Below are 144,179 nucleotides of genomic sequence, written 5' to 3'. Positions count from 1 at the left end.
TTATTCCTCTGGAAGGCTTCGTAAAGAGGCATTTTCTTTTTGTAATGCACTTGTTAGAATAATGTTTTTGGATTATGGTAAAGTGTTGGGTGATGGTTTTGGTGTTTGTTCCAGAATTTTTGCCAGCAGTTTAGATAGCCATATATTAGGAGACTAAATGCAACGTGGAATGGCTCTGCAGGAGAAGTCTATGTATGGTATGAGCTGTGTGAGTTTGAATAACCTTAAGCCAGTGGTTCTGCTTAGGTATCCTGGGGAGCCATGCAGGGGCAAACGCAGGATTTTCAGAAGGGGGTTTCCAGAGGGGCGGAGCAAAGCACTGAGACGGACACTGAGGTGACCCAGTATATGCTGGGTCAGTTAAAGTATTATAGATAGACCAAATGTATATTAATAATAATAATTATATATATATATATATATATATACACACACATATACAGGGGCGCCAACAGCAGTGTAGGCCCCTACCGATCCTCCAGCGGTGGGGTGGGGGAAGCTTTGATGTCCCATGGGTGGTAGAGGGTATATCAACCACTCAGCATGTAGGGCCTGGAACAGTAATTTCCACTAATTACCCTTTTACTGCACAGATGGGGTGGGAGAAGGGGGCATTGGGCTGAATGAGGGGGCCCTGATACATAACTTCCAGGGTGGTAGAGGATGTTTAATACGCAGAGGAGGGGTGTATAGTGGATTGGGCTTATTATTCATAATTTTCTGGTGGGAGGACAGCTTGCTTGACTGCAGATATCTCCAGTTCCCGGAAATAGATTTCTTAGATTTGAATGGAATTAAAAACTAGAGAATCCCACCTACCAAATGGTACTGGGACTAGGGGATCAGAGTTTAGGAGGCAGAGAAATCTGCCAACGAGTATATAAAACTACATACCAGGTGTGTGGAGCTGGAGCAGTAACCAGCTGCTGGAAGGCTGATATCTGTGGTTCTGGGAACAGTAGAGACAAACTACTGGAGTCCATGAAAGGGGGAGAGTCCCAGCTTTTGGAATATACCCTCAGAAAAACTCTGTCAGACAGAACCTGAAATATCTGACTGGGAAGGGAAATTAACAGGCTTGGATGGGGACCACTGCTTTGAAGTCAGATATCTCCGGTTCCCAAGGGCCGATTTTTTAAATTCTTGTACCTATGGAAAGAGGGGACCCTCAGCTTTGTTGAGAGCCCTTAGACTCCTGGAGGGGTTTCTGGGTACTCTGAAACCCCCCCCTGCGTGCGCCACTGCCTTGGGCTGGTGGTCCAGAACAAATAGGAATTACCTATAGATGGTCAAAATAATAGGGAAAACCAGTGCAAGTGGCTGCCAGTCAAACAAATCCTATCACTTTAAATGTAAACATTATCTAAACACAATCAACTTAACCTTTTGCGTTGCTGTGAGCAATCCTCAAACTATCAGCTATAAATGCCAGCGCCGCTCACAGCGACTGTTCTCTTAGTATAAATATGAATAGAGCCAGGTCAATTCATTGAAGTTTAGTTAAATATTGCACCCCAAAACAAAGTTGCTGTGAGCGGCGCTGGGATTTCTAGCGGATAGTTTGAGGATCTCTCACAGCAACGTTGGTGATCAAAGGGTTGTTAAATGGTGCTGTGAAAAATTCTGAAACTAGGGTGCCGTGATTCCAAAATGTGTAGGAGCCACTGCCTTAAGCACTCACTACTGCATGCTGGGTAGTGGTAAGCGGTGTCAGGCAGCTAGTACTATCCAGGCGGGATACAGTCACTAGGCGACCACTGCCTTAAGCACTAACTACTGCATGCTGGGTAGTGGTAAGCGGTGTCAGGCAGCTAGTACTATCCAGGCGGGATACAGTCACTAGGCGACCACTGCCTTCAGCACTCACTACTGCACTGTGTACGCTGGGTAGTGGGAAGCGGTGTCAGGCAGCTAGTACTATCCAGGCGGGATACAGTCACTAGGCGACCACTGCCTTCAGCACTCACTACTGCACTGTGTACGCTGGGTAGTGGGAAGCGGTGTCAGGCAGCTAGTACTATCCAGGCGGGATACAGTCACTAGGCGACCACTGCCTTCAGCACTCACTACTGCACTGTGTACGCTGGGTAGTGGGAAGCGGTGTCAGGCAGCTAGTACTATCCAGGCGGGATACAGTCACTAGGCGACCACTGCCTTAAGCACTAACTACTGCATGCTGGGTAGTGGTAAGCGGTGTCAGGCAGCTAGTACTATCCAGGCGGGATACAGTCACTAGGCGATCACTGCCTTCAGCACTCACTACTGCACTGTGTACGCTGGGTAGTGGGAAGCGGTGTCAGGCAGCTAGTACTATCCAGGCGGGATACAGTCACTAGGCGACCACTGCCTTCAGCACTCACTACTGCACTGTGTACGCGGGGTAGTGGGAAGCGGTGTCAGGCAGCTAGTACTATCCAGGCGGGATACAGTCACTAGGCGACCACTGCCTTCAGCACTCACTACTGCACTGTGTACGCTGGGTAGTGGGAAGCGGTGTCAGGCAGCTAGTACTATCCAGGCGGGATACAGTCACTAGGCGACCACTGACTTCAGCACTCACTACTGCACTGTGTACGCGGGGTAGTGGGAAGCGGTGTCAGGCAGCTAGTACTATCCAGGCGGGATGCAGTCACTAGGCGACCACTGCCTTCAGCACTCACTACTGCACTGTGTACGCTGGGTAGTGGGAAGCGGTGTCAGGCAGCTAGTACTATCCAGGCGGGATGCAGTCACTAGGCGACCACTGCCTTCAGCACTCACTACTGCACTGTGTACGCGGGGTAGTGGGAAGCGGTGTCAGGCAGCTAGTACTATCCAGGCGGGATACAGTCACTAGGCGACCACTGCCTTCAGCACTCACTACTGCACTGTGTACGCGGGGTAGTGGGAAGCGGTGTCAGGCAGCTAGTACTATCCAGGCGGGATACAGTCACTAGGCGACCACTGCCTTCAGCACTCACTACTGCACTGTGTACGCGGGGTAGTGGGAAGCGGTGTCAGGCAGCTAGTACTATCCAGGCGGGATGCAGTCACTAGGCGACCACTGCCTTCAGCACTCACTACTGCACTGTGTACGCTGGGTAGTGGGAAGCGGTGTCAGGCAGCTAGTACTATCCAGGCGGGATACAGTCACTAGGCGACCACTGCCTTCAGCACTCACTACTGCACTGTGTACGCGGGGTAGTGGGAAGCGGTGTCAGGCAGCTAGTACTATCCAGGCGGGATACAGTCACTAGGCGACCACTGCCTTCAGCACTCACTACTGCACTGTGTACGCTGGGTAGTGGGAAGCGGTGTCAGGCAGCTAGTACTATCCAGGCGGGATACAGTCACTAGGCGACCACTGCCTTCAGCACTCACTACTGCACTGTGTACGCGGGGTAGTGGGAAGCGGTGTCAGGCAGCTAGTACTATCCAGGCGGGATACAGTCACTAGGCGACCACTGCCTTCAGCACTCACTACTGCACTGTGTACGCGGGGTAGTGGGAAGCGGTGTCAGGCAGCTAGTACTATCCAGGCGGGATACAGTCACTAGGCGACCACTGCCTTCAGCACTCACTACTGCACTGTGTACGCGGGGTAGTGGTAAGCGGTGTCAGGCAGCTAGTACTATCCAGGCGGGATACAGTCACTAGGCGACCACTGCCTTCAGCACTCACTACTGCACTGTGTACGCGGGGTAGTGGGAAGCGGTGTCAGGCAGCTAGTACTATCCAGGCGGGATACAGTCACTAGGCGACCACTGCCTTCAGCACTCACTACTGCACTGTGTACGCGGGGTAGTGGGAAGCGGTGTCAGGCAGCTAGTACTATCCAGGCGGGATACAGTCACTAGGCGACCACTGCCTTAAGCACTCACTACTGCACTGTGTACGCTGGGTAGTGGGAAGCGGTGTCAGGCAGCTAGTACTATCCAGGCGGGATACAGTCACTAGGCGACCACTGCCTTCAGCACTCACTACTGCACTGTGTACGCTGGGTAGTGGGAAGCGGTGTCAGGCAGCTAGTACTATCCAGGCGGGATACAGTCACTAGGCGACCACTGCCTTCAGCACTCACTACTGCACTGTGTACGCTGGGTAGTGGGAAGCGGTGTCAGGCAGCTAGTACTATCCAGGCGGGATACAGTCACTAGGCGACCACTGCCTTCAGCACTCACTACTGCACTGTGTACGCGGGGTAGTGGGAAGCGGTGTCAGGCAGCTAGTACTATCCAGGCGGGATACAGTCACTAGGCGACCACTGCCTTCAGCACTCACTACTGCACTGTGTACGCGGGGTAGTGGGAAGCGGTGTCAGGCAGCTAGTACTATCCAGGCGGGATACAGTCACTAGGCGACCACTGCCTTCAGCACTCACTACTGCACTGTGTACGCTGGGTAGTGGGAAGCGGTGTCAGGCAGCTAGTACTATCCAGGCGGGATACAGTCACTAGGCGACCAGTCACTGAAGGTCAACACATAATAAAGGTCAACAGGTTGACATTGGCTTTTTTATTGAAGCGACGTGCCAACAGGCGGTATTGCATGTTCTACCATCCATTAGGATGTGGCGGTAGAATAGTTTGCCAATGGTAGTGAGGCACAGAGCCTGCGTAAACAGTGAGGGGATGCGGCGCACTTTTTGGTATCCATGTCGACTGACATTCTGAACACATAAAAACATGAAAAATCCATGTCGTCCTTTCCACCTTCCCAATTTCACCCTATTGCTTGTCAACCCAAGCCACGTCGGCCTAATGATCCACACCCACTCAGGCTGGTCTAGAATTGTGGCTGTATGATCAGCAGCGTTACCATGGTATATAGAGACCAATCTATTTGCTTTGTATATATATATATATATATATATATATATATATATATATATATATATATGTTAGCCCCAGGCCTGTCTGAACTTGTCCATGTGACCTGAACTTGTGTGTAAAGTACCCAGGAACCGGTGGAGGCTCTGTGTACGCGCCACGTTCCTCGGCCCATTAGGATGTGTTATCGACTAATTTTGACAGAAGTTTACAAAGTCTTAATAAAATCCCTGTTTAAGGACTCCCGCAATTAATTACACAACATTTCCTCTGTTATACAGCCCCGGGCTCTCTGAGCTGCAGTAAAGGAGAAAATAAAATCTGTCCATAAATGAATATCTCTGGTAAAGAGCTGTGTGTGGTTGCTATAGAAACCGTCATTTCCTCAAGGTTAATCAGACCTTTCAGTGTGAATGTGTTCACTGGTTAATATTTAACTCCATTTGGCAGATCTGCATGATTTACTGTACATTGTGATTAATGTGGTACGCTGGGTGGGTACTTCCTCTGATGGGAGTAACCGCTGCTGTGCTGGTAACACAGACATTGACGGTGCTAGATCATGTCTGAGTCCTCATACGTTTTCCATCATGACGTGCTCTACCTGTACTGTGACACAGTATGCTGCCTATAGGCCAGGGATGGGGAACCTTCGGCCCTCCAGCTGTTGTTGAACTGCATATCCCAGCATGCCCTGCAACAGTTTTAGCATGGCCAAATAGCAAAACTGTAGCAGGGCATCCTGGGATGTGTAGTTCAACAACAGCTGGAGGGCTGAAGGTTCCCAATCCCTGCTATAGACTGTGGTTTAAAGGCAGCAACCTTGTTTTTTACTAGGGATGTGCACCGGCCACTTTTCGGGTTTTGGGTTCTGATTACCTTGAGGTTTTGGGTTCTAATGGGTTTTGGCAAAACACCTCCTAAGTGTTTTGTGTTTGGATTTTTTGGGTTTTGGGTTCTGATTTTTTTGTTAAAAAAGCATAAAAACTGCTAAAATCGCAGAATTTTGTTTTTTATTTTTGCTCCAACGCTATATTAACCTCAATAACATTAATTTCCACTCATTTCCAGTCTATTCTGAACAGCTCACACCTTACAATATTGTTTTTAGGGCAAAAGGTTGCACCGAGGTAGCTGGATAACTATGATAAGCCACACAAGTGTGCGGCACAAACACTAGACTGATATGGCACACTTAGCATCCCCTCTAGGCTGATACTGCACACCTAGAATTACCCCTGGACTGATATGGCACAGGTAGCATCACCCCTGGACTGATACGGCACATTTAGCATCACCCCTGGACTGATATGGCACACTTAGCATACCCTCTAGGCTGATACTGCACACCTAGCATCACCCCTGGACTGATATGGCACAGGTAGCATCACCCCTGGACTGATACGGCACATTTAGCATTACCCCTGGACTGATATGGCACACTTAGCATCCCCCCCTAGTCTGATACGGCACACCTAGCATCACCCCTGGACTGATATGGCACAGGTAGCATCACCCCTGGACTGATACGGCACATTTAGCATCACCCCTGGACTGATATGGCACACTTAGCTACCCCCCCTAGTCTGATACGGCACACCTAGCATCACCCCTGGACTGATATGGCACGCTTAGCATCACCCCTGGACTAATTAATACAGCACACTTGGCAGCACCCCATGAATTATACAGCAGACTTGGCTCACCCCAGGAATTATTTGGCAGACTTGGCTCACCCTTGGACTGATATGGCACACTTAGCATCACCCCTGGACTGATATGGCACACTTAGCATCCCCCCTAGTCTGATACGGCACACCTAGCATCACCCCTGGACTGATACGGCACACCTAGCATCACCCCTGGACTGATATGGCACACTTAGCATCCCCCCCTAGTCTGATACGGCACACCTAGCATCACCCCTGGACTGATATGGCACAGGTAGCATCACCCCTGGACTGATACGGCACATTTAGCATCACCCCTGGACTAATACAGCACACTTGGCAGCACCCCATGAATTATACAGCAGACTTGGCTCACCCCAGGAATTATTTGGCAGACTTGGCTCACCCTTGGACTGATATGGCACACTTAGCATCCCCCTAGTCTGATACGGCACACCTAGCATCACCCCTGGACTGATATGGCACGCTTAGCATCACCCCTGGACTAATACAGCACACTTGACAGCACCCCATGAATTGGCAGACTTGGCTTACCCCAGGAATTATACGGCACAGATGGTGGCACCCCTGACCTGATACAGCACACATGGAATTATACGGCACAGATGGCGGCACCCCTGGACTGATACGGCACACATGGCGGCAGGCATGGAATTATACGGCAGACAAATTCCTGCAGTAAAAATAAAAATGTGTATTCTTTTAATTATAAAAAAGAGCAGCACACCTTACTTAGCAACGGGATGCAGTTAATTTGCCGGCGGTCGGGATCCTGGCGGTCGGAATCCCGACACTGGAATCCCGACCGCCGAAATCCCGAAACTTTCTCCCTCTGTGGGTGTCCACGACACCCATAGAGGGAGAATAAAATAGCGTGCCGAGCGTAGCGAGGCACCGGGCCCGCTGCGTGGCGAGCGCAGCGAGCCCGCAAGGGGGGGCGATCCATGTCCCCCCCTTGTCGGGATTTCGGTGGTCGGGATTCCAGTGTCGGGATTCCGACCGCCGGGATCCCGACCGCCGGCAAATCGTATCGGATCCCTTAGCAACACCCCATGAATTATACAGCACTCTTGGCTCACCCCTGGACTACAGCGCATTTAACAGCCTTTGCAGTAAAAAAAAAAAAAAAAAACACCTCATTTTTATTTTCATTAAAAAAAAAGGGCAGCTCTCCTGGTCTGATATGGGACACATGGGGCACCCCTGGAATTAAACGGCACACATGCGGGTACCCCAGGACTGATACAGGACACATGGGGGCACCCATGGAATTATATGGCACACATGTGGGCACCCCTGGACAAATACAGCACACATGTGGGCACCCCTGGATGGATACAGTACACATGCGGGCACCCCTGGACTGATACAGCACAAATGTGGGCACCCCTGGACAAATACAGCACACATGTGGGCACCCCTGGATGGATACAGTACAAATGTGGGCACCCTGGACTGATGCAGCACACATGCGGGCACCCTGGACTGATGCAGCACACATGCGGGCACCCTGGACTTATACTGTGCGCTGGCAGCAGTCATTTAAAAAAAAAAAAATTTTTTTGCTGAATTTAAATAATGTAGCCCCCTCTGTAGAACTAGCAGCAGCCCCCTATGCATAAATCATCCCCCCCACTCCGCTCAGCAGACAGCACGGACACATCCGTGCTGTCTGAAATCACCAGTCTGTTTGAAAATGGCGCCGACCGCCGGGAACTATATATCCCCAGGTCTCGCGAGAATCCGACAGCGGGAAGATGACGTCCAGCCTCGATTTGAACTCAGAAAAATGGCGGCAACCATCAAACTCCCTGGATCCGGCCTCGGATCAGGTAAGTTTGTGGGGGTTCGGATCTCTAGGATCCGAACCCGCTCATCTCTTTTTTGTACTGCACATTGTATAAGGCAAACGTATTTCCTCTTATGAGTATGGAGAACCATCAATGATGGCCTATAAATTGCATATTCAGCTCTGCATAAAATGAAGGCGATAAGGTTCCCCCACTCAGTACAATTTGGTCATGCAATTTGATTTTACTTGAAATGATCAGAAGTCTGAACCCCCCCCCCCTACTGCATACAGCAGGCTTTGACAGGATAGACACTGTAGTCCTTTTGTGTGTGTGTGTGTGTCTCGGGGGGGGGGGGGGGGGGGGGGGGGGTGTTTCCATTCCCACCATGTGTTATATGTTATATATACAGGGCAGTACAGATGGTGTAATGGTTACATTACTGCCTCACAGTGCTGATGTCATGGGTTCTATTCCCACCATGTGTTATATATACGGGGCAGTACGGACGGTGTAATGGTTACATTACTGCCTCACAGCGCTGAGGTTATGGGTTCTATCCCCACCATGTGTTATATATACGGGGCAGTACGGATGGTGTAATGGTTATATTACTGCCTCACAGCGCTGAGGTCATGGGTTCTATTCCCACCATGTGTTATATATACGGGGCAGTACGGACGGTGTAATGGTTACATTACTGCCTCACAGCGCTGAGGTTATGGGTTCTATCCCCACCATGTGTTATATATACGGGGCAGTATGGACGGTGTAATGGTTACATTACTGCCTCACAGTGCTGATGTCATGGGTTCTATCTCCACCATGTGTTATATATACGGGGCAGTACGGACGGTGTAATGGTTACATTACTGCCTCACAGTGCTGATGTCATGGGTTCTATCTCCACCATGTGTTATATATACGGGGCAATAAGGATGGTGTAATGGTTACATTACTGCCTCACAGCGCTGAGGTCATGGGTTCTATCCCCACCATGTGTTATATATATGGGGCAGTACGGACGGTGTAATGGTTAGCATTACTGCCTCACAGCACTGAGGTCATGGGTTTTATCCCCACCATGTGTTATATATACGGGGCAGTACGGACGGTGTAATGGTTACATTACTGCCTCACAGCACTGAGGTCATGGGTTCTATTCCCACCATGTGTTATATATACGGGCAGAGCCAGATTAAGGTCTAAATGGGCCTGGAGCTGAAAATGATCAAGGGCCTATTATGCGCAATGATAGGGGTTGCGGCCAGCACCTAATAATGTGGGTGGCGTGACCAGTGTTCTGTTTGGGTGGTCTGCTCATGGGTGTGTCTGTATTTGTGTAAATACTTTCAACTGATTATATATGCCTGGAAAAGGCAGGGGGCTGGCATAAGAAAAATGCAGGGAGATATATTGGCGGGTGCACTCTAAAGGTGCACCCGCAGGACGCCAATGTCCTAAGATACTTGCGGGGTGAGGCGGCACTCCAGTCATAAAAAAATACTGAAAACCGAAACTTGGTAGACAATATGTCAGCACCTTTTATGTGGTAACCTAAGTTTACCACACCATATACTCCTTCTACAAATCATGTATCACAAATCAACACAATAGTAACCCCTTATACTGTACTTGCTTCTTACACATTATGCCATATGTAATGAGACAAAATTCACACCGATTGAGCAAAAATTCACGTTATGCCACACAGATTAAGGCTAAATTCACATTTTGCCACATGGATTGAGCCAAAATACACACTATACCAGGCATGTCCAAACAGTGGCCCTCCAGCTGTTGTGAGACTACACGTCCCAGCATGCCTTGACATAGTTTTAGCATTCCCTAATTGCAAAACTGTGACAATGCATGATGGGACTTGTAGTTTCACAGCTGGAGGGCCATAGTTTGGACATACCTGCACTATACCAAACAGATTGAGCAATAATGCACAATATGCTTAATAAATAGGGGCATTGCGCGCCAAAGGCAAATTAAAAATTTACACCATAATGCCCATTACATGTTAAGCCTCACACCATAATCTCCATTACCTATTATGCCAAACACCATAATGCCTATTAAAAATTATGCTACATAAGTGTTGCTTACCTACATGTTCATTGCCAGGGGTTCCATGTTCATTGCCAGAGGTTCCATGCTCATTGCCAGGGGTCCCATGCTCGTTGCCATGTGGGAATTACATGCTCATTGCCAAGGGGGAATACATGCTCGCGGTAACTGGGGGACAGTCGCCACCGGGCAGAAATGACAGCCATTAACAGCCGGGCAGAGAGCAGGGGGCTGCCCGGGTGTATTCAGAGCACTGCATGTCCCGGCTATTTGAAATAATACCCCTTTCATACCAGAAAATGCAGGGAATATGGTCCCAGGATCATGCAGGGACATTCTTGGACTGGCCCCTTTTACACCAGCCTAGTCCCTGCATTTTCTGGTGTGAGGGGGAGAGAAAACCACCCCCGCCCACCTTTAAACAACCAGCTATATCTTCGGAACCAACTGACCCATTTACATGTAGCCTTCGAATGATTTTGGTCCTGTGAAACTAAGCCATTTGGTTTCAAAGAAATCTGTCCTCAAACAACATGAACAGCCATGAAATTACATTTCAGAAATGAAAAAAAAAAATACCTGCAATATCTCTAGAACCAATGAAACCATATGGACCAGCCTGGTATCAGATTGAGATCAACCTCGAGTTTCTGTGATGCTGCAGGGGGAACTGGCAGCCATTGGAACCGGGTGGAGGTCGGAATTAGCGGGTCCCATGTTATCCTATGGGGAAAACGTTCCAGGTTTGCCTGGCGGTATCTCTGGTTCCCGGGGGGCTAGCGATGCAGGGCTGGTCTCGTTGGAAAGGCCTGACCCTCAGCTTCAAAATGGGTCTATTATGAGAGTGGGCCTGGAGCTATAGCTCCATCAGGTCCATTGTTAATCCGGCTCTGTATACGGGGCAGTAGGGATGGTGTAATGGTTATAGCATTACTGCCTCACATCGCTGAGGTCATGGGTTCTATTCCCACCATGTGTTATATATACAGGGCAGTACGGACGGTGTAATGGTTACATTACTGCCTCACAGCACTGAGGTCATGGGTTCTATTCCCACCATGTGTTATATATACGGGGCAGTACGGATGGTGTAATGGTTAGCATTACTGCCTCACAGCACTGAGGTCATGGGTTCTATTCCCACCATGTGTTATATATACGGGGCAGTACGAATGGTGTAATGGTTACATTACTGCCTCACAGCGCTGAGGTCATGGGTTCTATTCCCACCATGTGTTATATATACAGGGCAGTACGGACGGTGTAATGGTTACATTACTGCCTCACAGTGCTGAGGTCATGGGTTCTATTCCCACCATGTGTTATATATACGGGGCAGTACGGATGGTGTAATGGTTATATTACTGCCTGACAGCGTTGAGGTCATGGGTTCGATTTCCACCATGGCCCTAACTGTGTGGAGTTTGTATATTCTCCCCGTACTTGCGTGGGTTTCCTCCGGGTACTCCGGTTTTCTCCCACAATCCAAAAATATACTGGTAGGCTAATTGGCTTCCAAAAAATTAGCCCTAGAATGTCTGTGTGCGCGTGTACATGTGGTAGGGAATATAGATTGTAAGCTCCACTGGGGCAGGGACTGATGTAAATGGTCCAATATTCTCTGTAAAGCGCCGCGGAATATGTGTGCGCTATATAAGAAACTGTTATTAAATATTGTTGACATTGTCAGTGTCAACAATAATAATATAGCCAACCAATTTCATGTGTCAGCAATCACACTACATCTAGTGCAGTCCGGGTCATACTACCGCTCACCTGCTGTTGTGAAAGTACTCATCCCCGTTTGCAATACTAATGCAGGGCATGCTGGAACCTGTAGTTCTACAACAGCTAGAGAGCAACAGGTTGGTCAGGCCTATTGTTTTGCTTAGAGTTTTTAGTTTCGAAGCTTGCATCCCCTTGACATCGTGTCCTGGACCAATAGAGCAAGACATTTCATTACAGCAGTTTATCAGGCGGTGAATGTTTGCCAAACCGCTGACTCCTAATCACTCCAGGTCTCCTAGCAGCATATCTAGGGAATGTTCTGCACCATTAGGAAGAAGTGTACAGCGGTCAGGAGTAACTGATTACTTGTATGTGGGAAGACTGGTGTAAGGCTGGACGGAGGTTGGGCTACATTCAGTTGGGGAGATGGAACTTTTCCTTGCCTTGTATTCCTCTCCCTTTATAGATCATGTTCCAAGATCTCGCTCATTCCAATAGAATTTCCAGCTACACGGTTATCACCGTTTCTGTTTGGACATGCAATGAAGGCCAAAAGCTGCTCTCACACGTGTTAAGACATTATAGTCCCAGTTGTGCAGAAATAATATCAGACTTATAGCACTTAAACCAAATGAGTATCAGAATCAGCTTTATTGGCCAGGTATACTTGCGTATACTAGGAATTAGTCCTGGATTGCTGTGCAACAGCCAGGTAGGTTACAGGTAAACAGTGACAGATATATAACACACCTACAGATATACACTAGATGTATCCTGGAGAGGGTGATGGACAAGGACAGGAGAGATGTCGGGAACATATTTTTGGCCGAGCAGCTCAGCACCCAGGCAGCCATCAGCGGCGCCACTTAGTCATTGCAACAGGCCAGTAGGTAACAGTAAACACAGACAGTACAGATATATAGCACATTTGGCTGAGCTGCACAGCTCTTAGGCAGCCATCAGTGGCGCCATCTTGGTTGTTGCTACTTCCAGGGCTGCAGCAGAGCCTAACAGGCCATTTTCCCCATCAGTTTGCCACAGTGACTGAGGGCCTTATTCTGCTCGATATGGTGGGACCGTAAACGGGCGGATCTGGTTTTCTTTTTAACTGCGCATGCGTAGCTTTCGCAATGCGCAGGTGCGGCGACCTCACACCGCTCACGGTCGGGTCTATCAGAATAATGAGGGAAACGGGGCGTAAACATGGGCGTACACTAGGGTGTGCACAAAAAAATGTACGGTGCTTCCACCGCTCGATCGGCGAACGCACCATGCATTTTGGCCCAAAAACAGGCCAAAGGACGCCAAAGATAGCTCCAGACCACCCCTAGAGATACTGTATGACAGCGGATGCCTGGGTCTGCTAATTAACGCTGATTACTAGTCACACACATACACCTGAATGTAATAAGCAATGCTGAAGCCTATTAAGTGAAAACTATTATTTCACTACCTGCAAGCCACACACAGCCCTCAAACACATTGGAAGCTTATCTTTCTACACTTCTCAACATGTAAAGGTTGGTTTCATTTTAGGTAAGATTCATTCTAAGACCTGCTTATATATTGCAAGGTAGTTAGTTTATAACCATCTACACCCATTCAGTAAGTGTTTTTATATACTTTAAAAAGCAGGACACTCAATTTACAAAAGTCGACATGTGTCAACTTTTTCAGTGTAACACAACATACCTGTTTTTTTTTGTGTGGAAAAATACACATAAACCACATCTAAGAGCAACAAGGATGTTTGAGCAATGTCCTAAGGCCATGGCCACTATTTTGCACACAATCTTTTTATTTAAGCACGACATACATTAAGCACTTTCATATCTGCTATGAATTGTATGTAGCACACTCTGTATGTAAGATGCCACCAAGCACATTATTGCAATCACATCTCTCTAACAAAGGATCCCAACATCTGCCTATCACACTGTAAACTCATATTTCAATCTATATTTTAACATGTTTGCACACAAACCATTTTGTCATGCTTGGTCGACTCACACATCTTTAACACGGATTCAGTATTGAATCCCGGCGGTCGGGATCCCGGCGTTCAGAATCCCGACGCCGGAATCCCGACAGCCGAAATGCCGACAAGGGGGGGACGTGGATCGCCCCCCCTTGCGGGCTCGCTGCGCTCGCCACGCAGCGGGCCCAGTGCCTCGCTACGCTCGGCACGCTATTTTATTCTCCCTCCAGGGGTGTCGTGGACACCCCAGGAGGGAGAAAGTGTCGGCATTTCGGCGGTCGGGATTCTGGCGTCGGGATTCTGAACGCCGGGATCTTAACTGCATCCCCTTTAATACACCTGTACCAACACCTATGGGGAGTCCACACTGTTTTTTTTTGGGAGGACACATATGCATTCCTACACAAATGTCACTTTGGCCCCTTGTTTGGCTACCTCACCCACTCCATGAGGAAATCATTGTTCTGGCCCTGGTTTTAACTATTAATGTAGGAGTTACCTCCAGGGCCAGTGCAAGGCACCGGAGTGCCCCAGGCGAGTCGGGGTGGGGGCGCCCCGGTGCCGGGGGAGGGGGGGGGGTACCTGTCCTGCGGCGCTGTCCGGTGCCGGAGGGTACCTGTCCTGCGGCGCTGTCCGGTGCCGGGGGAGGGGGGTACCTGTCCTGCGGAGCTGTGTATTTAAAGCTGGCGGCGGAGGCAGCGGGGGTCCCTGCAGTCCATTAGAAATAACGAGCGCTATCCGCCGGGCTATGCGGAAGCACTTCTGTTGTGAAAACACTGGCAGCACGCTGATTAGCTGAGATCAGCGTGCGCCGTGCTGCCAGTGTTTTCACAACAGAAGCGCTTCCGCATAGCCCGGCGGATAGCGCTCGTTATTTCTAATGGACTGCAGGGACCCCCGCTGCCAGCTTTAAATACACAGCGCCGCAGGACAGGTACCCCCGCGGCACAGGGGGAGGGCAAAATGCCGCCCTCCAGTGGCCGGCGCCCTAGGCAAATGCCTAGATTTGCCTAGTGGTGGTGCCGGCCCTGGTTACCTCACCTGCACAGAAACTGTTTTCTCACCTATTAAGTTGCTCTGCACATGTGCTGCCACAAACAAATTAGCAGAAAAATGGTGGATATGAACATGTGCATGGCCATGGAGAGGGTTATACATGCCAAACTTGAACAACACTTCACTACATTCACCAAAAGACCAAGTTGAGTAAGTAAACATAAATGTATTATTTGATTTACACAATAAATTACACATACAACACGTGTTTTATATTTTGTAAAATAATTTTATTTGCTGTTAAGCATCACAGCTTTTTTTATTTTTATTGCATAAATATGAACAAAAAAAACAATCAGCCAGAACAAGAAGTTGCATATCTACAAACATATGTTACCCAGCAATTGCAATGGTGAAATGAAAGGGGACACCAGCATACAACCTGCAGCACCCAGGGAGAATACTAAGCACGATACACAGCAGCAAAAAGAAACCCTGCATTTCAAAAGTTCAAATTAAACAGATTAGTACCCTTTGCACGAGAATGAATAGATTTAGCACTCAGGAAGTGGAACGCCAGTGCAAATACAAACATTTGGGGTCCAAACACAGAGGAAGTTAATCAGGTGACATGCCCTTTTTTACCCTTTTTGGATGGGGCCTTGGGGACAGCGGCTTTGCGGCCTCTTCGGCCAGTGGACACAGGAGGGTCGGCAGAGGTGGAAGGTTGTGGAGCAGCTTGGGGTGGGGCAGCAGATGGGGTGTCCGCCCTTTGCGACCTGGTGGTGGTGAGCAGCTCCGCCAGAATGTCATTCTGGTGGCTGAGTTGTTGTGCAATGCTTTGCATGCCAGCCGCCAGAATGTCATTCTGGCGGGTGAACGCCTCAAGCTGCTGCCTGTTGGAAGCCTTCCAATTTGCAAAAAAATCCCCAAACTGCTGCTGACAGGCCGCAGCCTCCACCTCTTGCTGCGCGATCGTCTCCAGCAGCTCTGTCCACCTGCCATCCCCTGCCAGCTGTGGCTGGGGGCATTCTGTTGGCGGAGGCTGGTCCACTTGTGGGCCTGAAGGGGAAGATGCTGCCGGTTCCTCTGGAGTTGCTGGATCTTCTAGGGAAAAAATTAAAAACAATGTCACCATCACATACACAAACAATGTCTCTTACCACAATCAATGCATTACTGTAATTTACCTGGAAACTCAGCAGCAAACACCTCCACCGGGAGCTCGCTATCCATATTGGATATCCCCCTGACCTCGGCCACATCCAATACCAACAGCTCCAGGGGGTATATTCCAAAGTGGATGGCATAGGCCCCCTCCCGGTGGACATGCTGTGAGCATACCGCTCAGTCATCTTCCTCTTCAGCCCACTTTTGAAGTCTGTCCACCTACAAATCAAAAAAGCAAAGTATAATCAGGAGATACGTGCACCACTCTGCTACTGAACACCATTACTATGTTACATTTACTAGTGTGGCTGATATGTTCTTTTTCTGCATACGTTTGCCACACACACATTTATGTCACCATATGAGGCATTACAGTGTCTCCTATATCACGCATCAGGCCGCTAAATGCACATACATATCTCACTATTCTGAAATTACAGCAGCCATGGCCAAAGTATGCTCCAGCTGTTGTGAAACTACACATCCCAGCATAGCTTGCCATTGTTGCTATTAGGGAGTAATGTAACTATGGGAAGGCATGCTGGGATGTGTAGTTTCTCAACAGCTACATGTGCACAGTTTGGACATCCTTATTTCATTTGCATCATATGGAACATGTTTCTGCAAGTCTTTTACAACAACACACTTTCTGTTGTCCCATCACATACTTCACATGAGCAGAACTGTGGCCATAACCTCACATCACACCAATGGTGCATGTTTCATATATAAATGTGGGTTATTAGACATGGTTGTGTTCACATGTGTCATTGAAGTGTAACACTATCTACAAACACACCTTTCTATTATCCTCAAAACATACATGTAACATATGTACACACATATTTGATTATCAGGGGGAGAAACACACTTGCCTTTTCTTAACTGCCACCAAATCCCTTTCCACTCTTAACACCTTGTTCACTTCCTCTGTGATCTTCTCCCAAATGTTCTTCTTTGCACTGGAAGATAGCTTCCTGGGAACTAATTCTATCCATTCTCATGCTAGGGGTACTAAAACTTTCAATTCTGCCTCTTGAAATGCAGGATTTTTCTTTTTGCTGGTGGTATTCTGCCCAGTACTCTGCCTAGATGTTGCAGGTCGTTTTCTGGTGGCCCCAGTCACCTCACCATGCAGCTGCTGGGTCACACATGTTGGCAGAGATGCAACCTCTTGTTCTGGCTGGTTGCTGTGCCCTTGTTGAGCCGGTGGAGTTGGAACAGGGCCTGTTTGTGAGGGGCCCCCTTGCTCTTCCGGCCTACTCCTCTCTTGGGCCCTCCTTCTCGGCTCCTGTTCCCTCTTGCTCAACGCTTCTAGCATGGATTCCGCTCTTGCCCTCTCTAGGGCGTCCTCAGCTGCGGAATTATCAGAGCCTGACATGTTTGCAGCAAAAGTGGTCTGCATCTGCCTGCATATTTATATGCTAACCTCCCGCCTTGCACAAGGGGCGTATTTCCCCCCGCAATGTAGTAGCTAATTACCGCCGATAAATCCCGCTTAAATTACGCGGGAACAACGCACCTGAGCATTCACCTGTACATGAACATACACAGGTTGTTGACCATTCTGTGCTACATGGGTAAATGTGTGCACATGTGAGTCCACTGATGAGTGTGTTTTCAGGTGGTCTCTGTTGGAGTACATGTATGCTTTCTTATCCAAATTGAAAAACATACCAACGTTACAATGCTATCCTTACATTTCTTATGTGTATTAATTATTCACAGAGCAACATGTTGTATGTACGTTGTTATCAGCGTATGTATTGGTACACACAGTGGCGTAAGTTCATATCAGGTGCCCGGAGGCGACATCGATGGTAGTGCCCCCAACCACACATACGCATCGTGACCCCCAGATAACACAGATCGGGAGTAAATGCAGGATTTTAATGAGGGGGTTTCCAGATATACTGTGTGTGTGTCAACATTTTGGTGAGGGCATCGGGTGTAGCCAAGATTTAAGGATTGGCGTGCTGAAATATATATATATATATATATATATATATATATATATATATATATATAGTGTGTGTGTCTCTATCCACTTTACAAAGGTAAAGTGGATAGGGACACACACACACACACACACACACACTATATATATATATATATATATATATTCCAGCACTCCAATCATTAAATCTTTGCTACACCCGATGCCCTCAGAAGAAAGAGGGGAGAGAGAGAAGTATTAAGAGGAGAGACATGGAGTGGAAGTGCCAGGGAGAGCAGTTACCTGGAGGGGGTCCGCATTATCTCTCCAGCCAGGCAACGCAACGGCTCTGCTGGAACACTGGCGTCTGGCGGGATCCTATGGTCGGCTGTGTCACCCACATCCTATAGAATGCGGCGTCGGCAGGTGCGGGAGGTAGGGGGTGCGGCGGCCGCAGGACTGCGGTAGGGTTCAGCTTGAAGGGAGGAGGGGAAGTGTCGGAGCCTGGTGGCCAATCAGTGCAGGGCTTTTGTGCGGGAGCGAATCAATACTTCAGAGGAGCTGCGCTGCGCTTCCTCTGGCTCAGCAAGCCCAAGCTGCTGGAGGCTGATGCAGCGGCAGCCACTTTAAACAAAGCCTGCTGTGCGCCTGAGCTCCTTCATCTCCCCAGCTGGGCTGATAGATTGACACGCAGGGGGGTTTCAACGTACTTGGAAATCTCCCTGCGTGCGCGCATTGATGTTTTTGCTGAGGACTTCAGAGGGTCGTTGCCGGCTCCTCTGTGCCCCCCCCTGTGGCTAACGCCCGGCGGCAAAAGACTCCATTGCCTCCGGGAGTTACGCCACTGGGTACACAGGTTGCGTGTATAATTTTTCGCACACTGTATATACAGTACGTGTCTCCCTACATTGAATGCATACTGTATGTTCTTGTGTGCATATCGGAACAGTCAGCGAATCTTTTCATTCGCATACATATTGTTAACGTAAGCTGGATTAATAAAGTTAACAATAAAAAAACTTAGTTTCCCACCAATCAGCAACCAACAAAAGTTATATATGTACTTGCAATTAATAACTGTGCCATTGCCAATATGTCAACAGCAAGGGCTGCGCCTTTGAGCCATGAGGAGCTGCTGGCGTTGGTCCAGGTGATGGACCATCGCCTGGGGCCCAGGGGCCCATATGTGAGCAATGAGGAGAAGCGCGGGGCGTATAACGCTGCCTGGCGCTTAATCTACGCCCGGACCCGTGTCCGCAGGAGCCTGGGGCAGGTGGAACGGCGCTGGTCGGACCAATTCAGCGGCATATTAGCCGATGTAAGTATATATTTATTCACAAATATGTCTGCGTTTGTTATCAATGGTTTAAGGAATGATTTCAAATATGTGCCTGAGTATGTGGGGGTATATGGGTGTATGTGGGTGTATATGGGGGTATATGGATACGGTCTGATTTTGTGTGTAACATATCTTTTCATTAGCTTAAGAAATTAATTAAATATATGATACATTTTCATTTGTAATGTTATGAGCATGACTAATGTGAGTTTTTCTTTACCATCTTTTCATGATACGCAACCTTCAAATTCTATACCATCACCATGAACATTTCAGCACGCACCAGGGCACGCATGACAGCCAGGGAGGAGGCCGTGAGGTAGGAGGCCCAACTCCAGCAGGAAGAAGAGGAGGAGTCCACCTTGGGGCCCGCTGTTTCCCACCCCATATCTACCTCACCTTCCACCAGCCTCTCCCCTACCCCCACCCATTCCCCTACCCCCACCCACTCCCCACCCCAACCCCCCTACAACTCCCCACCACCCACCCCCAACCCTTACCAATCCCCACTCCAACCCACCACCTTTACCCCAACACCCATCCCATCCCCCTTGCTCCTGTCCCCCCCATCCAGAAGCACAGGAGCCCCATCTAGCGGTGACCAGGATGAGACTGATAGCCGTAAGTAAACAATGTGCCTAATGTTTACATACACATTTCAACACATAAACAATCACAACACCCACATATGTGTAGCCAACATCATCATAAGTTGCAACATATCACTGCAGTGTGACCCAGAGCAGTGGCCTGTCCTCCTCCAGGAACATGGGTCCCCTTGGTGTATTTTTGGAGTGTGGCCATGCCTCACCCGTTGAGTAATTTACATAACAGTACATACAATGACATATCCTACAGTAGTGGTGTTGAAGTTATGTGGGCCCAGCTGTTGTGTTACTACACTTCCCAGCATGATGTGCAACATTCATTTATAGATTGGTTTGTTAATAGTGTGTGAGGCCATGCGGATGCATGCTTTTCAAACATAGCTGTAGGCCTATAATTTGTACAGCAATGTCCTACATTTAAAAAAGTAATGAGTGGTTAAGCCTCAACAATGTCATTACCCTTAAATAGCACGGGTTAATTGTGAGGTTTGAGGTGATTCCCCCAGCACAAACCTCCCAATTGTGGTGCAGCATACATTCATTCAAGAAGGAGGAATTTATTTCATGTTATGTAATATGTATAGTATGTGGGCAGGATGTATTAATATACATCGCCGCCCGTCCGCCGCGATGCTGCCGCATATGTACTAAAATATGCGGCTGGCATCGCGATGCGGTGACGGAGGCCCCCCCCGCGATACCTGGAATGTGGTGTGCGGGGGGTCTCAGTCACCTCCCTGCCCCCTCCTGCATCCCTCACGCCGGGGACAGCTAAGCAGGCTGTCCCCGGTACCTCCTTCTCCCCCCTGCAGCCGGAAGGACGTCGGCTGTGTCACTAGGGGGAGGGATGTGTTACCTTCCGGGTCCAGGAGGACCTGGAACAGGTAATTCAGAGGGAGGGGGATCGGCGGGTTTTTCGGTGGAGGCGACGAAAAGAAGCCCATAGGCTTCTATAGGGTATCGCCACCCAAAGGTGGCGATACCCTACAATGCGGTGACGTAGCGGCCGGGTAATAGTACATCGGAAAATGCGGTAAAACGGGGGTTTTACCGCATTTTCCCATTAGTACATCCCGCCCCCTGTGTGTAAACATAATAGTATTTAGTACCATGTTTACCTGCTGTAAACATGGTATTAAATACTATTATCTCATACATCTTCAATGTAGTTGAAAAATGTATGTGGCCTTCACACTTAACTCACAACTTATTATATATATATATATATATATATATATATATATATATATATATATATATGTATATGTATATGTATATGATATATTAATTATAATGTTTTTTTTCCCTTCACTACAGACACTGAACAGCACCAGGATGAGGTGGCCCATATACTCCATGAAATGTTCCTGACCATCCTCTACCTAAATATTCTTTTTGCCCAACTGCAGGCCCTTGTTTAATTTTTTTTTTATATTAAAATTTTACATTATTAATAAAAAAAGTTTATGTACAGTTAGAAGTTGGCTGTGTTTTTAATCATAAATATGTTATAGGGTTTGTAAGGGCAGCTACATACAGATGGGTAATGTCAGTTATATTGGTAATTTGAGGGGAGGGGTAACGATTGATGTGTGAATTTGTGTGTTTTTGGGTTACATAACACATAGTGAAAATGCATGAATGTTTAATGTTGTTAGATTAAAACATCACACATAACATCAGGGCAGGTATACATGGTAAAAATTCTGATCAAACTAATTATGGACATAATTGACCAGGCAGCAACCCAGTAATAACCCAGATTATTAGTGCAATGTGAAAGGGATAGTACTGTATTATGATAACTCCTCCACAGTCCAATATACAGTATGGTGCAATCCTCCAAAACAAAATTTTAGTGGATCAGTATTACACACCAGAGAGTGTATAACACTTGTAGAGGGGATGGCGGCGTTCACAATACCGAGACCGCCACTGGAATCCAGACATCAATAAGGAGTGGCGGCGGGGCCATGTTCTGATGTCATATTTCTCCACCCCCTTTCAAGTCACACAACATGTCACTCAAGTTTACAAAGTGGTTATAACTACGCTGTTTGTGGCATTTTAGTCCCACCCCCTCCCCGAAGTGCAGCGATTGGGGTTATTCGTATTGTACTTGCCCACCTTTCCTGGGGGGTGTTGGGGGGGGGGACGGGACACAACACTTCTGCTTTCATGGGCATACGGTCGTTTGGTCGACACATATAAGTTCGACATGTATTGGGTGGACCACTGAAGGTCTACATGACTTCGGTCGACATGGTTGGAAGGTCGGCAATGGCTAGATCAACAGGCAAAAGGTCACCATGGGTTTCTCACTTTTTTTTTTGAGCCGACATGTACCGACAGGAGGTATTTCATGCCCTAACTTCCACTAGGTTGTGCATGTCAACCTTCCAACCATGTCAGCATAAGCCACATTGACCCAATGACCCCTTTCAGGTGCCCAGGTTGTTAGTAACTGTATTTTGATGGACTTTGGATGTGCCTGTAGCCAGTGCGATGGACGTAGCAAGCTCCTATGGACGCTGCCTGAACAGTGATAAGGGAGCAATCACAGGCAAAGCGTCTCCCATGATCATAATACCTTCAGTAACTAGACACAGCTGTGCCGAGCCCTGGTTATAGTGATAGTAATCTATATATTACTATGTCTATAGCAGGCTCTGAGCTTATGAGCCATTACGCAGCAGAACTGCATGCACATTGGCGCCTCCTTGTGGCAGATTCTGTCTATCATTATCTATTGCATCCTAGAAAATGATACAATCTGAAGGGGATCAATTCAACATCACTAACCTAAAAGTACTCAGGGAGGACAAAATGGGTGTGGTACAGGAATCCCGACAATCAGTAGCAGGACGTTGGGATCCTGACTGGCTGGACCCAGACAGCATGGTGAGCGCAACTAAGCCCCTTTCGGGCTCGCTACATGAGCCACCTATTCTATTCTCCCTCTATGGGGGTCGTGGATCCCCACGAGGGAAAATAGCTGACGGCCGTCGGGAACCCGGTTGTCTGTGTTTTGACAGTCGGGATCCCGACGTCTGGTAAATGCCTGTCGGGACCCCATCCGGCACCTAGACAAAACAAGCAGCTGGTTAGGCAGACTTAACACTAAGTAGATAAGGAAGAGAGATAACTTATCGCTTTCAAATGGAAAAATATCACTAGCAGATAATAAAAAGAGAGAGAGAGAGACACAGGAGAACTTACTGTAAACGTCATTTTAATCTGTCCGATGCATCGCAAGCAAACTGCATCCCGCCCCACTGCATCCCGCCCCACTGCATACATACCAGCCTGTAACCTTTTGCGTGCCAACATCTCTGTGAGAGGTTCAAAATATCCGGTACAAATGCCAGCGTCGCTCACATTTGTTATATAAATTCAAATCTCTATTTTATTTTATTTTTTTATACAACACTTTTCATTTCCTATGTAAGGTAACATTACAGGTCATTACGATGAATAAAATGTTTGCGTGCCAATTTTTACACCTATTTTGACAAATTTGCTTGGCACTCAGAGTTAAACGTCATTTTTGGGTGACTTTGAGCTGAATACAGCTAAAAACAACATGGTTGAGTGGCTTTCAGCTCAACGCCGCCCAGTGTGTATGGCCCAGCGGTGAGTGCTGCTGCACACTGCCGCATCATCTCCGGGAACGCCGTTCACCTGCTGGTACTACCTGCAGATGAATGGCTTTGCACTACGCCGACCAGGGGGAAAGCCGGTCAGTGTGTATTCGATGATAGTTATCATCGGTGTCCATACACGCTGGGCATAGTCGCCCAATGTGTATGGACCTTAACACCGTATGCATGAATATTGTAGCAAAGGACAGCTCTTGTGGTGAAAGCTGCCCTGTGTGATTTATATTACCCAGAGCAATCCATCAGCTTTTACTTTTTGTAGTTCTACACCCCTCACTCTTCTACCACCAGGACAATTACATCTAGGCAGCATTTAGCTTCATCAGAGATTCTCAAAGTCGGTCCTCAGGACCCCACAAAGTGCAGGTTTTGCAGGTCTCCACACAGAATCACCGGTGAAACAATTAGTTTCACCTGTGGATCTTTTAAAACGTGTCAGTCAGTAATGAGTGCACCTGGAAAGCATGAACTGTGTGGGGTCCTGAGGACCGAGTTTGAGAACCACTGGGCTACATAATTCAGAATGGTCTTCCCTGTAGTTGGAATATTGCTAATTCTAAACCTGCAGGGTATTTGTTTGTTGCAGTGAAATTCAGAGAGGAACAGGCAGTAGCCTTTCACCAAGACAGACCCAGCTTTACAATTTAAAGACACTGCTTTTGACTGTCAACCTACCCACTGTTGACCAAAAGCTTGTGTCGTCTTATTTCACATACCCTTTAATACATCACTACAAACTAGTTTCAGTGCAGTATATAAAACTAACACTAGAGGTCGCTCAAACTACTGCATAAGCATACACTTGAATGAGGAAAAGAAAAAAAACCTTCAAACCGCAATGCTTCAACCACTGCCTGCATGAAACATGTTGTTGAAATGTCTCATTATACATTTGTGAATGGAGTTCAAAGCTAAGTTTCAAATAATTAAATGAGGGGTAGATTTATCATTCCTTTTTTTTCGTTTCTTATTAGCCCCGTTCCGCTTCACCATTTTATCATGGTGAAGTGGGCGCGCATGTATTATCTTTAACCCCTTGAGTGGTAGGTTTTGCTGGGGCAGGACAAACCTACCAGGGCAGCAAAACCAACCACAGTGGGAAGTGGAAAGCCCCTCTCCCTCACCTTGCTCTGGCGTTAGTACACCGGAGCTTCCCTGCCACCGCTAGTGTCCCCGCTGCCTATCACATTGAGCAGTGACGTCAGCGGCAGGCTGGTGGATATTCGCGGTGGCTCAGGAGGACTCAGGTGCCTGAGCGCTCCCAAGTCCCCTCGAGCTGGGGGGGGGGGGGGGGGGAATCAGGGGAAGCGCTATCCCCTGTGTGAAAGTCTAGGTACACACACGCCATTTTGTGATAGTATGGCCGCCATTTTGGTTCGCAGAGTTGCGCAAATAAAGTTTCCATACCCGAGTATGTGTGACAAAGTGGACCAGAAGAGTAGACATACTATCACACATAAATTCATAATAACACACTTACACGAAATGAAATATAGTTAAAGGTTTAGAACGCCACACATAGCTTAGTTAGCCCTGCACACACACATCTGTCTGTATTGTGTTTAGTACCGTTCCGTTCAGTTCATTATGCGAAGTATTCCGGTCATTGCGAATATTTTGCAATATACACTGCCCGATAGTTATGGACATAATCCATATTTCAGAGACAGTTTCTGTTGAAAGTAGGTAACAAAGGAAACCAGTTCTTATCCCTGCTGACGCCGAAACCACCAAACAAAGGACCCTTAAAGTTCACTCCCCTGCACCTAGTCAGACCAGGTGCAGCGTCTAACCCCCAATCACAGTGGACCGGACATATGATCCCTGACCAATGAGAATGGCCTTTGACCTCCCCTTTCTGACCCTATAAGATAGGCGACCCGGAGCAGGCTCGGTCTCTTCGGCACATCTACTTTCCCTTGACCTTCCTACCGGACTATAGTTCATTCCTGAACGATAGTGAGCTCTGACCGGACTGCGCTTCGCATACTTGATGAGACGGGTAAACGGTTGCATTCACGGTATTTATTCTTATTGTATTGTTGGCTGGTTGTGTCTTGTATCTGTATTCTTTCCCCTTAGCAGAGCCTGTATAGTATTCATTGTTAGTATATTGTATTACTTGTTATACCTGTTTATTCTTATTTCTGTAACCCCCTTTTGTCCATTAGGGACTTAAATACAAACCTTTTACGGAGCTCTTATCTCCTTATTTCTATACAGTGGTCGTGTCTGTTTATTCGCATAATAGCGATAAGGTACATTACGGACACTGTCCTTTAAGGTATATTCGCAGATTAGAGACAAAGTACTGCGAAAGGATCTCTTATTAAGGTATTGGTTCTTGGTGTTTAATATACAATAAACGGTACGCTACGCTGCGCTACGTTTTGTTCGTACGTAGTTAGGTATAAAGGGTAAGCAGGTTGCGGACACATTACGTAACCTGCGCTTTTCACTTATTGTATCTCTGGTCATATTTAATCACCATTAACAATTGGGGTGCTCGCCCGGCCGTTTCACATTCCAGAACTCAGTACCAGGCGTGGGACCCGACCTATACCAGCAAAAGGGTGGAAGTATTATCCATTGCTGGATAGGCCAGGTCCGCGGCGGTGCGGGGTTTGGGAAGTGCTAGCGTTGAACCCGGGGCACAATAAGTGAAAGCCACGTGTTTAAAAGTATATATTAAGTGTTAAGTAAACTGTACTTCTGCCTGCCACAAGTAGTTTAACGGGGTATAGTGTCTTGAGTTGCTTGTTCATTACAGTATATGTACCACGTGCGATAAGGTTCGCACACGTGGAATCTGTGTTTATTATAGTACATAGAGGATCCCCTCTGTGCAAAACTATAATTGTTTATTGTTAGTTACCGCAAAAACAGGGACTCCGCCACGTGGCGACAAGTCCTGGGCCTTTTGCAGTAACGTAAAGCGTCTATTGTGCATTACGCAAGGTGCGCGCGCACGTGCCCACATCGGGAAAGTTTCGCATCTTTGTACGTGGTTTACGGATTAAGTGCGGGATTTATTTCGCATCTCGATACGTAACTCTCGGACAGAGTTAAGGGATTTATTCCACATTTAGGCGCAATTACTGCGTATAGCGAAACCCGAGCGCAACCTTGCAAATACACTATAGAACACGTGGGTGGCCGATTTCATCGGCGGCCTGTGAACAACGCACGTACACACGTGGCTGTTCATTGGTACTGCACACGCAGCACACATAGGAACTAAAAGGTGAACAGTATTAAACCACTAGCTTTATTTAAACAGTATAGTAATATACTGCGAATGAGGCGGTGATTAATAAAAGAAAATAAGTTTTTTTTTCTTTTTGTTCATTTTCTCATAAGCAAGCAACTCAAGCATTATTTTAATAGATTCCTATAGTTTATTATAAGGGATTTATACCTGCATAAGTATCTAGTGACAAGCTACCAGCCTGGGAAGATTTTCTGTACAGAAATATTTCAAAAATAAGCATAAGACCAAGGTGTAACTAGCGCCCAGTGTGAAAAATAACTGAGGCGAACGGGTGTGTGACGGCACGACTCAGCGCAGTGTAGTCCAGTGTAGGACAGTCCAGTTAGGACCGGGTTCACGTGACGACGTGCCCATAGGAACTGCCCCTTCAGTGGAATTGATTCCGCTAGGAGGGTACAAGAAGATACATCGGAACGCACTTGTTTCCGATTAGCTACTTTAGAAATCCAATTTTTGGGGGTATAGGAAAACAAGTTTGTTATACCCTGGAAAAATTGTGCCGCACCAAGCAAGTTGGCTAGAAGTTCGCTGCTAGTTGAAAGACTTGGTGATTGAGTACATTACCTCGCATTGTGGGCTTCACGCTTAATTGCGGAATAGTGTCGCTGTGTGGAGAAGTGAGTGGTTGGGGAGCTCTCAACTTAAATAACCCACCGATATCTATAAAGCTGTGAACGTTTATTCCTGTAAATATGGGTAATAACGGGTCACGCTGTGATAACGTGCAAGATAGGGAGGAAGCAAGCCGGCCAAAAGGATCGGCTGCTTTTATTATGTGCAGGAAGCACGGTGAACTCGCAGTTGTTTATCAAAGTAAATGGAGAAAAATGACACAAGGCAGCAAGTTAGAATTTCCCAGTGTTGGTAGCTTCGATCCAGAAATCTTATCGGCAGTAAAAGATGAAATATGCCTACTCTCCAGTCGTAAGGAGAGAGTGAAGCATATAAATATTCTTAAATTGTGGCAGAAGGAAGGACAGGAACAATGGGGAACCAGAGATCTGACAATGCAGGACATAATTAGCCACAATAAAAATGCAACCGTTACAACCGCTGCCACAATAGAATCAGCTCCCCCACCCCCATATGTGCCGAAGGGGTTAATGACTTATAAGAAAGACATAAGTAATAATGTATCCATTGCTAACTTGTACCCTGTTTTTACCCCCTATAAGCAAGATACAGATCCACAAGGGAGATTCCTGACATCAGCCATCCCTTGCGAAGCTAGCGGAAAGGAGAGAGAGGCTGAGACAGCCCAAGCTGCTGCTGCCGTTCTGGTCGAGGAGATGGCTGATGCCAGGAACACGATTGGAGACACAGGTAAGTACACACAACACAGCACAGACACGGACGACTCCCAAGCAGGTCCCAGTAATGCGGATGTGGTACAAACATACCCTGTTCGCACACTGGAGGTTCCCTATGGTAAGGCAGACAGAGATGGTGTGATACCTACCAGAAAGATGACCATGCTAAACCCATGGACACGGCTAGAGCTGCGGTCCATCATTTCAGATTTCCCTGATCCTAGGAAAGATCTGGCTCTGTGCCGGAAATTTGTAAGGGATCTGGGAAACTCTGATGAGCCCACCAACAAGGATTGGAGAATCATGTTGAGGGCCTGTCTCCCCACTCACATAGACATCCCGAAATTCATTCAGGATAGTGGATTGAAAGTGGACAGGGATATAAATGATGAGATCAACCAGGAAAATATACGCCTAATCAACTTACAGTTGGGAGTGTATTTTCCTGCAGCAGTGGAATATAGCAAGATATTCACTATCAAACAAAAAGATGGTGAAGTAGCTAGCGAATATTTCAACCGGGGTTTGATGGCGGTATCAAAATACACTGGTGTCTCTAAACCTAAGGACGACCCCCACTTGAGGGAGCTGATTGTGTCTGTGCTGGTGGAAGGGCTTAACGAAAACCTGAGAGCCAGAGTCCAAACTTCCTTTCCAAATTGGCGTGGAATGACAGTGGATGCCCTACGGGAATCTGCTGTGGACCACGACCGCAACATTAAGAAACGCAGAGAACTGCAAACTGACAAACTGATGATGGTTAGCATCCAGGCCCTTTCTAATGCCCCAAACAAAGCTGCATACCAACAACGAAACACCAGGGACACAGGTAGAAAACCAATTATCTGTTACAACTGCAATAGGGAAGGTCATTACTCAGCTCATTGTAGGTCAGGAAACCCCAGGAGTTATCAAGACACATAAGCGAGAATGGGAATCTCACAAAGATGAGACACGGAGATACCCAGCCCCTAGACAATGGGAGGAGACAGACAGGTCACGCAACATGCCTCCTCCCCATCTGATGGCTGACACTGTGCTAAGGGCAACCCAGGTCAGACAATAGGAAATAGGTCATACCTGTATCCTACAGCCAATTAGACTAACTCAACACCTTAGAGAGGAACCTCAGGTGAAGGTTGATATAGCTGGAGTAAGGCAAACCTTTTTGGTTGATACAGGGGCGGCCAGATCTGTTCTCAACACTCCTCTTCACTTGGGTTTCACTAACCAATCAGTAGCAGCAATTGGGGTAACAGGAAAAATACAACATTACCCACTGACGAAACCAGCGGAAGTTACAATCGGGCCTCTGCATACCAAACACTCTTTCCTGTTGGCTGCAGCGGCCCCGACTAACCTCCTGGGTAGAGATTTACTATGTAAAATGGGATGTGTCATCTATTGCACTCCCGATGGGGTATTTCTGGACACTCCTAGAAATCTTACACAAGAAGTGCAAGATATGCTGGACAGTCCTCAGAGGCTAATGTTGTATTCCACTGTTATAGAGTCAAATCCATCTAAGGTAGCTAAAAACTACAGCACAAATACCGAGTTCCCTTTGAACTAAAGATGGGAAGGACACAGGATCAATGGCAACCATAGCTTCAATAGAAACCCTGTTAAAAACAGAAAGTATAGCGCCCCAAAGTACAGCTTCACCATTCGAAACCTGAGGTTGAGCTGGAAAAATACCCAGTGAAATAACAAGGTTCCCAAAAGAGAACTTTTAGCTAAATACCCCTAGACACAGCCCATAGTCACAACCACACTGGGAAACAGAAAGAAAGGGAAGGCTTACGAATCAGAACAGGAGTTGAAAAGGGTAAGAACCAAATAGTTGAGAGCCAATTCCCCCATAGTGCTAAATCCTGGCGTCATCAAAATAAAAGAAAAATGTTTCTGTTGAAAATAAATGTACACATTACTGTCATTAATATTTTCTACCCTTTTTGAGTTTTTCTCTCTCTCTTTTTCCAATTTTTTTCTCTTTCCCCTACTCTTCTGTTCCAGAAACCCACAAATCATAGAAAAATAGTTCGAAGAATCTGTCGCACTCCCAGCAGAGAAATACCATTGTGAATATGCGGTACCCTGTAAAGCGAGTAGTCACAATATAGATATTTTTCAGTAAATCTTGAACAAAGTCCCAATAACTTTAAGCATTACTCCTAATGTTACCCAGGGCAACCACAGCCACCATCTTGTGAAAAGCAGTCCAAGAAATGCACAAAGCATTCCCCTTCTACAAAGAATGAAAAGGGTTGTAAAACGCATTTACATATAAATAGGTGCAATCACAATACCCATGTCTTCACAGACAGATGTGGATAATAAAGAAGGAGAAACAGGCCTGATTACAGCCTTTTGCCATGGGTAAAACTGACACAAGAGACCATGTGATTTAGAATATTAGACCTGCTGAGGGGGCGACAGATATAGTGATGTAAGAAACCTGGTGATGCCAGCCTGACCAATGTCGTACTGCAGTGTGCAATTAAACCCTATTATTTGAGCACTTCCTACTTGTCTACACAGTGTAGTTGCCATAGCACTACTGGTAAACAAAACTGAGAATGTGGTGTTGGGGTGTGTTTTAACTGTTTATGCTCCTCATATAGTCTGGACACTCCTAAAATTCTGCCTAAACATGTGAAAAATATTCATCAGCCAAGTTCACTAAATGGGAACTTGCATTGATGTTACCAGGAAAATGGGTGATATTGTAAACCCAGCAACACTCTTACCAGGTGTGCCCGCCAAAGGCACAAAGGGTGGATTGGTGCTGAGGTTGCTGGAATGGTGGAATTTAGTGGGAGCCGAGACGAATATGATTGCATGACATGTTTGAGTCAGACCTTTTGCAGCATGCCCCCAAAGGGTGGTAACAACCCATTGGAAGAGGTAATTCATTTTTTTTCTCTCCCTCGTTCTTTCCACAACACCGAGAGGGAAAATTGTACACTGGCTATACCGTAATAGATGGAAAAGGCATAGTAGAGGCTGAACCCATTGGACGTCTCACTCAGCAACAGCAGTCTCATTAGTAGTACTGCGGGCTGAGAGAAAAAAACAGCCAATATTCATGCCGACTCCAAGTATGTTTGTTGGGGTAATACAGAAGATCTTAGGCCCTATGGCGCCTCAGATGTTTTGTTTCAGTAGCTGGCACTCCAGTGGCGCAAGCGTTGTAAGTTTAAAAGATTTCTGACAGTCACACAGCTGCCGGACAGAGTGGCTGTTATCAAGTGTACAGCCCACATCTTCGATGAGGATTCAGTGTCACTTGATAATGAACATGCTGGCAAGGCAGCTGGGTGAGCCATGCGCTCTGCGGATAATGTTTGTGTCCCCCCTGTAAATGTCAGTATATTCACATAGAAATACAAGATTTGTGTCCCCTGCAGGAGAAGCAGTCTGGAAGCCGAAGGGATGTGGACAGGAATAGAAAGATGGACAAGGAAAACCAGTGACTCTGAGAACATGCCAAACTGTCAGGACAGAGATAGCCCATGGCCTGACTTGTCTTGACAGGGGAGGTATGTGGAAAATAGTCCGAAATTTCTGGCGTGCCCACAGACAGGTAAGACGACAGGATCATGCCTTACTTGTCTGGGGGGAAAGAAACTGCAACGGTTGTTCCCACAGAGCCATCTCCACATCCCTCCTCCAGCAAGATCCTCTGCAGGTAATACAAAAGTGGCTTTGTACAGTCCACTCTAGAAGCATTTATTTATTTATTTATTTTTTTATATATATATGTGTTGACGTTTGTGTGTATAGATATAGCAGCCCAGAAGCACCCTTGAGTATGCAAGTATATTTATATATATGAAAGGTTTAAGTCATGTGTGAACCTTTAGGGACTGATGGTACACCCCATAATCTCTTTTTGTAGTAGTAGAATCACTCTCAGAACTCCACCTCATTGGTCCCCATCGAAACATTGCTTGGCGGGCAGCCACAGGTTATGGTAATCCCACAAGGAGATCCTAGACCACAAATGCAAGTGATGTATCCACACCTGGAAAACTGCAGCAAAAGGACTTTGTTGACACCTGTTGTGAACTGTCATAACCATGAACCAGGAGATGTTGTTGTTTCCCCTGCTTTGCCATATACAGGTTGCTTGATAGACCTTTGGAAAGGACCACCCCAGATCTTGTTGACCAGCACTACCTCAATAACAAAGTCGCAGAGAGAGAGATTCGGGTACGTTCGTCCTACTGCCAAAGGAACAGAAAACCAAAAGGTCCTTACACTCGAGGGCGAAAGAAAGAATTCGCTAAGAGGCACCATTTCGGGAGGACTGGAGAGCAGCTAAGGTCAAGCAACCTGTACAAGCTACAAAAGGGACTGTGACACACCCCACTGGTAACAGGTTGGAAGGATCACTAACAAAATTTTTCCTTTCTCAGTTTTCTCTATTGTTGTGGGTCCTATTCTTGTCTCCCCCCCCACTATCCGTTATCTTCAAAATCAAGGATACCGCCGCCGCACGGCTGCCAGGCATTGGACGGACGATACAGAGTTCTGAGAGTGTGTTACCCATCCTAGTTTAGGTCAAGGTAGAATCTATAAACTTGACACATTACCCAGGACCGGATGTTTGATAGTGATAATACCATCATACTTAAAAGCATACCAAAAGGAGAGACAACAAAGAGTTCAAGGGTCTGTTGTCACAAACAATACCTACCAAAGGATGCCATATCTGAAAAACGTGTATATGTTGTAACCACCCCTGTTTTTATTTTTATCCCAAAACTGTACATTATCCTTCGTGACCCTGAGTAGATTGTTTGATAAATGCGGCCCATCGTTTATCCGTGATCCTGGATCGGCCAAGAGCAGATGGTTTACTCCCCTTATATGTTTAATCCATGTATCCCAATTTCTCTGTTAGGATTATGAATTTCTGTATTGTCGTGTGAAATGTTTTGTAATGTAACAGTTTTATAGTTACTGTTAAAGGGTGGACTGTGAAAGTCTAGGTACACACACGCCATTTTGTGATAGTATGGCCGCCATTTTGGTTCGCAGAGTTGCGCAAATAAAGTTTCCATACCCGAGTATGTGTGACAAAGTGGACCAGAAGAGTAGACATACTATCACACATAAATTCATAATAACACACTTACACGAAATGAAATATAGTTAAAGGTTTAGAACGCCACACATAGCTTAGTTAGCCCTGCACACATCTGTCTGTATTGTGTTTAGTACCGTTCCGTTCAGTTCATTATGCGAAGTATTCCGGTCATTGCGAATATTTCGCAATATACACTGCCCGATAGTTATGGACATAATCCATATTTCAGAGACAGTTTCTGTTGAAAGTAGGTAACAAAGGAAACCAGTTCTTATCCCTGCTGACGCCGAAACCACCAAACAAAGGACCCTTAAAGTTCACTCCCCTGCACCTAGTCAGACCAGGTGCAGCGTCTAACCCCCAATCACAGTGGACCGGACATATGATCCCTGACCAATGAGAATGGCCTTTGACCTCCCCTTTCTGACCCTATAAGATAGGCGACCCGGAGCAGGCTCGGTCTCTTCGGCACATCTACTTTCCCTTGACCTTCCTACCGGACTATAGTTCATTCCTGAACGATAGTGAGCTCTGACCGGACTGCGCTTCGCATACTTGATGAGACGGGTAAACGGTTGCATTCACGGTATTTATTCTTATTGTATTGTTGGCTGGTTGTGTCTTGTATCTGTATTCTTTCCCCTTAGCAGAGCCTGTATAGTATTCATTGTTAGTATATTGTATTACTTGTTATACCTGTTTATTCTTATTTCTGTAACCCCCTTTTGTCCATTAGGGACTTAAATACAAACCTTTTACGGAGCTCTTATCTCCTTATTTCTATACAGTGGTCGTGTCTGTTTATTCGCATAATAGCGATAAGGTACATTACGGACACTGTCCTTTAAGGTATATTCGCAGATTAGAGACAAAGTACTGCGAAAGGATCTCTTATTAAGGTATTGGTTCTTGGTGTTTAATATACAATAAACGGTACGCTACGCTGCGCTACGTTTTGTTCGCACGTAGTTAGGTATAAAGGGTAAGCAGGTTGCGGACACATTACGTAACCTGCGCTTTTCACTTATTGTATCTCTGGTCATATTTAATCACCATTAACACCTGCCATAACGAACGGGGATAATGCATATTCACCCGATCAATGGCTCAAATCTACCAGAGTGTGAGAAAGCGGAGATGCAATAAAATAGAAAATAAATGATCAGATAATTCATTCTTTTCTCCTTCAGGACCCTACAATAACCCTTTAAATGGGGTCTACGCAAGAAATGCATAAAAAGTAGATCTAAGGGTCAAAGTGGGTTGGGGGAGGTGAAACTAGTTCCACCTCCACCAAAGCCCTGCACAGTAATTCCAACAGAAAAAACATCCAAGCGGCTTCCTTTTCTGGCACAGTGTATGTTATATCATACCATCACTGACGATAAAGTGAAGAAGAGCCACTAAGATGAGCAGGCAAAGTGAGAGGGGGCTGGAGTGACAAAATAAGGATGGGAAGCTGCTTGCGGGACAAGAAGGACATGAGTGGTGAGTTACTGGAGTAACAGATCTGTATAAGCGGCACTACTTTTGGCATGAAATGTTAGGGGCGCTTATTGCGAACGTTTTTTGTAAGGAGTAATTACTGTGGACATTTGAGCATAATGCATTAGGGGCACTACGGTGTGGTATACATGTATAAGGAGTGCTACCAAGTAGTGTAACCTGAATAAGGGGCACTACTGTTTGGTATACATGTAAAAGGAGTGCTACCAAGTAGTGTAACCTGAATAAGGGGCACTACTGTGTGGTATACATGTATAAGGAGTGCTACCAAGTAGTGTAACCTGAATAAGGGGCACTACTGTGTCATAACCTGAATAAGGGGCACCACTGTGTGGTAGAATATGAATTAGGGGCACTACATGCAGTGTAATGTGATTTTGCTTGTGCTAAACTATACCATCATTGAAATCAGAGATCACACCCCTTGCTTGTAAGACCACTGTCCATTTATAAAAGTATTGGAAGTAGGGTATAATGTTATAGATTGCAGGCAATGGAGTAGGCTGTGCCCAACAGGTGTCAGTGACAGGGCAAATAATTCCATCACCTCCCCAGGACCACTTTTAAGTCCTGACCAGTTACAATCGTCTGAACAGGATCAGCTTTTAGTATTCTCATACATACCTGTTAATATCACTACTGAGCCATCTGGCACAAACAAATACTCAATGTTATTTATGCTCTTTGGCCTGGATAAATATGCTGTAATTGTTATTATTATAGCCAGAGATTTGTTAAACCAAGGTGTGGGTAAAACCATGGTAAATTGAGCTCCTGTTTAATATGTAAACTGTAGATACCTTTGCTAGAAGGACCATTGCTTAGAACCGCTATATTCTTAGAGCAAGGACCATTTTCTAAATATCTCTATGGAACCTGCAACTCTCCAATCCGTATAGCCTGAACCACCACCTTCTGGGTCTCCCAACACAAGGAGACTCCCCAGATCAAATTAGCCAAAATATCAAGCAGTACACAGGTCAGACTCCTATATCACTACTTGCTGGAGGAAGTAGAGGCTGAGGTTCTCCTGAAGCATCATCCAAGCCAATCGGAACCACAGTAGGAACCCAAACAGAAGAATTAGGAGTTTTAGTTTCTCTTATTTGATCCTTCTATTCCTAGGTGTATAGCTTTTCCTTTACTACCCATGATGATTTCTGAAGGTAAATGGCTATTGAAATTGGGGATATGGTCGTTTTGTCGACCCTACTTCGGTTGACACCGTTGGGTCGACAGGCAACAAGATCGACAGTGATGAAGGTCGACAGGTGTCTAGGTCGACAAATGCGTTAGTTCGTCATGGGTTAGGTCGACATGGGTTTTTTCGAGCCGACAGGCGGTATTTCATGACCTACCATCCACTAGGGTGTGGTGGGAGAATAAAATAGTGTGCCGAGCGCATTTGTCGTCCTAAATCCATGTCGCCGATGCGAGGGGCTGCGGTTAACTTCCAACTGTGTCCATGTCGACATTCCGGTAAAAAAACAGTGGAAAAACCCATGTCTACCTCACGACCTGTTAACCTAACCCATCTCGAACTAACGCATTTGTCGCCTAAACCCATGTCGACCTAGAACCCTGTCAACCTTGCTGTCTGTCAACCTAATGACTGTCAACCTAATTCGGGTCGAGAATACGATCCACACCCTGAAATTGGTGAACTAGTTTCCACAAAGCTCTAATTTCCAGGACAGTTACATAGTTTCATTTATTTTTGTCGCAGCGCCATGGTTTTATCATTGTGGGAAAAGATGTCCAGGAACCAGTAATATTATGGATAATTGCTGTATTCAATGTGTGGCTCGACTGTAACTGCTGTGTGATGAAATATCCCAGAACGCCTCGACTGGTTTGCTGTTATGGGATACTTCCACAACAGCTGGAGAGACCTCTAGCACACTGGACTTGGGGCGGAGGATCAAGTCTCTGAAATGATAAAGCTCTGTAACTGCAGGTGGGCTGTGAAGATGTCAAGTACCAGAGCATTGTTTTGCAGTTTTACAGCAGGTACACAAACATAGCTGCATGACTACCTATGATTTTTTTTTTAATTCATAGCCCTTTGTTTCTTTTATACCACTTCCAGTCCAAAGCCAGGGCTTAGACCCTGCCTTCAGTTTGCTGAACATAAGTTGGACCCTCGTCACACCCGTTATTTCCCACCTTGACCCCTTTCCCACTGCACCGGCATCTGCCCTGCATGTCAAAGTAACCACCACCTTGAGGTGAGTCTCCAGACACAGCCAATCAGCAGCTTTGAAAAGTGAATCCGGTTACATCTTTCACACCATGGACAACTTGAGCTGCATAATAACACCAGTAGCGACTGGTTCAGAATCTCTGCATAAAAAAAAAGAGGTATTTCACAAATACTATTATTTTGAGCAGAATAATTGTCATTGTCTTTGGATTGATACCTCAGGACTTTTAGCCCTTGGTCAAGTGAAGAGCAACACACACACACGTTCAGCACAGAACGTGGCTTCCTCAGTGGATCAGCAAACATGATGCTTAACCTGTTATAGTATCCACCTGATCTGAAGGTTTTGTCTCCTGTGCTCAAGCAAGTTTCTGAATGTAGACAACTTATATTTATAAAGGAAAGAATGTGAGAAAATACATAGACATAATGAAGGATTACACGAAAGCTTGTAAGCGGCTGTAGAGATCTAAAATGTTTCTTTTATAAAGGTCCAAAAACAGAACGTTCTTTAGCAAAGCAATCCCTGAGATCTGTGAAGCCACTGTACAATGGTTTCATATTATACCGTACCATTAACTCGGCCATGTTGCAATCATCTCTTCTTACACGTTCTCCACTTCCCTCTGTCCTCCCTAACTCCTACTTCACTCCTCTAACATATTTATGGGTCTTGCTTCATTTTCCTCTGAAAACTAACTGTACAGGGCCTCTGCCAGCTTCTTCGTTGATGCCCTTTCCATGGCAGCAGTGGTTCCTAACCTGGGGGTACTTCAAAACAATATAGGTAATGGCGTAACTGATGAAGGAACCGGAAGTGACAATGTTGTTACTCGTGCTTTTGCCTGGCCAGAAATCCACTGGGAGCTACCTGCGCTGCCCTCAGCGATTATCTGCCCAGCGCTGAACACGGGTGGAGGAAGCAGCGGAATTAACCCTACAGGCGTTTGCGGGAACGCTGTATACAGTACACGGCCAGACGCAGAGGAACCCATTCCTGACTACACACTACTCTTTAATATAGGGACAAGCAGACCCACTCACTTCCACTCCACTTGTAAGCAATGTGGATATGTTAAAGTGAGAGAAGGGGTTACTCAAATGAAAACCTTAAACAAGAGGTACAGGAGTGAAAAAAAAAAAATAGGCTGTGAACCGCTGCCTTACAGTATATCATATACAAACCATTTACAAATCCCTTGGTACTTATGTAGAAGCAGGGCGTCCACTTTACAATTTGTTCAGTGGGCTATTCTGCGTAAGAAAATCGCATCACATCGCATGGGCCGTGCGATGCGATTTTCCTATGTAATTTATTCACTGCTCTCTTGGCCCCGGCGGATCACATCGCATCTCCCCTCCCGCAAAAACGCATGGGATTTTATAGGGTGCGATGCCATTACATTAGCTATACACTTGTACGACCTACAATGAGGTATTAGACACCACCCCAAAGCATGGCGAGCCCCGCGAGGAGCAGTGGAACGCGTCCTCCCAACCGTTTCATACCCCCATTACCCACGTCAGCGTGGAGTTGATTTTAAATAGTGTGGTGAGCACAGCGAGCCCGAATCGTGGCGAGCCCCGCGAAATACATGTAAAGTAATGCGCTTGCCACACTATATAAAATGAACTCCACGCCGAGGTGGATAGTTGGGGTATGAAAAGGTCGGAAGGACGCGTTGCGCTGTGCTTGCCATGCTTCAGGGTGGCGTGGATAGTGGGGGCTAAAACCTCATTGTATGTCATACAAAAGTGTATAGCTAATGTAATGGCATTGCATCCTATAAAATCGCATGCAATTTTGCGGGAGGTGCGATGCAATGCGATCCGCCGGGGCCAAGAGAGCAGTGAATAAATTCCACAGGAAAATCGCACGTCCCATGCAATGAGATTTCCCTAAGCTAGCGTACGTATGCTAGTTGGGCGCCTGGCAACTACATAAGTACCAATCCCTTAAACCCCTGAATGACTGTGTCCTCCTGCACTGCTCTCAAGGTCTGGATATCTCCCCGCTCTGATATACTATACAACACCTAACCGCAACATACAAGCCTACCACAAACTCTGCAGCCTCTTCTATGTATGTACACCTGTATTGCATGAAGATCTCTCAGTGAGCAAGACCCCATCCCCTTTGTACCCACAAAAACAGATTTCCAACAAACTGCAGTAACATCCCACAATGTAAAAAAATGATATATCAATCTTAGCTTCCACTATAAAACAAGTCAATCAAATTCCAGCGACCATCCATGAAGACTGTGAAAAAGGCTCAAAATACATCAGTCATGTTAAGGCAACGTAAGAAGGGGATCCATAACATACATCTGTAGAACATACATGTCAAGGGGGGTATTCAATCCCAGGTCACTACTGTTGGTACGTTCCAACAGCTGTGACCCTGGCCCGTTTTAATTTTGCTGGACTACAACTAGCCAGACGGGATTCAATGTCACGGCCGTTTTCGGCAAAACGGGACCGACATCTTTTTTGTCGATCTGCCTCTGCAATGCTGTCGGGAAAGACAGCATTGAAAGGAGCCTGTCAGAAATAGCGGCAGTGTTTGAATACCCCCGTAAATGTCAACATGAAGTGGACAACCAATACGTTGACATAAAAAGGAGGTTCACAATGTCAACATGTTCACAATGTCAACATCAGGAACCGCAACTTAGATTTTTAGGCTTAAGGTTTGCAGTTTGGTAAAACACATGTTGACATGTTAGATGTGTCGACCTAAGTGAATCACAACAAACTGGTTGTAGACCTAATGCCATGTCAACATTCTGCACATCAACTACTCACACCACAACCCACTCAGGAGCAGACTCCTGAGAGAGAGACCTGTGGGGGTTGCTAGAAAGCAGAATATACCAGGCGCTTGTAAAAATAATAAAAAGAATTTTGCAAAAAGGAGATTTTTTTGCGGCAGAGAGAGATAGGAGTGAGAGAGATAAAGTCAACCAGATGGTTGATGAGATTTTTTTGGGGTGCTGTTTGTAGGAGGGAGGGAAATAGCAAGGAATAAAAATAAAAATGAAAAATATATAACAGTAAATGAAAAAATAGAAATTAAATTAAAATAAAATAGAAAAAATTATAAAAATAAATGAAAATAGATGCAAAACAACTAAAAATAATAATGACAATAAACGGAAAATGAAGATAAGTAAATAAAATAAGTAAAATAAAATAAATAAATAAAAATAAAATAAAAATAGAAAAAATAAAATAAAAGTAAAATGACAGACAGACAAAAACTTATTGCGGCATGTTTACAAATCCTTTGTTTGAGAAGGTAAGGAGGGGAACAGTCCAGTGTTACTAACTCACCCTAACTAGTCCTGCCTGGGGTCCGTTTATTTGGACGCTCCGGGCGGCACGGGTCCTGCGCTAGTAATTGCCGGCTTCTGTCGGGTAGCTTTAGCGTGCGGCAGAGCGGCGGCTTGTAGCGGCTGTGGAAACTTGGCTGCGGCTGGTTCTGCTGCATCTTCTGGTCCCTCCTAGGTACACATCCAACGCGTTTCACATCGGGTAGATGTAAAGCATCTACCCGATGTGAAACGCGTTGGATGTTTCCCATTCTGTACATGAAACCAGTGTTCTAGGGGAACACACATACAAAGCACAAACCCACATATTTTAGGGATTGCTTATTTGTTGATTCTGTTTTTAAATTGTTTGCCTAAAGCTAAACCTAGGCTACTACCAAGTGATCGTCAAATGTCTTCCCAAAAATCTAATGGACACAGTCGGAACACATTCCCAAAGCATGGTAAGGTACAAAGGAAGAAAAACAATTGTGAGTATACAAAGGGAGGTATTCATATAGAACCCCTACATATCATGGTACCAGTCATCAGGAATAATTAAGCCTTGTGTAGCTATTTCCTGCATGGTTTACTACCCAACGTGCATGTGTTCCTGTTCCCCGCAATTCCACTAAACTGCCCACTTGGTGTTCCAGATAGTCCAACAACAGGACTGACCAAGGAATAAAAGGAGACTCCAATTTGTTTTTCTTCATCTGGGAAACCATTTAATCGCTGTCCATGTGGCTTTCATTATGTTACAATTCTCTCGCCCCTTCTCTTACTCTCTCAAACAGGACAATGAAAATACTGTCAGAACAGAACACGTGGAATCAACATCTGTGCATTATAAAAAAAAAAAAGGTTTTTTTTTGTAACAAAAGAAAAAAAAATTCCTTCGGAAACAAAAAAAATATACAGAACAAACAAAAAGGGTATTTTCGGTGATACAGTAGGTCTGTTTAATAACAGCCAATATTTTTTTTTTTTGTTGTAAAACACAATTCTGTGTGCTCGGCGCAAACGGAAGAACATCCATACTTGCACACGTATACAGGATGGGTATCAATAAGGAAAAAGGTGAATAACATCATTGTCATATGAACAGAGCACAGAAAAAGCAAAAAGTAAATAATTTACATGGTAGGCAAATGTAATGCTGTAGTGCACTAATTATATATATATATATATATATATATATATATATATATATATATATATATATATATATATATATATATATATATATATATATTTTTTTTTTTACACTCCCCCTCCTACGCCAGCAGCATGTTCCATGTTTGTTATATAATTCAGGAGATGCAGGAATTATTGCCTAAATAATTCTATACATTAAACCAGTGTTCTTGGGCAAACACTTAGAATTGCTACGTCATTTACATCTTGACTGTTCGCCTTCCCCCTCCCCCCCCCCCTTATTTTACAGTTTTAACTCATTGGCAATTTTGGAAGCAATGTTTTTGAAAGCTATCGATGTCCCGGATATCCGCTTGAAGCGGACGCCGTTCAAAGAGAGTCTTGGCAGTTTGCACACTTCCATCTCCCACTGGACAAGGTTTTCCGCGTGGCCGTCACCGTGGACGCAGAAGAGTAAGAAGCGCTCTCTCTGCTCATAGTCACAATTGTTGGCGTCCAGGACCTTGCGGATCTCACGCATCATGTCGTTGGGATCCATGGAACTCGTCGTTTTCATGCTCCAAGTAAATCGCAGCGACCGAGGCTTTGATTCCTTGTTTTCATCTTTCTGGTCCCCTGACACATTACGACTAGAAGAGAAGAGAAGTTACTCTAATGTAATCAGTCATTGCAGGGTAAGGATTTAGAGGGCCAAGTATAAAGATACAATAAAAATATTTCTACCAATGGGTCAGAACCTCATCACTACTACAGTTTTCCTGTAGCATCAGAATACACTCTATAGTTCTAAACGGGGCTCATACCGATAACAGAAGAGGGGTGATTCAATTCAGTGAGATGTACATATGCATGTGAAGACTTTAGGATGGTATTCAATCCTGGATTCCGACTGTCGGAATGTCACAACAGTCGGAATTCCGGGCAGTTTTCACAACGCTCGACAAAAAAAATAAAAAAATAAATCGGCAGCGGATTGTCGTAAAACACCCGTGAATTTGACAATCCATTTCCGGCAAAACAGAACCGGCTTGTTTTAAAGTTGGATCTGTTTTGTTGGAATCCGCCATCAATGTGGTCGGAAACGGCAGCATTGAATAGGTGGGGGACACTATTTCTTCTGGTGGAAAAAGCGGCCAAGATTGAAGATCTTACCCTTAATGGTGATGTGTACACAATAGAGGTGCACAGGGAAATGAACAGACTGTCCAGTGGCACATCCCATAGTACTGAATATCATCTAATAAGTCTATATGGTGAATGCACTTAAATGGCTATCAGTACTCATTAATCTCTATGGTACAAATCAGCCTCCGTGCACCCAGGAACTGGGGTGAGTACGGGAGGATTAAGGCTGCTGCTTTAAATCTTTCACATTGTTTGTCTTTAAGCACTAAGAGTGTATTCAATTTGGGATTCCGACACAGCTCCCAGTATACTGCATTACTCCCTCATATCTAGGTCTATGCATCTTATTGTGAGGAACAAGGAATGACATGCACAAAAAAAAAAAACACGAGCATAAAACCAAAAACATTTTAAGCTAGCAGGAGTATCATGCAAGACATTCTCATGGAGGGTAAACCGGATGCTTGTGGGTGATGATTAAGGTAAAATATATGTTCGCCCTCACCTTGAGCCCTCATATCTCCCGTTTCTTTCAGATTCAGTTGGGAGCCTCAATGAAAACAATGTGAAGAGCAAAAACAAGCAGAGAAGAGAAATCTTACACTGGTGCACGTCTAATGATAGCAATGAGCTAGTGAATCAGATTGACAGCTTTGGTTGCATCGCAATGTAATTATATCAAACATACGGTGATAATGCAGAGAGTGATGTCATCAAAAAGACTAGATTATACTGCCACAATTTACAATGTTCAAACATGGCTATCAAATATATTTAATCCTTAACCCTTTGAGTGCCGACATCTGTGAGGTGTTCAAAATATCTGCTATAAAAGGCCGGCGTCTCTCACATTTGTTATATAAATTCAAATAAAAAAGGTGGTGTAAAAAAAAAATATATATATATTACACTTCCTACACAAGGTAGCATTACAGGTCTTTATGATGTATAAAAAGTTTGCCTGGCAATTTTTACACAGATTTTGACAAATAAATTTGGCACTCGAAGGGTTAATTGCTCCTGTCACTTATACATGGTAGTCAGGCCATTTTGCGGACTGAAGAATTTCTATGAAGCCTATCAATTCAGAAAAAGTGTGACCTCAACATAGCCCTTTATAAAAAAACAAAAACAAAACAATACATGTTCTATTGGAAGCAGAATGAGAGCTTCCCCTTCCATTAGATCAGGGAAGGGGAACCTTCGGCCCTCCAGGTGTTTTTGAACTACACATCCCAGCATACCCGGCAACAGTTTTAGCATGGCCAAAAGCAAAACTGGAGTAGTGCAGCCTGGGCTGTGTAGTTCAACAACAGCTGGAGGGCTGAAGGTTTCCCATCCCTGCATTAGAGAATGCAAAATGATCGCAAAGTACATGGTCAAGAGAATTCGTGCTGAAAACCTTGATTGTTATAAATGTATCCACGTTCATATGTGAAGTTCATCATATTTCTAGATTAAGCTTGATGTTGTCCTGAAGCTTCAAATACTATAAACTGGGGGTGGGGGGAATCCCTTTTGTATCAGGTGGGGAGGGTTTATTTAGCTTTCCCTAGGATACAACACATCACTGCTGTGCTCTTTCAACTGGATATAAATCCGATACAGAGCAGCTTTGTACTATATCCCAAGGAAACAATAAACACTTCCTATCAATCAAAAGTCAGAGCTGAAAAGCACAGAAACAGCATGGAGGGGGGGGGGGGGGGGGGGGGGGGGGGGGGATGTTTGTCACTAGAACATTAGAGTTATAAAATTAATTATAAACGCCCCCTACCCCCCCCCCCCCACACACTAATTTATTCAAATGTTTTTTCGGCTGTTATTAAAGTTTGTTACAATTTTTCAACAGTTTCATTTTAAATCTGCTTTGCCTTCTATCAAAAACTTTCCTCAGCTGCTCCTTGCTGAGGTTTTTCCCATTCCTCTCCAATCCCATAATACTGCCATTTCAAAGATGGTGGTTTCTATTTGCTGGTTCTGATGACATAATTAGAGAACCTACGTAGTTTGATAAAGATGGACCAGCAGAACACACTTTGGGCTTCGGCTGGGAAGCTACATCTTCCTAAACAGGATAATTAAATGCACAGTAACATTTTAAAACAAATAATCTAAACACCTATATTTGAATGCTCTGTAGCCATGTTCTACAAATGTATTTGGAAGATGAAAGCATTTAGGCACCATTTCAGTGAAGGATATGGGGAAGATCAGGTTATTTGTTCCCAGTGGAGTAACGGACATTAACACTTAATATACAAAGTAACAGTTTTTTTATTCGCTTTATCTATAGGAGTGACTAAAGGAAATATCAACTAAACTGTTCCTCTGTTTTTGGACCCTGTCAAGATTGTAATTTTAGCACAGATCAAGGGTGACTATATTGGAAGGGACAGAAATCCTATGGGGTAATCTCTGGGCTATACAAAATAACAGAGCAATTGGTTACCATGGCGCAAACTTACTATGAACCATAGCGGCAATAAGCAGTGATACACTACATACAAATTAGACTACTGTAAAAAGCGCTCTGATTGGTTACACCCTATTGCAGACCGCACCTCGGGACCAGTGTCAGCTGCAGTGAGAAAGCCACTAGCAAAATTCCCAGGTCGAGCAACCAACATTTCATACCAGGTCACACCCGGTGTTGGACACTGCTATGACCCGGGGTGCTGTTCAATGAGAACAGGGGTAACCGGGTTGAGCGACAAAGGTCCAGTTCACACTCTGGAGGAGGCAAAACTTCCAGACAGCTTCAGCTCCAATTGCTGCCTCCTCTCCACCCCCGATGAGGTGCCACCAATCTCCCCCGACGTTCACAGCCCGGCAGTGTGGCTAAACCTCACAAATGCCGGGTCGGGACGTCCCCATGTCCAAATCCCAAGTGGAAACCCGGCATTTACGATCTGAAAGGGGCCCTACTAAGAAGTCAGATTTGCCTTATATCCTGCAAGCAAAATGCAGTCCCCTTTAATTTAATTCATCCTATGAACAATGCAAAAGTCAAACATACCAGTTTCTACTCATTGGAGAATCATTGGTTGTAACAATCTATGAGAATGTTTAAGCGCATCAATTCATATTCAAATTCCTGTTTTAAAAAGGGTCATTCAGGTTATTTTGTTTTCAGGTTTCTGTTCACTCAACCGTGTCTTTATAAAAGAGCAGAGAGAACGGTATAACATACATACTCAGGGGTAAATGTATGAATCTTGGACAAGTGGTATCCATAAAAGAGATTATGTGCAAGGTAATGCTCCAGACAATTACTTCCTGTCAATTTACATATTGGAGCTGATTGGCTGGTGCATTGTCACCTTTTTTAAAGCCATGCCGGACTTTATCAATGGCATTTGCTAGAGCTACAGAAGTTAAACGTTAGTATTTGGCTTTAATAGATAGGACTAGCATTAATGGAGGGACACAATCATTACAACTACAATTAAAGGAGTGGTATTTAAGTTCACATTGTCTAATGGGCTCAGTTAGTAGTTCGACATTAACATAAAAAAATAAATAAATAAAAAAAATAAAATATATAGGACACAAGGAAACACATAACGGAAACAAATAAAAAGCAAAAAAATAAAAATAAAATAAAACCACTTACCTTGGGTGAAAAAAATTTACAAAATATAACATTAACACCACAATCCTGCTTTAGGCATGCCAAGTGTGTATTAGTAAAAATGAAAAATGAAGTTTAAGAGGCACATAACTTATGGTTGCACAGTGCACAGGACATGCCAGCTGACACAAGGTACGATTCAGTGAAGAGGATGAAAGCCGGTATACTGCGCTAAAATTTAGTTTTTCAGCAGAAAGTTTTAGTATTCGGAAAATATAAAAATCAGATCCAGAAAGACAAGTGCAGAGAAGTAAATAAGAAAAAAACAAACGCATAGCCAACTTAAATCCTACCTTTTTATAAATCTGAATGACATGTTTCTAAAAACAAAAAAGTTCAAAAGTAAATTAAAAATGAGCAAACAGGAAGCAAGAAAAAAAGTCAGTCTTGTGCATTCATGTGCAAAAACCCCCAAACCCTCAAATGTCCCGCTAGTGAATGTGACTTGTCAGATGAAACACGAGTATCCATTGCTTATGACCCGGGTACTAGGCCTAAAAATCAGTCAGTAAAAACTATAATAAGGACAAGTCGGACCCAATTTCCCCTGAGCTCCCATTGGGGGGGGGGTTAACATATGATCTGGCACCTGATGAGCCATTTCTACATGCGATAAATCACATACAATTTATTGCATGTAATACTCCCGGGGAGCTAAAAGGAAGGAGAATAAAAAAAAAAAAAAAAAAAAACATTCAAAAGAATGGACAGCGGATGATTGACTGAGAGCTTTCACAGCCAATCAGTGGCCTCCCATTCGTCAGCCGCTGATTAGCCAAGTCACACCTCAGCCAATCAGTGGCCATCCATTCTTTTTTTCTTTCTAAGTCTTCAGGCACCCGCCTCTTCTGCACAGCCCTTACCCTCTTGGGGATTGGACGCGATACAACGCAGGCACTTAAAAGCACTCGCAATGTGCCAATGATGCTTGCACATACGATTTATCTTATGTGCAGCCCGTTCAACCTTGGATCAGATGTCAGACAGATCCAATTTGAGCCCCGATCTGTCGGAATCGGATGAAATCAGACCCAAACTGGAAAAGTGTATAGGGGCCTTAGGCTTGCGAGCAGGGCCTTCCTGCTCTCTATCACTTTGTCCTAAAACATTATTGTTTTATCGGTGTGTCTAATTGTAAAACTCAATGGAATTTCCTGATCTATATAAGAAGCTGTTAATACATTTATTTAGATGTGGAGGAGGACAACAACCTGGTCAAACCTGTTATTGTAGGATGGCCTAATCACAATATAATTTAGAAATGGCAGACTGCACGCTGCCATACAATCATTGACTGGAATTAATAAAGAGTGTGTGTGTGTGTTTTGCCAGAACATAATTCTCAGTACAGAAAGTGCCATACGCACTGTGGGCCCCTTATGGAAGCATGAACCAGAAAAACTGGAGAGACTACAGTATTAAATCTGTATAAAACTCCCGGCAGGACAGAGAAAGTACCAGCCAATCAACTCTTGCGTTTTTGAAAGATGACAGTTTGTTAATATGTATTATATCTCCGCCCACTCTCTCTCCAGGACTTTGAACATTAGTGAAATAGGTGGAGATGTACTATCATTTCTAGAGTGTTTTACTTTATGGTTTTAGAACCTCATGGAAATGGTTTAAATTTAAAAAAACAAAACAAAAAAAAAAAACACGAGAAACAAATGCAAATTAGGTCATGAAATCTAAAAACGCAAGATGTGTTTGTTTTTTTGCACCCCTGTGAGCAGAAATGGAAATGGTGGCATGCTGTCATGTGGTAGGGGTCTTCCTGAGTGCTAGAAAAGTGGGCTCATCCAATGCAATAAAAGTAAAAACAATGTACAATTAAAAATTAAATAAAAAAAATTTGACCAATGGCAAACTCTAATTAGCTGTGGTGAACGCCTGGAGCCTAGGGATTCGCCCTGGGCTATACAATTAGCCCCGATAACAGTACTTATTTACAGATTATGTTAAACAATAACTGCCAATAAACTCACAGATCCCCGATAACGCATGGGTCCGGGATGTGAATGAGTGCAAATTCCCATGATCCCCCCCAAGGTCCACCACACAGCAGTTCTGTACAGCAGCACCCACAAAAGCCCCATGTAGCCTGCTAGTAAACACATAGTACATTTGGTGTAATAGGCTAATGACCGTTCATGCATTCGAAAAATTCTCTGAATGCAGTTATTTCATATGGTCCGTAAATCTGACACCAAAAGCATATATGTGGTGACGTTGGAATATTTATGAGGGATAGCCTGTCCTTCAAATACTATGTAAGATGATCAATCCTAATAGTGGGTGTCTCTACTCTGTACAGGATGATAGGAATAGTAGTTCAACAGTTGGAGAGTCACAGGTTCCAGATAAGTCATCTGATCTTCCCCAAAACCCACGAGACATAAGGACCAAGCAGTTTGGAAAGACTTAAAGGCAGGCATGTTCAAACTGGGGCCCTTCAGCTGTTGTCAAACTACACATCCCAGCATGCCTTGCCATACTGTAGTTTTAGCATTCCCTAATAGCAAAACGGTGGCAAGGCATGATGGGACTTGTAGTTTCACAACAGCTGGAGGAACATATTTTGGCCATGCCTGATTTAAGGAATCTCCTTTGTGTTGTGAGTGTATAGTGCTAAATTCTCCTCTGGGTTACACTAAAATGAAACTCCCCAAAACATTACATTAAAAAGAGAAATCGAAAACTGAATATTGGCGACACTTCCCCTCTTGCGTTCTATGTAACTGTTTAATTATTTCACACAAACAGGGTATTTCTGAAAGTTTTATTTAACTTTTATACAAGCAAGTTAGGATGTAAACTAAGCCAGGAAAAAAATGTACAGACATCTTCATTCAAGCTGGTTAATGGAACCGCAGCAGCAGGATTAGGCGTTGTAATGAAGACTTCTGGACCTGCCAGATATCAGAGTGCTCTGACCAAAGGGTCTTTATTTGGAACATAATTTAGTTGATAATTTGGCCCTGAGAAGATTTGTCCTGTTTGACAGTTCATGTAAATCAGTGAATACAACGCAGAACATAAACATTATCGTATTGCTGTTAACAGGTTGGTGTAAACTAGTTTCGCTAGAGACAATTTCAAGATTACAGTCCAAATAAACATTTTCTGTGGTTTCACACTCCCACAAATTGTTAAATATTAATCAAAATCACTGTGTTTGCCAAGTGACTATCTTTTAGATCAAAAAGGAACATTAAGGCAGCATTAATACTTTCAAAACTGTGTACATACATTAAAGCATAACAATACAAGTTAGTTTTTGTTCCAAGACTGGACACACAGCAAAACAATCATTTTAGAAGACCTTGCATTACAAAGGCCTAATACTCTAAAAAAGACTTATTTTTGTAAGGTTTAGCCATTAATCCAGTGATTTACATAACATTTGGTTTTTTTTTATATCAAAAGCAACGTTAAATATAAACATTTTTGTTAAAGGGAAACAATTGTGAAATTGGTAATGAGTGACTGGAACATACACACGCAGTGGAAGGAAGCCATTTTCTCACAACATTAACTGAGCATTCAAAATGGCTGCCTCCTTGTGTGACAGTTCAATTGACATTTAACCTGTATAGAACTACATGAGCATTGATGCGATCAAATAGAAAAAACTTTTTAATGGGTTCTGGAGATGAGCATATTGTAAGTCTGAAGTAACTTGGACCATAAGGAGGTCCTCTGGTACACATCAAGTGAAATTCATTTAAAAAAATAAAAAAATTAATTGACCCAAAAGGTATTTTTTTTTTTTTTCCACTTCAGACCATTTTTAAAACAAGGATCAGATTTGTTTCCCCGAATACAAAAACTTTTCTAGAAGAAATTGTGCGCCATACCAGACTACACTAGCGTGAGACTTGGAGGTAGACTTAGTGTTTAACAGACCCAAAATAAAAACAAACAAAAAAAACATTTCTGTCAATAGGCCAAGCACTAGAATTTCTATTCTTAACGTACAGCTACTATACAGTAGTGAACACAGCAAGGGTTTTGTTGTAGACATTATGCCGCCCAAGATTTCAAATTAAACACTTTATACAAATATATATATATTTTAACTCTAGCAAAGCTCTATTCTAGACATAGAGGAACACTACATTGATACATTACAGCGTCTCAATGGCTCAGCAGGCAGCGCTTTCATGCCTGGTCCAGAATAGGAGGAAACAGAAGGCATCTTGTTTAATATTGCACTGTGATATACACACTTTCAGCATAACAATTAACAAGCAGTAAGCATACAGGCCCCACATATAGCACAGGAGCGACTCACAGGACTAGACGCAGAAGTGCACCGGATGTAAGACACGCACTACACGCAAACGGGAATATCTTTCCATAACCCAGAGCTCCAGAATATTGGGGTCCTATGCCAGAAAGATGCAAATTCTAAGCTTTGAATTGTATATAAGTAGACTCAAACTAGGGGTATGTGTCATTGGGTCAACCCAATTTAGGCCAAAATGCATTGGATCGACAGGGATTACGTCAACATGAGTTTTTCACTTTTTGTTACGTATGCCGACAAAGTCACTCTCTAAGTGTACTGTGTCCCTTCACTGCGCTCGGCACACTATTTTATTCTCCCGCCACGCCGTAGTGCAGGCATTCCCAACCATGGTCCTCAAGGCACACCAACAGTGCAGGTTTTAGTGATATCCCGGCTTCAGCACAGATAATTAGTATCTGAGTGATTCTGATTAAACTATCTGTGCTCAAGCCTGGATATCACTAAAACCTGCACTGTTGGTGTGCCTTGAGGACCGTGGTTGGTAATGCCTGCTGTAGTGGATGGTGGGGTATGAAATACCACCTGCCTACTCGAAAAAAAAAAAAACATGAAAAACTTATGTCAACCTTGACTTGGTTGACCTTCCAACCCTGTAAACCTATTTCAGGTGTCAACCTCAGTCCTGTCGACCTTCAGTGGTCAACCCAGTGCATGTTGACCTAACTAAGGTCAACCTAATGACCGTAACCATAAACTAGAACCGGAGAGTCTCCCAGTCACGGCAGAGAAGGGTTAGCGAAAAAAAAAACAGAAAAGGACATAAACCCAGTAGGTGTAACGTCATTATATGGGGGGGTGAGTGGGAGATTGGTCTCATGCCAATGTTATTCTTGCTGTGGGTACTAGTGGACTGCAGTGGACCACCACTGGTCTACATACACTGCTGAGAATTACAGCACCACAGTATGGTCTGTTGTCCTAGGCACTTCGGTAGAGGGTGTCAAGCTAAATTGGCAATGTTGGTGGCCATGGTTCCAGCAACCCCAGCGGCACTTTGGAATGCAGACATCACCTGCCCCAACTGCGAGTTTCAGGCAAACTATACTTACTGCTTGTTAAGTGGCTGTATATTCCCACATTGTGCTGGCTGCACACAATACCCTCCACATACCACATTGCACATCCCAAGTACTGTAAACTAGTTGCCCTCAACTCAACATCGGCGTCAGCCATTAGCTAGAACGTTGCCAGCCTAGAATAAAGACTTTGGTACATAACACCCTATCACACGATGGATTTGAAGGTTGTGACCTGTGACCCTCCAGCTGATGTTGATCTACAAGTCCCACAATCCCTGCCTAGTATAAAAGGCCCAACAGGACGTAGAGTCCAGCACAGAGCTGCGAGTGGGCAACGGAAACTGGTCCGTTTATATTTACTATGAAGGACATTTACAGAATAAAAAAAAAAAAAAGGGTATAACCCTATAAATATGGCACAATACACACAATTATGAGAAAAAAATACAACAGAAGTATAATTCCACAACTGGGTGTCATTTGGGAGTGGAGTGATGGCAAGGAATGAGTGACTGGTGAAGAAAGCCCAAACCACCAAAAAAAACAAAAACAAAAAAAAACCTTACCTTCTAGTTAATTTTGAAGTTAATTTACTAAAAAGATTTGTAGAGCCTCTACTTCGAGTCTGTGACAGAGGTGTGGCTTCGTGAGATAAACTGGGCGAGGCCGGTGGGCCGTTGTAGGTAGCAGTTCGCCGCTCGCGGAGTTGGCCATGGAAAGTGCTTCGGCTGGGGGTTCCTCTGGGGAAGCGCATGCGGTCTGGAGTAGTGGTGCTTGTTATGCTGTGCGTTGAGGCCTCTGTCCTCTGATCAGGGATTGTGCTGTGATAAAAGAAACCGGTTGAATGACTTTTGCATACAGTCTATAATCTAAAAACAGGAGTGGGGGGAGGTGCTGCTGCCGTATACGGAAGCCTGCCGGCAACATTCACAAATGTAGGAAATAAAATATAGAAGCTTTCATGAACTTTGAAATCAAGGTTTGTGTCTAGATCCACTTCTGTTTCTTGAACAGGATGGGCTGCTAGGTGAGGGTGGAAGTGGTTAGATTTCCTCACAGAGTTTTTTTTTTTATTTTATCTGAGATTTACGTAGGTGTAGGTTTTCTGCTTTCATTTCAGCTGGATAATAATGGAGAATATATTTATATCACAGATTTATATTCCCCTTCCAGGAATACTTGGATTTATATTCCCCTTCCAGGAATACTTGGAATACTTAGATTTATATTCCCCTTCCAGGAATACTTGGAATACTTAGATTTATATTCCCCTTCCAGGAATACATGGATCCAGTGCATGATGGTAAAAGTCAAGAAACAGAAGTGGATTCAGTCGAAACCATCAGACAAGTGACAGACACTTTTTTTTAACTACATTACTAAGGTCCGCTCCCTAGTAAGCGGCTACACGGCAATGGCAGTCTACATTGAAGAGTTGCCAATGTGGCTTTAAACAACCCTATCTGCCACTCTGCGAGCTGCGGTGTCCAGCCAACAAAAGATCCATGATCCTCAGTGGGCTGCCACGTAGCCCCATGTCAATCAGAATGGGTACTCCTACCAAATGGAGTTCTCTAAGCTCATGGACCCTTACATACATTTGTGAATATTCGCAGTAGCTTCTATATATACACAGCAATTAACATGTTAGGCTTAGCAGTCCACAGAGTTTGTTAAGACGGGGACTTTTTATGCACAATGGCATGAAAAGTGCAGTCAACATAGAACACATTACTTCCAATGGTGTCAGACCACGCTTCTCATTCTGACTGTTTAATGCTGCATTGAACATGTACAGCTCAGTTATGCATCGATTTACCTCAACTCGCATTAAAAACAGCAACACCATCAAGACATACACAGAGCATCACATGGGACCAAGGATAATGTCTCACACGGGGTATCACAGATGACGTTACCATTAAGAACATACTTTTTTTTTTTCCAACACATCTTTAGCTACAAGAAACAATGAAAATGGATTCCATGGACAATACAACTTGGTATTGTATTACAACTGGAGGACAGTGCGACAGAAGGGAAGTGGGGAGCATATTAGTGTGACGGTACTTTCCGGAAGTTTTATTTTTTTGTGCGTTTAATGTTCTTACACAGGCCCGAAGTTATCGTCTTCAGAGGTAATTGGCGGTAACATCTCGGAGTGCCTGGAGGAGGACCTGGACATCGATTTCGGATGTCGCAGTCGAGAAAAGATGGAGGATATGGCGAATACTGAGGCAGGACTAGTCGCGTATGTGAAAATTCCTGTCAGGCTATGATGGGGGAAGAAAGGCGAGGGGGTGGGATAGGTTTGGGCAGACAGAACAGTATAATGGACCAATAACACAGGCGCAAATGATAAAAAAAAGGAGCAGAAAATTCTAAAGGTTAAATAAAATAAAGAATGCTGTATTTCCATGCATAAAAACAGTATAAAACAAAATAATTCACATGCTATTTTAATTCATTCATGTTACACATACTGTAAGGACACTTTACAGGAACATCAATTATATGTAAAAAAATAAAATAAAAAAGTACCCTTGACGATAATATAAAAAATAAAATCTATACTATGGTCCTCCAGCTGTTGTGAAACTACAAGTCCCATCATGCATTGCCACAATTTTGCTATTAGGGAATGCTAAAACTATGGCAAGGCATGCTGGGATGTGTAGTTTCACAACAGCTGGAGGGCCACAGTTTGGACATGCCTGCATTACAGGATAGTCACACTGATATAGTCGATTAATAAGCCTCTTGAAATATAGATACTAATAGATCCGGAACAGCTGAACGCTCAACTTAAGTATTGTGTTGTGGGAATCTGTATGAAATCCCGACGCACGACAAGGGGGAGGCGTGGATCACCCCCTTTTGCAGGCTCACTGTGCTCGCCACGCAGTGGGCCTGGTGCCTCGCTAGGCTCGGCACACTAAATTTATTCTCCATCTATGGGTGTCATGGACACCCATAGAGGGACAAAGTGCCGGGTTTTCGAGGCGGAAATAATATTTAGTTTCTGACAAGATTAGGTCGAATTGACATTCGATCTATTCAGTGTCGGGTCTGTTATTCTGACATTCGGAAAGTCTGTGAATCGGAGACTACGGCCGTCGATGGTTGAAATCCAGCGGCGGTTTTTGACAATGCAGATTCGACTTTAAAGTAGACTCTGCACAGATGATTCCTGTCCGAAAACTGCCAGGATTGAGTACGGATGGCTGATATTTCTGGCTGTTGGAAATACCGGACAAGATTGAATACCCCCTATTTAGTATTTATCACAATTTCAAGTGGCTTATTTATATATTGGAGGGGATATCCTATTAGCAGCAGTAATTTACTTAAACCCCCCGATGCCAGCACTTATCGATAAGCAGCCCTTCAGTTCTGCGATAATGGCACTTTATTGATGAACAAAATGGGCCGCAATAGGAGAGCCCAATACTCATCCAAAAAGTGATCACGGCTAAACACAACAGAACAAATGGATGTGACTAAGTGCACCGCTTAAACGATAACTATTCCAACTCAGCTCATCGTCTCCAGTGACTGCGAGTGAAAATCCACGCAGCTTCAGCTTTCTGCACCTGAGGAGTGGAGCAACAATTCAATTGCTCCGTTGGGCGCCCAAAGCGAATAGCCATGGTAAATACTATTGAATTTGCCCCCCATGTTTTAATCCAACATTATATCCTTATATTTAAAGATTACGATATTTCATAATTGATATAAAATGTGGGAAATGTTTTGGTAGTGTGTCTTGACACACACAATTCTGCCCCATCAGATGTCATTTCTTTGTATCTATTGATGAGCGCAGCTCTACATTTCTTTGTGGTAAAAGTAATTAGGCTTCAAGCATAATCGCAGATTTGATGAGAAAGCTCACAGAAGTAAAGGAACACTCGTGCCGGCGGATTGCTACGGGCTATGAAAAAGTCGGCATCAATTCAGTGACAGCTCTGTGGTGCGCCAAGTGACATTATGCAGAATACACATGCTAACCATTATATAACACTGTGCTCAGGGCTCAGGGACAAGGACAGTTATGAATCTGGCTGTTTTAGAATATACATTATTCCGATCTCTGGCCTATTGCTTACACTGTTTTATGTTAGGACAAATGTGGTGAAGGCGGCAGGAGGAACACCGCCAACTGGGATCAACACAAAGCAGACTTCCGATGGCTGGTACTAGGACCCATGACACCGAACTAAACTAAATCATAAGCAAAGACAGCAAACATTGCAAAACTCAGAAAAGTGGGTAAAAAAGCCGCCTACAATTCAATACAATATAGTGACCGGTATGAGGATCTGGCCAACTGTACTGCACATTCTTCTCACCGGGTGTGGAATAGAACATAGTACTGACCTCAGTAAAGTGATAAAGTGGGCGGTGATAAATGCATGATTGTCTACCTAGACCTGGGCTGGCCAAACAGGTCTTTGAGATCGGCCAACAGGTCACGTTTCCCAGACCACCCAGCTGGTGCACAGGTGCAGTCATTACTAACTGTCACGTTTTCAAACCTGCTGCATTCATTAGTAACGGTCATATTACAGATCCCCAGGTGGCCTGGAAAACATGAGCTGCTGGTAGATCTCGAGGACTGGTTTGGCCACCCCTGCCCATGACGCTGGGAACTATCACCTGTACACCATTCTTACCTAGTACTTTTGAAATTGTGAAAATAAGTTTTGACTAGGATGTAGACATGCAAACAGTGAGGGCGCAAGTGCATCTCATAATGAACCCTGCGTAATGCACGTAAAGTAATCCGCGCGCTCGCCATACTTCGGGCTCGTTTCACACGTGCGCTCGGTGGCGCACTACACTTTAAAGAGTCAACTCCACAAAGACGTGGCTAGTGGGGGTATGAACAGGTCGGGAGGCCGTGTAGTGTGTCCCGTTGCGGGACTCGTCACGCATCGGGCTGATGTGGATAGTGGGGGTGTTTCAGGAACACATTAACACCGGTCAGGTCAGGCAGGTTAAAAATGGTCAATGGTTCCAACACAAAGTAATAAGCGTTGACATAACGCTGACTGACTACGCTAACTGCGTAAGCTCCGGTTAGGCGCGAACGTACACAAACAGCTGAATACGGGAGCACGACGCGGATGCCGACAGGGACGCTGACCCTGGAAACACAACGCTGACTACGTAAGTGGCGCCGCAAAACTACACAAGTACCAAATGTTGTTTAAAATAAACATATTTCCTATATAAAGGTAAAATGACAGGTCATTACGATGAATAAAAAGGTTTGCTTGCCAATTTTCACACCTATTTTGACAAATTGCCGCGGCACTCACAGGGTTTAGCTGCTCTTTGAGCTCCCAGCTGCCTTGTGCTGAAAACAGTCTCCAGACTGCTGCACAGCCGACACCAACTCCTTAAAGTGTGCTACTGTGATCAGCCTATAGGTGCTGTGCATGCATCAGTATGCATCACCACTAGTCGCAACTTTGTATCCCGCCATTGAAATCATCCATTGCTAAGCCCATAGAAAAATTTGTATTGTGTAGATTTGCCTGACCTCCTAGCCGACACACCATCCACAAATATTAATTATTCTACCAGATGCGGAAAATAGTGTTGGGTGCCTATTCAATGCTGACTTTACCAACAGAGAAAGCCTTCCAAAGAGGCAGATCAACAGAACGGGCCTGTTTTGCCAAGATCTGCTGTGGATTGTCGCGATCACGGCCGTTTATGAGGGCATGCCCCTTTTTCGCTGATTGGCAGGCGGGACATATAATCCCGCCTTCCGATATGCAGGCGGGCAAAAGGCAAACGGGCCAGGGTCAAGCTGTCGAGACATACCGACAGTTTTGACCCGGGATTGAATACCCCCCTTAGTCCCTGCGAGACCGGAACACTGATAAGCCGTGCAGCGACTGCTACGCGGTTACACCTGCCAATCACTTGTTGGATGGCTCATTCACTCGGGTGGGTGAGGCAAACAGAAGACAAATGTCTTTTGTGAAACAATATTCTCAGATAAGAGACAAAAGGAAACTAAAAAAAAGCTTTGCCTGAAAAACACATTCTTTATCCTATTCCTTTCTTAATACGGCATTGCCTTTAGTGAATCATTCTATTATCCCTTTCACTTGAACTGAGCTGCTGGAACCCTGATCGGGGATCCAATCCTTTGCACTTTTCAGCGCCATAAAGAACGTGGACAAAGGGGGATTACATGTAGATAGATGCAGCAGAAACAGTATGTTAATAGTACCTCAATGGCACAATATAGATTGAATGGATCAAAACCATTCTACTAGGACAATGAGATTCATAACGGTTGTGTGTGAGGACCGGCCAGCGCTATCCTACATAGGCCAGTCCCACTGTACCTGAGCAACCCTGATAAGCCTGGTGTGCCATTTCTAGTGGCTACAATAAGCATAGACCAAAGCGTATACGATACCTGTTCTCTTTGCCATTCTGAATGACGGAGTGCCGGTCAGTGGAGGCGCGCTCACTGCAGACATACGTATTTCGACGGGTCATACCGCTGGACGTAGAATTATTCTGCAATGAGAGAAAGCAGAGAGATGAAGAGCGGATTGTACAAAACCCCTCATCCAGAATCACACATGGACCTGGTCATGGAGCTACACCCGACCTTTATAGTTTCTGAAGAGGGTTGCTCCTTATTCATGGACTGTCCCTCTTTGTGGGAAACAACAAACACACTAAATCATGAGCATCGGCAACACAGGATACTGTACCATAAACCTCAATGTGTTTTCTAGCTACATTTCTGAACCGCGTTCATTGAACAAAGTAAAGTGGCAGGTTCCACATTTGGTGCATTTGAGAGCGGCAGAAACACGCAGATGCCCTACTACCTACCGTTCCGTGTTTTAGGGTCTCATCTGGCAAAAAAGGGATTTTTGTAAGAACTTACCGTTCGAATCCCTTTCTCTGATATGGTCCTGGTGACAGCTCAACATTGGGATGTAGGAGGGTCCGTAGGAGCCAGACACCTATACTAAAGCTTTTGGAGGGTAGGCTCCTCCCTTCTGCATCCCAGACTCCTCAGTTCAATCTTTCAAAGCCACCGGAATACATTAACTCAGTACAAACGCCTGCACATATTATATGCACAATTTCAAAAATAACTTTTCAACCATATATAACATGAAACATCATGAACACTGGCATACTTACTGAGCGTAAGGGAGGGATCGCTGTGTCACCAGGACCATATCAGAGAAAGGGATTCGATCGGTAAGTTCTTACAAAAATCCCTTTTTCTCTTTCAATGGTCCTGGTGACAGCTCAACATTGGGACGTTCCAGAGCCGGTCCTTTGGGAGGGTACGCATAGGTCTGCAGCTCTCATCACTGCTAGCCCGAATGATGCGTCCTCCGACGCGAACTCATGGAACCTATAGAATTTGGCAAAAGTGTGAACAGACGACCAAGTGGCGGCCCTGCAAACCTGCTCAGCCGTGGCCCCATATCGAACCGCCCAAGAAGTGGCGACCGACCTGGTGGTATGCGCATTAATCCTGTCCGGCACAGGCCTACCAACCTTAGTATATGCAAAGGCAATGACAGAACGCAACCACCTAGCAATGGTCTGCTTAGAGGCAGGCCAACCAATCTTGTGCACATCATACAAGACTAGCAAAGTGTCAGTCTTCCTGACACCCTTCACCCTGTCCACATAAACAACATCCAAATTCCTCAATTTGTCCCTTTTTCTTGAACCCTCTGGGGGTTGAAACACAGGCAGAACTATCTCCTGATTCAGATGAAAAGCAGAGACTACTTTTGGCAAAAATTGGGGTACTGTCCGAAGAACAGCCCTATCATGATGAAAAATAAGAAAAGGAGACTTGCAGGACAACGCTCCCAACTCTGATACTCACTTAGCTACGCAACAGCCAACAAAAATACAAGCTTTCATGTAAGAAACTTAAGGTCAGCCGACCTCAGTGGCTCAAAGGGTGCCTTTTGAAGACACTCCAGTACCAGTGATAAATCCCACGGAGCCACTGGTTGCTTGTAGGGAGGTTTCAATCGTGAAACCCCTTGCAGGAAAGTTTGCACCTCCGGTAGCAAAGCTATCCTTTTCTGGAAATAAATCGACAAGGCCGATATCTGTACCTTGAGTGATTGAAGGCTTACCCCAGACGAAAAACCATCCTGCAAAAACTCCAACAATTTTGAAAGTCGAAACCGCGATGTGTGCGACTTCTGCCTTTCACACCACCTAATATAGGTCTTCCAGACCCTATAATAGTTTGCTGAAGACACGGACTTCCTAGCTTTTACCATGGTGTTAACCACAGCCTCCGAGAAACCCTTGTTCTTCAAGATGGCGGTTTCAATAGCCAAGCCGTCAAATTTAGCCGAGCTGAATCTATGTGTAAGAACGGCCCTTGGTTTAACAGATCTGAACTCAGTGGCAGACATTACGAGTCCACAGACAATCTCTGAAGCCTCGAGTACCAGGACCTCCTTGGCCAATCCGGTGCTACTAGAATCACCGGAATTCCTTGGGACTGGATTCTTTTCAATACTCTCGCCAGCATTGGAAACGGCGGAAAAGCATAAAGCAGAATCCCCTCCCAGGGAATAGTCATTGCATCCACTGCTTCAGCCCATGGATCTCTTGTCCTGGCATAGAACCTGGGCACCTGATGATTTAACCTCGATGCCATCAGGTCCACCTCTGGAGTTCCCCACTTCAGTGTAATCTGATGAAACACCGGTGGGTTAAGGCTTCATTCCCCTTCTAGCAGCTCCTCCCTGCTCAGGAAATCGGCCTCGATATTCTCCACCCCCGGGATGAATATCGCTGACAACGCTGGAACATTCTGTTCCGCCCACAAGAAGATCCGGGAAACCTCCGAAATGGACAGCTTGCTGCGTGTGCCTCCCTGATGATTCTGGTACGCCACAGCCGTGGCGTTGTCAGTCTGAATCCTTAAAGGAAGACCCCCGCCAGAGATATCACTTTCCACACAGCCCGCAGTTCCAGGATATTGATCGGCAAGGCAGACTCCTCCGAGGTCCATAAGCCCTGGAGGCGCAGGTCCAAAACCACTGCACCCCAGCCCCTGAGACTGGCGTCGGTAGTGACTACCAGCCAGTCCCAGGACTGCAGAAACTGACCCAACTGAAGGGAATCCACCTCCATCCACCAATGCAGGGAAGACCGTGTCTCTGGAGACAACACTATGTGCTCTGACTTCATGGTCTGAGTATTCCCTGACCAAGATGTCAGGATGTTCCAATGGAACACTCGAGAGTGGTACCTGGCGAACTGTAGCATCTCGAAAGTCGCCACCATTTTCCCCAACAGTTTGAGACAGCTCCAAACCGATGGGCTCTGAGACGCCAGGATCTCCCACACCAAGGAGGCCAGGTCCCTGGCCTTCGTCTCTGGTAGGAATACCCGATGTAGATGGGTATCCAGGACAACTCCCAGGAACTGGAGTCTCTGTGATGGCACCAACTGAGACTTTTGTAAATTTAAAAGCCAACCGTGAGCCTGCAAAAACCTGCTGGCTTCTGCCAAGTGACTCTGCAACTTTTCCGCCGACTCTGCTTTGAACAGCAGGTGGTCCAAATACGGAATCACAGTGATTCCCCTCAGTCGGAGGGCCGCCGCCATTACTGACATTATTTTGGTGAATACCCTTGGTGCTGTGGCCAGACCAAAGGGCAACGCCTGGAATTGCAAATGCAGGTCTCCTATAACAAACATAAGGAGAGCCTGATGTTCCGGATGGATTGGCACATGAAGGTATGCGTCCTGGACATCCATGGACGCCAAAAATTCTCCCTGGTCCAGGCTTAGCAGCACAGACCGCAGAGATTCCATCTTGAAATGGTCTACCCACAGATGGAGATTCAAGGACTTTAGATTTAAGATTGGTCTGAAAGACCCATCTGGCTTGGGCACCAAAAACAGAGTGGAATAAAAGCCTTTCTTACAATCCGCTCGAGGGACCGGGATAACCACCCCTTTCTCTAAGGGAGATTGAGCCGCCGCCAAAAGAGCAACACGGAGCCGCGACTCCTTTGGTAGTGATGTAGGAATGAATCTTCTCAGAGGAAGACCTTTGAAGGGAATTCTGTAACCCTGGGATACAATGTCTAGCACCCAGGAGTCCCGGCCCAACAATGCCCACGCAGCCCTGAACCATCTCAGACACCCCCCACCTTGACCACCGCTGGGGTATTCCCCAGGTAGTCATGCGGAGGGCTTGTCCTCTCCTTTGGTGCTTGGTTTCTTATGAAAGGAACCGAACTTTGACTTTGGGGCCTTGCCCCTGGAGGACTGAAACTTTCCCCTAAAAGACTGTCCTCGAAAGGACGCACCCCCTCTAGGGGAGGGCCGAAAGGACGGCCTAAAAGCAGAAAACCTTGAGGCCTGCTTAGCTGGAGGAGCCGGCAGGAAGGTACTTTTTCCTCCCGTGGCCTGCTTAATAATCTCTTCCAGCTCTGAACCAAACAACAGCTTTCCTTTAAAAGCTAAAGCCTCTAAGGCCTTTTTTGATTCATTATCCGCCTCCCAGGCTTTAAGCCAAAGCACTCTCCTGGCATTGACGGACACTGTGGAAACTCTGGAAGCCATTTTGAGAGCTTCCTCCTCAGCCTCAAGCACATACTCCGCAGCTGCTTTAAGCTTCTCAGCAAGCAGCAACACACATGGATCAGCATGTAAAATTGTACACAGGTCATTGGCCCACACAATCATGGCCTTAGAGACCCAGGCTGATGCTATAAGAGGGCGTAAAGTGTAGCCTACCTCCTCAAATATTGCCTTGAGGTTACCTTCCAGCTTCTTGTCTACGGGGGTCATTAAAGAATCCTCACACTGTGCCTACCTAGCTAGTGTGAAAGTTAATAAAATAAAAAACTCCTAACTCACTCTAATCCTTCAGCTGCTCCGGCAGCCCTTTAGAATAGCTCCCACTCCAGTGGGCACCTAACACGAACTGGGGAGTCTGGGATGCAGAAGGGAGGAGCCTACCCTCCAAAAGCTTTAGGATAGGTGCCTGACTCCTACGGACCCTCCTACATCCCAATGTTGAGCTGTATCACCAGGACCATTGAAAGAGAAAGAATTTTCTTTCTTTAAATGAAAATTGAGGGTAGACACGCACCTGTTCCTTCACATTGTGCCTTACCCAAAAAATTTACATGCAACGCTCGTCTTCAAAGTGGAGCGATTTTCTTGCCATTGTGCATTTGTGAAGAGCCCGAAAAACCTCATGTTGCATAAACTTTACAGGTGCTTAATACACAGCATCAGAAAGGTCTTGAAAAGGTGGCGGGTGTTACTGGTGATAGGGCGGTGGCTCTGGGCGTGTCGGTGAAAGTGGTTGCATACACAGACACCCAACCGCTCTAAAAGGAGGCCGTAATCTGATGCCGTAAGTGCGCCTGCCTCAGGGAAAATTTCAATAGCATGACCGATGGCACGTCTAAAAGGGATTGGTACTAAATCCTGGCGTTCAAAATCCTGACAGCTGAAATCCCATCAAGGGGGGGGGGGGGGGGTGTTTGGATGTGGGTTGCCCCCCCTTGCATGCTCGCCGCGCAGCGGGCCTGGTGCCTCTCTACACTAATTTTATTCTCAATCTATGGGTGTCGTGGACACCCATAGAGGGAGAAAGTGTCGGGATTTCAGCGGTCGGGATTGTAACTGCATCCCGTCTAAAAGACCCTCCAAAATCAGTACTACATCACCTACAGATGTAGTACAATGACTGACTTGGTCCTTGCACATTCAGGTGTACAGTTTCACACCACGGAAATGCTCTGTGGCATCTTTTGCATTAAGTAGCTGACGGGGGACCGCCATTAGACTCAGCTGCATTTCCATCCACCTCTTGATCAGTCCCTATCCGTTCTAAAACATATATAGTTGCAGAGACTTAAAACTCACAGTCACACAGAAAGCATTCCGTCACCTACCTGCAGGTGTTACTCTAGGAAGTAATCAGATACAAGGGAACGATCTTGTATTAAGTCGTGTTTTAGAGGGGCTATATGTACAAGTTTTGTTCGAAGAACTCGTAATAAGCAGACCACCAACTAGAATTAGTGAACACGAAATCACGGAACAAGCAAGATACTTCCTTATTTAAGATGAAACAAAGCAGTAACATAGTAATGTATACTTACACTAGGAACAACAGAACTCTTCTTCCGGTCGGGGATATCCGCCTTATTTGGGTTGTTTGCGTTCCCAAGCATCGGGCTAGGAGGCGTTACTCCTCTCCCGCTAACAGCGCTGCTACTAGATTTCCGTGACTGCACCCCCTCTTCTTTAATATCATTATCCGTGGTGCTCGTCTGGCTTCGTTTTGGGTAAACTGTGACTGCAGGTATGGCAGGGCCAGCTAAAACAGAACAGAATTGCTTTGTTGGTCTTTCATTGAACAATGACCCCCATAAGTAATCCTGACGTTCCGTCTACTTACCGTGGTCACTGTACCTCCTCTGTTTTTGGCTGGAAGAGATGCTGCGCTGCACCTTGTGATGCGGGGACTGCCCAGTGCTATTGTTGAGATCGCTGCTCGGTCTGACTTTAGCAAGTGACAAATTGCTGCTAGAGCTGGAGTCGCTGGCATCCAACTGTACATGGGAGTAAAAGAACTCGTCACCGATTCAGAGATCAAGAACTTTCCCTATTTCCTTCTGTGAACCAAGCCCAGTGCACTATGGTTGGCGAACTCGAACAATCTAGGCCATTAGAAGCATAATGCAGGTGACTACTCATGTGCAGCTATCGTTAGACGCAATGTAGAACTATAAAGTCTGCAAAAATCAGAATTCTAAATACACCTCTTACAGAATAGTCTCAGTTCCTCAGTTTAAGTAGGATATGCTGTTCTAAAGCAGCGTTTCTTTAACTCCTTCCACATGGAACTCATAAGCTGGATACCCAATATAACATCATCTGTCCAATCTTTGTAGTAGGAAAGCTAATCTGGGAATGTATGAGAACAAATGACTTGCTCCAAAACCCTAGAAAACAGAAAAACATGGACAGTCGGATAAATTGGTTATCTCCATTTGATTTAACCAATTTAGACGAATGACCACTTTCGGCTATTTTAGGATGAAATGGTTATTTGCACCCAGACATTACCAGACTTTCATTCCAACCAGAAATGTTGGACAGATAAGCATATAGCGTTTCCAGCTTAAGTGTGTGTTTTTAGGGTATCCTCAGATTAGCACCACCTAGAGATCCGTTGTGTTAGTCAATGAACATACCTAAGCTCCAGCTGGATGATCTGGAACACAGAGCTCTCTGTCAAGGTGCATACACACTGGCCAACATATTGGTAGTTCGATTGAACAGGCGATCTATCAATGCACCCTATCAATGCACCATCAGCCAGTGTGTACTAGCGATATATATCTGAACGGTGTCATTCACAGGTATAGTGCATTGGCTGTGCACCATAGCCGATGTTCCATATATCTAGGCATATATTGCCGATTCGTGCTGGTGCTGAGGCTCTCAACAAATACAGCCGTGTTGAGAGCCTCCATTGATTGACAGCTCAGTGGGCGGACGCATGCAAATGTGCCAACCCTCTTGTGATGTCCATCTTGATGGATCCGGCAGCACGTCTGGAGAACAGGCTGACCAAGCAGACTGTAGATATATCTGCAGATGTATGTATTAGCTTGTACCCAGCTTTAGGTTCCCACGAGGACCAGGTTTGATAAACGGTGTTCTAACGTAACAAAAACAAACTAATACTTTGTTACCTGAAGCAACACTATGAAGTTGCACAGCTCTGGAGGAGGGTCAAGAAAAGTATAGTCAGGTTCCACAGCAAAATTAGCGTCAGTGTCTGACGTTGCCTCTGTAGCTTCACGGGACCTCTACTCTGCTATTACAAAGACACAACCGTGCCTCATCCCCTGCAGACAACGTACCGGCCCCAAGCTACCCGACCCAGGGCCCTTGTGATCTAGAGGAAACCCCTACACTTTAATGCTAAAGACCAAATACTGATGACAGTGTGTGTGTGCATAGACCCATTCATTTGCTGAGTGCAATAGGTAGTACCAATTTCTGCAAGAACTAAAAAAGTCCCTTTAAACACAACACACCTACAATAGGATTGAAAAAGGGTGCGACATGGTTACCTCAGTTGATTTTCTTCCAAGTAACAGGTACGTAGCAGTGATCTCATCATATTTCATTTTGCTAAGGGATTCTTGTATCTCTTCCCTCGAATATCCCATTCCAACCATTATATCTAACAGGAGAAAAACATCTGGTTGGAGCTGTTCTTCAGGATGTAGTTATCTATACACAAAAATCCTAAATATATCTACCCTGTCCCTGACTTTAGGCCTGATCGCTTCCATATAATAGGGCATGGGTAGATATTGGGCATGATAGGTGTGAGGATGGGGACCATTACTGGCCTGCACCAATACAGCTACATCCAGTACTAGCATTGCTACACCCAGGAAATATCCAAACAGTTGGCAGCCATTGTGTGCTCTATGAGGTCACCCAACACATGGCAATGCGTAGAAACATGTATTTTGAAGGGTGTATTCAATGCGGCCGGCGGGGGGGTTAAAAGAAAACAAGCGATCCTCACTGTTTAACCCCCGTGCCGGGTGCTCACCCTATTGAACGTTCCGGGGGAATCCTCACTGTCCGTTGACGGCGAGGATTCGCCCAAACAGCAAGGCTAATGCAGGGAGCCTGCTGCATTTAGCCGCGAGTCTCACCGTTTTAGCGGCCACATACACAGTTTTCCCCTCATTCCAAAAAGCTAGCGAGGGGGAAATGGCGTGTGCAGGGGGTCAGTTTAATACTGATCTGCCAGCTGTGACAGCGAGCAGGCAGGTGCACAGTACTTGAAGTCTGGACAATTTGGTCTAAACCGCCACTTGCATCGCCATACATTTCCCACTTTGCAGTAAGCCACCCTGATTGTTAATAGCAAGTACTTGCAGCAGACCATTTCCGGATTAGAATATAAAGTTGCATCAGGGGTTTACATCCATGATTTACTCCATAGGCCCCTTCCCACTATCAGCAGTACTGATCGGGGCCCAATGTACATTCAGCATGACAGCGCGCTGCCTCCTGTTCACCGTGCACAGATTCATCGAGGCATAATGCTAACGAGGTAGTGTGTTCCCTACAGTTCTGCTAATTAAAAGGTGCTCGTTAAAGCTTTGTGTACAAAACTACTTTAGACCCACTGTTCCGTGTGCTAAGGAACAAATGTTTTCAGCTGCTCTTTCATCTTCAAGTAAAAAGTAATTGAACGGATTAATTAACAAGTCACGTCGTGGTAAGCGGTTCTGACATTGGACAACACGTAAGCGCTTATCCTTTAAATAACAATTGATTACCTATTCGTTTCTGGTCCGCAATATCAAGCTCTGGCTCGACGAATGGTTTCAGCTCGTCCTCTTCGTGTCCCGCATTGATCCATCTGTCCTTCATTATTTGCTGAGTTAGAGACAGATGACAGGAGAGGAAACAGAACATGGCTCATTTAGCACAGATAACAATGAGACAAACAAGATCTCGCTGGCTGCCCCTCACGTATCACACACACACACACACACCCCCCTTCTCTTTGGGTATGGGTCATAGGCTCGACACTATGAAAGTGGACATACATTAGGGCTTTGGGCGACGTTCAAAATGTTGACACAGGCTTTTCACTTTTTATGGCCCGGATTTCAACCTAAGTCGACATGAACAATTATCGGTGTACCGCTGCGCTCGCCATGTTTCGGGCACACTATTCTATCCTCCCTCCATGCTCTAGCGGATGGTAGGGTATGAAACAGCGACTGTCGGCACAAAAGTGTGAAAGACATGTTGACCTTACCACTGTCGAAGTAATGCGTGTGTCGACTTTAGCCCTGCTGATTTATTGCATGTGTGGATATAGGCTCCGTCTACCTATTTGGTGTCGATCTGGTGACTTTAACCCCTTCTCTGTCCACGCAAATTAGCACCACCACCACCACAAACTCTATTAACGCTTATACATGGCGATAAGTCACCAAGTTAGATTGTGGCTCAATCTGCTCTTGCCTATAAGAATTCCCACAGTGTTGGATAGTACAGAGACCATTGGGGGACAATGAATAGACTGTATTAATGTGCAGAAAAGGTCTAAATGGCCCATTTTATCCATGTAAGGATTCTCTGCTGACCTACTAACCAGGAAACACAGTGCGACTCCTCTCCGCAACCAGCCTCAAAACCACCCTTCCCCCACAGGATCTCACTGAAATATCTATCCTACAGATTGATCTCCTTTTAACACATGGGAGAGATAACTACAGCATCCCCCCCCCCCCCCACTCCCAAGATCCTTTTACCATAAAAATCTTACACTCAGCACCCCAGAAGTCAGTGCAGGAGGAGAAGGCTGTGAGCAATACTTCTGCACAGAAGGTGTCTATGTCCTGCCAATCACTAATACCCATTTCACACCAGCCAAAATTCCTGGGTTGGCCCCCGATTTCAACCCTAGCTAGCAGGGTTGCTCCCGCGACTAGCCGGGGTTACTAGCTGGTGTGAAGGTACTCACCCGGGTCTGGGCAGCAGTGTCCAGACTGCTGGGATTCTGGCAGCGGTGGCTAGGCTCTCAGCCAATCAGCATCCGCCCAGTCTTTTTAATATGTTTTCAAATCCAGTGCTTCCCGCCCCGCTGCCCGGCAAATAGCACTAGAAGCGCACAGCCGCCGCCCGGATCCCCGCAGTCTGCACGCCCCCCCCCCCACCAGAAAGGGGCCAACCCGAGAATGCCCCTGCGTTTTCTGGTGTGAAAGGGGTATAATCTGTAATAGTGACTGGCTGCACAGTGCTGGCTTGTCAGTAGATCGACAGCAGCGGGGGAAGTAAGCCACATATACACTAAGCAATATCTGAGCTGGAGTTTGTGCACTGTGTGTATGCTCGGTATCGTTAAGAATGCATGCTTCTGCGGATCGTTAAACCCACGTCAACTGCACTAAAAACAGCATTGGTTAAAAGATAAAATGAATAGAAAGGTAGAAAAAAACAAAAACCACCCAAATAAGTAGGTGCGCAGTAGTTGGCAGGACATTTTGGAGCTTGGCACTTGAATAATGCAGAAGGTGTGACAGCTGGTACGCAGCCGCCCGGACATTACAGCAGCAGGCTCTTACCTCTAGCGTGCCTCTCTTGGTAGGGTTTAGCACCAGGAAACGCTTGAGAAGATTTTCACAGTCTGTAGACATGTAGAAGGGAATTCGGTATTTCCCTCTCAGGACTCGTTCCCTTAATTCCTAGAAGATGGGATTTCATTTCAAGATAAGTAAACAATGAGACTTCAAAGAAAGTTAAAATTTGAGGCAAAAGGAAAATAATTGGTCTTTATAAATTGCTTTTCTCTAAAAGGATTCAATGTGCTTAAAATGTATCGTCTTTTACACGTATGGAGTAAGCTATTTGCTTGTTTTTTGGGGGGGAAGAGTGGGGGTGTTCATGTGCCATATTCGCGGCAGAATAGTGCCAAAACCGCTCGGTATCCAACACTCAAATCCCGTTATTTCCGGGGATTGGAAATAACGGGAAAAAATTGAATACCCCTCAAAGTGGGAAAGAGGCCAAATAAGTCACTGGTACCTAATAAAGAGATACGTAGCATCCTCGTGCTTTCTGGCTCACCCTCAGAACCACACCATCACCCACCTTCCATTATCAAGCAAACCTTAAGGGGGGCATACACCTCAATGTCTGGCGATCCGCACGGGACGTGCACATGGTGCATAATAATCAGTCCAGCGTGTATGATCCATAGGATCTCATCGCCATCATAAGCAGACCGTATGTACTTTTATAGCGCATACGATCGCTTGTTCCCTCTTACGATCAGGATGTTTGCAGTTTGTCCACCTTTAGTTTCACATACAAGGAAGCGCTGCACCGGAACTACTGTGCTAGTAAGTCATCTATAATGGGCTTCATATCACAGGTTTCCAGAGTCTGTGCCAAACCACTACACTGAGCAGGTAACAGTCACCTCACCAAGCATTCTGGCAAACTCCCACATCTCAAGGACATGGCCAATGGCAAATCACTGGAGAGCAGCCGCAGCAGCCAAATTTCCACTAGAACATTAACACACAGCTTTCCTGGCTGTGTTCTACACCCATGTCACATTATGGGACAGGGCACTAGAACACCCACAACGCAAGAAGTACAGACCTCCGGCTGTTGTGGAACTACACATCCCAGCATGACCTGCCAGTTTTAGCACTCCCTCATAGAAAATCTTTGGCAGAGCATGCTGGGATGTGTAGTTCAACAGCATTTAGGGGTTGGCAAGTGACACCCCTGTTCTAGATTCAGCCCTCCACTATTCGGAGCCCTGTCTCGATGTTATATACGCCAAGTGACAGGTTCTATGATCTTCTGCTAACGTGCACATCACAGAGCGCCATATACTAGCAGGAGACAGAACAGAAGTAGGGCAACAGTGGGAGGGAAACGTAAAACAGAGAAATGCCGAAATATCATTTTTTTTTAATAAAGTATTTTTATTTTGCAGGTCGTAAATACAGAACAGAACAGCAGATCAGACTTTGTGCATGTGAATCGGTCAATCCAAGTCAAGCATATAATGTTAAAACGTACATTGCATTCACATACAGTGTCAACATCTAAATATATATCAAAATACATTGTGGAATCAATTGAATAAAAGAAGAGAGAGGAGATGATATCGCCCTTCTGTTCTGACTGAGTAGCAATATTAATTTCTTTGTTGATTTTGAAATAAACCTTAAGAGAACTAACAATAGAAGAGGAGAGGAGAGAAATAAAGATGAAGAAATAGAGAAAGAAGAGAGATCATTAGTCACGAATGGGTGCACATGTTAGGGGTTCAGTCCCATTCAGGGTGGCAGACCGGTGTACACTCATAGGTTGAGCAGTTCTTAGATGAGTATGAACAGTATGGCTATCAGCGTCCACAGTCAACACTGCTCCCAAGCCCCACACCATCAAACATGTGCAGAGTGCGGAGATTCCAGCCACCTGCCCCATATCTTGTCAAATTTAGGGAGGGTGCCCCGAGACATGTATACATATTTTTCGTGCTGTACTGAGGTGTTAACCAGAGCTTTCCATTCCATTACCGTGGGTCCCAGGCTAGCCATCCAATGCCTAGCTATAACGACTTTAGCTAGGGAACACAAATTGGTCACGTATTGTCCTTCCGTATTATTTAGTGACGTATTTGCTTTACTACCCAAAATACACATCTTGGGAGTCAGGGCTTGCCCGGATATTCCCGTGGATGTAATGACCGACCTAACCGTCACCCAAAATGAGTTAACCAGAGGACATTCCCAGAGGAGGTGCCACAGGTTCCCCTGTGTAGAGCCGCACTTTGGGCAGGCCGAAGAGGCCCGTCCACCGAATTTAACCAGAGTAGATGGAGTAAGATACGTTCTGTGTATGATAAATAGCTGAACTTGTTGAAATCTTGCGGAGACCGTGGCATAACGTGGTGACGCCAGTGTCTCCTCCCACTCCTCCTCCTCAAAGGCACCCACATCAATCTCCCATTTGGTCTTAAGGGCGGGGAGCGAATCTTTATGTAAGAAGGATAGTAGAAATGAATAGGCCAGAGAGATGGTCTTGACCTGTCCGAGATTAGCCAGGAAAATCTTTGCCGGGGAGGCTAGCAGCTCAGGGGGGCCGTTGTTAAACTGGGTATTTAAGGCGTGGCGCAGCTGCAGGTACCTAAAAAAGTGTACCCGGGGCAGCCCAAACTCCTCCCTTAACTGCTGGAAGGACTTCAACACAGCTGCCTCATACAATTGTCCAATCGTCACCACTCCCCCAGACGACCACAGACTCCTACCCGACAGACAAGCAAGTTCAGGTAATTTGATAGAATGCCAGAGGGGAGCTCCAGGATCTATAGCCGTGTATCCCATCAATGATTGGGCCTCCTGCCAGATCTTGATGGCTTGAACCACCAGAGGAGGGGCACCCCGGGGCATCCTCCCACCCAATAGTAGCTGCATGGGTGTGATGTCGGGACATATTTGGTGTAGGAATGTGGTCGGGAGTGAACTCTGATCAGTGTCTTGCACCCAGTGCCTTAGGTGCGAGAACTGGCCAGCATAATAGTACAGTCTGAACTGTGGCAAAGCCAGACCCCCATCCGTCCGTGGCCTAGTAAGAGTGCTGATACTGATTCTGGGGCGTTTATTGGCCCATATCAATGAAGACAGTAGACTATTTAGGTGTCTGAAAAAGGAGGCAGGCACGTACACCGGGGACTGGTTTAGGACATATGTTATTTTAGGCTGTAGGATCATTTTAACCAAATTAACCCTGCCAATAACGTTTAGGGGCAACTTGGTCCACACCGACAGTTTGTCTTTGACAACGGACAGCAGTGGATCCAGGTTCCTAGGTATAAAGTCCTGACTAGTATTAGTGATAATAATCCCCAGGTATTTGAAGTGGGATACCCAGCTAAGTGGGAGAGGCGTGTCCATGGCCAATGGTGGTGGGCCTCGCAGGGGCATTATGGAGGACTTGGACCAGTTCACAGTGAGACCGGAGAAACTGCCAAAGTCCTCCATCAGCTGCAGGGCGATCGGTACAGACAGTCTATAATCTTTTAAAAAAAGAAGTAGGTCATCAGCATAGAGTGCCACTGTGTCCGTCCTCTGACCCAATTGGAGCCCAACTATGTCTCTGTGTGTCCTAAGAATGCAGGCAAGCGGTTCAATAGCTATAGCGAAAAGACCAGGGGAAAGGGGGCATCCCTGTCTAGTACCCCTTCCTAACGCAAAGGGAGGTGAGACATGGCTATTGACAGAGACCCTGGCCATCGGGCGGATATACAACAATTGGACCCAGCTTAAGTATTGTGGACCGAAGCCCATACGTTTCATTACCTGCCATAGATAAGGCCATTCAACTGAGTCGAAGGCCTTATTTGCGTCGAATGAAACAATGGCAGAGTACACTTCCTCAGCATGGGTGGCCTGAATATGTGTGAACAGCCGTCTTAAATTAATACCGGTGGACATACCTGGCATAAAGCCGGTTTGATCCGGGTGAATAATGGACAGTATTACACTATTTAGCCGAATAGCCAGGACCTTCGCCAATATCTTAACGTCTGTGGTGATCAGGGAAATAGGTCTGTATGAGTCAGGGCGCTCAGGGTCTTTCCCGGGCTTAGGTATAACTACTATAACGGCCTCAGACATAGAGTCCGGTAGGACATTAAGGTCAAGAAGATCGTTAAATAACTTCAAAAGTTTAGGGGCAAACGAGTCCAGGTGCGTCCTGTACAGCTCCACTGGGATCCCATCTACCCCCGGGGCCTTACCCCCGGGGAATGACCGGATCGCTGTCTCTATCTCAGTAACTGTAATAGGTGCCTCGAGGGAAGATCTAGCCTCCTCGGACAGTGTAGGTAGGTCAATTCGGTCTAGATAGTCGGTGAGTTCCCCCTGCGAGCAACTTAGACGTGAACGGTACAGCTCCCTATAGAAGTCAAGAAATACATCTGCTATTTCCCTCGGGGATGTCCTCATTACCCCATCAGAATCAAATATTTGGGCTACAGAGTTGGCAGGGCGGTCCAGGTAAACCAGGTGAGCCAGGAGGCTGCCTGTTTTGTCAGCATTCATGTACAGTTTGTGGGATTTGAATAACAAGCTACGAGCGTTACGGTCCTCCAGGTGGGAGACCCAGGTACTCTGCGCTAGTTCCCATTTTACCCTGGACTCCTCCGATCCCTCCTCTAAGTGTGTAATCTCTGTGCTCCGACATTCGTCCTCCAACTCCACACCCTTTGCTTTGTGTGTTCGTTTAACAGAGGCAATTTTAGATATAAGGGTGCCCCGCAGGTAAGCCTTGAATGCCTCCCACACTATCGGGGCAGGGGCTGTGCCTGTGTTTATATCAAAGTACCCGTCCCACAAAGACTGGAGGTCCGGAGACTCACCAAGCTGCAGCAGCCAGGAGGGGTGCAACTTCCAAAAGGACTGTCCCCTCTGGCATTCCATCCCCACCGTCAGCATCAAAGGAGAGTGGTCCGAGACGCCCCTCGCTTTATAGCAGATATTTTGGAGTCTGGGCAGTACTGAGGGAGTAACGAGGGCCAGGTCAATACGTGAAAAGGAGTGGTGAGTCTTAGAAAAGCAGGAGTACTGGGCTACCGCAGGGTGTCTCATTCGCCAGGCGTCCCTATAGCCAATTGACTCTACGTATTTAGCAAAGGCTGTGGGGCGGTCTTCAGTAGGGACGGAGTCAGGGGGCCACCATCTGTCTAGCCGTTGATTCATTAGTTTGTTAAAATCCCCAAGACATATGACTGGTGTATCAGGAGATTGGGCCACATAGGCAGCCGCTTGTTTTAAAACATCATAGTTAAAAGGGGGGGGGACGTAGACCGCGAGGATAAAGAAGGGCTGGGAGTATAATTTGCATTGAAGAAAAACGTACCTGCCCAGTGGGTCAGTTTTCACGTCTAGTAGCATAAATTGTACAGACTTGTTTATTAATACTGAGACCCCTCTGGAGTGAGTAGTGTGGGAGCTGTGGTATGCCCATCCCACCCAGGGCTTGCGTAGTGACATTAGTCTGTTTCCCTCGAGATGGGTCTCAATCAGGCAGGTAATGCCCGAACCGTACTGCTTAACCATCTTGAGCACTAGGGAACGTTTAATTCTATCATTCAACCCCCGGACATTCCAGGCTAAAATATTAAGTTGCGTCATATTGAGTTATAGGATGCGGGCCGTAAGGAGCTGTTGTGGCAGTGCCTCCACCCTGTGGACCTGAGTAAACTACAACCATCACCTGAATAAACATCGCGCCCCCCAATGTTATACATATTGAGTCAGAATCCCTAGCATGACTAATAGAAAGAGAAAGAAAAAGCAAGAAAACATAGAAAAAACAATCCCAACAAAATACACCCCCTCCCTGTATACCTCCCCCAACCTAGGCATACTTATATCCCTAACCCTAATAACTAAAGAGACCGAGAAAAGGTCACAATATCTACCGAACTATGGGAGCAGTCAGTTAATAGCTACCAATACGAGCATCGGGGCCCCCTGGCCGTATATTACCTACACTTGCCTAAAACAACATTTATGCAGAAAGAACATACACAGCATTTGTCAAAATTCCCCCCCACCACCCCCCTCCCCCCCCCCTCCCCCGCATAAGGCATAGCAAATCAAGTCAAATGTAACACAGCTCTAATCATATTCACGGTAGTCAGCAGCACCGGCACCACTCTTGTGACTTGGGATCTCCTGGAGGGCTCATAGGAGATGAAAAGAAAAAAGGTGGCTAGGTAGGTGAGTATCAAGTCCTGCTTCTGGCTGCTGCAAGGTATCAGGCCGGGGCCATCTGGCGAGCACCAGGCGCAAATCTATCAAGCCAGGCTGCCGCCTCGCGAGGGCTGTTGAAGAACTTGGTCTCTCCCTCCGCCACCACCCGCAACCGGGCCGGAAACAGCATGGAGTATTGAAGGTCTAGTTCTCGCAGTCTGCGCTTCACGGGGACAAAAGAGGCCCTCTCCTTCTGCACCTCGATGGCGAAGTCGGGGAATGTAGAGATGGTGGCGCCATTTCTAGTCATAGGGCCTTTGGTGCGATTCAGACGCAGGATCGTGTCACGGTCCTTATAATGTAGGAGTTTGGCTATAAAGGTCCTGGGTGGAGCCCCCGGAGGTAGTGGACGGGTGGGGATTCTGTGGGCCCTCTCGACAGCAAATTGGGAGGTGAAGGACTCTCTGCCGAATGTCTCAATAAGCCAGGCCTCCAAGAAAGTCTCTGGCGTGGCGCCCTCCTCCTTTTCCGGCAGGCCTACGAAGCGGACATTGTTTCTCCTCAAACGGCCCTCCATATCCATTAATTTATTTTGGATGCTTGTGACCTGTTGTGTCAAGGTAGAGACTGTGGTTTTCATAGGGTCGATTGCGTCTTCAACCGTTGAGACCCGGGTCTCTACCTCCCCCACCCGCTCCCTGATGCGCTGCACATCCTGTCTAAGGAGGGATAGATCGCACTGTACCTTTTCCATTTTATCAGATAAACGTTTCTCAGTGCCAGCAATGACCTCCAGGATTTGTTGGAGAGATGGGGGTGCAGGAGAAGTATCATCAGGAGGGGCTGCAGAGTCAGCTGAGTTGCCAGGGTTCTGCCCAGAGTCCCCCTGGGGTGCCTGCGGGCCCTGCGCCTCTTGTCCCCTTGCAAATTTGGCTAGCTTTGCTGCCGAGGTGCTCTGATTCTGCTTCACCATGATTGAATATTGCCGGGGTGTTAATCCCGCTCCTCAGCAGAGGCAGGCTCTATTGATGCAGATTGTAGTGCTAGCTCAATGGGTGGGGTGTGAGAAGATATAGGCTACCCTCACCAGGGCATACAGTACAGGGCAATGGGAGGGCAATGGGAGGTCTGTAGTGATGTGCCCCGGACAGTTGCAGCAGGTATAAGATATGGAGTCCCAATGAGGGGCTACTGCAGGCCCGCTTCCTTATCTAATTGTATGTGGCCTGCTGAGCCTAAAATGGCGCCCGCAGCACAGGACGCACCAGACAACAGGAGGGTAGAGACAGGCTGTTTCCTCCACACTGGACGCCGCTCCAGGCGAGGGGCATTAGCTGGTGTGTTTTACCCTCACCAGGGCAGACAATGCAGGGCGGTGTCAGGCTATAGCGGTGGTCCCCTGGGCAGGTCAGCTAGTTGGGGACGTGAAGTCACGCTGGCAGGGTTGCTGCAGGCTGTGTGGCTATGTGAGCGCTGCTGAGCCCAAGATGGCGCCCGCAGCGCGAGACTCACCAGGCTCCGGGCAGGCAGGCTCGGGATATCTTCCCCACAGTGGGTGCCGCACTCAGGATGATGTCGCCGGCGGGTGAGTGTTCCGGAGGAGTCACCCCCTCAATGCAGCCTCAGCAGCGGGCGTCCGGGCGGAGGTAAGCTGTGCGGCGGGGGGAGGCAGGCCGCAGTCCTCTCTTCGGTCCGACGGGCTGGTAACGGCGCCGGGACCAAGATTATCAGGCGGGCGGCTCGTGCGGGGTAGGGTGAAGTCACCGGGCAGCTGCTGGCGGTGTTTTCGGGTGTCGTCCGAGGCTCAGGATGGGTAAACGGATGGGCGACCAGGGAGCTCCGCTCATGCACGTCCTACTCGCTCGCCGCCGTAGCCACGCCCCCCCCGAAATATCATTTTTAATTGGCTTTGAACTGTGCAACTGTTTATTTTCCTGTCCCTTTCAATACCGATTGACTTTCACAAAATGGACTGCTGGCAGGTTAGTCATGTTGAGCAGTCAGAAAATACACACTGGAAAGTGGACGAACCCAGATGTCAGAATGGTATTTAGTTTCCTCCGGTATGTAGTTTAATCACTGTACAGAAGGACAAAACACTAAAGGTGGATAGAGCAGATTTTCAAGTAATCCAGGAAATGCATCAATTTTCCATCTCCCCAATAAAACCCTTTTTATATTGGGGGGGGGGGGGGGGGGAATCACAATGGTCAGTACCCCGACTGTCGGTGCTCCAACAGGAGGGTGAGTGCAAAGAAGCCGTTTGCGGGCTCGCCACAGGTTCTATACTCCCTCTATGGGGGTAGTGGACCCCCACAAGGGAGAATAGCCCCCGTTCGGCACCCTTTATATGTGCACTAATACAACGAATATCCACATCCTTCCTTACTGCCAGGGATGATGAGATATACATTTGATTTACTAGAATCCGAGCAACCCACAAAATATCCCATAAGATTCAGCTTACGGAGGTGTAGGCAGCATTACACTGGGAGGACGCAGGAGTGCTCATATTAGTGCCTTATAAGGCAGCTAGATTACTAGGGTTTGGAAGGCAAGGGAACACACCTTTAAGTTTTGTCCATCAAAGGGTAAGGATCCACTGACAAGCGTGTAGAGAATAACCCCTAAGCTCCAAACGTCCACCTCAGGCCCGTCGTACTTCTTCCCCTGGAACAGCTCGGGTGCGGCATACGGCGGGCTCCCGCAGAAAGTGTCCAGTTTGTTGCCAACAGTAAATTCGTTGCTAAATCCGAAATCTGCTATTTTAATGTTCATATCTGCATCCAATAAAAGGTTTTCTGCCTGTAAAATTGGGGAGAGCAATACCATGAAAGCCACATTTTACAGCGCAGATCTCCCCACAGCAGTTCCCCCACCCTCTCAGTAGCCAGACCCCCCCCCCCCCCAAACAAAAAAAAGTAATGATGTGTGTAATCTGATACACAATGTCCCATAGGTTACACAAGATCCCTCCATTCTACAAGCAGACACTACACATTCTGGTGACATTTACAAAATGCTCTAAATCTTCAATTTATGATAAGTCAGTTGTAGGAATGGCCATCCACCATCGATGATTCCATTCTCCAGTATTGGGGGAATACACCTGTAGGGCCATAGTGTATACTCCACGGACATCAATAATGTTTGCAGAACACACTCAAATTAAATGATATACTAAAGAGTTGTTGACCCAATAAAGTTACATAATGTTACTTACCTTAAGGTCTCTGTGCACTATGTGTTTCTGATGACAATATTGCACTGCAGACACAATCTGATAAAAAAAAAAAAATATATATATATAATTGTTCATTATAATTATTGTTAAAGCATCATGGACAGGAAAAAAGTATATTTATCAATAGTTTAATGTATCCGATTGCACATTTGAAATAAAATCACTGTAGATAAACAAACTGCTGCATGAATGGTTTCAAAGGTGTCCAGGATCAAACTGTGTTAGTAGAGACCGATGATTGGTGAAATTTATCAGTGACCACGTCTAACCTCATATCTGGCCACTATACAACCAGAGTAACTGTAAAGTATGTGAGAACACAGGCTACATGCTATTCATTATTTTACGGTAACGGAATCATGCGCGCTAAGTAGCCAGCTGTAGTATACGCTGCTTCTAACAGAGGAAATTATTTATTTGCATCATTTTTACTTTTGTCGTCTAGAGATGGATCAACAGGACACAACTCCAACCACAATGCAGCACATTCAGGGATAGGCTCGGCCACAGAGAGGATGTTAGCGGCACCCAGAAGCTTGGGTAATCAGCAATGTAACTTGTTAGCTACAATCATACATTTCGCAGCAGACGAGTTATTCACTTCAATGGTTCTTACGCTGTGTGCTAACTATATGATGCTCTAGGTGAACCTGATACACAGAAGTATAACCTACAATATGTCACAGGTAAGGAAGAAGATTACAGCGACATTTCATCACCCATGATAAAGGAATAAAACACAGCACATGACCAACGTAACCAATGAGGCGATGCATGACATCTATATACTAAGTGGTGAAATATTCAAAAGGGGGAACATTAATGCAGCAGCAGCTTCCTAGTCCATGACAGACCGGGGGCTGAACACTGATGCACATACAAAGTATGATCCCAGTGTCCCTGGGATTGACAGCTGCTACATCCAGACCACAGGTGCTCGCTCGTCTATCATTTATTACGGCTGTCGAGAGAACACGTTCATATGACCCACCTGCCGGAATTTGGCTCTTGCTTCCTTTTCCTTCATTCTTCCATGTGCAACTAAATAGTCAAACACTTCCCCTGTAGAGGAAACCATGAGGAAAGGAGAGCGATGAAACGAGAGTACAGAACAGGGTACATTAACACCGCACCGTGCCCCAATGACTAGCCACCTAAGCAGCTTCAGGAGAAATACAAATAAACGGTTTATCTTTAGGAATAAAGCAATTGAGCAGGACATTGTAAGCATGTGGTACGGTGTCAGTAGAACATAGCGTGACTATCCGAAACTTCGTATATAGCAGACAGTAAGACATTACAGCTTCCATTCTGACCAGGGCCCTTCCTGCATAGACAGTGATGTCAAAGGAAGGGATGTGAGTGATCACATATGCGGTGTACTGTGGATTAGGGCTTTATAAACATTAGGACTGGTGCATTAAATCACCTCTTCAGACTTATGCTCGTGACCAGCAAGGCTGCTACACATATACTGGGCTTGCCCTAAAATTCTCATCTATTGGGAAAAAAAAAAAACATTCAAATCTCAGAGCAATTCCTGGTATCCCCGCCCATTCCTCAGATCTTGCGTTTAACCCAAAACTCATTTAACATATGTTACATATTCAGCTGGGAAGGAATTACACGACATCCTTAAACACAAGACCTAGCATGGAGGTCGAACACCCACCAGCTACAGCAGCCACACCCCACCACCTGCCTCTCCTATTGGACACATCACTGCAATCTACCAATCTCAGGATTCTACTTTATTTGGTCATAGGGGCTGATTCAATTGTTTTTGGGCATGGCTACCACTAGGGGATGCGAAATGAGCCGTTTAGGCTCTCGGAAGCCATGGAGATGACATTTCTTCTTGCAGCCTCATGGGGCGCGATAATAAATGTGCTCTGTGTGCAGGACTTTAGACCAGTTTAGCCATTTCACATGGCTATACCCTGTCTGTTTGGGGTGAAACTTAAGCGATATGCATGTGTGCTCAGACACAACTGAATTGTGTCAAGTGTGTGTGTGTGTGTGTGTCTCTCTCAAAAGCCCTACTTAGCTGGGAAATAGACTTTCCCCCCCATAGGTTTGTTGGCTACAGTTTTAGTTTGCGGTTATTTTACTACCAATCACCCTTGGTTTTTTTTTTCACTTTCCCTATCCTCCTATATTCCAGTTCTCCTGCCTATATATTCATCCAACTTTAATCGTTTTTTTTATTTTTTATTTAGGGGTCCTGACACGAATAGAAGAAACTCTGGCAGGTAAGAACATTTTACAAATGTAAAAAAGTTTTGTACACTTTTAATCTTTATTACCAAACAAATAGAGCACTTTGGGAATAGTTCAGAAAGCAGTGTTGTGAATTGCAGAAAACACTATTTTAGTAAAGGCAAGATGGATTAAAGCCAAGTTCTAAAGGTGCTCATATGTGACGGTACAATTGCTGGGTGCAATGAGATGCGCGCTTCCGTCACACATCTCATCGTACAGCTCGAACAGTTTGTGCTGCTCATACTTTTTGTACTAGATCTCATCTCATTGAACAGCAAAACCTACGCAATGCGATCTAGTCCAAATTGCATACAATAATTGTACCGTGTATGGGCACCTTTACACAATTTTAACAAAAAAGTTAAAATAATAATAAATAAATAAAAATATCAATTTAAAAAACGGCTGTAGAGATTTCCCAGTCACCAGGCAACGTTCTCAGCCCAAAAAGGGGGCATGGTTCCCGTTTAAATAAATATATATTGTACATCATTTCTAGCACATCAATGCACTGAACATGGAACCAAAACAAGACCAGCAAATGATAAAGCAATAAATATTTATCAAACATTAAGAGCCACTAATCTTGCAGGCAATGATCTTGTGCAATGCAGAGGGCAAAATTCATAAGAACTGCCCACTGCACCCTCAAAAAAAAATAAAAAAAAATCCTCTTTTGTAAAGTTCAGAACATTCGTCTACAACATTTCAACAAATTAAACAAGACCTTAATAAGAACATCTGAGGTTACGCCAAAAAGCTCAACTTGCAGAACATGAACTCTTGCTCTGGCACTTTCCTCTGTAAAATAAACTTCCCTTCCCTGTACTTCATTAACACTGCTGACCACACTCGCACGGGGTTGCTGCCAAATACTAACGCTTGTTCTAAGATGACATTTTAAAAAGGGGCAGAGTATTTATTACCAGAGAGCACTGAGGGAAACATAAAGGCAGCCTGCTGATACAGACAGTGCCTGTGGGGCGGACCTCACTGAGGGGTAGTTGTGAACACACTGCTCACAATCAGTGGCCAATTGTCATCCCATAATATGGTCACACAGTCACTAGAGTGGAGACTCATACCCCTTTTACACCGCGACAAAAACCCAGGTTTGTCCCTCATCCCCGGGTCAGCAGCGGTGACTTTACTTTCCTGACCAGGGTAGAACAAGACGTCCTGTCTTGTTCTACCCTGGTCAGGAAAGTAAAGTAGTGGGTAGTGTAAACTGGTATGCCGGGTCATCCGACCCGGCTCTCATTTACAGTAATGGGGGAAGCCTAACTTCTACACCGCAGCGTCCTGTGGTCAACATGGGAGTTTGGGCGGGGGGCGCATACTGCCTCTGCTGCTGTACTTTACAATGAAAATGTTGGGTAATCAATGGGAATTTCAGACATTTGTATTAATTTTTTTACTACATTTCACAGGTAAAAACAAATCTAACCCAAAACCTATTTTAAATTAAAGTTCCCATATAGCAGTCAAAGAAAGAATATGCAATTTGGTTAACTACAGGTCCGCCATTTTCCACAGACTAAATTTTATTTATTGGAAAAAAATAAAATAAAAATTCCCTGCCCTACAATGCACATGGGACCCAACAGCGGTGTCCCCAGTATGAGCTGTGAAAAGGCGATGGATCACTCCGCAGAACACAACGCGCATCCCAAACGACCGGAGACATCTAGTTACTATTTACGACAAGGTTACGTGTAGAATAGCACTTACCTCCGCTTGCATATTCCATTATTAAGTAGAGAGTTTTTTCTGTTTCAATTACTTCAAATAATTTAACTACATAGAGAAAAGAAAAAAAAAAACCAGTTAGGTTCCACCACAAAGCTGCATTTCTACAGCGCTGATAAGTGATTTCGGATGAGAGTTGTGTGATATGGGATACGGTCATTAGGTGGACTTGCATTGGGTTGTCCACTGTAGGTAGACACCTGAAATAAGTCAACATATCCAAGGTCGACAGGGCTGGAAGGTCTACAATGTCAACATGAGTTTCACTTTTTTGGGAGGGTGCAGACAGATGGAATTTCATGCCCTACCATCCACTATGACATTGTGGGGGAGCACAGCGAGGCACCAAGCCCAAAGCGTGGTGTGCAAAGCAAGCCACGTGGGACATAAAATTAAAAATTGAAAAAAACATATTGACCTTTTGACCTTGCCATTGTCAACCTATTTCAGGTGTCCACCTCAGTATGGACGCTTCTAGGACCTGTTTGTCTACAGCACGCAAAATCCTGCAGCGCCTAGGGGCAAGGGAAATTATGAGTAAGGGATTTCATTACTCCCCTGTGCTGGGAGAATCCGATTTCCTGGAAATGCCGTAAACACGTCAGGTCAGAAAGCCGATATAGGGAAAGCACTAGTGCTACGGCTACATGGTGTTGCTGAACTTCAGTTTATACAGATGGCCGCTCTACAGAGAGTTAAGGGATTGACATTGAAGGATTTTCCCTGTCAGAAACACATGGAGTCACCTCTCGTAGTTCTGTATGTCCTGGATACATCATAAACAGTTGTGACCCAATTACAGGCAACAGGCATTAAATGAAGCCCTACAATTACTAACTCGCTTATACAGCCAAATAACAGGAGGTTGTGAAGAGCTCAGACAGGTGGCAGAATTAAGCACTGAGTCACTCCAGACATCAGGAGCCGTAGGGGAAGGAAGCCGGGCCCACGTCCTGACCTAGTGGCACCCAAACATGCAAGGTTCCTAAGAGTAGTGATCACCTTTATAAAAGGATATTTGCATTAAGTGACAGGTTCACAAAACTACGAAAATATGGTAAACGTTGTACATAAACACTTGCTGGCAAGGTCACGGCCCCATCTGCCCATACACCGAATGATAATGGTTAGCAAATTCTCTTGTACTATAATTCGTTACTTGCTCATTAGGCGCTGCGGTACCCTTCTGGCGTAATCGTCATAATAATAATAATCTCCACTGTGGTAGGGACTAATGGCCAAATATTCTCTGTAAAGCACTGCAGTCAATACGTGCGTTATACAAATAATGTAATTATCTTTCCCTATGTAAGCGAGGGAAAAACTTACATTTCGATTTTCTGTTAAGGATTCTTACTAAACCCATCAAGGTCATTGTCAAATTGCGCCCAATAGGACTGCACGGTAAGAAAATCTTGTTTGCGGCCATGAAAAACGTTGTTTGTATTAAAATGTGCACTAAACCAAACTGTTCTGTTATGACAACACAGAGAAAGCCAAAAACAAGGATAAATGACCTTGAATATCCTCTAACATCAGCACTGGCAAGGACATTGGTCAGGTGTTTAATGTGCGGCTGTTGACGAACACCCCATGAGGTCATATTAACAAGGACGGGACCTAATTGCGATCATGGGGCTCCTCAGAGCTGGCATCGGAATTAAAAAGGAACCACATTTAAAGAACTCTAACAATACCAGACTGAGAAACCCAACAAAATGATAAAGCTTTATACTGGGTCCCTCTGAAGTGACTGCTATTAGTCAGTAATATGACAATGTAAGCTGCATGAGCAGGACCCTCTTCCTTCATGTGCTTTTACTTCTATTGCTTAAACCATTGTTGATGGCACCCAATCCTGCGGTTCTCAGTCACGCCGATGCAGCTATGTGTATGTACCCGGTACTTGTTCTCTACTGTATTCAATTGTAGGTTACTTTTTTCTATTATTTATGTACTTTGCAATTGGGCACTGCGGATCCCCTATGGTGCCATATTTTATTATTTATTTATATGCAGTTTCTTATATAGAGCAGCAGATTCCGTTGCGCTTTACAATAGTAGACAGTGATAAAACAAACTGGGTAACAACAGACAGACTTGGAGGTAGGAGGGCCCTGCTGCAAGCTTACAATCTATAGGGATATAGGAGGGAAACACAAGGACAGGCACCAGTAATAGCATAGCAGTCCCAACAAGTTACTAGTCCAGAAGGGAAGCTGTATAATACATAAGTGCCTCAGAGGGTTATGTGTGCGGTATATAAATATGATAGGCTTGCCTGAAGAGGTGAGTTTTCAGGGAACACTTGAAAGTTTGGAGGCTAGCGGAGAGTCTTATTGTGCGTGGAAGGGCATTCCATAGGGTGGGAGCAGCCCGATGAAAGTCCTGTAATAGTGAATGGGAGCTAGTGATCCGTGCAGAAGAGAGACGCAGATCATGTGCAGAGCGGAGTGGTCGAGATGGGATATCCATATAAATAAAGCATAAACTTTTATGTAAATAGAGATTTGCAGCCAGACCGCGCTCACTGTGGAGGGACTTTTTGAACTCCCCCTATAAATGGAATAGTTTTCCCTTGATTTACTAAATCAGGCAGGACATAATTATGTAACAAGCAACAGACAGATATACTGTAAGATGTGTAGCTGTAAGATGTGTAGCAGTTGTTCCCAAACGTTCTTGTATCATGGCACCCTAGACTATCAGCACCACTAAGATAATATATATGGATACAGTGTACCTACCGATCACCCTTTGGTTAAGTTATATGGTGGTGTACAGTTGTGCTTCTCATGGTCTACATGCTTTATAATTGGCTGCCACTAGCACGGATTTTACCTGTCACTGACCAGAATTTGATTTAGTTGTGGACCACCAACATGAGCCTCCCCTGCCACAGGGTGCCAGGGCACACAGTTTGGGAACCACTGCTGTTGCAGTATATAAAAAAACATTTTAATACCTTACTTAGCAAATAGAGACATAATACGCTTCAATACAACACAATATAATATAAAGAAAACTCATTCACCTATATTAGGATGATTTAAAATCTTCATTATTCGTACTTCCCTGAAAAGCTACAAAAAGAGACAGAAAAACAATGGTTACAAATACACATACATTGAAAATGGTAGCGTGTTTAATGTACTGTAATTATTGCAAATGATTTCACACATTAGTCCCATGGCAGAATAATCACTATTGGTAAACTGGGTTACACTATTTTGGGGTACATTCACTGTAGACTTTAGTTCAGAAAAAACAAAAAAAAAATATTTGCAAAAAAACATTAAATATTTCACAGGTTTAGAGAAAATATGTATACCGGGAGGGGCTAAAGGAGCATTACTGATCTCTATTGGTGGAGGGGGATCAGAGTTTAGAATGTGAAGGAACCCATTTAAGCAGTGTGAAACTGAACAACCCGGAATAGAAGCTACCATTCGAGTCAGAGCCCAAGGGATCAAATATGATTAAAAATAAAATAAAAAAATAAAAGATGTTGGGTTTGAAGGGCTTAAACACCTTATTTGCTAACAGGAACATTTTTTTGAATGTTTATATTAAATGATTAATAAATGAGCGATATTGAATTATTATATCACGCCAGATCACTTGGTTACATTTACGAGAGCTTGCAGCGCAGTATTCAATTACATATCGCGCTCATTATGCTCGGGTTTAGCGACGCTATGCAGCTGAAACAGACTAAACTAAGAGGCACAACAGGATTTTGGGGCATTTCAGCTTACCACCCCAGGTGATCTGAAATTCTGTTGGCAGAAACAATTGAGTAGCTGTTGCTGGGGATGGGGGAAACCAGTTGAATACCACCCAATGAGTGTTTTGGTGCTAGAAGTACAACAAAGATTTTCATTGATTTGAAAATGGATCCAATTGACCTGTAATAAATGGTCTCCCAGGTGGCAAGCTTAGACAATGGCGCTTAGTGGAAATACATTTCCAGTCCTGCTTCTGCTGAATTGGTGCATCACCTGCAAAACTGCCCGTGCGCGCGCACACACGCACGCACGGTAATATAAGCTGCAAAATGAACCCGATGAATTAGAAAAAGAATGAGTGGCATTCTTGGACTTCTGACGTGTAGTATATTTTAGGTACAGCACCACAATTTAAAGGTGCGTACACTCGGTGCGATACAATGAGCGACATTGCTCACTTTTAGCCCTTAGGAGCAATATTACTCATTTTAACACCGTTTGTACGCAGCACCCAAACTGTCAATATGCGCTCTCATGGGTTCATTTACAACTCTATCTGCGTCAGCAAGTGTGAAGGCAATAGCCGATGACAGTACCCCACCGGGTTCCTCGCAGATCGCAGGTGTGTACACACCTTTAAAACAGTATATATGCAAATCCCAAACACAAAGAAATGTTTTACAAAAACATAGTACATAGACCTCCATGCAACAAAATGCAAATTTAGCATAGAAAAAAAAAACACAGAAAGTACAAAGTACGTATTTATTATATCACTGTTCAACGAATGAAAACGAGATGCAATCTCATCATTATGCCAAAGAGGGATCACAGTCACCCATTGTCCGTAATAACCACGTGGGGAAATTTACTGAACCTCTAATAGTGAACTGGAAAGACACAAGCATATTGTCCCCTGTGTGGTCCTCACATCTGACAAGCGCTGCATTCTCTCCGAATGGAAGGAAACAAGTCTTACAACATGAGGCCTGTAATTCAACAAATGACATTTGCGTTGTGAAAGAAATGACTAAGTAGGCCGTCTCCGAATCTACATTTAGCACAAAAAGCATCATCTCCATTAACTGTCAGCTGATTGATGCAAGATATAAATTATAAATGGGATTCTGAGCTTCCTACTCCACCCAGGCAGTCTGAGTGCCTACAGTGCACATAGAGCTAACGTGTGATCTATCGGGAGGAAGCCAGCTCCAGTACAGCAGAGGAAGCACTGACACCAGGATGTTGGAACTCAGCATGTTAGCAAGAACTCCTCATTAATAATACAAATAGGCCAGGAAGATTTGTACAGGGCAGAGATCTCACTAGGACGTGATTACGATAAGATGCTGATCCGTCTGATGCAGGATAACTATCAAACTTGCAATCCATGCAAGAAATGCTTTATTCTAGTATATGCTTTCTTTCTTTCAGAAAACTTAGCCTATCAATTCATTAGAGGTCTGCTTTGTGTTGATCCCAGTTGGCAGTGTTTATCCGGCCACCGTCACCTCATGTGCGTTAGGGCACTCCGCCAAAGTATGTTCTTCATTTCTATCCTATCCCATAAAAAACGGACTTCCCCATAAGTGATAGGCCAGCAATCAGAATAGATCTTGAGGACCGGTTTGGCCACCCCTGAACTACTTTATAAAGCAGAGATAATGTTTTGTGCAGATATACATCCATGTGCTTTATTACAAATCAATATACACGGGAAACATTTTTTTTTACAGTAACTATGAGGTCACCCAACTTCCATTGATCACGGCTCTACAAAGCACTACTGTTAATGATCTATATAAGGATTTTTAAGAATCAGATGCTATTTACAAATCTAGTGCACAAGGCAATCCATTATAAAAAGGTGCAGATTTATTCTCACATGACAAATGCAAGAGCCGGGCTCATCTGACATCTTATGTAACATGTTCTCCTACTGCCCCTTCACTGCGCAATGCCACAGAGACGCTGACTATACCCAGACCGAACACACTACACATCAGCCAACTGTACATCTTTACATTTAAAATCCACATTCTACTATTCAGGTCTAGAATGTAAAACACAGAAGGTCAGTTGGAGAAAATACACAGGGCCAGATTCTCTAAGCTTCAAAAGTGAAAAAATGGAGGGTGATAAACAGCCAGCCAATCAGCTCCTGCCTGACATTGATCAAACACAGTCTGTGACATGGCAGGTAGGAGCGGATTGGCTGGCTGTGTATCACTCTCCAATTGATCGCTTTTGAAGATTAGAGAATCTGGCCCAGAACCTCAAATGCTAGAGGTCATTCACAGTGCTACTTTCTGGGAATGGGTCAACTGGAACTGGTCCCCGGAAGGCTGAACTGGACAGCCACTATTCGTCAAACTGCCATCCCAGAGCTTGCAGTACTGTGTTTGCATGTGCGTGTGTGGCTATGATAGCATTTACAAGTGATATGGGGAGGGAGAGATTACAGCCTGCCTGTAAGGGCCGGGTATTTAGTAAAAATTTCAATGGTCCAGACCATACGTGGCAGATGCAATCTCTCCTCAGTGACCGTCATCACCAGAGAGTTCCCAGAGCTATGCAGTTTCCACACAAGGTAGGCCTCGAGGTAGCATTCGTGCAAATTTCTGCTTGCACCCTCTGGAGGAACCAACAGAAGTCCGCTTGAGTGCACCCTTGAGACTTACCGTGGCCTGTAATGGAACAGGGAGCTAAAAGCAGGAGCAAGTCCAACGACTAACTGTATTAGACCACAGAAAGGGAAGCCACTCCCACACTATGGGGCAGATGTATGAAGCAGTGATAACAGAGGAGAAGCGATAAAGTGCCTGGTACTTTATCAGCCAATCAGCTGCTGACTGTTAAGTTACAAGCTGGGTTTAAAAAAGGGACAGTTAGGAGCAGATTGGCTGGTGATAAAGTACCAGGCACTTTATCACTTCTCCTCCCTTATCACTGCTTCATACATCTCCCCTTGAGTGGCGTGAGGAAAAATAGAAATTTCAGGATTGCAGCCTGGGATGTTGTTTCAAAAGCACATGAGAACACTGACCATAAGGAGGAGATCTGAGGCACAGATTGCACCTTGTAAGATTATTTTGGGCATAAAAAATAGAATCTGATCAGGCTGCACAGAACACATTTTCCTTTTATAACTATTTTTTCACATGCCTCACATATTACTTGAAGTATTCACACTCAGCATTACACTGGCCCCTAATGGAAACTGTTGCATACAGGGAGATAGACTATATGAGCTCATGTTTTAAAATTATTTGAAAGGCTGTAAGATTTGAAACCGTGAATAAAGCTTCCATGTGTCCGTAACAGATCAGTAGTGTGCCCCAGCTCGCAGATATAAATGGCTTTAAAAAAAATTATGTAGACAAAAAAAAAAAAGGCGCTCCCCTGAATCTGATCTCATCATGGGATTAGTTCATATATTGGGGTGTATTCAATGCCCTGAGGGCGAGAGCTAGGATGGGGTGAGCAGCACCGATTGCTCGCCCTCAGTATTCAACCCCCCCCCCCCCCTCACTCGCCGTTTCCAACTCGCTGGTTCTTTTCAGCAGGGTGGAAACAGCTGCGCCCATCAAAATGGTGGGGCTCGCTGCATTTGTGGCGAACCTCACCATTTAAGGGAATAATTGCCATCCTCTGATGGCAAGGATTTCCCCCGAAACATTGAATACAGCAAGCAGCTGGTGAGAGGGTTTGACTGAGGATTGTTCTCTGAGAACAACCCCCTCACCAGTGGCATTGAATAGCGCCCATTATCTACACCATGCATGGGGGTTTTAATGGATACCAGTTTAATCTATATTTGTTATTCGTGATTCTTATGTTATAGTATTGTAAATCAGAATATTTTGTATTTGTCTTTTATTGGACTTGTGGTAGGTGTTATGTATTTTCTATATATTTGATATACTGATTTCTATTTTCGTAAAAAAAAAAGGGTCTGTTTATGGTCAATATATTAAAAATTGACAAAAAATACTCCAATTCGCACGCACAAAAAAAAAAGGAAAATTGCATAATGCGGCACCAGTTGGATGTGCGCACTTTACCAGGCACACACCAGTTTTAACCATTTATATTGCTGACAAATGATATCGTCACCATTAGGTCTCATTGAGCCTAGCCGTGACCTAAAGTAGAACAGCAGGTACAAAGCTGCATCTTTTTTATTGACAATCCCACCCCCCCCCCCCCCCCCTACAATCTATGCATGGCGAGGAAAGTAAACCCCATCATTTTCAGATCAATGGTTTTACTTTTTGAGCTTTTCATCCAACAGCAAACGATTACCAGTGACCGTGACGTAGCTTCAATAGGAAGGGAGAAAAACATTTTACTTGGTACTTGTTTCCTAGCAGGGCGCCAAGATTTCCTACGTACGCTCAGTAGTTAATTTAGTTAATTCATTCACTGCACCCTGAGTGAAATCGCATCGCCTGGACCTTTTTTGTGGCGTGAGATGAGATCTCAGTAGTTCATATGGTAAAACACCTAAAAACAGCACCCACTCTCCACGTCACCCCGAAGTGTGCGAGCCCCGCAAAGGGCCGGTGGAACGCATCCTCCAACCTTTTCATACCCCCACTATACACGTCGGCATGGAGTTGATTTTATATAGTGTGGCGAGGGATGCGGAATACATATAAAGTAATCCGCGTACGCTCTCCACGCTTCGGGCTCGGTGGCTCGCCACACTATATAAAATCAACTCCACGCCGACGTGGATAGTGGGGGTATCAAAAGGTCGGAGGACGCGTTCCGCTGCGCTCGCCACGCTTCGAGGTGACGTGGAGAGTGTTGCTGTTTTACCATATGAACTACTGAGATCTCATCTGACCTCAGATGTGATTTCACTCAGGGTGCAGTGAATAAATTAACTACTGAGATCGCATAGCACACATCGCAAGGCACAAAAAGTCATGCGATGCGATTTCACTACGCAGAATAGCCCACTAAGCAAATAGCTTCGTGTGCGCCCTGCTAGGAAACAAGTACCTTTTACTTTTAAGGCTCCTGTCACAGTGGCAGTTGTGATTTAAATTGACAAAACCAACCCCTGGTTTAATCTCTGCCTTTTAGAGATTGTGGGAGTTCTCAAGTACTAATTCCGAAGCATCTTTTCCATATGAAACAATGATCCACTGTCTGCAAGAATGGTCTCTGTATGCAAGGCCTTCACCAGTGAATCATCCCATCCTGCCTACACTGGGAGCTGCCAAATCACCTTCTGTTTCCTTACTCAGCTTCGAGATGATTAGCAACTAAACAGCATAGTCTTACAATGGTGAATCATCACCAGCCCTGGTGCACACTGTACTCTGCGGCTATATGTTACACGGAGCGTACAGATACGTGGTAGCAACAAGCAGTGTCAGGAAACATCCTAACTGCGACCTATCTATCCAACCTAATGGGAGGAGTGCAGCAGCGGCAAACACATCAAAAGTTACAGCTAGATATTATAGCGTATATCGTTGTTCGCCCAGTTTATCCAAGCGTAGAGAAGGGTTCCAAATAGTTGCGTTCGATCCTGTGACTTCTGCTCGCCATGTAATTAATTGTAAGCTGCTTGGTTAAATACAGGGTGAGGCCAAACTAACTCCCAGATTTTAAAGGTTAGTGTAAAGAACATAATGTAAAAGTACATGGGATAGAGCTTATGTTTTGGAATATTAGCTAGACATGCATTATGTCAACCACTAAAGGTCGACGTGCCTTATGTCAACACATGAAATGGGTCGAACCTGCCTCAGGTCAACATGGTTGGAAGGTTGCCAAGCATTCGGTCGTCATGGGTTGACGTTTCGTCCCGAATGTTGACATGCTTCGGGCACGGTACCTTGCTACGCTTGGCACACTACTCTATTCTTCCCCCTCGCCCTAGTCAAAATACTGCCTGTCGGCACATGTCATCTTAAAAAAAAAAAATAATAATAAACAGTGAAAACCCATGTTGACTTTTTGACCTAACCATTGTTGACCTAATGCTTGTGTCAACCTTCCAACCTTCGGCATTTTGACCCATTTCACGAGTCAAACTAAGCCATGTTGACCTTCAGTGGCCAACCCAACGCATGTGGATCTTCTATGTGTCCACCTAACACCTGTATAGCATTCATGGTTGGTTCCCTGTAGGTGTTTGCAGACCTCATCTCCCAGATGGCCCTGTTGGATGTAGAGGCTTTTCACAAAGTTGATAAGGACTTTTCTGCCCAGTGCTTCTTAAAAGCAGCCAGACAAAAGATTCTTCGGCGATAACGCAGGGAAAAGACCAAATGAGTGATGTGAAACTTTTCAAATAGACTACAAACCATGTAGAAAGTCACAGTCTGAATATGAAACTTAGGCTGTGTACACACGGGGGCAATTTTGTCTGAGCGACCATATTGCCCGCGATGGGAGTGTGCACCGGCGATATATCCCGTTTTCTCCACCGTAGTGATCGCTGGTCACAGGAACATGCTCCTGCGACCAGCTGATTTCCACTGCCAGGCTTCTCCGCCAGTTTCTATTTCATCAGCGACCATCTCTGGTCCCTGATGCAAACAGGACAGTGAGCGATATATCGCTCGGCGATATATCCCCCCATGTGTACGGGGCTTAAAATATATTCCATGCAGTCTCTGATTTACTAACATTTTGAATGGCATTTAAGTGGTGTACGCATTATCAGGTATCGTCCGTTCTGTGGCCACACCCAAGAGCAATTGACGAAATACTCTGGAATTTACAGCATGCACAGATGACAGATGGATTGATACTGACTCACAGGACTATGTATCTAACTATACAGTGCGTACACACTAAACCAGGGGTGGCCAAACCTGTCCTCAAGATCTACCAACTGGCGCCAATTGCTGAACCCAGCAAGTGTCCAACAGAATGAGTAGGATCCAGACTTTAAGACCCTTTTATAACCAATACCGGTTAAAACCATGTAAAAATGACGGCTCCTGCAATGTACTTTCACTTTGAGCTGTGATAGTTTTTAGCCCACAAACTCTCCACCCCAGCCCCTATCTGTTCCTACCTCCAATCTGTCTTCACAGCTCCCTCTCTCCATATGCAGCAAGTTTGAAACAGATCTGTGTCCCTGCAAAAACTGCTTTCACTTTGTTAGCACTTTTACCACAGAAATTAGTAAATTTTCCCATTGAGTGGCCTCTAGTGGTAGCAGTACTTCCCCTCAGAGGTGAGGAGTGGCTAGCCGCTCATATATACATAGATTGGTTACACAGGACTTAGTCCATATGCATTCTGGTTCACTCTTAGTGAACTGAACAAATGGGCAGTGTTTGCGCAAAGTCATTTCAGCGCATGTGCAAACCCTGACTGCGAACGGACTCAATGGGGGTCTGCTATTTGCATGGACACTCAGCTTCGCAGCTTACAGAGTCAATTAGAATCACCCCCAAAATCCGCTGCTTGTAACTGGACAACCTAAAATGAAACCGTGCAAAATGTCTACACACAAAACATTTCAGGTTACCAACAGCAGAAAAGTCTAATTGATCTGCGCCACGTTTTTCCGTATTACCTCACTTCCTGATATAGTCGTTCCTCTGCTCTGTCAGGCGATATTAGATGGCCGTCTTATCAAATATTAAAGAGACAACAGAACACAGACTGCTGGATACAAGCGATTGCCTGCACTGTGATTCCCAAGTGTAGTTTAAAAGCTTCATGCATTTCACCCCCCCCCCCAACCAGTTCTCCACATCCCACTAGTGTGAACTAGTTGAAATAACCTCAAGTCCCATATTTATTTCTGGTGCCCGATGTCATTTTTCGTGAAAACGGACTTGTTTGCAAACTACTAGATGTTAACAGAATTTGGATTGTCATATTCAAGGGAATGGGTACATTGGGTCGACATACTGGAAGGTCGATAGGTGTCTAGGTTAACAAAAGAAATAGGCCGACAATGGGTTTTTCACCCGAATGTCGACAGTCAACATTGACACTCGCCATGCTTTGGGCACACTATTTTATTCTCTAACCACGCCCGTATGGATGGTAGGGCATGAAATACCGCCTGTCTGCTAAAAAAATAATAATGGAAAAACCCCATGTTGACCGTTTGACTGTCCATCTAGACACCTGTCGGCCTTCCAGTATGTCGACCCAATGACTGCCGACCAACATCCCTATTTAAGTGCATCACTATTGGTGTCTAATTAGAAGATTGGCGCTTTGATTTGCAAGTAAAATGATTGGTTCATAGCGGATAAGAATCTACATAATAACTTTTCTAAAAAAAGCCCAGGGCCACTGAACATAATCCTATAGAGTGTAAGCTTGCGAGCAGGGCCCTCCTACCTCTATGTCGGTTTGTTTCTAGCCAGTTTGTTTTATCACTGCTGTTCCCAATTGTAAAGCGCAACGGAATACGCCACGCTATATAAGAAGCTGTAAATAAATAAATAAAGACATTACACACAAGAAAGAAAAGAAGAGTAGTAGCAGCGCTAAAAAATGAAAAGTAAATGTTGAAGTTTGGGGTGGTGGAGTTGCGGACTTGATTGTCCCAATGATGATAATAGAAGACAAGTAGTTTCCAGGGCTGGTCCGGACTGCAATCCAAAGTATTGGTGGTGGTGGAGGAGGGGGCAACAGCACTCCTGATGCATTTCGCCGCTACAGCAGCTTTATCAAAGGTATGTAGATACCTTTGATAAAGCTGCTGTAGCAGGAAAACGCGTCAGGAGTGCTGTTGCCCCCTCCTCCACCACCAATACTTTGGATTGCAGTCCGGACCAGCCTAGGAAATCACTTGTCTTCTATTATCATCATTGGGACAATCAAGTCCGCAACTCCACCACCCCAAACTTCAACACCCAGGTACCTGAGGATAACACCATCTGTCCTAAACCTACTCCAGTGGATTTCGGTGATTTGTGCCAACTTGGGCCGACCACGTGGACATCAGGACATTCCCAACACTGTGTGTGGAGCGGTAACTATACCATCTTCTATCCCCCCCAACTGGGCACAATAGGAACGGACTCTCCATAAGCTGCTATAGTGTGGAATAGGGCACACCTATATTGTGCATATATGCAATCATTTTTATTATACATGTTCATGTCTTTTTTTATTGTTTTATACCTTCAGTAAAATATTTTGTGTAAAGATCATCCAATTCTTAATATTTTAATTTCATTTTTAGCGCTGCTACTACTCTTTTCTTTTTTGGTTACCTTACAAGACTAACTAACCTGTTTTAAAAGCAGCTGCTGGGAGGCCACTACCCCCTAGATCCCACTACCCCCTAGATCCCCCCCTCATTTGGGGCGGGCTCACCCCACTTTTTTTCTGGTTGTATTACACACAAGAAACCTGCAATCACAGCAATTGATTCACTCCAAAACAACCCTTCACAGACATCTGCAGATCACTCGCGCAAGATCAGGATTGTAGCTTAGATCCATTCCAACAGGAAACGTTTTTGCCCTGCACCAAACACTACAGAAATATGAGCTTAATCAGGGGCACTGCTGACTGAGCTATCTGCAACCGTCCTGTAACGAGTGCAGATTAGACACCGCACGATGCCCTGTCCCGCTACCACACAGCGGGCGATAAGGTGACAACCAGAGGCAGAACTTGCTTTTTATTTTCAATTGTAAATTTCCGAAGATGGGAGTTTTTTCACATGGGATGTTGCTAATGGGCAACCAGACACCATCTTCTAGAACAGGGCTGGGCAACACCGGCCCTCCAGATGTTGAGGAACTACACATCCCAGCATGCCTTGCATCAGTTTCAGCATGGCCACATAGCAAAACTAATGCAAGCATCCTGGGATGTGTAGTTCATTAACATCTGGAGGGCCGGTGTTGCCCAGCCCTGTTCTAGAAGGAGCTAAATAAATTGGTTGCCCACAGTAACATGTGAAATATGGGGGGGGGGGGGGGGGGGGGAGACTTCTTAGAGCAATAGACACATTGTGCCACCAGAACCACACATCGCACCCACCAGCATAACCCCTTTTCTCTCTGCATATGTCCGATATCTTTTGCCGACACCCACAATACGGACGCCGTTATCCCGACTACCATCAGGAACAAGAACCCACACTGTCAGTATGCGGGTTAGGTTTAGACCAGGCATGTCCAATCTATGGCCCTCCAGATGTTGTAAAACTACAAGTCCCATCATGCCTTGCCACAGTTTTGCTATTAGGGAATGCTAAAACTATTGCAAGGCATGCTGGGATGTGTAGTTTCACAACAGCTGGAGGGCATAGTTTGGACATGTCTGGTTTAGACACTAGAGGGAGACTTTTATCCCTTTCACTCCGCGTTGGTGACATGTTGAGGTGTGATGTGAAAGTACCAAAACGTAAAACCCATGTCGACCAACCCGGCAGTTCAACCTAAGGAGGGTTTAAACCCAGCTTGCCCGCTGTATAATGGGACACTCAGGTTTATTGTGAAATCGCTGAAGCCAGGTTGGTGCCAAGTTTGACCCAGCTATGCAGGGCTTAAATTGGTCCTGGAGAGGTGGTGGAACTCTGTTCCCCTAACACTGACCCCCCCCCCCCCCCCCCCCCAATTAGACCAGTGCCATGCAATTTGTGCCCTACCACCCGGAAAGGGATAATGGTCCCACAACAGATATTAGCACAATCGTATACACATTACACCGCATGTAGTGCCCTTGATTTATATTAAATCACACAGTAATGCCCCTTATACACATTAATGTCCACAGTTGCTCATCTTCACTTTACACTACATATGCCATTCAGGACTGTTCCCCCTCACTCTAACCCCTGTGGCTATGCAATGTTAAAGGGGTATTAGGCTACAGGGAGGGAGGGTAGGCATACTTACTTGACCCCTCCCAGGATTCGGGATCCTAGCGTTGGTATTCTGAGTGTCGGCACTACAACCGCCAATACGCATAAGTATCCTTTGAGGAACATTACACTTCAATCCCCCCTTAAAGTCAAAGCTTCTATATTATTTGTATTGCAGGCGAAAAAGATTATTCAATGACATAGTAGAACAGATCAATCAACAATGTGACTGTCTCTACCACACAAAGACCATTGGAAAACCAGACCTTCAGACGACGCAGAACTGACATACACAGTGTAGCAGTATAAGGTGTCCGGCTAATTCAGACTACATTGTCTACTAATAGAGCAAGGGGGATACATGAAAGCCGTATTTAGGATACCAGCCTTATTAAGCTCGGAGTGCAGGCTAGATGGAAGATAAATGTCCCGGGGTCTGTGGCCCGATGGCATGAACGGGACTTTTGTCTGAGTGGCATTCCTTTCCCCATCCCCCCACTCCTATTCTTGCCGATTATGTGGCCGACAGCAGGACAACAGGAGTGGAGAGGAAACTGCTGCCTATGGGAAACAGCCTTCCTACCTTCCTTTATGGGGAGGGAAGACAGCTGACTGTTGACCCCACATTGCCTACTGTCACTTGCAATACTATACATGTCTGAGCAACAGTTACAATAAAAATATATAGATCTAATAAAAACCTGCTGCATTTCTGGCAGGGATTGGTCAGTTTAGCACAAACAACTGCATACTGATCAGGTTTCATACTGAGAACACTGATGGGAAATAGTCACCATCTGCTGGGAATGTGACGTTTTACTCTTCGCCTCATTAAGCACCATAATCAGCGGAATATAGCTGTTGGGCATATCAGGGTGTCCTGGGGGAGGGGACTGTACAGGGGGCATGGGTCATAGGATGAACCACAATAGGTCGACCGTTACTAAGTCGACAAGCCTTAGGTCGACTTGAGCTTTTCATGTTATATTGTTTATGTTGACTTACGTTGACATGGTCACCATATAAAAGTGTACCAATTTGTTCGCCATGCTTCATACACAACGCCTCTCAATGCTCAGCAAACTATTTTGTCACTATGCCAGGGATGGGGAACCTTCGGCCCTCCAGCTGTTGTGCAACTACACATCCCAGCATGCCTTGTTACAGTTTTGCAATGTGGCCATACTAAAACACTGGCAGGGCATGCTGGGATGTGTAGTTCAACAACAGCTGGAGGGCCAAAGATTCCATATCCCTGCTCTATGCCCACTTGGATAGTAAAGGATGAAAAAGCACTTAAAAAAAAAAAAAAAAAACCCCACAAAAAAAAACCCATGGCATCCCCTTTCCTTTCTGTGCAAGTTATAAACAGGGACCTTTTAAATTTACCAAAAAAAGTTTTTAACTATGAAAGCAGGTGGCAGAGTCATGTACAGCACAAGTCCATCATTCCTTGCTTTTCCTTATGGGGCCTACACACGTAGCGATTTCAGGCCCTTTTCTGTGCGATGTTACTTAAATGTATCCACATCGCTCAGAAATTGCTGTGTAAGTAGGGGCCATAGCGATACACATGTCCGCACGTCACCATCTCCCGGCGATTAATAGCCAGCATGCTCGATAAATCTAGTTAATCGCCAGGGTTAGGGCCAGTGTTTTCACAGAGAACCCCGGGCCTAACAGATCGCTGTGCGCTGAGCGTTCTGAGCAATTTGGCATTGCTCATCTGCACACATCGCTACGTGTGCAGGACTCAGTGTGTAGGAGTGTAAGTCTCAAAAGCCTTACACAATGTTATGTAGGTCTCCCCTGGTGACATCTGACTCCATCTTGAGCAAAGCTTAAGGTCCATACACACCGGGCGACTATGCCCAGGGTGTACGGACCGCGATGATCTCATTCATCGATGTGGGGAAAGCCGCTCACTGTTGGCTTTCCCCCTGCCCGGAGCAGTCAGTGGGGAGAGGACAGCTCTGCATCGCTATGCAAAGCCGTCCTCAAAGCCGCTCATCTGCTGGTAATATGGTTTGCTTGGCAATGATGCGGGAGTGCGCAGCAACGCTCACCGCCAGGCCATATACACTGGGCGGCTTTGAGTTTTGACCGTCTTTCAGCTCAAAGTCGCCCAGTGCGTATGGGCCTTTATTTTCTTCTTAGGATCTATTACTGTAGTCTGACTACAATTAACAACTTTGCTTTGTATCTCTATCCTTTTGTAGCTTAACATAATTTTTTTTAGGTTCCCTTTAATATTAAACCGACTCGGTAATCTGACATTTGCTATTCACTTTCCAGTATCGGGGCTAGTTGGTTTCCCAGAATATCTAATTAGTATTACAAAAGAACTGACAACACCTTCTAAAGGAACAGGAATAACAGATTCCTATAGGTCATGCTACTATATTTAGTAACACAGTTGCCACTTTGCATTGACAGATTGTATCCACCTATACAGCTATAGACATATATAGCTCTAGACCAGTCCGTACTGGACCTTGTACATCTCTATGTATTATTCTGTGTTAAGGCCCCTATAGACTAGTTCAATATGACCCTTATTCATATGTTTTTGACCAATCAGGCTAATAAATCACGTGAATAGCGCCTTATCGCATGTGACTTGCCTCCAATTGTGATCAGTCCTGTGGGCGTCGTATCCAGAATTTCCCAAAGCTACCACACATATTTGCATGCAATACTTCAGCATAGTGTATCCGGCCTTTAAATGGCAACTTGTGTTTAGGGCAAATATTCAATTACCGTTGAAAAAAATCATTGTGTGTATTTTCCCAATGTTAATTTTTTCTTTTCCGGCCTATACAATTTGACCAAAATCAAAAAACATTTTGCACCCGAAAAACATTCTCATTGATACCTGGTGTGTTATCACTTGAAAAAGCCCCGTTTTGGGGAATTCGCTTCACCTGCTGCACGCACCAGGTTATCGGGGTAAAGCCATTACCCCCGATCATTAAATATAGGCCTAAAGGGTCCTACACATGGGGAGTTGTTGCTGAGCAATGTAGATAGTCAGCACTGTAGAGTGATGTGCGCTGAGCGATCTGTCACCGAGCGATCTGTCAGGGCCAGCGTTCTCAGCTGAAAACACTGGCCTTGACTGGTGAATGATTAACTAGATTTATCTCAGATATTAATCACCGAGCGATAACGGCACACGGGTCCGCACATCTATATGGCCCTACACACAAACAGATACAGGGGCATCTTCTAAGCAATCTAGGTTAGATCGCTTAGAAAACATCCTGAAAAATCGCCCCGTGCTTAGTTAATAACAAGCAGAATTATTTTTATGTCCCTATCGATCGTTCACAATCTTAAAAAGGTGCTCCAACCAATCAGCATGTGTTTGAAAAATAACAAAGCCGATTGGCTGGAGAACAATTAAAGATTAGCAACAAATAGGAATATCACTTATAAAAAAGGATTTTGGTACTCACCGATAAATCCATTTCTCTGAATCAGCAGGAGACACTGGAGTTACATCGGGGTTTAGAGCTGGGAATGCTGGGAGCTAGGCACTACTAATTTGTTTCAGGGCAGGCTGGCTCCTCCCCTCTAAGACCCATCAGACCCCCAGTTAGGAAATTGTCCTACTAGAGGAGATGGTGACAAAAAAACTTAAGTATAACAACTTGCATGCAACAAACATATACAACCGAATGAACAGAACCGGGCCTGAAACAGCCACACAACGAGCAGGATCCATGAGCTGGGAGGGCGTCCAGTGTCTCCTGCTGATTCAGAGAAATGAATTTATCGGTGAATACCAAAATCCTTTTTTCTCTCTATCATGCAGCAGGAGACACTGGAGTTACATCGGGGAGGTTCCAAAGACCATTCCCCGGGAGGGAGAGCTCTGGGGATCCTGCAACACCAAAACGACCGAAGTTTGTCGCCGGTGCCGCAAACGTATCAAATTGGTAAAAGCGAACAAATGTGTTCACTGATGACCATGTGGCTGCTCTGCAAAGCTGAGAAGCCGAAGCCCCCCGCCTGGCAGCCCAAGACGTGCTTACTGACCTGGTCGAATGAGCCGTCAAAACCGAGGGAGGCGTCTTTCCTGCGTGAATATACGCTTGACGAATTGTCAAACGAATCCACCTGGCCAATGTTTGTTTTGACGCCGGCCATCCCCTGCGAAAGGCATCATATAAAACAAACAGGCAATCTGACTTCCTGATAGATGCGGTTCTTTTTACATAAATCTTTAAAGCTCTGACTACGTCTAAGGAGGACTGAGACAAAGGAGCTCCTTGAAAAGAAGGGACCACGATAGGTTGATTAATGTGGTAGGAGGAAACAACCTTAGGTAGAAAGGACGGATGAGTCCTTAATTCTGCTCTGTCCTCATGGAAGACTAGGTACGGCGCCTTGCAGGATAGTGCACTCAGTTCGGATACTCGCCGTGCGGATGCCAAAGCGAGAAGGAGTACTGTTTTCCAGACAAATTTTAAGCCCACTCCTTCCAGAGGCTCAAATGTATCTGATTGGAGAAAAGCCAGGACTAAGTTTAGGTCCCAAGGAGGGGCCGGTGGAACAAAGGGAGGCTGAATCCTAAGAACCCCTTGTAGAAACGTTTGAATCTCAGGAATGAGGGCCAACCTCCTCTGGAACAGTATAGACAGTGCAGAAATCTGTACTTTAAGTGACCCCAAGCGGAGGCCACAGTCTAGACCAGCAGTTCCCAACCTTTTTTCTCTCCCGTACCCCTTGATTAGGCTTTTCATTGATGACTAACCCCTTCCTCTCAATTTGAAATATAGACAATACTTACAAGTGGAGCGGAAGTGAGCAGTATGCGTATACTTATCAATGTCCTTATATTAAGGAGTAGCGGAGGATTAGTATACGGCCAGGAATCGTGCCCTTCCATGTCTGGCCGCTGGTTGTGTATGTCTCCAGGGTTCCCACGAACACCTGTAGGATTAATGCCACTGATTCCTCCACCTGTGTCAGCGCAGGGTAGATGATTGCTAATGTCGGAGGGCAGCTCCCAGTGGATTGCCGGTCAGGCAAAAGCACAAGGAGACGCTGAAGACATAACCATAGGTGATACAACATGGTTCGTCTCCATGGCAATGGGTCTTCTGCCATCAAAAGACTTTTTCATCTTCCGCCATTACCAATATTATTTTCAAGTACCCCCAACTGGTCTGCAGAGTACCCCCAGGGGTACTAGTACCCCAGGTTGGGAACCACTGGTCTAGACCCTTCTGAAGGAACAATAAAAGTCTGGATAATCTAAAGACACGAAATGGCCACCCCTTGACTGTGCACCACTCCGCGTAGGATCTCCAAATGCGGTGATAGTGAGCCGCTAAGGCTGGCTTACGTGCTCTTAACATCGTGGGGATGACGGCCTTTGGAATCCCCTTTGCCCTCAGGACTTCGGATTCAATAGCCACGCCGTCAAATGGAGAGAGGCTAGGTGCTGATGATGGAATGGTCCTTGTAGTAGTAGATCGTGTCTCTTCGGCAGAGGGAATGGTTCGTCCGCTAGAAGCTGTTGAATGTCCGAGAACCAACTTCTCCGCGGCCAAAATGGGGCGATGAGAATTGCCTGGGCCGATTCTCTCTTCAGCTTCTTTAGCACCTGCCCCAGTAATGGCAGAGGGGGGAATAGATACACAAAGTGGAACGTCCACGGAATTGCCAAGGCGTCGGTCGCTATGGCAGGTGGATCCCTCGTCCGTGCTACATATCTTGGTAGCAGGTGATTTCTTCTTGACGCCATTAGGTCGACTTCGGGAGTTCCCCATCGATCTGTTGAGTTCCAGAAATACCTCGGGATGAAGTGACCACTCTCTCGGGTGTAGGTCCTCCCGACTGAGAAAGTCGGCTTCGAGATTTTCTACTCCCGGAATGAAGATGGCTACCAGATTTACCTGCCAACTTTCCGCCCACTGCAGAATTCTGGAGACCTCTGTCATGGCTTGTCTGCTTTTCGTGCCTCCCTGTCAGTTCACGTACGCCACTGCTATCACGTTGTCCGACTGAATCTTCACTGATTTCCCTTGAAGGAGATCCTGTGCTGCGAGTAAGGCATTGTAGATCGCCCTCAGTTCCAACACATTGATAGACAATAGACTCCTTCACACTCCATCGTCCTTGAAGTCGAAGGTGGAGTACCACGCGCCCCATCCACGGAGACTGGCATCCGTTGTTAATAGGACCCAGTCCCATATTGCAAATCGGCGCCCCTGTCTTAGGTGGTCGGTGTGAAGCCACCAAAGTAAGGCATGGCGGGCTTGAGCGGATAACTGGATCAGTCTGTGTAGAAACAGATGTGACCCTGCTCCTTTCTTCAGTAGGTCCAGTTGAAAAAGGTCGAGAGTGGAAGCGTCCCCATGTTAGAGCGGTGAAGGCTGCCACCATCTTTCCTAAAAGCTGTACACACAAGTGTAACTGGACCCGACGGCGACTCAGAATCTTGCGAATGATCCTCCGGATGTCACTGATCTTGTCGTCCGGCAAGAATACTCTCTGTTCCCTTGTGTCCAGCCAGAGTCCCAGAAACAGAATCCTCTGTGCTGGTCTGAGCGAGGACTTCTTGAAGTTGATGATCCAGCCCAACCTGGTGAGAGTCTGGACCGTCAGCAGGGCATGTTCCCCCAGTAAGGAATGGGAAGGAGCCTTGACGAGTAAATCGTCTAAGTACGGTATTATAGTGACCCCTTGGTTCCGGAGGTACGCTACAATGATCGACAGTGTCTTTGTAAAGATCCTGGGCGCCGACGATAATCCGAACAGCAGGGCCCTGAACTGAAAATGGTCTTTCCCTATAGCAAAGCGTAGATAAGCCTGGTGAGATTTCCATATTGGAATGTGGAGATAAGCATCCTTGATGTCTAATGAGAGCATGAACTCGTAGTGTTCCAAGGATGCTATGACTGAGTGAATAGACTCCATCTTGAAGGGTTGATAAGAAACCATCAGATTGAGCGATTTGAGATTTAAGATGGGTCGAACTGACCCGTCCGGTTTGGGCACTACAAAGAGATTGGAGTAGTAACCCTGGTTCCTTTGGATGGAAGGAACTGGAATGATTACCTGGGAAGTCAGCAAGGTCTCTACTGCTCCCTGAAGAGCAGATCGCTTGTCCTGCGCAATAGGAAGAGCTGTGGTGAAGAAACGAGTGGGGGGAGGGAAATCGAATTGAATCCGGTATCCCTCTGAAATGAGACTGCAAATCCATGAGTCCTCTGTTAGAGAGAACCACTGGGTTCTGAAGTCCAGCAACCGAGCCCCCACCTGCAACTCTCCTAAGAAAGCTGGCAAATTGTTATGCCACTGGTTTCTGTGTTTGTTTTGGCTCTGGGCGGGTAGCGGTGGTCTGAGGTCAACCTCTGGCACGTGTACCTCTTGTGTATTGAAAACCACGCCCCCTACCTCGAAAGGAATGTTGTGGGCGAAAAGAGTGGAAAGACTGAAAGGACGGCCCCGTGTATTGACGCCTGGCCAGCGGTGGTGCTGATGGTAAGAAGGCAGATTTTCCACCAGTTGCTTGAGCTATCCATTTATCTAATTCTGGGCCAAAAAGAACCTCTCCTGTAAACGGCAGACCCTCAACTGCCCGTTTTGATTCTGCATCCGCCTGCCATGAGCGGAGCCACAACGCCCGCCTGGCTGCGTTGGCTGAAATGCGTGCGGATATCAAAGAGATATCTTTTGCCGCATCGCCCAAATAGGTAGCATCGCCCAAATAGGTAGCAGATTCTGTTCTGCCAGTTGCCTAATCTCTTCTGGAGGCATACCCGAATCCAAGCCTTCCATAATCATATCCGCCCACTTGGCATTGGCCTTGTTTACCCAGGCGGAAACAATGGCAGGTCTAAGTTGAGCCCCTGCCGCCACGTAAATAGTTTTAAGGGTAGACTAACTTACGGTCCGACGGGTCCTTTAGAGTACATGCTCCTGGTACCGGCAGCGTAGTTTTCTTAGACAGTCTGGACACCGATGCGTCCACTGGAGGAGGGGGTTTTCCATTTACCTAGGGCAGAAACCTCAAAAGGGTATACTGTACTGATGGAAAACGTTTTGGACTCTGGAAGCGTTTGTCCGACGGTTTCCATGCCGCTACCAGTTTTTCTTGGTTTTGACAGGGGAAAACTATAGAGGATTTCTTTGTGTGTCCAAAAAGGTCTAACTTGTGGTTCTGGAGCAGGATCTTCAGGTAATTTTAAGACCTGTTTCACAGCTAAAATAAGAGCTTCAACCCCCATATGGGTAGGTTCAGGCTCTGGAAGAACCTCCTGGACCTCTTCCCATTCTCCTTCCTCCATCTCATTATAAGGAGCGTGTGCTTCTTCAGAATCACCCTCCTCCTCAGAGTATACAACCTGCAGAGGCCGCTTCTGTCTTACAGGCGCCGTCCTCTGAGGTTTTTGCATGGATGAAGCCAAAGTATCCACAGACCTAGCCAGAGTAGCCACTTCTGCTAATTCAGCCGATAACTTCTCCATAGTACCTGACAAAAGCGATACCCATTGGGGTGTGGGAGAGTCACCCGCTTGAGAACCTGGAGGGGATACAGTGCAGGACTGACAAATATTTGTCTTCCCGTCCGCAGAGTACTGTGTAAATTTTGTACACTGTACAGTGTAACCTGGGGCCTCTGGGTCCTGGAGGTAAACAAACCAAAAGCCTATTTGCCCTGCTTTGTCCCCAAGGACATGAAATTACCCCACACTACTATACTGTATAGCCCAATGCTGCTGAACACCTGAAATCGGGAAAAGCAGACATTAGCAGGCTGTTCAGTGTGTGCTGCGCAAATCACATTGATTTCTCTGTGGCCGCGCCATGCCCGCCTCATAAATATAGCCCACAGGCTTACCTTATCAGCCTGCACCCTCACCTAAAATGGCGGCTTCCCGCGCTCCCTCCGGCGCGCTGAGCTCCGGCGCTTTTAGCTGCGCACCCGTCCCCTGCCTCCGACAAGCACGGACAGCGAGCACCGTCGGGAACCGGGAGAGTGCGGCTCAGTCTTTCAGTCACCATTCCCTGCACCGCGCGGTCGCGTGGTGCAGGGAATGGTGACATTACTCACCGGAGGCTTTCTCTGTGTATGACGGTCCCTTCTGTTAGGCGGCCGCAGGAACACAGAAGTCTGGCAGACGCCTTTTAATGAGGCTCTGACAGACTGCTTGGTTAAACCAAGGGCGCAGGATACCCGGACCCACGCTTTTGCTGAAGCAGGGAAGGGTTCCGTTCTCTTTTGTAGAAAAATCTCCGGAGCAGTGTAAAACTGTGACCAGCTCCCGTGGCTCAATTTTCTAACTGGGGGTCTGATTGGTCTTAGAGGGGAGGAGCCAGCCTGCCCTGAAACAAATTAGTAGTGCCTAGCTCCCAGCATTCCCAGCTCTAAACCCCGATGTAACTCCAGTGTCTCCTGCTGCATGATAGAGAAATATGCAGTTTAACGGAAGTCACCTTACTCCGCAGTTTGGGTTGGGATCGTTTGGTCTACAGCAACTAGGTCGATAAGCATTGGGTCGACATGGGTCTAGGTCGACAGTCAAAAGGTTGACATGGGGGTTTTTTCACTGTTTTTTTACCCGAATGTCAACATGGACACAGTTTGAAGTGTACCGCTTCGCTCGGCACACTATTGTATTCTCCCACCACGCCCTAGTGGATGGTAGGGCATGAAATAACGCCTGTCGGCACATGTCACCGATCTAACAGTGAAAAAAAACATTTTGACCTTTCAACTGTCAAGCTAGACCCATGTCAACCTTACTGCCTGTCGACCTAGTTGCTGTAGACCTAATAACTGCACCCGCCATAGTTCTACTTTATAAAGACAGTGCAGCTATTCTAGAATATACAAATGCAAGCAATTCTATTATATACAACACACTTTAATCTTACCTTTTGCAGACTAGTTGGATTTAACTGTGTTTTATCAATTATTTTTATTGCGACCTAGAGAGAAAAAAAAAAACGTAAGCCCTTGTGTGACATTGTGTAGCAGCGAACACACGACAACAAACCGCAGATATGAACTGGGTTAAACAATGTGCTCCTGAACGTTAGCGCACATTTCCTGGGAATGTAACTGGATACCACAACAATGACATTTCCCAGGACACACTGTTATTGAGAGGGAAAGTATAGCAGCGGAATCAGACAAAGGTGTGCGCATCGGGAGACAGTCAATGACTTCAGCAATCACTGAATTAGTTTGATAGCAAAGACAAAATAACAGTAACCAGATCATTTCTATGGCTTAGCTCCCCATGCAACAATACATTAGAGCAGTGGGCCTCAACCCTTATAGCGCTCGCAACATATGATGTTTTCAAGATTTCGCTCTGTGGTAGCAGGTGGGATAATTACCTTTTGTACCATCATCCCTGTTGATGGTACAAAAGGAGCGAAGTTGAGAACCACTACATTAGTGTTTACAGTTGAGGGGAAAACAGCTATCTTATTAAAATGAGTGGGTAATACTGAGCTTTCGTAAAATGCAAAAGTGTATTAAACTGTATTCATCCGAAACAAGACCGTATTCTACCCTTATTCTGGAATACTGAATGGTTTTTGCTACAAAACAAAATATTTAGATAGAGTGGTCTATGTTCTCTGGATTCTAATATTGATATTTGATACGTCCCCTATATCTTGGCCATCAAGTATCACGACCTGGCTATCTTTTCTTGATATAAGCATCCATGTTCTGATGTCCTATATCAGGGGTTCTCAAAACTATTTTGCTCTGGGACCCCATCAGACAGGATCCCACCCCAGCAAGTTACTGCAGAAGGTCATCACATCCCATGTGTAGTCAGCAGACAGCACATACATGGCAGCACAGTGATGGGAGGAGTCTGATATACCATAACCCATCATATCACACATGTAGTCAGCAGACAGCACATACATGGCAGCATTGTGGAGGCACAGAGTGATGGGAGGAGTCTAATATACCATAACCCATCACATCCCATGTGTAGTCAGCAGACAGCACATACATGGCAGCATTGTGGGGGCACAGTGATGGGAGGAGTCTGATATACCATAACCCATCACATGTGTAGTCAGCAGACAGCATATACATGGCAGCATTGTGGAGGCACAGAGTGATGGGAGCAGTCTGATATACCATAACCCATCACATCACATGTGTAGTCAGCAGGCAGCACATACATGGCAGCATTGTGGAGGCACAGAGTAATGGGAGGAGTCTGATATACCATAACCCATCACATGTGTAGTCAGCAGGCAGCACATACATGGCAGCATTGTGGAGGCACAGAGTGATGGGAGGAGTCTGATATACCATAACCCATCACATCACACGTGTAGTCAGCAGACAGCCCATACATGGCAGCATTGTGGAGGCACAGAGTGATGGGAGGAGTCTAAAATAACAGACAATTCAACAGATCTTTCAGACTCCTTGAATCATTGACTGAGATTAGAAGAGTCAGCCTGGAGTCGCGACCCCATGCTGAGAATGTCGGGACCCACTTTGGGGTCAGTACCCACAGTTTGAGAACCGCTGTCCTATATAATAATTAATGTACCCTGCTGTGTCTCCTCCTCTCGTCTTGACTAGTCTATTTTGCACTTAATTCAGGAGTTCTCTCCAGGACATAAAGAAACGTGACTACAAGGGGCAGAGATGAGCTACTTAGAAAATGCAGGAGGGACGTTCCAGCTCAGCAAGTTGTGGCGATGAATAGCAAGTGGCCATTAAAGCAGACATGTCCAAACTATGGCCCTACAGCTGTTGTAAAACTACAAGTCCCACCATACCTTGACAACAATTTTGCTATTAGGGAATGCGAAAACTATGGCAAGGCATGCTGGGATGTGTAGTTTCACAACAGCTGGAGGGCCACAGTTTGGACATGCCTGCATTAAAGCAAAGCAAAAGAAAAAAAAAACATATTGCTGGTGTTCTGGTGTGTATTAAATTTATTTCTTGGCTTAAGCCCCGTACATACGGGGGAGACATATTGCTCAGTTTCTCCTTTTCATCAGCGACCAGAGATGGTCGCTGATGAAAAAGAAACTGCCAGGGGGAGCCCGGCAGTGGAAATCAGCTGGTCGCAGGAGCATGTTCCTGCGACCAGCGATCACTGCAGGGGTAAAAACGGGAGCGTGCACCCAGCGATATATCGCCGGTGCACACTCCCATCGCGGGCAATAAGGTCGCTTAGCGACCATATTTCCAGCGATATTACACAAAACCGCCCCCGTGTGTACGCAGCATTAGAGTTGTACGCAAGATTGCAGAACAGTATTTACAATTTAACAAAATAATCCCAGGTGAGTTTTATCATGCGAGATCACATTTAAATTCTTCCATTACTGACCCTGCAAAGGAAAGTTAGATCTTCGCATGTCAAATCATAGAAAAAAAGTGTATTTCTACAATCCCAACAGGCGACTCCGGGAAGAACCATTTCCTGCATCAAGATTTATTCTAGTAGATTGTAAAGCCTGCAGCAACATCATTTTAATGCAGAGACTACTCATGACAAGACGGAGACTACACATGACCTTTAATGCAAAAATGCTCAATGTGAACTGGAGCGCATTTAACATTGGGAAGGAAAGCTTTAGTGAATGTACAATGAGAAGTCGAAAAAATAAACATGCTTCAGTCACATTCCAGTACATACACACATGAAATATACATGCAATCTTTTCCATGTTACATAACACCCCCTGCACGGGGGGGGGGGGGGAGGAAGGCAAATTAAACACCAAGACTTCCACACATAGCTGGCAATGTTCTTTGATGTGCTGTCATTTTACCTCTCTGCCGGTGAGAATGTGCCGGGCCAGTTTTACTTTTGCAAAATTGCCTTTGCCGATCGTTTTGAGAAGCCGGTAGTTTCCAATATGCGGCTGTTCGTCGGCGCAAGAGGCTATAGAATTCCTGTTCCGGGCTCCAGAACGCCCGGAACGAGCAGGGACATCTTGCCGACCGTCTCCATGAGAAGTATGCTGGATAATACAGGAAGAGATAATAAGCTTGGTTTTCAGTTAATGCTAGACAAAAAAAAATCCTATTATTGATTTCATTATTCAACTCCGTACAGGTTGCTTTACCCCAGTAGACTACCACTGCCTGGGAAACAAATCCAACTCATGTTAAATGCAACTACACCAGCCCATGCAATTCTTCAACTCTGTACAGGTTGCTTTAACCCCGCAGACTACTACTGCCTGGGAAACAAAGCCAACTCCTGTTAAAATGCAACTACACCAGCCCATGCAATTCTTTATAATCCAGTAATGTTGTGCACCTTAATCACCTGATTTACACCAATTCATTTAACCCTTGAGTGCCAAGTGAATGTCAAAATGGGTGTGAAACTTGCCTGTAATGTTTACCATATATATAGGAAACAAAAAATAAAATAAAAATTATATATATATATATATATATATATATATATATATATATATATATATATATATATATATTTTTTTTTTTTAAACATTTTTTATTTGAATTTATGTAACAAATGTGAGCGACGCTGGCGTTTTTAGTGTATTTTGCACATATTTTGCAGATTTTAGCACTCAAAGGGTTAAGTTTCTATTCTCACCAAATTGAAGTTAACAAATAAAAGGGGCATGTGATGAGGTTTACTAATGTTTAGGAGAATGGAAAACATTGTTACTTTTGAGCACTAGAACAGTGGTTTCCAAACTGTGTGCCTAGGCTCCCTTAGGACACTTGCAGGGGTGCCTTGGGTTGGTGGACCAAGATTAATTCATATTATTTATAGTCAATGTTCCAGGCAGAACCAGTGATTGTGGCTGCCAATCATAATATAAGGTATGTGCACAAATAGAAGCAAATCCTGTCCCTCACCAGATAACTGTGACATATAAACACAATGCATTTAATTTAATATTTTTTTTCAGAATTTCTCGATACGAAGCATTTGGCCTAGGGGTGCCTTGAAAATATTTTAATGCTCTAGGGTGCCGCGATTAAAAAAAAGTTTGGGAACCACTGCACTAGAATAACTGTATCCATATAAAGATCACTTCCTGTAACCTTACTGGAATCCTGTATCCCTTTTGTAAAATGTGAGACATTCAGATCAAACCTAGGGAAAACTTAAGAGTAGATTTTTTTTTCTAACTACTCAGTGAAGCGAACACATCCATATTCCGGCTTTACAGAAGGGTAAACAAACATTTTTATGGATGCTTATCCCGGGATCCAGGGATTTGGGATATCTTTGGCAAGGATTTCAATCTCGGAATTGGGAAATTTCAATGCGCAGGCAAATTTTAACCGATACTACCGGACAGAGCAGTACACCAACAGCGCTCAGCTCAGAGGCTACTCTGAAAACATGTTGTGTGTCCCTGTACGAACCTGTCTGCTGCATCTTCCCAGCCTCTCCGCAGTCAGCGGCCAATCCCGAAATTGAAAAAAAATGGCCCTGGACTGACCACCATGAACAATATCTGTATACTGTAATTGAACAGGTCACAAAAACCTCAAGGTTTTTGAAAACTATAAACTACAAAGATAAGTAGAGTAACAAGCGTTCAACTCCTTGTACAAAGCACCCAACAAATCCTCCCATGTGTGGCTGTGAGACAGGCCTACACTACCAAACATTGCGTACAATCGAAAACTGTCGAGGATCACAACAATCTGGACTTTTATGCTGGGTATACCTCGGAAAGATTTGGCCTCAATCCCGTCAATGTCGAACGATTGTATGTAAAGTGGGCATGTTTTGGATCAGATTCCAAACCGCGCCCCTGCTGGTCGTTTCGAAGATCCTAGATGCTGCAGTCAGGATTTGTAACAGATCGTGATCATTGTACAAACATCTCACGATCGGTTTGGTGTGTAACCCCCTACAATCCCATAGCTACTACACGCGGTTTGCATTTAAACTGGAGGCAAGAGAAACGTTTATTATTTGTAAGTGAACACTTACTAGAAAGAGCCTAAAAACTGAAATATGATAAAACCTTTAGGAAGCGATCCGTTGCTATTGGTTACTGAAAGGGGTTTATTTACACATCTGTTCAGCTTAATTCCAGCACACACAGAATAAGGCTACAGATTCCAGTAGTACGCTGGGTGTGCAAAACAATAGATCTTGATGAAAGTATAGAATGATACCTACAGCCTTTTGTTTATTTAGCAGCGTCGTTGCTTTTATCCCAGAGTCTATAAATAACCTCCACTTCAGCTATGAATACGTTTCCCAAGAGAGCATATTAGTCTCTAGTTCAAAAATCACTGTATATTGCCGAATCAATGATGAACAAGCAGAACCCCTAAACCCCTTCAATTAACTTCCAGGTCAGTCAACATCTGCCGGATGGAGACCATTGCCACCCACACCTATGCCCTTCACTCACTCTACCTCTCCAGTGAAAGCTAACCACTGGTTACCAGGGCAGCAGTAAAAGGGTTTAGTAGGGTCTATTACTGTGGCACCCTTATTACTGGCAATCACCAATACGATTGTGCTTCAGTCTGCGAGCACTATACCATTGTTCACCGCTGACTATATTCGCAGCTACTGCTTGCCGGTGTGTGAAAAAAATACAAGGTTACAGAGAGCAGAGGGAGAACATTAATGAAAGCAGTGCCCACTTTGGTCTGTGGGATGCATAACTGACATCGTCATCTGCCGGTCTCTCACCACAAAGCACTGACGCATTTCCTGACAGCCAGCTCAAGACAGGCATTGTAACCGGAGATTCTACAACAGACATAACCATATACCCCCACTAATGCAACTCCGTAATGCAGATGGGAGGTTTCCTCCAATTTACTTATAAAGGCAATAAATGACAAGATGGAATCAGAACAGGCAACAACTAATAACATGCTTTGCAAATTCCACAGGAGTCATTTCACAGATAACCGTTTCGCAGGATACTCCAGCGTCTCCATATCACATACCGTGCCGAATTCGGAACAATGACGCATTTATGTTGTTTGGGACAGCAGAAAATTTTACTTTTAGGAAATCAAATTATCTGAAGTACTTTGTAGCTCTTTAAAACATTCAGTAAAATGGGGTATGTGGAAAGGAAGAGTTCACATACCAATAATTGCACATCACACACATTCAACAAACCATTCATTAACATTAATGCAATAATACATTCACGCATGTGCAGTTGGCTCTATGGTTTGAAATGCCTGAAATATATGCATACAAATAAAACCAAACAATCAAATATAATTGGTGTCATGTAATGGCCAGAAAAATTAAGTATTTAGGTTTACACCTTAAATGGGTTCTTAGAAGTGAGATATTGCTCAAAGCACCCAAATTCTAGTTATTTTCCTCTAGATCAGTGATGGCTAACCTTGACACTCCATCTGTTGTTGAACTACACATCCCAGTATGCCCTGTATCAGTTTTAGCACAGCCAAATACTAAAACTGTAGCCGGGCATGCTGGGATGTTTAGTTCAACAACCGCTGGAGTGTCATGGTTAGCCATCACTGATCTAGATAGAAGGCGCTAGCTAAATGCCAAGTACAATCTGATTGGTAACTATGGGCAACAACTATCACTTCTAAAAACTCACACGTTAGTACATTTACCCCAAGGTATCAGAACTATACAGCAGTGAAAGGACTAATGCAGTAGGCCGCAACAATGAATAGGTCAGTGCTAATAAATTGAAATATAAATGCCTTTACTAGAGGGGACAAACCACCCATTTAAATGGATTTAAATGACAGCATCCCAAAACAATGTAAGGAGACACATTATATACATTGAAATTTACAAAGTCTGGTACTGCACACACATCTGGAACCAAAATGAAAGCACTTGCTTATTAAACAAACCATAACCATGCTACAATATATGTACATGATAGACGCAATTTATCAAGTAGAAAATAAACCGTAGGATAACCAGCACGCTGTGGCCTCCAACAGGGCACATATGCTGTCACACGGAACAGACATGTACAGGAAAATGTGGGATATTGGGGTACAATCCCCATTTGCAAAACCAGCTCTCATCCTACAGACTGGTTAACGGTCATTGGGGTACAGATATAAAGTGTGTACACATATCCCAAACTTTGTCCACAGAGCTTTACAATGGTTTCCAAGAAATTATAAAATACGAGGTACAGTATTACATTATTCACCAAGCCGTAAGAGGACCATTAGTGACTATATTATATATAAAGTAGGTACTGGAATTTTGGAACAATAAATCAGCCGTAAACATCATAGAAATATTGGCGGCTGCTTTCAAAACAAGTCAACACACTGATGACAAAATATAGCAACCATTCATATAACACAACCCTCACCGCAACACCCGGTTACCAGATGTTTTAATACTAGTGCCGGTTGTAGCTTTCCTTATTGGCTAATGATTAAGGGAGAACACAGCGACAATAAAAACAGAAATTGCCCAAAATAACCTTATTTACTAATATTTGTAAAATTAAAATGATAACATTGGTCCATATGTACTAAAGGTTTGCTGGTTATTGTCAGGACTGAGGGAACCCTATGAGGAGCAGAGGGTCTGTGACACCCAGCCACTATAACATGTCCCCAGGAAATAGGCCATCGGGTCAGCAGTGTGGCACTCTGACTGCTGTGGAACTACAGATCTCAGCATGACGTGCTAAAGCTGTGGCAGGGCATGCTGGCATGTGTAGTGCCACACTGGCTGAACTACATAATTCCAGACAGCCAGACTAGGCACATGGGAAGGAGGGCCTGCAGTCCCCCATGTACAAGGGGCAGATGTCCAGGTAAAGGGGAGCCTCACACACTTACGTTCTCCGTGTCCCGCTCGTTCACCGTGGGCAGGGGGGTCCGGGTGGACATTGTGGCCCCAGTCTAGGCGCCCTGCAGCGTAGGAAGGAGCCGGGCCGCTGAGCCTGGGAGTGGGCGGTAGTGGTTACAGTCAGATCCCCCGATGTGCTCCGTCCTTCACCGACTCAGACACCCGCGGGCCTCCCGGGGGCTCATGATGTACAGGCGGCTGCTGGGGGGGTCACACACCAGGTTCCATCATCCACGTACAGGGGATGGGGAGGGAAGGGGATCTGGGAGGAGAGCCCGGGCACCGAGCAGCCAGTCACACAGGCCCCGACTCACAGGAGATGTCACTGGGGCGAGGCTAATGGGTTACCGCGGCCTCACACGGGGCGGCTGAGAGGCTACGCCGCCAACGCTGCACACAGGGCCCGGCTCGCTCTCCGGACTCCCCCGAGCATTTGGGGGCGGTTTCTACGATGATTTCCACCCCCAACACAGAACCGCTCTGCCCCCTCCGTGCTGCTCCTACACCATCCAAGATGGCCGCCCCGCTTCCTCCGGACGGATCCTAATAGCCCAGCCCCTCCGCCGCCGCCGGAAGTGACGTCTGTCACCGGCCGCGCCCGTGATTGGGCCAGGGGGGAAGCGCGAGCTGCTTGGTGTTGCTAGGGGCGACTCTGCGTGGTGCTGCGGTCAGTCACCCTGCACAGTGGGGTGTAGGGATCTGTCACTCTGTACAGCGGGGTGTAGGTGTCTGTCACTCTGTACAGCGGGGTGTAGATGCCTGTCACTCTGTACAGTGGGGTAGGTGCCTGTCACTCTGTACAGTGGGGTAGGTGCCTGTCACTCTGTACAGCGGGGTGTAGATGCCTGTCACTCTCTGTACATTGGGTGTATGTGCCTGTCACTCTGTACAGTGGTGTGTAGGTGCCTGTCACTCTGTACAGTGGGGTGTAGGTGCCTGTCACTCTGTACAGTGGGGTAGGTGCCTGTCACTCTGTACAGTGGGGTAGGTGCCTGTCACTCTGTACAGCGGGGTGTAGATGCCTGTCACTCTGTACAGCGGGGTGTAGGTGCCTGTCACTCTGTACAGTGGGGTAGGTGCCTGTCACTCTGTACAGTGGGGTAGGTGCCTGTCACTCTGTACAGCGGGGTGTAGATGCCTGTCACTCTGTACAGCGGGGTGTAGGTGCCTGTCACTCTGTACAGCGGGGTGTAGATGCCTGTCACTCTGTACAGCAGGGTGTACATGCCTGTCACTCTGTACAGCGGGGTGTAGATGCCTGTCACTCTGTACAGTGGGGTAGGTGCCTGTCACTCTGTACAGTGGGGTAGGTGCCTGTCACTCTGTACAGAGGGGTGTAGATGCCTGTCACTCTGTACAGCGGGTGTATGTGCCTGTCACTCTGTACAGTGGGGTGTAGGTGCCTGTCACTCTGTACAGTGGGGTGTACATGCCTGTCACTCTGTACAGCGGGGTGTAGATGCCTGTCACTCTGTACAGTGGGGTAGGTGCCTGTCACTCTGTACAGTGGGGTAGGTGCCTGTCACTCTGTACAGAGGGGTGTAGATGCCTGTCACTCTGTACAGCGGGGTGTAGATGCCTGTCACTCTCTGTACATCGGGTGTATGTGCCTGTCACTCTGTACAGTGGGGTGTAGGTGCCTGTCACTCTGTACAGTGGGGTAGGTGCCTGTCACTCTGTACAGTGGGGTGTAGGTGCCTGTCACTCTGTACAGTGGTTTGTAGATGCCTGTCACTCTGTACATCGGGTGTATGTGCCTGTCACTCTGTACAGTGGGTTAGGTGCCTGTCACTCTGTACAGTGGGGTGTAGATGCCTGTCACTCTGTACAGCGGGGTGTAGATGCCTGTCACTCTCTGTACATCGGGTGTATGTGCCTGTCACTCTGTACAGTGGGGTGTAGGTGCCTGTCACTCTGTACAGTGGGGTAGGTGCCTGTCACTCTGTACAGTGGTGTGTAGGTGCCTGTCACTCTGTACAGTGGGGTGTAGGTGCCTGTCACTCTGTACAGTGGGGTAGGTGCCTGTCACTCTGTACAGTGGGGTAGGTGCCTGTCACTCTGTACAGCCGGGTGTAGATGCCTGTCACTCTGTACAGTGGGGTGTAGATGCCTGTCACTCTCTGTACATCGGGTGTATGTGCCTGTCACTCTGTACAGTGGGGTGTAGGTGCCTGTCACTCTGTACAGTGGGGTAGGTGCCTGTCACTCTGTACAGTGGGGTGTAGGTGCCTGTCACTCTGTACAGTGGGGTGTAGATGCCTGTCACTCTGTACATCGGGTGTATGTGCCTGTCACTCTGTACAGTGGGGTAGGTGTCTGTCACTCTGTACAGTGGGGTGTAGATGCCTGTCACTCTGTACAGCGGGTGTATGTGCCTGTCACTCTGTACAGTGGGGTGTAGGTGCCTGTCACTCTGTACAGTGGGGTGTAGGTGCCTGTCACTCTGTACAGTGGGGTGTAGGTGCCTGTCACTCTGTACAGTGGGGTAGGTGCCTGTCACTCTGTACAGCGGGGGGTAGGTGCCTGTCACTCTGTACAGCGGGGTGTAGATGCCTGTCACTCTGTACAGCGGGGGGTAGATGCCTGTCACTCTCGTTACATCGGGTGTATGTGCCTGTCACTCTGTACAGTGGGATGTAGGTGCCTGTCACTCTGTACAGTGGGGTGTAGGTGCCTGTCACTCTGTACAGTGGGGTAGGTGCCTGTCACTCTGTACAGCGGGGTGTAGATGCCTGTCACTCTGTACAGCGGGGTGTAGATGCCTGTCACTCTCTGTACATCGGGTGTATGTGCCTGTCACTCTGTACAGTGGGGTGTAGGTGCCTGTCACTCTGTACAGTGGGGTAGGTGCCTGTCACTCTGTACAGTGGGGTAGGTGCCTGTCACTCTGTACAGTGGGGTGTAGATGCCTGTCACTCTGTACATCGGTCGTATGTGCCTGTCACTCTGTACAGTGGGGTAGGTGCCTGTCACTCTGTACAGTGGGGTGTAGATGCCTGTCACTCTGTACAGCGGGTGTATGTGCCTGTCACTCTGTACAGTGGGGTGTAGGTGCCTGTCACTCTGTACAGTGGGGTGTAGGTGCCTGTCACTCTGTACAGTGGGGTAGGTGCCTGTCACTCTGTACAGTGGGGTAGGTGCCTGTCACTCTGTACAGCGGTGTGTAGATGCCTGTCACTCTGTACAGCGGGGTGTAGATGCCTGTCACTCTGTACATCGGGTGTATGTTCCTGTCACTCTGTACAGTGGGGTAGGTGCCTGTCACTCTGTACAGCGGGGTGTAGGTGCCTGTCACTCTGTACGGTGGTGTGTAGGTGCCTGTCACCCTGTACGGCGGGATGTAGGTGCCTGTCACCCTGTGCAGATAGGTGTAGGTGTCTATCACTCTGTACAGCGGGGTGTAGATGCCTGTCACTCTGTACATCGGGTGTATGTGCCTGTCACTCTGTACATCGGGTGTAGGTGCCTGTCACTCTGTAGAGCGGGGGTAGGTGCCTGTCACTCTGTAGAGCGGGTGTAGGTGCCTGTCACTCTGTACAGCGGGGTGTAGATGCCTGTCACTCTGTACAGCGGGGAGTAGGTGCCTGTCACCCTGTACAGCGTGGTTTAGGTGTCTGTCACCCTGTACAGCGGGGTGTAGGTGCCTGTCACTGTACAGCGGGGTGTAGATGCCTGTCACTCTGTACAGCGGGGTGTAGGTGCCTGTCACTGTACAGCGGGGTGTAGGGATCTGTCACCCTGTACAGCGTGGTGTAGGTGCCTGTCACTGTGTACAGCGGGGTCAGCCTGTCACCCTGTACAGTGGGGTGTAGGTGCCTGTCACCCTGTACAGCGTGGTGTAGGTGCTTGTCACTCTGTACAGCGGGGTGTAGGTGCCTGTCACTCTGTACTGTGTAGGTGCCTGGCACTCTGTACAGCGGGATGTATTTGCCTGTCACCCTGTACAGTGGGGTGTATGTGCTTGTCACCCTGTACGGCGGGTGTAATTGTCTATCACCCTGTACGGCGGAGTGTAGGTGCCTGTCACCCTGTACAGATGGGTGCAGGTGTCTGTCACTCTGTACAGCGGGGATTAGGTGTCTGTCACTCTGTACAGCGGGGTGTAGGTGCCTGTCACTCTGTACAGTGGGGTGTAGATGCCTGTCACACTGTACAGCGTGGTGTAGGTGTCTGTCACCCTGTACAGCGGGGTGGAATCTGTACATCTGTCAAACCAGACTTAGGTCTACAGTCATTAGGTCGACCCCGGAAGGACGACTGGCCCGAAGGTCGACAGGGTTAAAGGTCGACATGGTTCTAGGTCGACAGTCATTAGGTCGACATGAGTTTTTCACTGTTTTTTTTACCCGAATGTCGACACGGACACACTATTTTATTCTCCCACCATGCCCTAGTGCAGTGGTCTCCAACCTTTTTTGGGCTGGGAGCTACTCGAGACAAAATAAACCGCCTCAAGAGCTACTAAAAATTTTTAAAAACAAGAAATCTGCATAATAATCAAAAAATGCCCTTTACACATTATACCACATACCACAATGCCCCAAACACAATATGCCACACACTGCAATGTCCAATATGTCCCAAACATACCTCCCAACACTGGAGACAGAGGAGAAGGGACATCTGCGCGTGCCTAAGGCACGCGGTCGAAATTAGGGCGGTATGACCTACTATCATGGCACTCCTGCAAGGCCCCATCCCACATTTTATCTGCTATGGGGGCATGACCAGCGCTCTGAGAGCTGCTGGCCCTGCCCCCAGCCTCTCTGAATAGACGCTGTGCCATATATACACATGCCACCAACCGTGCCAGTTATACAATGCCCCCAATATCCACAGTAATGCCATAAACACAATGCCCCCCAGCACTGCCAGATAAACAATGCCCACCTGAATGTGGTGCCATTCTACATAAATATTCTGGCGGTACTGTGTGCGGGTGTAGCCACATGCCACATGGGGTGCAACCAATGAACATGGGGATGTGATACACATATGCCCCCAATAGTGCCAGATACACATATACCCAACAGTGCCAGGTATGCCCCCACAGTGCCATGAACGAGTATGCCCCCAAAGTGCCAGTAACAAGTATGCCCCCACAGTGCCAGTAACAAGTATGCCCCCACAGTGCCAGGTATGCTCCCACAGTGCCATGAACGAGTATGCCCCCACAGTGCCAGTAACAAGTATGCCCCCACAGTGCCAGGAACAAGTATGCCCCCACAGTGCCAGGAACAAGTATGCCCCCACAGTGCCAGGAACAAGTATGCCCCCACAGTGCCAGTAACAAGTATGCCCCCACAGTGCCAGGAACAAGTATGCCCCCACAGTGCCAGGAACAAGTATGCCCCCACAGTGCAATGAACAAGTATGCCCCCACAGTGCCAGTAACAAGTATGCCCCCACAGTGCCAGTAACAAGTATGCCCCCACAGTGCAATGAACAAGTATGCCCCCACAGTGCCATGAACAAGTATGCCCCCACAGTGCCATGAACAAGTATGTCCCCACAGTGCCAGGAACAAGTATGCTCCCACAGTGCCATGAACATGTATGCCCCCACAGTGCCATGAACAAGTATGCCCCCACAGTGCCATGAACAAGTATGCCCCCACAATGCCAGTTTTCCAGCAGCAGCAGACTCACCATTGTTGCTGCTGCTGGGGAGAGGACAGTCCGGTGTCCCTATGCAGTGCTGCTGTCCCCCTGCTGTCTGTGTCCGGTGTGTCCGTGTGTCGCCGCCACCGCTGCTGTTGATTCCCTTCTGAGGGGAGAAGAGCACAGCGCGTCTCCAGTCTCCTTCCCCTAACTTCCTTGTCACTGGGCCGTCCGCCAATCAAAACTCGCGGGCCGGCTCCTGATTGGCTGCCGGCCGCGAGCTCTGATTGGCGGACGGCACAATCATAGGAATGCACAGTGAGGGGTAGGAGAGACGCGCAATGCGCTCTCCTTCCCTCAGAGCAGGCAGGGAAAAGGGAGGCCGAGCTTCGGGAGGCCGAGCTTCGGGTAATGGAGGGGCAGGCGGCTGGATAATGGAGGGACGGACGGCTGGCAGGGGCACAGTGGTCGAGCCACCCGGATTGCTGCCGCGAGCTACCGGTAGCTTGCGAGCGACGGGTTGGCGACCACTGCCCTAGTGGATAGTAGGGCATAAAATACCACCTGTCGGCACATGTCGGATCAAAAAACAGTGAAAAACTCATGTCGACCTAATGACTGTCGACCTAGAACCATGTCGACCGTAAGTCATGTCGACCTTAATCCATGTCGACCTTTAACCCTGTCGACCTTGGGGCCAGTCGACCTTCCAGAGTCGACCTAATGACTGTCGACTGAAATGTGGTCTGATAGATGACCGTTTCCCAGCGTGGTGTAGGTGCCTGTCACTCTGTACAGCAGGGTGTAGGTGCCTGTCAATCTGTACTGCGTAGGTGCCTGTCACTCTGTACAGCGGGATGTAGGTGCCTGTCACTCTGTACAGCGGGGTGTAGGTGCTTGTCACCTGGTACGGCGGGGTGTAGGTACCTGTCACCCTGTACAGATGGGTGTAGGTGTTTGTCACTCTGTACAGCGGGGTGTAGATGCCTGTCACTCTGTACAGCGGGGTGTAGATGCCTGTCACCCTGTACATCTGGTGTGTGTGCTTGTCACCCTGTACAGCGGGATGTAGGTGCCTGTCACCGTGTACAGATGGGTGTAGGTGTTTGTCACTCTGTACAGCGGGGTGTAGGTGCCTGTCTCTTTGTACAGTGGGATGTAGGTACGAAAAAAAGGTGGAGGGGTGTGTAGAGCGCTCAAAGAATTATTGTAGGTACTAGCTCCCCTTTGTGGCCGGCTAGAACTACTTAGTATGTATTATGATTACTATTATTATAATCGATCAAACAATATGCTCGGCATGACCCACAATTCCCCTATATTGTTAAACGCTAGATGTGTGATTATAATGATCCACTCATTCCTATAATACAATGCAACTTTAGCGCTATATGCAATCCACTAAATGAAGCCAGGAAATGTAGCACTTCCGGGACTTTCAGAATGACGGCGGCATTGGATTCTTCAGCCGCGCACCCTCAATACACATTTCCACCTCTCTCCATACCCCACTACAGGTCATAGGCCCTTATTCTGCTTCGTGCGGTACGGCCCGCGTGCGGCCGTACCGCCGATGTTTTTACTCTGCACATGCGCAGAGGTCAATCTGCGCATGTGCAGCCCCCTTCGCCGCAGACGTATTTCGTCCGCCGCAAAGGGGGCGTATAGGGGCGTGAGAGGCTTCATGCCCTCATTTCCCTATGTGTACGCCCCGCGTTTCATGGGCGTTCCCATGCAAACGCGGGGCGTATGCATGGTAATGAGGGCATGACGCAACTCATGGGGGCGGAAAGCTGACGTCGCCGGATGTCAGCTTTCAGCCCCCATACAAGCTACCACACGGACGATTGTCCGTGTGGTCTCAGCTTGCGGGAGCTGCCGGGGCGTGCGGACCTGCCTTCGATGGTCGACGACCATCGAATGCAGGGGGCAGCTCCCACCATGGTGGAGGCGTACGCCTCCACCATTTTTATGCGGATCGCCAGCCGTCCGTGTACGGACGGCCGTGGCGATCCGTAGGGTGGGCGGGGATTGGTTTGTGCGGCCGGAGCCCCGTGTGCGGCTCTGGCCGCACCAACCAGAATAAGGGCCATAGTATTAGTGCGCACAATTGCGCAACGAATCACCACACTCATAACAATATTTGAGTCTCTTCCATTGGACTGCATTATGCATTCCACAGGCCGGAAGTTGGACGCGGCGTGCGTTCCAACTTCCGGAAGTGGGAAAATCTCTCTTTGTTTTTTAATATTTTCATCATTTATAATATGTATTTAGTATTTTGACTGCCTCCTACGAGATTCCCCTACATCTATCTTATTTAAGAAGTGTAGGGAGGTTTATTATTATCTAATTTGTCATGATCAATTGGGTAATTGTTTTTTTTTATGTGTGATGATGCACTTCCTGCAGGTGGGTATATAAACCCACAGCAGACTAACAGTGGCATACCTTTGAGAAAGTTGTCCCAGTACAACGAAAAGCTTCAGGTTTAACCCTTGTCTGGACTCTCAGTGGCAAACGCAGGATTTTCAGAAGGGGGTTTCCAGAGGGGCGGCGCAAAGCACGGAGATGGACACTTAGGTGACCCGGTATATGCCGGGTCAGTTAAAGTAGTATAGATAGACCAAATGTATATAAATAATAATAATATATATATATATATATATATATATATATATACAGTCCAGGGAAGCCCGGCACTCTCTATATAGAAACAACTTTGTCTGGTGCCCATCCGAGGAAAACTACATGCATGTCAGAAAGGATGTCACTCAGCAACAAAAAACGCTCACAAACGATCAGTTCAAAGATCAACGTTTCAGGGTGTCACCCCTTTTATCAAGACCTGTTAGAACACAAGCGAACATACACTATATATACACAAGACAAACTTACAGTTAATGCGCCCCACACCTGCCGCGCTGCTCGTTCGGGGTCCGGTGACGTCACTGGTGTGTGACCACAGTGATTCCCGGCGCCTCCCGATAGGCGCGGCTTCACCCAAGTGTCATATCACCATGGCAACCGACGATGCATACACAGACGCAGTACGTACTTGGCTGTAAAGCTGGGGATTACTTCGCTAAGGCACACTGACGGCCGGAGGTACCCGCTTGAGTTCAGCTGTATATGCGTGCGGTGACAGGACACTGTGAAAAAAGGAAATAGTTAATACCAAAATATACCAAAGTATGCACAAAAAATAAACGTAAGAGCTGGAAACGGGAAAATGAGAACAACAGCAGGGGGGAGACAGATGCAGCAGTAAATATGGTACTGTGTACTGAATAATCATACAGATCTACATTACAATATCAGAAGTTAATCATGGCAGGTATCTCCGTGTAACGTTGTACACAGTGCTAACACAATAACCCCTGTGGGTATGGCGAACACATAAAAAAGAAAATGTTCAAATATAAACCTGCATGTTATAAGAAAGCATTAAACGAAAACAGTTCATTGAGTCCCTTGGGGTGAACTGTCTGCAGAGTATGTATCCAAAAAGTCTCTCTCTGCAGTAGGGTTCTACCCCTATCACCACCCCTGCGATTAGCCGGTACATGATCTATCATTTTCATCTTTATGTTAGTCATGCTATGATGGGCATCTCTCCAGTGGCGTGCTACTGGTTGATCTGCTGATTTTCCTTCGAGAGCAGCTTTAATGTGGCTCCTGTGTAAGGCAATGCGTTCTTTGATTTGGCGTGTTGTCTTGCCAATATATAGCAGACCACACGGGCATCGAATCTGGTATACCACGTACCGGCTTGTGCAAGATAAGGGAAATTTGATGGTAAATTGTTTGCCCGAATGCGGGTGGCTGAACTTGTCTCCAACCTCCATAAGGCTGCAAGTGGTGCAGCCCGTGCATCTATAATTACCGGGTTTCTTTGTCAGGAAATGGCTGGGTCTCACTATGCCCATACTGGTGACATCATTGTGGACGACGATGTCCTTAATATTCTTACTTCTACGGAAAGATGGCAATATCCTGGTGTCCTTCAAAGATGGCAGCGTAGGGTCGCTAGATATTATGGGCCATATTGATTTCGCTTGTCGCATGAGCGTTTTATTTGCAGTTGTATATTCCTGTGTCCATACAATACAGTCTGTTTTGTCACTGCGAGTTTTGCCAGCTAGTGCCTCTTCTCTGGTTATTGCAAGCGCTTTATTCTTGGCTTGTACCAGGGATTGACAACACGCCAAATCAAAGAACGCATTGCCTTACACAGGAGCCACATTAAAGCTGCTCTCGAAGGAAAATCAGCAGATCAACCAGTAGCACGCCACTGGAGAGATGCCCATCATAGCATGACTAACATAAAGATGAAAATGATAGATCATGTACCGGCTAATCGCAGGGGTGGTGATAGGGGTAGAACCCTACTGCAGAGAGAGACTTTTTGGATACATACTCTGCAGACAGTTCACCCCAAGGGACTCAATGAACTGTTTTCGTTTAATGCTTTCTTATAACATGCAGGTTTATATTTGAACATTTTCTTTTTTATGTGTTCGCCATACCCGCAGGGGTTATTGTGTTAGCACTGTGTACAACGTTACACGGAGATACCTGCCATGATTAACTTCTGATATTGTAATGTAGATCTGTATGATTATTCAGTACACAGTACCATATTTACTGCTGCATCTGTCTCCCCCCTGCTGTTGTTCTCATTTTCCTGTTTCCAGCTCTTACGTTTATTTTTTGTGCATACTTTGGTATATTTTGGTATTAACTATTTCCTTTTTTCACAGTGTCCTGTCACCGCACGCATATACAGCTGAACTCAAGCGGGTACCTCCGGCCGTCAGTGTGCCTTAGCGAAGTAATCCCCAGCTTTACAGCCAAGTACGTACTGCGTCTGTGTATGCATCGTCGGTTGCCATGGTGATATGACACTTGGGTGAAGCCGCGCCTATCGGGAGGCGCCGGGAATCACTGTGGTCACACACCAGTGACGTCACCGGACCCCGAACGAGCAGCGCGGCAGGTGTGGGGCGCATTAACTGTAAGTTTGTCTTGTGTATATATAGTGTATGTTCGCTTGTGTTCTAACAGGTCTTGATAAAAGGGGTGACACCCTGAAACGTTGATCTTTGAACTGATCGTTTGTGAGCGTTTTTTGTTGCTGAGTGACATCCTTTCTGACATGCATGTAGTTTTCCTCGGATGGGCACCAGACAAAGTTGTTTCTATATAGAGAGTGCCGGGCTTCCCTGGACTGTATGCTATCTAGTGTTAACCACACTAGTTGTCAAGGCACCTACCCCAGAATTTATCATTACAAGACTTCCTCGTTTTCTGCACCCGGTGTTTTACAGTATTGAGTTGGATACAAATTCTCGCAAAAAGTTTCTGCAAGTGATGTCTGCCACAGATGAAACAGCTGGCTTTCTAAATGTTGTGTTACCACTCGGTGAGGTTTTAACACACACAGACTCAGAAGCGGACAACATACTCTTCAGTGATAATTTGAACACCACCGCAGGAGAGGAAACAACACAGCAGTTTACAGCACAATTAATAAGGCTAAAAAAGAAAGAAGTTGACTTTTATTTGCACGGGGTTTCACTCTCGGATTACTTTCGAGAGAAAAAAATACCCCGGGGCTTTCGTATCCGGAATACGCCAACTATAGGTCGCTATAATCCGGACTTTTGCCGCAAATGGGCAGCCGTGTTAAATCGCTGCTCATTTGACTTAATATTGCTTGTAATTGAAGAATCACGTAGAGAACTTACAGCAGTAACAGAAAAAATCAGTGTGCTTGAAAAGAAGCACACTGCAAAACTAAAAGCAGATGTAAGCCAAGATTGGTTGGCAGATATTGGCAAGCAAATTGACAAATACAAATCAGACCTGATACAGTTCAAAAAGAACAAATTTGAAACGGTCAATAGAGACTATAGTGAACAGCGCGTGTACAGCTGGGCCTACCATCGGGGGCCACAAAAAGACCGACGACCCAAGTTCAGACGACAGAAACGCTTCCCATTAGAGACCGACCAATCAAGTGGTGCAGCATCATCAAGTGACGCGGAATGTGTCCCCCAAGCAAACTCAAGGCGTCCCCCTTTAGGGGTAGCTACGAGAGCAACTTTGGACCTCCGCAACGAACCCGCACCAGGCGCGGAGGTCAATGGGCAAGGGAAGCGAAAAAATGCAAAATCGTCGAGAACGTAGTTTTTAACTTATCGTCCAGAGTACTAACCAAGGATGAGGTGGATGTACTTAACCTGGGCTTATCGTTTGTTCCTACCCATCACCCGAACCAATTCCAAGACAAGATAGACCTTTTCAAATTCGATAGGCGTATAAAACTAAGAGAACACTTTGGAGCCAACTTGAAGGTTGACACAAGCCAAAATCAAGTGGTCCGGAAGAAATCAACCTATACGCCAACCACAGCTAATAAAAACATTAAATGTTTTACGGAATACATGGACAACTCTATTAAAGACAAAAGCCGATATGTATCCAATAACAAAAACATTAGAAACAACTTGACGCCAACCCAAAAACAGGCTCTCAAAAACCTTGGTGATTATAAAGATATAATCATACGCCCCTCAGACAAAGGTGGGGGGGTGGTCATTCAGGATCTCAGTTCCTACATTGCTGAAGTTGACAGACAGCTAGCGGACACCAAGGTGTACCACAAAATGGCCAATGACACCACCAGCGTCTTTAAAGATGAATTGGATAAAGTTATGGAAAATGCAGTGATGGAACAAACCATCACCAGGACTGTATGTGATGCACTCACCAAAGATTTCCCCATGATACCCGCATTGTATACCATTCCAAAAATGCACAAGGATGCTGTACACCCACCGGGCAGACCCATCATTGCAGCCCGTGATTCTCTCTACTACGATATATCCAAATACCTTGACCATTATCTGCAACCATTGATTCAATCCCATCCCAGATTCCTGAAGGACACAACCACATTTCTCCAGAAACTACAGACTTGGTCAGGCTTACAACAAAGAGCGTTGCTCTGTACCATCGATGTTTCTAGTTTATACACTAGCATCCCCCAAGCAGCCGGCATTCAATCTGTTAAAAGGTTTCTGTCCAATAATGTGCATTATGATGGTCCAGACCTGGCTTTTTTTCTCCAACTCCTAGAATTGACCCTAACTCGCAACTACTTCTTATTTAATGGCAACATCTACATCCAAACGGCAGGGTGTGCGATGGGATCTTGCGTCGCACCCAGCTTTGCGAACGTATATATGTTCGAGATCGAAAATGACTCGACGATATTTTCTTACTGTGGATGGGAACGAAAGAAAGCTTTGAATTGATGATTACTAACATCAATTCTTTAGATTGTCCCATCAAATTGACGCATGAGTGCAGCTTCGACACGGTACATTACCTGGATGTCAAAATAACCCAATCCACCACGGGATTCCTCTCTAGTACCATGTTCTTCAAGCCAACAGACAGGAATACCTGTCTGCAGGGTAATAGTCATCATCCCGAATCGCTCAAAAAATCTTTGCCTTTCTCACAATTTTTGAGAGTGATACGCATTTGTAGCGACCCAGAGGATGCTAAATCCCAGATGGAACTGATGTTACGAAAATTTGTACAAAGGGGGTACAATTATCAATCCCTGGTACAAGCCAAGAATAAAGCGCTTGCAATAACCAGAGAAGAGGCACTAGCTGGCAAAACTCGCAGTGACAAAACAGACTGTATTGTATGGACACAGGAATATACAACTGCAAATAAAACGCTCATGCGACAAGCGAAATCAATATGGCCCATAATATCTAGCGACCCTACGCTGCCATCTTTGAAGGACACCAGGATATTGCCATCTTTCCGTAGAAGTAAGAATATTAAGGACATCGTCGTCCACAATGATGTCACCAGTATGGGCATAGTGAGACCCAGCCATTTCCTGACAAAGAAACCCGGTAATTATAGATGCACGGGCTGCACCACTTGCAGCCTTATGGAGGTTGGAGACAAGTTCAGCCACCCGCATTCGGGCAAACAATTTACCATCAAATTTCCCTTATCTTGCACAAGCCGGTACGTGGTATACCAGATTCGATGCCCGTGTGGTCTGCTATATATTGGCAAGACAACACGCCAAATCAAAGAACGCATTGCCTTACACAGGAGCCACATTAAAGCTGCTCTCGAAGGAAAATCAGCAGATCAACCAGTAGCACGCCACTGGAGAGATGCCCATCATAGCATGACTAACATAAAGATGAAAATGATAGATCATGTACCGGCTAATCGCAGGGGTGGTGATAGGGGTAGAACCCTACTGCAGAGAGAGACTTTTTGGATACATACTCTGCAGACAGTTCACCCCAAGGGACTCAATGAACTGTTTTCGTTTAATGCTTTCTTATAACATGCAGGTTTATATTTGAACATTTTCTTTTTTATGTGTTCGCCATACCCGCAGGGGTTATTGTGTTAGCACTGTGTACAACGTTACACGGAGATACCTGCCATGATTAACTTCTGATATTGTAATGTAGATCTGTATGATTATTCAGTACACAGTACCATATTTACTGCTGCATCTGTCTCCCCCCTGCTGTTGTTCTCATTTTCCCGTTTCCAGCTCTTACGTTTATTTTTTGTGCATACTTTGGTATATTTTGGTATTAACTATTTCCTTTTTTCACAGTGTCCTGTCACCGCACGCATATACAGCTGAACTCAAGCGGGTACCTCCGGCCGTCAGTGTGCCTTAGCGAAGTAATCCCCAGCTTTACAGCCAAGTACGTACTGCGTCTGTGTATGCATCGTCGGTTGCCATGGTGATATGACACTTGGGTGAAGCCGCGCCTATCGGGAGGCGCCGGGAATCACTGTGGTCACACACCAGTGACGTCACCGGACCCCGAACGAGCAGCGCGGCAGGTGTGGGGCGCATTAACTGTAAGTTTGTCTTGTGTATATATAGTGTATGTTCGCTTGTGTTCTAACAGGTCTTGATAAAAGGGGTGACACCCTGAAACGTTGATCTTTGAACTGATCGTTTGTGAGCGTTTTTTGTTGCTGAGTGACATCCTTTCTGACATGCATATATATATATATATACACACACACACAAACACACACACACACACACATATATATACAGGGGCGTCAACAGCAGTGTAGACCCCTGGGCATAGCAATGTATTGGGGCACCTACCGATGCTCCAGCGGTAGAGTGGGGGGTGCTATGATGTCCCGCGGATGGTAGGGGGTATTATATCAACCGCTCAGCATGTAGGACCTGGATCAGTAATTTCCACTAATTACCCCTTTACTGCACAGATGGTGGGAGATGGGGTGGGAGAAGGGGGCATTGGGCTTAATGAAGGGGCCCTGATACATAACTTCCAGGGTGGTAGAGGATGTTTAATATGCAGAGGAGGGGTGTACAGTGGAGTGGGCTTATTATTCATAATTTTCTGGTGGGAGGACAGCTTGCTTGACTGCAGATATCTCCAGTTCCCAGAAATAGATAATGGAATTAAAAACTAGAGAATCCCACCTACCAAATGGTATTGGGGACTAGGGGATGAGAGTTCAGGAGGCAGAGCAATCTGCCAACGAGTATATAAAACTACATACCAGGTGTGTGGAGCTGGAGCAGAACCAGCTGCCGAAAGGCTGATATCTCTGGTACTGGGAAAAGTAGAGACAAGCTTCTAGTGTCCATCAAAGGGGGAGAGTCACAGCTTTTGGAATATACCCTCAGAAAAACTCTAAGTGAGACAGAACCTGAAATATCTGACTGGGAGAGCAATTAACAGGCTTGGATGGGGACCACTGCTTTGAAGTCAGATATCTCCGGTTCCCAAGGGCCGATTTTTAAAATTCTTATACCCATGGAAAGAGGGGACCCTCAGCTTTCAGACTAGGACCCTTAGACTCCTGGGGGGGGTTTCTGGGTACTCAGAAACCCCCCCTGCGTGCGCTACTGACTCTGGATACTATCACCTATTCCCCTTGAACCAGCTACTCCTCTTGCCCCCCCCCCCACGGACTCATCACTTTTCCTGCCGGCACCCCCAAACTGGATGTACAAATTGGGTAAATTACCACCTGCTAATTTCTGGAGCCTTCTATCCGAGAAGTGAGGTATTTCCATCTTGCCCACCAGTGGAATTAAAGATCAAGGTCTCCAGCAGGAACATTTGGACACCCACAAGTACAAGTTGAATCCGGATCTTCCCACCCATCCCCAGCCCCCCCCCCCCCTCCATCATCCCACGTGGGGACTACAAACCCTAACAAGAGTGGAGCACCATCTTGGAACAAGCAGGACTCACTTAAGTATCCATCGCTCTTATTAATTTTCAATTATTATCAACAAGTAGTTTACTGTATGCCTTATAACATCTCTCTGAAGTGCAATATACTCATGTTTTATGTAAAATTTTATGTGCTTCCTTATTAATTGTATTTTTTATTATTCTTATTTGATGTGATAATTAAATGAATTTATATTTTGTGATACCCAATTGATCAAATTTATTTTTTATTATATTATTAACTGTAAACATAATTGATTGTTACAGTACCTACAATAATTCTTTGAGCGCTCTACACACCCCTCCACCTTTTTTTCGTACCTACCATACCAGGGGATTGTACCTCCCCTCTGTGTGAGCAGCCTACAAAACAACCCACCCGCCAAGCGCCTTTATCACCTGGTGGTGAATTGTTTTTTTCTTGTCCCCTTTTGTTCTATAAGGCAGCTGGGATGGGTTGTTTTGTTAATTTTAATGAAAGAATCAATAGGAGGCAGTCCTATTTTTCCAAATGGGAGAAAACAACTGATAAAGTTCCACAGATGTGTAATGACCTAAGGGACGATTTCAACACTCTGGAGGACTTGATGAAACTTGAGACAATACACTGGCTAGATGGCACCAACTTGCAGAAGTATATTGACCAAAAAATCATTCCTAGAGGCCTACGCCTGAGCAAGCCGTCAGTCTTCCAGAGTGATGAAACCTTCCAGAATAGATGGACGACCCTACTAGATAAATGTTCCCTAGCACTTATGGAACTGGTGGGCGAATTTAGACATAAAAAAGCAAAAGAGGTAGAAGGTGAAATTGAAATCATTAAGAATAAACTGGACAAGTGTAACAACACTAAGGAATACAAGGAAAGAGACGATATATTAACTGAAAAACTACTAAAATTTGAAAACTCTCTTATGGAAACTAAATGTAAAAAGTTCCAGAGAGATATTGAGGATTATAAGGGAGGAGATATAAGAGCATATAGAAAGAAGAACTCACAATTTGATAAAATTAAGAATCAATCTGTATACCCCAACCAGAGAGAACAATACTCAGCTAGAGAGAGATACCCAAAATGCAATTATTATTCACCTAGGCAGGACAATAGAAACTATCGCAATTCACCAGGTAACAAATCTTACCAGCAGTCTAATTCTGAATACACCCCAAGACAGGGACAGAATATGGGTGCTAGACCCAAAACCAGTCTCAGGGAAACACCTAGAGATAGCAACTCCAAGGTTTTTTTTAGAACCCCCATACCGCAGAGTGTTCCAGAGGGAACACAGATGGGACAAAGATACACTAACCCGAAATCCCAACAAAAAACGTAGAAATTCAGATTTAGAGGAGGAAGAAAACTTAAACTTAAGAAACTAAAAAAGATCAGCGCACTAAAAAGCACGCAAAAAGATCTTTAACCTATCATCCAAAGCCTTAAGTAAAGGTGAAATACAAATTCTTGAAAAAGGTTTGAAGTTTTCTCCGTTTACTCCCCCCAACCTCTTTACCCTATTTTGGAACTCAATAGGTATCTACGAACCCTTTGTAGAAAGAAATATTTCGCCACCAAAAAGATCGACAAAACAGGAGAATTGGTAGTGCCCATCATACTAGATTCAGAGGATAATCAAGCCTTATCGGAATTAGAGAGCCTACTGGATGAAAACAATCCCTCAATAGAAAACCAACTAATTTACAATCTAGACAGGGACCGTAAAATATTCCGTAGGAAATCAGAGTTCTACCCCCTCAAATCCAAAGGGACAGCCCTCGATACCTTTTACAAGGCCACTATAGAGGACTTTAAAAACAAAAACATCCTATGAAACCTGCCTACACGTTTTAAAATTCTGTCCAACACCAATTTTCCTTTCTTATCACTGTGTATATATGTATGTTGGGATATTTTAACCTCTTCAATTTTCGCACACTTTTTGTGGCCTACCCCATGTCACAGCTCATAACAATAAAGACGATAGGGGTTCCCACAATTTTATATATCAAAATATAAAAAGAAAATTATCTGAGTAATGATATTTTTGTGAAACCAGGAGTGCGTCCAAAAAACTGTCTTTCTCTTCCTCTCAATACTTTTGACTACTGACTTACAGTTGGTCAGGATAGCACCCCCCCTACATGACAAAGTAAATTGTATAGCGGCAAATACCCGACAATACAGGGTAAAATATATGTTACTGAGTGCAGACTCCAGAACCACACCTGTTCTAATTTACAATCTAGACAGGGACCGTAAAATATTCCGTAGGAAATCAGAGTTCTACCCCCTCAAATCCAAAGGGACAGCCCTCGATACCTTTTACAAGGCCACTATAGAGGACTTTAAATCTCTCTGCCATATGAGCACCAAAACTCCACATAAAAAAGATAATCTTAATAGGGAAGAAAGATTAGCATTGAACAACTTGAGAAAGGACCCTAAAATTATAATTAAAGAGGCCGATAAAGGTAGTTATACAAAACACGGAAGATTATTTGGCAGAAGCTAAAAGACAGCTCTCCAACCCCACCCATTACATTAAATTATCACACGACCCAACCACTCAGTTTAATATAACCTTAAAACAGCATTTGGAGAAGGCATTGGAGGACAATATTATCTCTAAAGAGGAATTTAAATTTATTTTCTCACATCACCCCATCACTCCCACTTATTATCATTTGCCCAAGATTCACAAGACACTCACTTCACCCCCTGGGCGCCCAATTATTTCCGGCATTCACTCCCTCACGGCCAACCTATCCGCTTATGTTGATTCTTTTGTACAGTCACGGGTGCAAACACTGAGGTCTCGCATCAAAGACACACAGCATTTTCTCAAACTAATTCTGGATGTGGAGTGGAGGGAGGGCCATGCCTTCCTTACCCTCGACGTTACAAGCTTATATACAAATAGTCCCCATAATCTTGGCATAGAAGCAATATCAGAACGACTCAAGTCAGATGGAGACCTCAGTGACACACATATCACTTTTTTGCTTGATTTCATTCGATTTATCCTACAGCACAATTATTTTTTATTTGACAGCACTTATTATTTACAGGTGATGGGGACGGCCATGGGGACGAGATTCGCCCCCAGCTACACCAACCTCTACATGGGCATGGTCGAAGACCGGCTCGTGTGAGGTGGCACGCGCGGGGCGGACTTGGTCCTCTATGGCCGTTATATAGACGATTTGTTTTTTATTTGGGACAGTGACGCACATTCGGCACTTTCCTTTGTCACTTATCTGAACTCCAATCCCTTTAATCTCCAATTTACTCATACCTATCATCCATCTCAGATCAATTATTTGGACATAACTCTCAATATTATAGAAAATCAGATCCACACTTCCAATTACAATAAAGAAGTAAACACAATCTCATACTTACATTACCAGAGTGCACACTACCCCCCTGGAAACAGAACATCCCCAGAGGACAGTTCCTTCGGATACGAAGGAACTGTTCCGACTTAACCTCATTTCAGGAACAGAGTACCAATATGGCCGCTGCCTTTACAGATAGAGGCTATCCAAAACACCTAATAGACAGAGCTATCTGTGATGCTGAGTTAATGGACAGATCCAAACTACTCATTCCTAAAAAGAAAAAGAAAAAAGAAAAAATAACCTTGGAGGAAGAAGGTAGGGATATTGAAGTTCCCTTCATCTCCACCTTCAATAACGAATCTACTCAAATCAAACAAATCTTTAATAAAAACCACAATCTTTTAAAATGTGATCCCATGTTGAAGGACCAATTACCGAAAAAAACAAAGTTTATCTTAAAGAAAAACAAAACGATAAAGAATGTACTGGCACCTAGTTTCTACAAAAATAATGAACCAGACAACCTGAACTGGTTACAATCCATGTCAAAATCTCTCTCCGGTTGCTACAGAGGCAACAAAACAGATGTATTACCTGCCAATACATCTGCAATAAAACACAATGGATCACAACAGCTGAAAATAAATTATATAAAATTAAAACATTTATCAATTGTGACACCACCTTCGCAATCTATATGCTCACATGTTCGTGTAATCTCAATTTCATAGGCCGCACTACCAGAGCACTTAAAGTACGATTCCTTGAACATAGGAGAAACATTTTAAACAAAAAAACGGATCACAGTGTATCCAGACACTACCTCCACCATCACAACGGTTACCCAAAATGTTTAAAGGTCACAGGTTTAGAACACATTAAAAATACAGAAAGAGGTGGAGATCGCTTTAACATCCTCTCCCGTCAGGAGATCTACTGGATGCATATCATGAACTCAATCCATCCGGAAGGTCTTAATGACCAAGTAGAATTGAATGTTTGCTTATAAGTGAGCTCTAACAACTGAAAGATAATGATCACCATCCAAGATATATCTGCTCGTTTATTAATATTAACATTATTACTACAACCACTGCGCCTAAATGTATATGTACTAAAATCGATCTTGAGATCGGCCTATTGAGTATCACCACATCCTCGACAAGGTTCTGATTGGACAGCAATATTCTTTCTTCTTAATATATCCCAATAGACCCATATAACCTCATTCAAATTAATTATTATTCATATTGCTTCTTAGTATTTTCTCAATTTTTATTTTTATATTTATTTATTTTTATTGATTATTATTATTTTTTAGTTACTCAATTATTAACCCAAATATCCAACTATACATCTACCAACTTATTACCAGTACTCAATATTATTTAGCATTAAGGTCTTCTCTGTGGAATGACCATCTATATGTATATATATATATATATATATATATATATATATATATTTATTTTTATGTTTATATTACTCTGTTGGGATAAGAAAATCCAAATGATGTTCTTTATTATAAATTCAAATTCTAATGTCTCTTCTCCACCTTATGTTGTACATGTAAGATAACCACTAGCTCCCCCTTGTGGCCGGCTAGAACTACTTAGTATGTATTATGATTACTATTATTATAATCAATCAAACAATATGCTCGGCATGACCCACAATTCCCCTATATTGTTAAACGCTAGATGTACGAATATAATGATCCACTCATTCCTATAACACAATGCAACTTTAGTGCTATATGCGATCCACTAAATGAAGCCATGAAATGTAGCACTTCCTGCTTGCGGGTCACGGACCGGAAATGACGTTCCGGGACTTTCAGAATGACGGCGGCATTGGATTCTTCAGCCGCGCACCCTCAATACACATTTCCACCTCCCTCCATACCCCACTACAGGTCGTAGTGTTAGTGCGCACAATTGCGCAACGAATCACCACACTCATAACAATATTTGAGTCTCTTCCATTGGACTGCATTATGCGTTCCACAGGCCGGAAGTTGGACGCGGCGTGCGTTCCAACTTCCGGAAGTGGCAAAATCTCTCTTTGTTTTTTTTATATTTTCCTCATTTATAATATGTATTTAGTATTTTGACTGCCTCTTACAAGATTCCCCTACATCTATCTTATTCAAGAAGTGTAGGGAGGTTTATTATTATCTAATTTGTCATGATCAATTGGGTAATTGTTTTTTGTATGTGTGATGATGCACTTCCTGATGGTGGGTATATAAACCCACAGCAGACTAACAGTGGCATACCTTTGAGAAAGTTGTCCCAGTAAAACGAAACGCGTCAGGTTTAACCCTTGTCTGGACTCTGGATACTATCACCTATTCCCCTTGAACCAGCTACTCCTCTTGCCCCCCCCCCCCCCCCCCCACGGACTCATCACTTTTCCTGCCGGCACCCCCAAACTGGATGTACAAATTGGGTAAATTACCACCTGATAATTTCTGGAGCCTTCTATCCGAGAAGTGAGGTATTTCCATCTTGCCCACCAGTGGAATTAAAGATCAAGGTCTCCAACAGGAACATTTGGACACCCACAAGTACAAGTTGAATCCGGATCTTCCCACCCAGCCCCCTCCCCCCCTCCATCATCCCACGTGGGGACTACAAACCCTGACAAGAGGGGAGCACCATCTTGGAACAAGTGGGACTCACTTAAGTATCCATTGCTCTTATTAATTTTCAATTATTATCAACAAGTGGTTTACTGTATGCCTTATAACATCTTTCTGAAGTGCAATATACTCATGTTTTATGTAAAATTTTATGTGCATCCTTATTAATTGTATTTTTTATTATTCTTATTTGATGTGATAATTAAATGAATTTATATTTTGTGATACCCAATTGATCAAATTTATTTTTTATTATATTATTAACTGAAAACATAATTGATTGTTACAGTACCTACAATAATTCTTTGAGTGCTCTACACACCCCTCCACCTTTTTTTCGTACCTACCATACCAGGGGATTGAACCTCCCCTCTGTGGGCCTTATTTTGGTTCATTCTTTCTGACAAAATCCTTCTTAGATGGACAAAACCATGTGCACTGCAGGGGGGGCAGATGTAACATGTGCAGAGAGAATTCGATTTGGGTGAGTAATTTTGTTTCTGTGCAGGAAAAATACTGACTGCTTTATTTTTACACTGCAATATAGATCTCACTTTGAAGTAAAACCCCACCCAAATCTAATTCTCTCTGCACAAGTAACACCTGCCCCACCTGCAGTGCACATGGTTTTGCCCATCTAATAAGGATTTTGTCAGAAAGAATGAACCAAAATAAGGCCCTGTGTGAGCTGCCTACAAAACAACCCACCCGCCAAGCGCCTTTATCACCTGGTGGTGAATTGTTTTTTTCAGTGGGATGTAGGTGCCTGTCACTCTGTACAGCTGGATGTAGTTGCCTGTCACCCTGTACAGCGGGGTGTAGGTGCCTGTCACCCTCTACGGCAGGGTCTAGGTGTCTGTCACTCTGTACGGCATGGTGTAGGTGTCTCTCACCCTGTACAGTGGGGTGTAGGTGCCTGTCACTCTGTACATCGGGTGTATGTGCCTGTCACTCTGTACATCGGGTGTATGTGCCAGTCACTCTGTACATCGGGTGTATGTGCCTGTCACTGTACAGTGGGGTAGGTGCCTGTCACTCTGTACAGCGGGGTGTAGATGCCTGTCACTCTGTACAGTGGGGAGTAGGTGCCTGTCACCCTGTACAGCGTGGTGTAGGTGTCTGTCACCCTGTACAGCGGGGTGTAGGTGCCTGTCACTCTGTACAGCGGGGAGTAGGTGCCTGTCACCCTGTACAGCGGGGAGTAGGTGCCTGTCACCCTGTACAGCGTGGTGTAGGTGTCTGTCACCCTGTACAGCAGGGTGTAGGTGCCTGTCACCCTGTACAGCGGGATGTAGTTGCCTGTCACCCTGTACAGCGGGGTGTAGGTGCCTGTCACCCTGTACGGCAGGGTGTATGTGTCTGTCACACTGTACGGCAGGGTGTAGGTGTCTGTCACTCTGTACAGTGGGGTGTAGGTGCCTGTCACTCTGTACTGTGTAGGTGCCTGTCACTCTGTACTGTGTAGGTGCCTGTCACTCTGTACAGCGGGATGTAGGTGCCTGTCACTCTGTACAGCGGGATGTAGTTGCCTGTCAACCTGTACAGCGGGGTGTAGGTGCCTGTCACCCTGTACGGCAGGGTGTATGTGTCTGTCACACTGTACAGTGGGGTGTAGGTGCCTGTCACTCTGTACTGTGTAGGTGCCTGTCACTCTGTACTGTGTAGGTGCCTGTCACTCTGTACAGCGGGATGTAGTTGCCTGTCAACCTGTACAGCGGGGTGTAGGTGTCTGTCACCCTGTACGGCGGGGTGTAGGTGTCTGTCACCCTGTACGGCGGGGTGTAGGTGTCTGTCACCCTGTACGGTTGGGTGTAGGTGTCTGTCACCCTGTACGGCACGGTGTAGGTGTCTGTCACTCTGTACAGTGAGGTTTAGGTAACTGTCACTCTGTACAGTAATCAGGGAGTCAGTGGTGGGATCTGCACAGCAGAGTGATCAGTGCGCAAGAAGGATGAATGACATGTTAGTCATTAAAACCAAAACATTTACCTTTTAGTAAAATCTGCCTCCTGATGATACAGACCCTGTAAAGGTGACCTTGCCCACATATAGACCCCCTGTAATAATTGTTTCAGGCTAGCTAGTGTCTACTTAATTATAATAATTCAACTGGGTACTTGTTTCCTATCTGGGCGCCCAGGTTTTCTACGTACGGCACCGTACTGAAATCGGATCGCATCGCATCGTACACATACACGATATCGAACGATGCGATGCGATGCGATGCGATGCGATCCGATTTCCCATAGGAAACAATGTTAAATGGCTCAATTTAGCCAAATTATCATAGGAACAATAGTAAATGGGCCAAAAACACCCCTGAACATTGAAATGTCCCCCCAAAAGTAGTTGACGCCACCCCGCCATCAACGTGAACCCGAAGCGTGGCGAGCGCAGCGAGCCCGCGAGGGGCGGCGGTACGCGTCCTCCGACCTTTTCATGCCCTACTATCCACTAGGGCGTGGAGTGAGAATAGAATAGTGTGGCGAGCGCAGCGAGCCACCGAGCCCGAAGCGTGGCGAGCGCAGCGAGCCCCGCGAGGGGACGCGGATACCTTCACAGTTATACGCGTCCCCTCGCGGGCTTCCCAGGTGTCCATGGCGACGCGGACACCTGGGAAGCCCGCAAAGGGACGCGTTTACCTGTGAAGGTATCCGCGTCCCCTCGCGGGGCTCGCCACGCTTCGGGCTCGGTGGCTCGCTGCGCTCGCCACACTATTCTATTCTCACTCCACGCCCTAGTGGATAGTAGGGCATGAAAAGGTCGGAGGACGCGTACCGCCGCCCCTCGCGGGCTCGCTGCGCTCGCCACGCTTCGGGTTCACGTTGATGGCGGGGTGGCGTCAACTACTTTTGGGGGGACATTTCAATGTTCAGGGGTGTTTTTGGCCCATTTACTATTGTTCCTATGATAATTTGGCTAAATTGAGCCATTTAACATTGTTTCCTATGGGAAATCGAATCGGATCGCATCGCATCGCATCGTTCGATATCGTGTATGTGTACGATGCGATGCGATCAGATTTCACTACGGAGAATAGCATGGTGCTCAATTTACTTAGTGGGCGCCCAGATAGGAAACAAGTACCTTCAACTGTAACCCAACTGTAACGTGACCACACATATATATATATAGCAACAAAAAGAAACCGTCACTCAGGTCTTCGTGGTGCTGATGGTATACTGTCTGGGATGCGGTCATTTGGTGTACAGCACGATGGTCGACAGTCATTAGGTCGACACCATTAGGTCAACATGGGAAAAGGTCGACATGGTTCTAGGTCGAAAGATTAGTTCGACAGGTCGTTAGTTTGACAATGTCCAGGTCGACAGTCAAAAGGTCGACATGACCTTTTGACTGTCGACCTGGACATTGTCGAACTAATGACCTGTCGAACTAATGACCTTTCGGCCTAGAACCATGTCGACCTTTTCCCATGTCGACCTAGACCCATGTCGACCTAATGACTGTCGACCATAATGCTGTAGACCAAATGATCCCAACCCATACTTTCTCAGGTGCCTCCACTGTTTGCTAATGGTCCGGATGCATTTTTTTAAATGGTTTTTTTCACCCTGCATCACTGTTGAATCAATTTTGTATCTGCCTATTAACATTTGTATTATTGAAGAACCCAACTATGGGTTATTTTTATGTGTATAAAACTGTGGGTCCCGACCTTCTCAGTATGGGGTTAGGACTCCATGTTGCTGACCATCAGGCTGATGACTCTTCTAATCTCAGTCAGTGATTCAAGGAGTCTGAAATATCTGTTGAATTGTCTGTTATTTTAGACTCCTCCCATCACTCTGTGCCTCCACAATGCTGCCATGTATGTGCTGTCTGCTGACTACACGTGTGATGTGATGGGTTATGGTATATTAGACTACTCCCATCACTCTGTGCCTCCACAATGCTGCCATGTATGTGCTGTCTGCTGACTACACGTGTGGTGTGATGGGTTATGGTATATCAGACTCCTCCCATCGCTCTGTGCCTCCACAATGCTGCCATGTATGTGCTGTCTGCTGACTACACGTGTGATGTGATGGGTTATGGTATATTAGACTCCTCCCATCGCTCTGTGCCTCCGCAATGCTGCCATGTATGTGCTGTCTGCTGACTACACGTGTGATGTGATGGGTTATGGTATATCAGACTCCTCCCATCACTCTGTGCCTCCACAATGCTGCCATGTATGTGCTGTCTGCTGACTACACGTGTGATGTGATGGGTTATGGTATATCAGACTCCTCCCAGTGGCGTAGCTACAGGGGTCGCAGCGGTCGCACCTGCGACCGGGCCCCTGAGCCAGGGGGGCCCAACCCCCGCCACTGTTCGGCAGGTGGAAGAGGTGAGAAGACCAGCGTTGCTATGCCTGAGCACTGAGCAGGTAGCTGGAGGAAGAAGCCAGCGCCGCTCTGCCCTGGCGGGTGGGGAGAAGATCGCGCTGCTATGCCTCAGCAGGGAGCTGGAGGAAGAAGCCAGCGCCACTCTGCCCTGGCTGGTGGGGAGAAGATCGCGCTGCTATGCCTCAGCAGGGAGCTGGAGGAAGAAGCCAGCGCCACTCTGCCCTGGCTGGTGGGGAGAAGATCGCGCTGCTATGCCTCAGCAGGGAGCTGGAGGAAGAAGCCAGCGCCACTCTGCCCTGGCTGGTGGGGAGAAGATCGCGCTGCTATGCCTCAGCAGGGAGCTGGAGGAAGAAGCCAGCGCCACTCTGCCCTGGCTGGTGGGGAGAAGATCGCGCTGCTATGCCTCAGCAGGGAGCTGGAGGAAGAAGCCAGCGCCACTCTGCCCTGGCTGGTGGGGAGAAGATCGCGCTGCTATGCCTCAGCAGGGAGCTGGAGGAAGAAGCCAGCGCCACTCTGCCCTGGCTGGTGGGGAGAAGATCGCGCTGCTATGCCTCAGCAGGGAGCTGGAGGAAGAAGCCAGCGCCACTCTGCCCTGGCTGGTGGGGAGAAGATCGCGCTGCTATGCCTCAGCAGGGAGCTGGAGGAAGAAGCCAGCGCCACTCTGCCCTGGCTGGTGGGGAGAAGATCGCGCTGCTATGCCTCAGCAGGGAGCTGGAGGAAGAAGCCAGCGCCACTCTGCCCTGGCTGGTGGGGAGAAGATCGCGCTGCTATGCCTCAGCAGGGAGCTGGAGGAAGAAGCCAGCGCCACTCTGCCCTGGCTGGTGGGGAGAAGATCGCGCTGCTATGCCTCAGCAGGGAGCTGGAGGAAGAAGCCAGCGCCACTCTGCCCTGGCTGGTGGGGAGAAGATCGCGCTGCTATGCCTCAGCAGGGAGCTGGAGGAAGAAGCCAGCGCCACTCTGCCCTGGCGGGTGGGGAGAAGATCGCGCTGCTATGCCTCAGCAGGGAGCTGGAGGAAGAAGCCAGCGCCGCTCTGCCCTGGCTGGTGGGGAGAAGATCGCGCTGCTATGCCTCAGCAGGAACCTGTAAGAAGAAGCCGGCGTCGCTCTGCCCCGGCTGGTGGGAGAGGGGAGAAGACGCCAGTTCCACTATCCCCCGGCAGTTAGATTGTGTATTCCACTGATTTAGTGGAGGACGGAGGACTGCAGAGGATATGGCCACTGGCCAGAAGAATTGGGGAAGGGCTTATCTGTAAGTGCAAAGCTGCAGAAAGTATGCAGGTCAGTGCGTTCATTAAAGTGGATGCTTTTAAAGCTCCTTGAGCCCAATGCTAGTGACCCCCATCCATGTGTCTCATGCTACCAGCCAAGTGTCCCCTCCTCACACCCTTATCTCACTCCATTCTTCCCATTGGGCCTGCCTGGTGCCAACCATTCAAAAAGTGTCTCCCACCATCTCACTGATTCATCACCAGCCCACTGCCCCATCTAATTGCTTCTCAGCAAGAATTCCCTCCAGCCAGTCCAATCACAGTGCCCCCCATTTAGCCCAGTGTACCCCCTCTCCAGCCTACTAGTGTTTCCTACTCTCCCACCATCTCACTGCTCCCTTCCCATCCATTGTTGTATGTAGGGGGGCCCCAAGCTGACCTTTCGCACCAGGGCCCATGAACCCTTAGCTACGCCCCTGACTCCTCCCATCACTCTGTGCCTCCACAATGCTGCCATGTATGTGCTGTCTGCTGACTACACGTGTGGTGTGATGGGTTATGGTATATCAGACTCCTCCCATCACTCTGTGCCTCCACAATGCTGCCATGTATGTGCTGTCTGCTGACTACACGTGTGGTGTGATGGGTTATGGTATATCAGACTCCTCCCATCGCTCTGTGCCTCCACAATGCTGCCATGTATGTGCTGTCTGCTGACTACACGTGTGATGTGATGGGTTATGGTATATCAGACTCCTCCCATCACTCTGTGCCTCCACAATGCTGCCATGTATGTGCTGTCTGCTGACTACACGTGTGATGTGATGGGTTATGGTATATTAGACTCCTCCCATCGCTCTGTGCCTCTGCAATGCTGCCATGTATGTGCTGTCTGCTGACTACACGTGTGATGTGATGGGTTATGGTATATCAGACTCCTCCCATCACTCTGTGCCTCCACAATGCTGCCATGTATGCGCTGTCTGCTGACTACACGTGTGATGTGATGGGTTATGGTATATCAGACTCCTCCCATCACTCTGTGCCTCCACAATGCTGCCATGTATGCGCTGTCTGCTGACTACACGTGTGATGTGATGGGTTATGGTATATCAGACTCCTCCCTCCCATCACTCTGTGCCCCCACAATGCTGCCATGTATGTGCTGTCTGCTGACTACACGTGTGATATGATGGGTTATGGTATATCAGACTCCTCCCATCGCTCTGTGCCTCCACAATGCTGCCATGTATGTGCTGTCTGCTGACTACACGTGTGATGTGATGGGTTATGGTATATCAGACTCCTCCCATCACTCTGTGCCTCCACAATGCTGTCATGTATGTGCTGTCTGCTGACTACACATGTGATGGGTTATGGTATATTAGACTCCTCCCATCACTCCTTGCCTCCACAATGCTGCCATGTATGTTCTGTCTGCTGACTACACATGTGATGTGATGGGTTATGGTATATCAGACTCCTCCTATCACTCTGTGCCTCCACAATGCTGCCATGTATGTCAGGGTTACCGACTTTTTCTGTCTCCTCTTCGGGAGAAGCCCGGAGAGGAGACTTCCAGCTGCAGTTCGGGGGGCGGGGCTTGAGCTTTACATCACTAAGCCCCGCCCCCAGGATGGTAAAAACCCCAATTCACGGATCTCAGTGGAGGGGCGGAGCTAAAAAGATGCGATTTTAGCTCCGCCCCCTCCTCTGAGACCCGCGGATTGACGTATTTCAATCCAAAAGTATGGGGGAAGACGCCGCATATGGGGGGTGGCGTGGGGGTCCCCTGGAATCCGGGAGGGTTGCCCATCTTTCCGGGGGGCCCGATTTTTTTCGGGATCCTCCCGGTAATTCCGGGAGGGTCGGCAACCCTGATGTATGTGCTGTCTGCTGACTACACATGTGATGTGATGACGTTCTGCAGTAACTTGCTGTGGTCCTGTCATTATTTATATTGTCTGATAGGGTCCCAGAGAAAAATAGTTTGAGGATCCCTGATCTACAGGGGGAAATTTACTAATATGATTTTGTAGAAAAAAAATCTTATTTTCCTAGGAA

At 45.9% G+C, this 144,179-nt stretch overlaps 1 protein-coding gene across 9 annotated transcripts; it reads right to left on the bottom strand.

Annotated features, from left to right (window-relative positions):
• Positions 1-41,179: 41,179 nt before the first annotated feature.
• On the bottom strand, positions 41,180-115,412 carry MARK3 (microtubule affinity regulating kinase 3). Of its 9 annotated transcripts, XM_083167818.1 has the most exons (19): positions 114,665-115,412; positions 109,663-109,854; positions 106,765-106,818; positions 85,358-85,406; positions 82,306-82,371; positions 79,304-79,374; positions 78,292-78,348; positions 77,637-77,873; positions 68,913-69,032; positions 67,113-67,212; positions 65,880-65,992; positions 64,193-64,346; positions 63,894-64,111; positions 58,169-58,272; positions 53,838-53,999; positions 52,293-52,547; positions 46,689-46,715; positions 43,267-43,311; positions 41,180-42,265 (listed from the first exon to the last, which is right to left on the bottom strand). In XM_083167818.1, the coding sequence occupies exons 1-19, from the start codon at positions 114,713-114,715 to the stop codon at positions 41,920-41,922; spliced, it is 2,421 nt and encodes an 806-aa protein (XP_083023944.1). In that variant the 5' UTR covers positions 114,716-115,412; the 3' UTR covers positions 41,180-41,919. The 9 variants fall into 9 exon arrangements, with proteins under 9 accessions (XP_083023944.1, XP_083023946.1, XP_083023945.1 ...); XM_083167820.1 differs by lacking the exon at positions 43,267-43,311 and having other exon boundaries at positions 114,665-115,410; XM_083167819.1 differs by lacking the exon at positions 46,689-46,715 and having other exon boundaries at positions 114,665-115,404.
• Between the last annotated feature and the right edge of the window lie 28,767 nt (positions 115,413-144,179).

The sequence above is a fragment of the Crinia signifera genome, chromosome 12, assembly GCF_055691185.1.
Source record: "Crinia signifera chromosome 12, ASM5569118v1, whole genome shotgun sequence".
In the NCBI taxonomy this organism is placed as follows: domain Eukaryota; kingdom Metazoa; phylum Chordata; class Amphibia; order Anura; family Myobatrachidae; genus Crinia; species Crinia signifera.
The sequence above is the reverse complement of the archived record's forward strand: the minus strand, read 5'-3'. Positions and strand labels throughout refer to the sequence as shown.

What these genes read in the sequence shown, in the direction of transcription:
- MARK3 (XM_083167818.1), bottom strand. Translation starts at nt 114,715, where the DNA reads ATGTCCACCCGGACCCCCCTGCCCACGGTGAACGAGCGGGACACGGAG. An exon ending in ACGAGCGGGACACGGAGAAC is followed by an intron (nt 109,855 to 114,664) that starts GTAAGTGTGTGA and finishes TGTATTATCCAG; the next exon opens with CATACTTCTCATGGAGACGG. An exon ending in CAAGAGCCAAATTCCGGCAG is followed by an intron (nt 78,349 to 79,303) that starts GTGGGTCATATG and finishes TTTTTTTATCAG; the next exon opens with ATTGTGTCTGCAGTGCAATA.